A 140,619-nucleotide genomic window follows, 5' to 3' on the forward strand; every position below is an offset into this window, starting at 1 on the left:
CACGTTCCCTCCTGACCTGAGCCGGGCTCACGTCCTGGCCTGTGCCTTCCGGCCCGGCCTCGGCTGCGCCACGTTGCTCGTGAAACGTTAGCACTGACCCGTCCGCGTCTCCCGAAATCCAACAGTAGCCTCAGCGGGACAGGGACCAAGCTCCATTTGACTCAGGATTTCCGTCCAGCCACCGGTGCCGGCTGGGCGACCTGCCACGCGGCGGGCGCTGGGCGCTGGAGAGCAGGCAGGCCCCGGGTGCGGCTGGGGACGAGGCCGTGAGGCTCCCCGCTGTAGCACACTTCTCAAGGGCGGCCCAAGGCCCTGCAGCACAACCGGTGAGGGACACGGGCCTGGGGGTCCCCCTGCAGCCTGGCCTGCTCCCCGGGGCGGGTGGGGGAGGGGGGGCCTCGGTGGCACAGCTGGAGAAGCGCAGGAAACCAGGGCCACCCGCTGCTTGGGTCCCAGCCTCCTTTGCTAACATCCTGCTGCCTTCCCTCCCTCCCAGCTTCCAGAGCTGATAACTTCTAGAAGCTTAGGACTCCTTGCAGGGCAGCGGGTGACCGAGCCCCGCAGTCCTAGGAGCGCCAATGGCTCCCACCCACGGTGACACGGTGACCCGGTGACCCAGCGCGGGGGGTGGGGGGAGTGGGGGGCTGCCGCAGGGAGCGCAGCTGCCCAACCCGCCGGTGACCCGGCGGGGCACCCTGGCCTAAGGAGCCTCCACGAGGTCTGGCTCGCTTTGCTGCGTTTTGGTTCGTGCGTCCAATCCCTGCTCGGCCAGAGACCCGGTCTCTTTTCGGCTCAGAACGTTCTGCGGTGGCGGGACACGGAACCATCTCCTTGAACACCGCCGCCCCAAACGCGCGCAGGCAGCACAAGCGGTCAGAGGCCGGGCACCTGCGACGGCGTGGCGGGCGACCTCCACGGGCCTCACGGAACAAGCAAGCCCCCTGCCCGGACCCAAGAACCGAGACAGAGGAACTCTGGCCCGGGGCACGGCCCCCGGCGGCCCGAGTGGCTGGCTCGCTCCCACGGACACGCGCCTGCTGTGGCGCCTCTTCCCCAAGAACTTCCCGCCCTGTCGCGGTCACTGATAACAAGGGCCCCGCGCCCCCTGTCCGAGGAGGGAGGGGTGATAACCGGGGACTGTTGTGTACAGATTCCCGCCCAAGAAATGTGGCCACAAGCGTGGAGCGTGGGTGCCCCCCTGTGGCGGTAGGGTGGCTCGCCAGTAAATGGGCGACTCCGAGCTGCCCCCCAGTGTTCTTTTGAAAATTTTTTTACGTTTATTCATTTTTGAGAGACACAGAGAGACAGAGCGTGAATAGGGGAAGGGCAGAGAGAGAGGGAGACACAGAATCCCAAGCAGGCTCCAGGCTCCCAGCTGTCAGCACAGAGCCCGACCCAGGGCTCAAACTCAACAGACTGTGAGATCATGACCTGAGCCGAAGTTGGTTGCTCAACCGACTGAGCCACCCAGGTGCCCCCGCCCCACAGCGGTCTAATTCCTGGGGCTTGGAGAGTGGGTCCCACACCCTGGGAGCCTACGTTCTGCGGGGCAGCGGGTGCTTGTGTTAATAACGGGCAAGGTACGCAGACAGCCAATCCCCCAGGACAGGAACCTTCTGCTTGGCTCCCCCGTGATCACCGAGCATGGGGAACGGGGCCCGACACAGGTAGTAAACGGATACGTGAAAACAGATAAGAAAGGGTAGTGAAGCCACCGCAATGGCGGAGTGTGACCAGGGTGAGGACAGAGTCACGGAGGCTGGAAGCTGGCCCCTCTACCCTCCCCCCTCCCGCCGGGTGAGAACAGGGCCTGCTCCTCAGCCCCTGCCAGCCCAGGGACGGTCAGCGAGGCGGCCGGTCAGCGAGTGACGGCCCCACAGATGCCCCTGTCCCGGTCCCCACTACCTCCCGGACCACAGGGGCTTTGCAGGTGTGACTAACTTAAAGCAGCTTGAGGTGGGGTGCGGATGTTGGCCCATCAGGTGAGCCCAGTGCCTCACTGGGACCTGTAAGAGGGAGGAGGCTGCCTGACAGAAGCAGAGGTCAAGGGCTTCGGGGGGCGGCGGGGGGCATGAGCCGAGCCGAGCCAGGGAAGGGGTGCCTCTAGCAGCTGGAAGATGCAGGGAAGGATTATCCCCCGAAGCCCCCAGAAGGCATAGCCTGCAGACACTCTTGCATTTCGGACGCCCAGAACTCTTAAGAGAATAAACTTGTTTGAGGCCACTTGAAAAAAAGAGGGAGAGGAAAACAAACAAACAAATGGGAAAGAGATTGCAGGGAGGAGGCACAGAACAGGAAGAACAAAGACCCTGGGGTCTGCAGGGGGCTGGCCGGCCTGAAGGAGAGCTGGAGAGGGAGGCACAGACCCTGTGACCTCCAGAAGCCCGGATTTTATTCTAGAAGGCTTCAAGTATTGTGGTTATGTAAGTAGCTTAAATTTTTTAAAAGATGGCCCACGAGGTGTTCGTTCCGTTTAACAGAATTCCGTGTGAGCGCAGGGAAACCCAGTGGAGCCGAACTTGCTCACCAGACGGGCAGAGCCACGGCCCTCCGTGCTTTCGTTACCCAGGGCCCCGGCCAGGACACAGCCGCCGGGCCACGAGGCGAATCCTCTGATGAAAGAGGCATTTCATCGTCATGGGTGAAAAAACATTCATCTTGGTGATTTTCCAAACTTGACCAATGGGAAGGTAATTCAGAGGCACTGTTTAAAAAATTGCAGATTCCCAGCCCGATTCCCTGAAGACGCTGGCTTCTAAGTACCGGGTAGAGCCTGGGAATGTTTACATCCAGCAGACACCCTGCATGACTCAAAATTGAAAATCTGAGCGGACTGGTCACAAGAAGGGTTACTAACTGAAGTGTCATCCAAAGCCTCCCAGAAAAGCCCAAACCGGCTGGTTTCACGGGTGAATTCTATCAAACGCAAAAAGAGGAATTAACACTGACCCTTCTCAAACTCTTCCAAAAAAATAGAGAAGGGAACACCTTCCAAGTTCCTTTCACAAAACCAGCGTTCCCTTGATTTCAAAGCCAGACAAGGACATTACAAGAAAATAAAAATCCAAGGCCAATACCCCTGATGGACGTGGATGAAAAAATCCTCCACAAAAGGCCAGCGAAAATTTCAACGGTGCGCATTAAAAGCACAAGAAAGTGGATGGGGGCGCCTGGGTGGCTCAGTCGGTTGAGCGTCCGACTTCGGCTCAGGTCATGATCTCGCGGTCCCTGAGTTCGAGCCCCGCATCGGGCTCTTTGCTGACAGCTCGGAGCCTGGAGCCTGCTTCGGATTCTGTGTCTCTCGCTCTCTCTGACCCTCCCCCGTTCATGCTGTCTCTCTCTGTCTCAAAAATAAATAAACATTAAAAAAAAAAAAAAGCACGATAAAGTGGAATTTATTCCAGGGGGTGGGACACACCATATCCGCAAATGAAGGATAAAAATCATAGGATCGTCTCAGTAGATTCAGGAAAAGCGTTTGACAAAATTCAACCTGCTTTCATGACCCAAGTTCTCAACAGAAGCCAGAGGAAGGATAACAAAGGCTGCGAGAGACAAACCCAAAGACGCTTCTTCCTACGGCTAGTTTGCTGGCAGTTTGCACCAGGCACGGGTGCTGGGTTTTGCCAAATGCTCACTGGAATCCTATTGGAATGATCGCATGGCGTGGTGAGTGAGATGTGGAACTACACTGATTAATCTTTAATTAATTAATTTAATTTAATTAATTTAATTTTTAATGGCTCCTTGGTCGTAAAGAGTCCTCTATGTATTATTGGACTGGATTTGCTGAAACTTTGCATAAATCTTTGCATAAATGTCTCTGAGTGACGGTGATCGCTGTTTTCCTTGCTTCAAGCAGTGTCTGTGCCTGGTTTTGGTACCAACGTAATGCCGGCCTCAGCTGCCTCGGGAAGTCGTCCCTCCTCCTCAGTGTCCGGACATTGGTGTAGAAACTGCACTGGTCCTTATTCAGATCTTCGTTAGAATCCGCCACAGAAGCGTCTGAGCCTACAGTTTTCTTGGTGAGGATTTTTAACACGTTGTCAATATCTTTAGCGTATAACGACGTGTCTTTAACAGATGCGGGGAGGGGCGCCTGGGTGGCTTGGTCCGTTAAGCATCCGACTCTTGATTTCGGCTCAAGTCATGATCTCGAGGTTCGTGGGATCGAGCCCCACGCGGTCAGTGTGGAGTCTGCTTGGAATTCTGTGTCTCCCTCTCTCTGCCCCTCCCCCGCTCATGCTGCCTCTCTCTCTCTCTCTCTCTCTCTCTCTCTCTCTCTCTCTTGGTCCCCACGGGCTGCTGAAGTAATGCTTGTGTTCCGGGGTCTGTCCTCTACGTTTTTGGATTTAATGGCATGACATTTTGATGTCATTATCCCTGCAATATCTTAATTTACCTACCATTCTGAACACCGTGCCTTGTTTTTAACCCTGATTAGAGGTTTATCAATTTTATTGATCCTCTCAAAGAACCGGCTTTTGCTTGGCTTGGCTTTTTCCTACTACCTGTCTTGTTGAATCCAGTCTGACATTTAACCATTTTCTTTCTCCTGCTCACAGTGAACTTCACTGGCTCCCTTGTTAAGAATTTGTAAGGTGAGGGGCGCCTGGGTGACTCAGTCGGTTAAGCGTCCGACTTCGGCTCAGGTCACGATCTCGCGGTTCGTGAGTTCAAGCCCCGCGTCGGGCTCTGTGCCGACAGCTCAGAGCCTGGAGCCTGTTTTGGATTCTGTGTCTCCCTCTCTCTCTGACCCTCCCCCATTCATGCTCTGTCTCTCTCTGTCTCAAAAATAAGTAAACATTAAAAAAAATAAAAATATTAAAAAAAAGAATTCGTAAGGTGAAAGCTGAGGTCATGGAACGGAGCCTTTTGTCTACTCAAATCTCGATGTTTCGTGCTTTAACTGTCCCTCTCGGTAAACAAAATGCCACAGATTCCCTCAAAGACCTGCCTTAAGGGCATCTCACAAGTTCTAATATACTGTTTCTATTCTCAATCAGTTCAAAACACTAATTTCTGTTTTGATTTTTTTTTTTTTTTGACCCATGGGTAGAAGTGTGTTATTTAGTCTCCAAATACTTGGGCATTTGGCTGAGGTTTCTCTCTGATTGGTTTCCAATTTTTCACCCCCTGTGGTTAAAGAACACATTTTGTATGAAGTCCTTGTAAATTTACTAAGACTTGTTGTGTGGCCAGAATGTGGTTTTTCTGGGCAAATGCTTGTGTGCACTTGGAAAGACTGTGCGCTCTCCTCTTGTTGGGTAGAGTGTTCTAGAAGGCTCGGCCGGCTCAGCTTGCGTGATAACGTGCCGTGGATCTTCCCTTGTTGTGCCTGTTACTGAGAAGGTGACTTAATTTGACCGTGATGGTGGGCTTTTCTACTCCTCCTTGTGCATCTGTCAAATTTGCCTCACGTGGTTTGATGGTCTTTTGCTGGGCATGTGAAGATGCTTGTTATGCTTGTTGAGACGTCTTGATAAATTGATTCCCTTTATGACTATAAAATGATCCACTTCTTCCTGGTTTCTTTGCTGAGAAACATTTTTCTTTACTAAGAAGCTTTTCCACTGTCTGAGAGAAACACAGTCGACCCAGCTTCCCTTTGATTAGCGTTAGCATGGTATATCTCTTTCCATCCTTTTAAGTGATTTGTGACTCTATATTTAAAGTGGGTTTCCCACCCCAGGGATGTAATGTGTGGGGTGGTGACTGTCATTAACAACACGGTACTGTACATTCGAAAGCTGCTGAAAGAGGGTGCCTGGGTGGCTTCGGCGGCTGAGTGTCCAACTCTTGGTCTCAGCTCAGGTCACGATCTCACGGTTCGTGGGATGGAGCCCCACATCGGGCTCTGCACTGGCGGCACAGAGCCTGCTTGGGATTCTCTCTCTCTCCCTCTCTCTCTCTGCCCCTCCCCTGCTCACTCTCTGTCTCTCAAAAAATAAACGTTAAAAAAAAAAATCAAACAACCAGTTATGTTCCAAAGAGATTAAACGGTAGGAAACATATGTACCCACGTAGTCACCTTGTCCGGGGTTCTTTGTTCCCCGAATGGGTCCAGATTTCATCTGGTGTCACTGGTCGGCATTTTTCACAGTAGAGTCTCCAGGTAACGAATTCTTCTAGCATTTGCACGTCCAAAAATGTCTTTATTTCACCTCTGTTTTTGAAAGCTATTTTTTCTAACTAGATAGAATTCCAAAGAGTCAGCTGGGGGCTTTGTTTTCTGTCCAGCTGTTGAAAGATGTCGCTCTATCGTCTTTTCGTTCGCACCGTTTCGGATGCAAAATCTGCTGCCCTTCTTACGTGCACTTCTCAGCACAGAAAACATCACCTGCTGCTTTTAAGGCTTTCTGGTTTTTAAGAAATGTGATGATAGTCTCCCTTGCCGCGGTTTTCTTCATGTCTCTTGTGTTTGGAGTTCACGGAGATTTTTGGGTTTGTGGGTGTGTAGCTCTCTTCAAATGTGGGAGCTTTTCAGCCTGTCCTTCCTCAATTATTTTGTCTTTCTGCCTTCTTTGCTTCAGAGACTCCAGGTGTACCCATATCAGGACACTGGAGTTATCCCACACGTCACTGATGCTCTGCTGATTTTATTCAGGTTTTTTTTTTTCACTGTTCCACTTAGGATATTTTCTACTTGTGCATCTTCCAGTTCGCTAATCTTCTGTTGTGTCTCCTTCGCCCTTCATCCCATCCAATGTACTTTTTTAATAAAATTGTTTTCATCTCTAGAGATCAGTGTTCCATACCCCCATTCAATCTTTCCTCTAGCTTCCTGAACGTATGGATATGGCTACAATAAGTGTGTGAATGTCTTTTCCTGATAATCCTATGATCTGTGCCATTTTCTGGGTCGGTTTTGGCTGATACTTCCTTTCATTACGGGTGATATTTTTCAGCTTCTCTGCATGCCTCGTAATTTCTCGTGCGTTGCCGAGCATTGTCAATTATACACTGTTGATTGCTGGACATTTTCACATATTCTTGAACTTTGTTCTAGGATGTATTCAGCTCTTTGGAAACAACTTAATCCCCTCAGGTCTTGATTTTAAGTTTTTAGGTAAGATTTGAGCAACTTTTAGGTCTCAGCCCCATTCTGCACCCTTTCTGAGGCAAAAGCGTTTACATAAAATGCCCGTAAATTATTAAGTTTTGATTCCGGTTGGAGAGAAGAGGAACTATAACCAGCCCCGTGTGTGCACTGAGATGTGTTCTCTCTAATCCCTTGGGTAGTTCCCGCCATGCCCCACACGGGTACTCGGATTAGGACACACAAAGAAGGACGCCCTGCTGATCGGTGAGGTTCTCTCTCTGCAACTCCCTCCCAGCACCCTGCCTGCACATTCTAGTTGCCTCTGCGCCTCCGACCCCCAAGTCCATCCCTCGAATCCAGGGGGACTGCTGGGCTCCACGTGGGTCACGCTCCCAGGCCACAGCATGCACACTCTCTCTCTCCAGGCAGTAAGCTGGAGGCTTTGAGGGGCTCACCTCATTTCTTGGCCATGTCAGAGATCCTGTTTGTTACTGCCTGAAATTCAACGTCCTAAAAACCATTGTTTTATCTATTTTGCCCAGCCTTTTTTTTTTTTCTCCACTTGTTTCAGCTGTGCGTGTGGAGGGTGGAAGGCAGGAATCCGGCAGCCATCACTCCCTCTTGGCTAGAAGTCTTGGCTTCTCACTACACATAAATAAATACACTTTATTTACCCCATCGTGATGTAGGCTTTCTGTCATGTGAAATAAGAAAAAAAACCACCCTGACAAATACAACCATCCACCACGGATCGTTTCGTTTCACTTTGTCAAAGCGTCTTACGCTATGTCAACTGAAGATTGCGTGCGTCACCCGGAATCTTTTTAGAGTGCCAGTACTCAAGTAGGAGCAAAGAGCCACCAACTCATCTCAAGTTGACACAGATGGTTTCTGACGGCTTTCCACCCAGCAGCTGAGATGGGCAGGACTAAAAACGGAAATAGTGGTTGGGGGAAGGAAAGAAAAAATTAGGAACCTGGGGAAGAAGCCGAGGAAGCTGGGTGGGAAGAAGGCAGACATGTGTTCTGCGGAAGAATATTTGTGGGAAATACTTAGATAAAAAGCCAGGAAGATGCCAAATCATAACGATTTGGAGCAATCATATGAAATTGCCACTTTGTGGGTCAAAGTGTAAAATATCAGTAATTTCATACAATTTGACAAAATACTTTTTCCCACGTTTTGCAATGAGCTGACTGGCCCGCTGCACAACAGTTTGCGGCCACAGTGAAGAACCCAGAACACTGGTGGGTACAGGCCAGCCACCTGCACGTTGGTGTTTTCACCGACCCACGGTCCCGACACCATTAGGGAGAGAGAAGACCGCTCGTGGAGCCTGTGGCAAGACCACAGAGGGGGTGGCCAGTAAGGTGCATCTGTGCAGAGACCCGACATTAAGAAGGAGCCAGACACTCAAAGACCTTTCAGTGGGGCGCCTGGGTGGCTCAGTCGGTTCAGCACCCGACTCTTAATCTCAGCTCAGGTCTTGATCTCGGGGCCATGAGGTCAAGTCCCACGTCGGGTTCTGGGCTGACAGCTCAGAGCCTGGAGCCTGCTTCGGATTCTGTGTCTCCCTCTCTCTCTGCCCTTCTCTCTCTCACACTGTCTCTCTCTTAAAAATAAATAAACATTTAAAAGTGTTTTTAATTAAAAAAAAAAAGAAACAAAAACACAGGCAGTTCGGATGATTCCTTCCCACCTCAGATTCCTCATCACCTCAAGACCCTGATACAAACCCTCTACGCCTCCAGTACGAGGCTGAAGCCAGTAGACAGAGCCCTTCTCGAATTTCTGGACTGCAGAAAATCTAGAGAGAACTGTGGTTCATTTTAAGACAACACAACCTTTTCTGACATTTAAAAGTGTACCATAGGTCAGCCGGGCTGCGTGCCTCTCTGGCCTCACCTCCTGCCATCCTCAGAGCAGGCGGGTGAGGGGAGGATCACCCGGAACCTCGTTTCACGGGGGAGGCGGCGGACAGAAAGAGGACGAGTGGTCGGGCACCCAGCAGTCAGTGCAGGGGACACACACAGTTCCAGCCTGGCCCCGCCGCTGAGTGACGGTAACACAGACCTATCAACCTCCCTTAGGAACACAGAGACAAAAATTCGATTTGGGCTCAGGTCATGATCTCACGGTTTGTAAATGTAAATAAAAAGTTTGTAAATAAAATCAAATTATTGAGTACAGGCTGAAATGGCATTGTCAGAATTACTAACCATTTCTAATAAAAATCTCTATAAATAAAAATCTTAATTATGCTCAAGATTACTTGGCAAAGACCAAGAAGAAAAAATCACTTAAAACAGTAAACACTCAGGGTGCCTGGGTGGCTCAGTCGGTTAAGCGTCTGACTCTTGATTTCGGCTCAGGTCACGATCTCATGGTTCGTGAGTTCGAACCCTGCATCGGGCTCTGTGCTGACAATGTGAAGACTGCTTGGGATTCTCTCCCTGCCTCTCCCCTGCTTGCACCTGCACTCTCTCTCTCTCTGTCTCTCAAAATAAATAAACTTTAAAAAAAAAGTAAATACTAATACTTTTTCCATTAAAATCAGGAACAATAAATTAATAATAAATAAACGAAATCAGGAAAAAGACATTGATGCCTATAACTGCCACTGTTATTCAAATTGGTTAGCGGTTCTGCTGATCCCAAAATATGAGAAAATGGGGCACCTGGGTGGCTCAGTCGGTTGAGCGTCACATGAAACCACGAGAAGTGGTCCGCTCTCACCAGTAGTAAGAAAAACGCGAATTAAAACCACACTGAATCACCTCTTTTCACTTATCGTGATGGCAGAATTACAAAAGTTTAATAGCGCATGTTGTTATTGACGCCATGGGAGAACAGGAACCCTCACGCCCCGCCAGCGGGAGCACCAGCTCTACAGCCAGCAGCAGGTCTGTGACCCAACTCTCCAGGCTAGGAACACCCGCGGATATACCCGCACGTCCACAAAATGACAGATGTGCAAGGCTATATCTGAAGCCGTGTCTGTAATAGTAAAAGACTGTAAACAACCCAAAGATCCCCGATAGGGGACTGGTTTACACAACCTCCAACGCACCCTGCAGCCACGATGCTATGCGCTTATTTTAAAGAGAAATCTCAGGGCGCCTGGGTGGCTCAGTCGGTTGGGCGTCTGGCTTCGGCTCAGGTCATGATCTTGCAGTCTGTGAGTCCGAGCCCCGTGTCGGGCTCTGGGCTGACGGCTCAGAGCCTGGAGCCTGTTTCGGGTTCTGTGTCTCCCTCTCTCTGACCCTCCCCCGTTCATGCTCTGTCTCTCTCTGTCTCAGAAATAAATAAACATTAAAAAAAATAAAATTAAAAAAAATAAATAAAAATAAAGAGAAATCTCGACGTACAAAACGAAAAGGTCCCCAAGCTATGCTGCTGTGCGCCCAAAGCAAAAGGCGTCTTGTCTAAACAAGTTACCTTGTGTGTTTCTTAAATGGCAGTAAAATAAAGAGGAGTGTTTGTGATGCAGACACAAATTATGGCAGGATTCGTAAGAAACTAATTAAAGCCATGACCTCGTGGGGAGAGGCCAGAGCCGCACGGAGGAAGTGACTTGTCACCAGCCTGCCTTGTACGTTTCTTGGCTTTGGGACCAGGGGAGTGTTATGCATGTTCTGTTCAAAGAACTAAAGGTATTACAAACTCAAACTTGTATACACGCACACGATAGGATACTGGAGAAAGCTATGGAACAACAACCTGCCAGTTTGTTGCCATTGGTTACCTGGGTGGGAAGAGGAGGAAAGGAAATTAAAACGATAAAATTTAAAAGTGCCCGAGAGGGGCGCCTGGGTGGCTCAGTCGGTTAAGCGTCCGACTTCAGCTCAGGTCACAATCTCGAGGTCCGTGAGTTTGAGCCCCGCGTCGGGCTCTGGGCTGATGGCTGAGCCTGGGGCCTGTTTCCGATTCTGTGTCTCCCTCTCTCTCTGCCCCTCCCCCATTCATGCTCTGTCTCTCTCAGTCTCAAAAATAAATAAACATTAAAAAAAATTTTTAATTAATTAATTAATTAATTAAAAAAAATAAAAGTGCCCAAGAAAAAGGACACAGAAGAGGGCAGGAGCCGCGAGGCCACGCAAGGCGCTTCTCTCACAACATGTGACTGACTGTAATTGGCCTTCATATTTATATACATTGGATGGATTTTTTTTTATTTTTTAAAATTTTTAAAATTTATTTTTGAGAGAGAGACAGAGTACGAGCAGGGGAGAGGCAGAGAAAGCAGCAGACAGAACCCACAAAGCAGGCTCCAGGCTCTGAGCTGTCAGCACAGAGCCCTACATGGGGCTTGAACCCGTGAACCACGAGATCATGACCTGAGCCGAAGTTGGATGCTTAACCGACCGAGCCACCCAGGCGTCCCTGTACGGATTTTTTTTTAAACTAATATCTACTACTGGGGCGCCTGGGTGGCTCGGTCGGTTAAGCGTCCAACTTCAGTTCAGGTCATGATCTCATGGTCTGTGAGTTCGAGCCCCGCGTCGGGCTCTGTGCTGACAGCTCAGAGCCTGGAGCCTGTTTCAGATTCTGTGTCTCCCTCTCTCTCTGCCCCTCCCCTGTTCATGCTCTGTCTCTCTCTGTCTCAAAAATAAATAAACGTTAAAAAAAATTAAAAAAAAACTAATATCTACTACTGTGTAATCAGAACATGGTTATTTTCATTTTTAAGAAAACTCTAAGTCAAAAATACCATTTATTTCTCAAGAAGAGAAACCAAACAGATTTTACATTTAAAAAGAAAACAACCTCTTCATTGGAAAAAATAGATCAGGAAATCAGAAACATGGGTACCCTCTTTTTAAAAGCAAATTTTTTTTCTTATTGAAAACAGTTTAATATGTTTTTAGGTGGAAATAACAAGTTTCAATTCCGTTGTATCTTTTACTTATCCCATACTTTTTTTACTCTCTTAAAAACCTCTTGATACTCAAGGAGAGAGAAATAGAACCCTCCTGTTTTAGAGAGATAAGGAAATTCCAGAGATACAGTTTCAGGGCTTATGAAGCATTATTTGGATAATTATATGATCTCAAACAGTGTGTACTGTGAGCCTTTATAAGCATATTTGTTACCTGAGGACGCTAGATGGCGCTAGACGGGGTTCTTTCTACATCCTCTTAACTATAGTAACCATCAGACTAACTTTACTAGTCCCTTATCATTTTCCTCAATACAAAGTTTGAAAGTTTTAAATGTTTTATTTTTGAGAGAGAGCGAGTGAGCATGGGTGGGGGAGGGGCAGAGAGAGAGAGAGAGAGAGAGAGAGAGAGAGAGAGAGGGAGGGAGGGAGGGAGGGAGGGAGGGAGGGAGACAGGATCTGAAGCAGGCTCCAGACTCCCAGCTGTCAGCACAGAGGCTGATGCAGGACTCGCACCAAACGGTGAGATCATGACCTGAGCTGAAGTCAGATGCTTAACTGACCGCCACCCAGGCGCCCCTCACATTTAAGACTTTTTAAAGCTATGCATTTGTTAACGTAGTTGGTAATCCAACATACTGGTCTTTCCAGAGTACCTGTCCCAAGGTGGGGCCCAGGGGCGGGATGAAGGCCCTCGGTGCCCCACAATGCAAACCTTCGAGGCCTCGGCTGGCTCTCGGGACCGCTCTGGGGACCACAGGCGGCACAGAGCCCGACGTGGGGCTTGAACTCACAAACCGCGGGACCACCACCTGAGCCAAAACCAAGAGTTAGACGCTCAACCAACGAAGCCACCCAGGCGCCCAGCATCCAACACTCCTGAGTTTGCGATTAGAGGCAAAAATCGCCCAAACGCAGGATTATTCCCTGAAGACCACTTGTGAGACTCCTGCTGCCAGCCTGCGTCTGCCACTGCGCCAGTCGGTGAGCCACACTGGCGTCGGGGTCCGTGATGAACAGAAGGGCAGCAAAAATCAGTTAAGAGATTCTAAGTACTACAAAGGACGCAAGCAAGATTTGGTAAACCGTATAAAAGTTCATGCAGGGGCGCCTGGGTGGCGCAGTCGGTGAAGCGTCCGATATTCAGCCAGGTCACGATCTCGCGGTCCGTGAGTTCGAGCCCCGCGTCGGGCTCTGGGCTGACCGCTCGGAGCCTGGAGCCTGTTTCCGATTCTGTGTCTCCCTCTCTCTCTGCCCCTCCCCCGTTCATGCTCTGTCTCTCTCTGTCCCAAAAATAAATAAACGTTGAAAAGTTCATGCAAAGTCACCAAGAAATAAGAGTGGCAGAAGCAGCCTGGCTAAAACTGAAGCAGAGAAATCAGAAGGCTGGTCAGCGCTCCAGAGGGAAGAATGCTAAAACACTAACAAAGGCCTCAGACATTTTTAGATAAAAAATATATATACATATATATATGTGTGTGTGTGTGTGTGTGTGTCTGTGTGTGTATACGTATGTATATATATATGATTATGCTGTGAAAATCAAGTTGCGCTCAAGAATATATCATATTTCTTCTGTAAGAACCGTGTTCTTCTTAAAGTCACACAAATCGTTTCTGTTCTGTTCCAGGAATCGGCGTATAATAACAATGACAAGCTCGATGGCAATAAATACTAAACTTGTCATAATTTTTAGTTTCATTTTTCAAAACAAAGTCCCAATCATTTTTCATTCTTCACTCTGAAATTCTGATGCTTGTTTTAAATGGATTTATTTCAAGTGACTACTTTTAATACCAATTATGCTCGGATACCAAGGAGGCATATTAAAGAGCTCTACTAATCTAGAGTATTGTTAAGGACTGAATACTGCTAAATATTTGGTGATTTCATTTTAAAAGAATGGCTCACCAGCAAAATCTAGATCTTTCTCAGCCTCTCAGTGACACTATTTCTACCAAAAACACCACTCGAAGCCTGCCCTCCAGATGCCTGGGGCGATTCTCAGGTGTTCGACATAAAATCCTTGCTCTTAATTTGGATTTCAAGGTCAGGCCCAGGCCCCACACACACCTGCTTTAATCCACGCAAATACCTTTTCCTCTGTGCTGGCTTCTTACTAAAATTAAGGTAAAAGTCCTAAAACAAAAGTGATAGTTCCACTATTTCAAACCCTATTCAAGGGTACAGAAATACAGTGAAAACCCCAGAGAAAGATGCACAGATGTAACAAAAGGTTGATTCCTACAATACATAAAAACCGTGTCAACCGTGCTAAGCCTTCTCTGCGTGTGTGCACGCACACACATTCCCAAGTGGATTTACATTTTCTGGCTCATTCGTGGGTAACGAAAATGTAAACCATGAAGGTACAACGGGTAACAAGAATTCACACATCCAGGGGCTTCTGGGCGGCTCAGCTGGTTAGGCCTCCAACTCTTGGTTTCGGCTCAGGTCACGATCTCACAGTTCCGTGAGTTGAGCCTGAGTTGGGCTCTGTGCGGACAGCTTGAACCCGCTTGGGATTCTCTTTCTCCCTCTCTCTGCACCTCCTCTGCTCATGCTGTCTCTCTCCCTCTCTCTTTCTCTCTCTCAAAATAAATAAAAGAATTCACAGATCCAAATGCTTACACACCAAGGCGTGGGCCACATATCAGCAACAGTCTCAAGTTTCTCAGAAGCCAAAGTTGTGACAACCTGGAGAACCCGTCCCATCCCTGTAAGGACTGGCGTGTCCCCAGATCTTCCCATTTCTCAGGAGAAAATGGAAATCTAAATTTTATGTGATGTGTTTTAAGATGTGGAACTGTCAGACAAAAATTACTGTGGCCCAAACAGGACACACTGCTGGTGCAAACAAAAACGGCTGTGACCCTTTGGAAAGGAATTTGGCAATATCTAGCAAAACCGACCCTTGGACCTTTACCCTTTCAGAAGGGTTCTTTCAGAAGACTGTCTATCCAGAGTGTTACATAACACAATATACCTGGGGTACCAGGCTCAGTGGGAAGAGCGTGTGACTCTTGATCTCGGGGTCATGAGTTCGAGCCCCACGTCGGGCTCTATGCTGACAGCTCGGAGCCTGGAGCGTGCTTTGGATTCTGTGTCTCCGTCTCTCTGTCCCTCCCTCGCTTGCACTCTGTGTCTGTCTGTCTCTCTCTCTCAAAAATAAATAAACATTAAAAAACTTAAATAAAATAAAAATGTGCATTTTTGTTTTCCAAAAGACACAGTGGAAGGACAAGCAAAAACTAATAAGCCAGTTTCCCATGAGGAAGGGGAAACACTGGAAATAAAATCTTGACCTCTCTAATTCCTTCTCTGGTTTTGGCGTTAGAACCATAAATATTTCTTCCCCTTTAAACAAAAAGTAACTTAGAAAGAAAAAAAACCTTTAGAAAAGCCAAAATAAATGAACCTAACTCTGTATCAAGTTGATGGAATTATTTCAAGTGATTTTTTTTTTTAATGTTTATTTATTTTTGAGAAAGAGAGTGTGAGCGGGAAAGGAACAGAGAGGGAGGGAGGCACAGAATCTGAAACAGGCTCCAGACTCCGAGCTGTCAGCCCAGAGTCTGACAAGGGGCTCAGGGACCGCGAGATCTTGACCTGAGCCAAAGTTAGACCCTCAACCGACTGAGCCACCCAGGCGCCCCTCAAGTGATTTTAACACCCCGCATTTTGACTGCATGTGGTTAGTCAGAAAGAAAACACAGAGAAAGAGAGAAATCTTAAACTACATCATGTTATTCTCTTAAGTGGGAGTATTGGTATCGTTATCCTAGATCTATGATGTGCTGTAGGATAAAGCAATTATGTAATTATATTGACATTATTAAAAACCAAGATTACAGCAGTAATCTTTTTACAGTTTAAAAATATGTAAACATAAAGTCAAAGAAGTAAAAAGCATAATCTTAATTTTAATTGAATATAACATTATGAACTGATTTCATTTTTTCCTGTCAGAAAATATGTATTTCCTGTCTTTACCAACCACAAGGCCAGACACAAGGACCAACTAGTAAGGACAGGTGCCCAGACACCCAGATCCTGGTCTCCAAACGGCATTCCTCCAGGGCTTCCTGGGGAAATCCTTGCTGCTGGGTCTAAAGCAAGAAGGGTCAGGCTGACCCCAGGACGTTGTCATGCCTGCAAGCAAAAATGTTATTAAAAGAGAAAAGGGTCCTATCCAAGTGATATGGAATTCTCCTGAGGAGTCCCCCACTGGCCAGAGAGAGCACAACTGACCACCAAATTGGAAACTAATCACTGCAGTCTTGAAGGACACAAAACACACGGAACCATGCGAGTGCATAATGATCCCACACACAAAACAATCTTGGGGGTCAGCTCTGGAAGTTGCTAGGACATCAAATCGCTATCCAGAAGACCGATAAAGGACAAGAATCAAGTATTTATTCTGCCCGCCCCTATAGACCGCTGCTTAGGGCAACCAAACAGGTGATGAAAAACAGTCACTCTTCTTAAAAGAGTCACAGGAGGGGTGACGGGTTAGGAAACTGCCACCCTGCAGTCCCTCGCGGGACGATGGCGCCGGCACTGGTGTGAGCGCTGAGGCTAGGGATCAAGGACCGACCGGACTGTCTGTCTCCCATCACAGAAATGTCCTACACGGACAAAATCCAGCTTGCAGAACATGTATCACACCGACACAGTGTTATCACTCATGGGAGCCACACGGAGTCTCTCGAACCATCCAGCAGTTGTGTTTAGGCTTCAGCAAAATCGAGATCAGACAAGGCACGCAGATTGCTTCCATTCATGTTCATTTCAGGGCTCTTTTTAAGCCACAACTTCCCCCCTTGAGGGGGAAGTTGATTCTTCTGTTGAGTTTCCCATATTCTGGACTCAGCTGCGCAGCATAATTTACCATATTTCTATAACTTGGTGGTGATGAGCTGCATCCAATTCAGGTTCAATGTTTTGGGCAGTAATATTTCACAGGCGGGATTTTGGAGGGTGGGGTTGGCGGTGGGGGCATATTTTCACTTGGCTGGGGCAGCGAAACCAATCCATCTCATCAAACCAAAGCAAAGCAACCACAGGGATAAATCCTGATACCAGGAGCCCCCCCCCCCAAGGTACTGGCATCTCTGCAGGGGGAAGCGGGGGAGAGGCAACAGGACGGGGGACTGAATGCCGCAGGGCGGCCGAGCTCTGCCCTGGGGAGCGGAGGGCTGGCCGGTCGAGGGCAGCACTGAGGGCGGGTTGCCCTCCGCACATCAGGAAGCAGTTGACAGCAGGGCTAAAGGACCATCTGCACCTTATGAACTCTCAAAACTGACAAGCCATAGGGACGGATGTCTGTACGCCTCCAAATCCCATTCCGAAGCCCTAACCCCCAGGGTGGCTGGTTTGGGAACTGGGGGCCGGGATGCAGGGAAGTCACGGGGGCGGAGCTCTAACGGGGTAGGACCACTGATGGCCTGAGACAGAGCCTCAGCAGAATCCAATCCCTGCGGAACCCTGACCTTGTACTACGCCCCTGGAGATGTTTCTTAAAGATGAGGAATGCTACCCCACAAATGTATGGCCAACGAATCTGACAAAGCAGGAAAGAATATCCAATGGAATAAAGACAGTCTCTTCAGCAAGTGGTGCTGGGAAAACTGGACAGCGACATCTGGAAGAATGAACCTAGACCACTTTCTTACACCAGACACAAAAATAAACTCAAAATGGATGAAAGACCTCAATGTAAGACAGGAAGCCATCAAGATCTTCAAGGAGAAAGCAGGCAAAAACCTCTTTAATCTTGGCCGCAGCAACTTTTTACTCAACACCTCTCTGGAGGCAAGGGAAACAAAAGCAAAAATGAACTACTGGGACCTCATCAAAATAAAAAGCATCTGCACAGCAAAGGAAATAATCAGCAAAACTAAAAGGCAACCGACAGAATGGGAGAAGATATTTGCAAATGACATATCAGATAAAGGGTGAGCATCCAGGGGCACCTGAGTGGCTCAGTCAGTTGGGTGTCCAACTTTGGCTCAGGTCATGATCTTGCAGTCCGTGGGTTCAAGCCCCGCAACCGGCTCTGTGCTGACAGCTCGGAGCCTGGAGCCCGCTTCGGATTCTGTGTCTGCCTCTCTCTCTGCCCTTCCCCCACTCACGCTCTCTCTCTCAAGAATAAACATTAAAAAAGATTAAAAAATGGCCAACAGGCACATGAAAAGATGTTCAGCGTCACTCCTTATCAGGGAAATACAAATCAAAACCACACTCAGGTATCACCTCACGCCAGTCAGAGTGGCCAAAATGAACAAATCAGGAGACTATAGATGCTGGAGAGGATGTGGAGAAACGGGAACCCTCTTGCACTGTTGGTGGGAATGCAAATTGGTGCAGCCGCTCTGGAAAGCAGTGTGGAGGTTCCTCAGAAAATTAAAAATAGACCTACCCTATGACCCAGCAATAGCACTGCTAGGAATTTATCCAAGGGATACAGGAGTACTGATGCATAGGGCCACTTGTACCCCAATGTTCATAGCAGCACTCTCAACAATAGCCAAATTATGGAAAGAGCCTAAATGTCCACCAACTGATGAATGGATAAAGAAATTGTGGTTTATATACACAATGGAATATTACGTGGCAATGAGAAAAAATGAAATATGGCCTTTTGTAGCAACGTGGATGGAACTGGAGAGTGTGATGCTAAGTGAAATAAGCCATACAGAGAAAGACAGATACCATATGGTTTCACTCTTATGTGGATCCTGAGAAACTTAACAGGAACCCATGGGGGAGGGGAAGGAAAAAAAAAAAACAGGTTAGAGTGGGAGAGAGCCAAAGCATAAGAGACTGTTAAAAACTGAGAACAAACTGAGGGTTGATGGGGGGTGGGAGGGAGGAGAGGGTGGGTGATGGGTTTTGAGGAGGGCACCTTTTGGGATGAGCACTGGGTGTTGTATGAAAACCAATTTGTCAATAAATTTCATATAAAAAAATAAATAAATAAATAAATAAATAAATAAATAAATAAAGATTTAAAAAAAGGGGGGGGGGGCTAGTATCCAAAATCTATAAAGAACTTATCAAACTCAACACCCAAAAAACAAATAATCCAGTGAAGAAATGGGCAAAAGACATGAACAGACACTTCTCCAAGGAAGACATCCAGATGGCCGACACATGAAAAAATGCTCAACATCACTCATCATCAGGGAAATACAAACCAAAATCACAATGAGACACCACCTGACACCTGTCAGAATGGCTAACATCAACAACTCAGGCAACAACAGATGTTGGCAAGGATGCGGAGAAAGAGGATCTCTTTTGCATCGTTGGTAGGATGCCAGCTGGTGCAGCCACTCTGGAAAACAGTATGAGGGTTCCTCAAAAAATTAAAAGTAGAACTACCCTACGACCCAGCAATTACACTACTAGGCATTTATCCACAGGATACAGGGGTGCTGTTTTGAAGGGACACATGCCCCCCAATGTTTATAGCAGCACAATCGACAATAGCCAAAGTATGGAAAGAGCCCAAATGTCCATCGAGGGATGAATGGATAAAGAAGATATGGTATATATATACAATGGAGTATTACTCGGCAATCAAAAAGAATGAAATCTTGCCATTTGCAACTACGTGGATGGAACTGGAGGGTATTATGCTAAGTGAAATTAGTCAGAGAAAGACAAAAACCATACGATTTCACTCATATGAGAACTTTAAGAGACAAAACAGATGAACATAAGGGAAGGAAAGCAAAAATAATATGAAAACAGGGAGGGGGACAAAACAGAAGAGACTCTTAAATATGGAGAACAAACTGAGGGTTACGGGAGGGGTGGTGGGAGGGGGGATGGGCTAAATGGATACGGAGCATTAAGGAATCTACTCCTGAAATCATTGTCGCACTATATGCTAACTAATTTGGATGTAAATTTTAAAAAATAAAATATAGGGGCGCCTGGGTGGTGCAGTCGGTTAAGCGTTCGACTTCAGCTCAGGTCACGATCTCGCGGTCCGTGAGTTCGAGCCCCGCGTCGGGCTCTGTGCTGATGGCTCGGAGCCTGGAGCCTGTTTCCGATTCTGTGTCTCCCTCTCTCTCTGCCCCTCCCCCGTTCATGCTCTGTCTCTGTCTCAAAAATAAATAAACGTTAAAAAAAAAAAAATTTACGGGGCGCCTGGGTGGCGCAGTCGGTTAAGCGTCTGACTTCAGCCAGGTCACGATCTCGCGGTCCGTGAGTTCGAGCCCCGCGTCAGGCTCTGGGCTGATGGCTCAGAGCCTGGAGCCTGTTTCCGATTCTGTGTCTCCCTCTCTCTCTGCCCCTCCCCCGTTCATGCTATGTCTCTCTCTGTCCCCAAAAAAATAAACGTTGAAAAAAAAAATCTATTTAAAAAAAAATAATTTAAAAAAAAATAAAAAATAAAATATAAATAAATAAATAAATAAATAAATAAATAAATAAAATAAAAACAAATCTTCTAAAACAAAAAGATGAGGAATGCTACAGAAAAGCGAGGCTGCCCGAATCCACCCCTCCCCCCCTTTCTGGAAGTTCAGGGAGTCGGAGTTCCCCCAAAACAGCACCAAGGTGTTAGGATGCATGGAGGAGACATCTGGGAGGGAGGGTGAGGGGACAGAAGTGAACACAGGCCGGAGAGATGCGTCCTCTTGAAATGATTACAACAGTAGCCTTAATGTTTCAAGATGAGCCAGAAGAAATTACTAACATAATCCAAGGTATTAAAAAAATAAATCAGGTCCCAAAAGAGCAGTGGGACGAGGCCTTTTAAAACTCAGAGACTTTAATAAACTCTGACCAAATAATTCCGTTCCAACTTCTTGGAAAGGAAACACTGTTCAAGCCATACACACAAAAATGTTCATTTCTGCAAAAATAGTGTAAACGGTTCAGCTGGTTATTAACAATTATTTGAAGAATACATAACCATTTTCATTACAATGTGACAGCTCGGTGCTCACCGCCTCCTCCCTGCTGCCCTGTGGGTGGAGGCCCCGATCTGTACAGGCAGCTGTGTGTCCTGAGGTCTGCGGCTCCCGCTTCTGACTGCCACATCAAGGGAGACTGAGATTCTGCATCTGGACTCCCCCTTCTGACTGCCACACGGGGGGCTTGGCCGAGACCACCTCTGGACTCCTCCTTCTGACTGCCACATGGGGGAGGGGGCATTGAGCCTCTGCCTCTGGACTCCGCCTTCTGACTGCCACATGGGGGAGGGGGCAGAGCCTCTGCCTCTGGACTCCCCCTTCTGACTGCCACATGGGGGAGGGGGCATTGAGCCTCTGCCTCTGGACTCTGCCTTCTGACAGCCACATGGGGGGGGGGGGTGCTGAGACTCCGCCTCTGTGCTCCCCACTCGGACTCCCGGACTCCCCCCTCTGCCTGCCAATGGGGAGGTGGTCCGGAGACTGCTTCCCAGCCAGCCACCCCAGGTCTTGAGGCCGGAGTTACCAGAAGGGACAGCATTCCTGACCCCGGCAAGCATGGGGACAGGACGCAGCCTCTGGCATCGAGGCCCCCGTGGAAGAGGGTCTAGGGGAACGTGAGCCCCAAGTGGAGGGAGAGCAATGGCTGGGGACCAGTTTCAGGTAATCACCGCTCACTGTCTGTTATGACAAAGGCTCCTTCCGGGGACGCGGATCACGGCACTTGGGTTAAAAAACCCCCAGGCCCACTGCTGCCCTGCCCTCGGTCTGTGCTGCTGGGACAGCACCGGGCAGCGGATGGCCTCGGCTCCTCACACGGTGACCAACCAGCAGCTGCTAACAGAGCGCAGGGTAAGCACACGCACGTGGTAACCATGCTGACCAAAGGACCCGTCATGCCTCCGACTCAGTGCGGTGTTTCGAGGGATCTGGGCCGTTATGTGGGGGGTGATTTTGCAACTTAAGCTCTCGATTTCTGTGTTTCCCTGCCAGCTCTGTGGGTAGCCCTACTTTCCACCCAGATCTTCTCCCTTCAAATCCAACCCCAACGTCACCAGTACGCGTCTCCAAGGCTCCAAACGGGAGCACAGCACGAGGCGAATACTTGAAGATGGGGCGAGAGTGTGCCCCTCGCTTAGTAGACCTCTCAAAACACAAAATAGGAGCCCACGGTCAGTGGCAGCAAGGGAGGCATTTGATAAAAAGGATTGATTCAGCACACAGTGGCGTCTGCGCGTCTTGCACCGTGTCAGAGGCTGGGGACGTGCATGTGCACAAGCTGGGGAGGGGCAGAGACCAAAGGAGAGACAGAGAACCCCAGGCAGGCTCCTCACTGACTGTGGAAGAGCCCGGCACAGGGCTCAAACTCATGAACCGCGAGATCATGACCTGAGACAAAATCGTTCGGATGCTCAACTGACTGACCGGACACCTCGATAGAACTTTCTAAAAACTAATTTTGGGGGCACCCGGGTGGCTCAGTCGGTTGAGCATCCGACTCTTGATTTTGGCTCAGGTCAGGATCTCGCGGTTCGTTGAGTTCGAGCCCCGCATCGGGCTCTGTGCTGACGGCTCGGAGCCTGGAGCCTGCTTCGGATTCTGCGTCTCCCTGTCTCTCTGCCCCTCCCCTGCTCACGCTCTGTCTCTCCCTCTCTCTCAAAAACAGATATTTAAAAAAAAAATTTTTTTTAAAGAAAAATAAAGACCAATTTTGGTTTTCCAACTGCCGGGACTTGGTAGGGCAGAGCACGTCTTCGAAGGTTACAATTAGACACGGCTGTTTGAGTAGTGCAGGCAGTTCTAAGCAGTGGCAGTAAACTCCGCTTTTAGCGCTCAACCCACTCTGAAAGACGCGAGAGGAGGACACGGAGACATGATCTGCCAAGGTGGCCCGTGCCCACACCCTACAGGTCCCTAGCAAACGTCCAAAGTGGTGTAAAACCACCTGGCACAGAAACGCCCATAATAAAAAGTAAAAAATGGTCACGAAACGGTATTTTAGCACAACCTGCCCTTCGGGAAAACGTCTGAAAAGCCACGCGACCAAGTATCCGCGACAGTCACCTCTGTGTGGTAGGAAAGGGTGGCGGCTGCACGTTTCAACTGTCCGAATCCCCGAACTTCTGGATATGTGCCGCGTGAGCTCTTCTCACCGAGAGTATCACTAGCTGTACGCGCACTACACTCGAGTGTCGGCCTGGGGGGAGCTTGGTTCCTTCCCCCTCCGCCCCAGAGGCAACCTTCGTTACAGTGGACGAGATGCGGCGTCAGCCGCGGCACCCCATCGGAGGAATGGGGCGTATGCGGACAACGGGGCACCATTCAGCCTTAAGAATGGAAACCCTGCCGTCCACGTGCGTGAACCCTGGGGACACCTGCTGGGCAAAATACGCCAGGCAGAGTCGGGAGGGCCACCTAAAGCAGCCGGGCTGAGGGCGGATGGACGCGGCCCGGGGTCGGGGCCGGGGAAGAGGTGGTGGTGGGCACAGAGCCCTTCTGCACAAGGAGGCTCTGGGGACCCCACGCACGGCATGGAGACCGCGGCACAGGTCACAAATGCCGTCGCCACACACAAACAACGGTGGTGGCGGACACGCTGAACAGCTGGGTCGGGGCGACCGTCTCACCTACATCAAATACCACACCGCACGCCAGACACGCCGTAGACGTGTACAAGTCTAGTTGCCAATTACACCTCAGATGGGAGGGAAAGGCGTACTTGACGAAAAGCTGTGTGTCCGTTCATGTGTCTGCTACACGGGTGTCGGACAGGTAAGGGTTTGGTCACGGCCCCTTTCTGGGAACGCTGTGGCATGGAGGGGACCTCGGCGGGGCACCTGCCCCCACACCTGCCACAACGGTCTCCGAAATGCTTCGACCCTTCAGGGGCCTTCCCGTAGTGCTCTGAACATTGCGTCCCAGGTAGGGGGCTAATGCCCCCCCCCCCACAAGGCCCCCAGCCCGGCTCACCTCGGGGCCCCACCCCCTGTACCCCAAAGCCTTCTCTCCTCCAGTTCCTTCCCAAGTGGGCTCAGTCCCCACTTTCTGAGCCGTGGTTTCCAGATCAGCGTCCTGCGGCCCCCATGCCCGCTCAAGCACAGGCAGAGCGCGTAGCTCAGGGCACAGGAAAGCCTCTGTCCACATCGCAGAAGGATCTCCTTTGCTCGTTAAAGGCAGGGACTGAAAACCAATGCAATCTGAGCTTCCGTCCCCTTTCCATGGCTCAGCTGTGGTTCTAACTCCCTAGACCCGCCTGGCAAGGTTCCCATCACACTCTGCCTCCTCTAGAATAAGTGGGTGGGAGAGGCTGCAAACTGCCAACTCCGGGAGGGAGATCCCCACCCCCCGTGGTCCCACCCCATCCCCAGCCCCCAAGTGCTCCTCCTCAGGGGTCCCTCAGAAAGCCAGTCGACAGGGACAGAGGAGGGAGAAGGTGACCCTTGCCCCCCCCCAGCGAGAGCAGCGAGACCAGGGAGGGACACCACTTACCCCTTCACCCAGGGTGGAGGGGACAGCTGGCCATCTGCAGGCGGCTGCGGGAGACCAGGGCAGCTAGAGCGCGGCACCCACGGGCGACTTCGGCGGAGAGGGGCGTCCCGGGGGCCGTGCAGCTGCAGACGGGGCACCCGTTCCTGAGCGGGACTCAGAGCGCGGGGTGCGGCGGGCAGGCCCACCTTCCAGTCCCCAACAGGGCTTCAGGCTTCTATTCAAGGGTCAAGGGTACGGGAAGGGTGGCAGTGAACCTGTCGGGCCGGCGCCTGCCTGATTCCGGAGTTAGTCCGGCAGGAACCTGCAGCCCAACTTGGCGGCGGGGGAGGGTCCTCACAGCAGGTTAAGTGTGTCCCACGTGCACGGCTAGCAAGTCCAACCGATCTGAAGCAGGTGCTCAACCCTGAACTTCCCAAGATAGTAACGCCCTCACAGAAAACGCCAGAAATCCTCAGGTGACTTGCTTCAGTCAGGTACACACACACGTCTCAGCCGAGAGGTCTCCTTTAGAGGTTTAATAGATTTTCGCAACCCTCTGCCTTTCCCGGAGGTGCTGATAGGACACAGCACATCCTCAAACTGCTTTTCACACATCTTGCCTTTCCTACACCCTACCCGTGCTCCGTTACTTATTCTGCTCGTGACAGGTCACCAGAAAGGACAAACGCTACCCAAAGGCACCAATGCTCCACACTGTGCGAACCCAAACTCTGCCTCACGGATTTTCCCGATAGACCATCCCAGGTCTGCATTAACTCAGTAAGGGCACAGGAGGCTTTCAATGCAAGGCTCCCCCGTTGGGCCGCAGATTTCAATGGAGGGAGAAACGTACCCCTCACACGACGGCGATCGTGCTAACTGCTCGGTCCTTCCCACAGAGAATACTATAGATAATTCAGCAAATCCAGACAAAAAGAAGCAATGTATTTTGCAGCAAATTTTTCTTTAAGACTTGTAAATTCTCTCCCACCCCATATTAAACAGGTAAGTGAAGCAGCTTCCAAATTTAACGGTTACAGTTCAGATTCTGAATATTCACATCACGCTGGCATTCCACGTGGGTCACAAACACATGTGCCTTGTGTTAAGGATCTGAATGAAGTTTCATCCCGATGATGGAAGAATCTGATCACATTTCAGACTTAAAATCTGGTTTTGAACTAAGCAGTGTAGCACATACAGCAATCCAATCTATTGATAACATTTACTCAATATTGAATTTTCTTCACTTCTACCCTTTGGATCTCATTTTCCCATGTATTTAAGTGATCCCTATCTTTTTAGGTAGGAAAGTAATTGTCTAAGGGTAAGCGGACACCTAGACAACTTTGGTAAACTGAACTACGGCAGTCCTCACGTGAGCAAAAGAGCTTACTCAAGACTTAATTGCTACAGTATAGGCGAGGATGGGGCCAAACTCAAACAAGATGACACTCATTTCTAAATGTGGAAATCCTACAAAAATAAATGGCTTAAGCCAATGGAACTCTGCAATGCTCTCACGGTCACTGAGAAGCCATTCTAAGATCTACTTTCCTGCTGTATTTGTGCCCCTGAACCGGCCACAGAAATCCTTTTGGAAAAACCGGGAAGGCTGTGGGGTGTCCAACGGGAATCCTTCATCTTGGGCATCGTTAAAGCTTGGGAATACTTGAAAGCAGCGGGTAAACACAGACCACCTTCCTAGAGACCAACTTTACATCAAACATGGAACATCGAGACAAAAAGCAAATAAATGCACAGCTTATACTCATTTTTAACAAACGAGGCCTCTCAAGTTCCTGCCATCACTTGTATGGTTTCAGTGGACTTCGAGAAGCTCTACATTAGAACATGGTTACTTTTGCCACAAAGTAATAGCAACTGTAATTTTTAAAATACCTATTCGAAACGTCCTTTAATAAAACACGGACCACTTTTACGGAGAGATCACGTACGTCTCAAGCTCTTCCCTAAGTGACGCTACTTAGTCACGAGGCGGGGGGATGAACATTGCTGTAGCTTAACCGCACTAACAGTATTCACACCCCATGACAACTTACCAAACAGAATAGTAGGGACATCTGTCCTATCATTTGTGTGAAATGATTCAAACGTACGAAAAAAACAAAAGAACGGAACCTGGAAAACTTCAAACTAAGTGACACTAACAACATAGCAATTTACACAGTAACATGGCACAATTTTCCCCGTTAGTGGTTTTTAAAATGCTTACCAATCAAGGGATGAGCTCACTTGCTTAGATATTTGAAATACAACTTTATTCTGATTCTAAACGAAAAGGAATGGGAAGGACAGTGACAATGAATTTCACCACTGGATACTGTGACCATAGCAGTCTTATATTTGAAACTCAGGAAGGAAACAACTGCGCTCCGAAACAGCTAAATACGCAGGTCCAAAAAATGAAGGTACTTTTTCAACTGCCACATTCACTCCAAAGCCCATCCGTCTCCTTCGTTCAGCATCCCCAAGACGAAGCACACGTTCTGCTCAGCTAGGTAATAAAGTGGCAAACACGCCGCACCGCTGCCATCACAGACAGCTGCCTATAAAACTAGACTTCTGACGCCGGCTCCAGCCGCTCTCACAGGTCGTCGTCCTCGTCCGGGAGAGCAGTCGTCTGAGCAACCTACGGACAGACACACGCAGTGAGGCTCGAGCCACCAGGCGTCCACCGAGGCACGACAAGAACCGCGCCGGGCGCACAGGCGTCTCACCTCTAGATCGTGCTCGTACTGCGCTGCCAACGCCGGGTCCATGACCACCTCTGGCGGGGCGAGAGCGGGCATGGCGACAAACTCCAAGTTAGGGTCTCCGATTAGTTTTCTCGCAAGCCACAGGAAGGGCTTTTCAAAGTTGTAGTTACTTTTGGCAGAAATGTCATAGTACTGTTTAAGAAGGAAGCAAAGTTAGGGGCGCCTGGGTGGCTCAATCGGTTAAGCGTCCGACTTCGGCTCAGGTCATGATCTCGCGGTTTGTGGGTTCGAGCCCCGCATCGGGCTCTGTGCTGACAGCTCGGAGCCTGGAGCCTGCTTCGGATTGTGTCTCCCCTCTCTCTCTCTGCCCCTCCCCCACTAGTGTTCTCTCTCAAAAATAAATAAAAAAATAAGTTTAAAAAAAGCAGAAACTAGTTACAAAATATCTACTCCTCAGGGATCATCCTAGGGTATGCTCCTAACTAAATCAAATTCCTTTGATCCATACAACACATGTTTACGCATCACTTTAACGCACCCTATTACTTTGAATTTTATCTTAGCCATAATGCAGTAAAGGAGAAGTTTCAAGAAACATACCTGAAGGTTCTTCTTTCGGTGAAAGACAATAGATTTTGCCTTAACTTTTCTATCCTTAATGTCCACTTTGTTGCCACACAGCACAATGGGGATGTTTTCACACACTCGTACCAGATCTCGATGCCAGTTAGGCACATTCTTGTAAGTAACCCGTGATGTGACATCAAACATTATAATGGCACACTGGGCTGAAAGAAAGATTGACAGTGACTGTTACCCGCGTAGAACGTCCCACACAGATGACACTGCTAAGGACCACGGGCTTCACTTCAGGCCCAAACCAGGTCATCTACATTGCTCCATTCGTTCTCAAGGCCTCTTCCAAGTCTAAAACTCTTACATCACTGTAACACACAAGATTTAAAATCCCACTTCCTACTCAAGTGTGAATGACCAGCTTGCCATATCCAATCTGTCCCTGTAATACTTCATTAATTCCACCTCGTCCCCAAATCTGAAGTAGATTAACAGTAAGTCAGCATTCCAGACAACTCATCTCCTTTATTCGAAAGGTCTAAGAACCCACTTTTAAAGGTCCTAAAATGACTAAACGTAGCAAAACAGGTTATTCCTTTGGTTAAAAACACTCAAGTCTCAGGGCACCTGGGTGAATCAGTCGGTTCAGTCTGACTTTGCTCAGGTCATGATCTCCCGGTTTGTGGGTTCGAGCCCCGCATCGGGCTCTGTGCTGACAGCTCAGAGCCCGGAGCTGCTTTGGATTCTATGTCTCCCTCTCTCTCTGCCCCTCCCCTGCTTGTACTCTGTCTCTCAAAAATAAACATTTAAAAAATTGGGGGGGGGGGACCCACCAAAACCCTCAAATCTCCATGTTGACCTAGAAGGAAATTCACAGTAAGACAACAGCCACAAGTATGTAGCTTTTTAGCTCAAGATTGGGGGGGGGGGGGCGGCAAAAAAATCCACATATTTGTACATATTCAAAACAGGCTAAAGGTATGGAAGGATTCCCAACAAATTTCTCATCACAGGAGTGAGATTTCAGGAGGCAGTTTCTGTATCCATCTTTGTTTGATACAACAATGTAACTGCGGTCAAACATTTTACGGAAAAAAAGAAAAACCTCGCAAAACTTAGTACAATTGAAACAACAACCAGCTATTCCTGAAACTACGGCAACAGCTCGTCCGAAGCTGTTGTTTTATGAAACTCCGTAGAAAACAGCCTGTCCTGAACGGTGCCCGTCATGACGCAGCACAGGACTCGGGCAGAACTTTCGAGGTCCTCCCCTCCCTGAGTCAAAGCCCCGGGTGGTCGGCCTGAACAGACCCTCCCCCCCCAACGCCCCGAAGTCGCCCGGACAACAGCCCCCGCGCACCGAGGCCCTACCTTGGATGTAATAGCCGTCTCTGAGCCCCCCGAACTTCTCCTGCCCGGCCGTGTCCCACACGTTGAACTTGATGGGCCCTCTGTTTGTGTGGAACACGAGGGGATGGACCTCCACACCCAAGGTGGCTGCAACACAACACGTCACGTTAGCCCACGAATGCCGCCCCACGCGCATCCCGCACCCGCGTCGCCCCCACGTACCTACATACTTCTTCTCAAATTCACCGGTCAGATGACGTTTCACGAACGTAGTCTTCCCGGTACCCCCATCGCCAACCAACACGAGCTGCGGGCAGGCAGATTCTTGAAATAACCCCGACGACGTCTCGGCTCAGGACCCCGGAACCCCGGAACCCCGGGGCCGGCAAGCCCTCTGCGGACACGCTAACTTTGCGGGTCCCGGGGGCGCTCCGAAAACAAAGGCCTCCCCGCCACCACCACGGCGGCCGTGCCGGCCGAGCGATGATGACTCGGACAAATCAAACTTGGGCACCGCAGCGTCCCCGCGCGTTCCGGGGAGCCCGCACCCCCACCCGCCGCCGGGGCCCAGGACGAACGGCCGCAGCGGCACGGAGGCGGCCAGCAGGCGTTCGGGGCCGCCCCGCCCGCGGACCCCGCGTGTCCCCGCGGGCAGCACCCACCCCCGAGGACGACCTACTTTGAACTGGACTTGAGGCTCTCCCTGGGCAGCCATCGCGCTGGTGCTGCGGAGCAAAGAGAAAGAAATGGGGCGGGCGGCGCGGCGGCGCGGCCGGGGAGCCACATGGCCCGGCCCGCCCCACGTGCCCGGGCCCACAAAGGGGCGCCGGCGGCCGGGCCCCACGCGCGCACACCCCGGCCGGGGCGGGGGCCGCGCGCGCTCCAGGCGGCGGCGGCGGCGGGCTGCGCTCCTCCCGCCCGGCCGGCCGTCCGCGGGGCCTGGCGCCGAGCCCGCGGGGGAGGCCGCGCGGGGCGGGAGGCCGGGAGGCCAGGCGGGCGGAGGCCGGGACCGCACAGTGCCCGCCCGATCGCGCGCTCGGCCCGCCGCCCGGCCCTCTGCCGCCGCCTGGGCCACCCGCCGCTCCCGGGCCCGCCGCCCGTCCCCCGACCCGCCGCCCAGGCCCCACCGCGGTCGCGTCCCAGCGCCGGCCTGCGGCCTCCACCGCGGGGGGAAGGGGAGAGCCCCTTCGCCGCCGCCGCCCTGGCCCTGGCCCCACGCGGCCGCCGGCGCCCCGGCCCAGGCCGCCGCCCTCCCAGGCCCCCGCGAGGCCCCTGCTTTCGACCCTGCGGCCCTGCGGCCCCCGGCCCGGCCCCAGCTCACTACCTTCCAGAAGCGTCTCCGGCCCGTCTGACTGAGGGCTGGAAAGATGGCGGAAGCGCAATTCAAATGCCCGGAGACGCAGCCGACGCCGGCGCGCGCCGAGGGAGGGCGGGGCAACGGCGCCGCGCCGCTCCCACGTGGCCCGGCGCGCGCGCGCACGCACGCCGCGGGCTCGGGCGGCCACACCCGTCGGCCTGGCGCGGAGGGAAAGACACGCGGGGCGGCGGGCGCGGGCGGGCGCGGGACGCAGGGCGGGCGCGCGCACGCCCGCCCGCCCGCGGGGGCCACATGCGCCGGCCCGGAGGGCGGGTTCCCGCGCGCGCGCATGCGCCGACGGCGTCGCGGCGCGCCCTGCTGCGGCCGCGCTACGGAACCGGGAGCGGAGGGCAGGCCCCTTGGGCGGGAAACTCGCGGGGAGCGGCCCACACAAAGCCCCCAGGGCTCCCCAGCCGGGGGGCTCGCCCTGCCCACGCGGCACAGCGGTCCGCACATTGGGGTGCGCGCCACGCCTACGCCCCTGCGCTTCGTCCCCTAGACCCACGGCGCCTTCTCTGTGTCCCCCAGCCCTTCCCTCCCACACCTCTCGGCCCCTTACTCCCACACACCCCCTTCCCCATCCCCCGCCCCTTTCATTCACTCCCTTCTTTTTCTCCCCTCGACCCCCTGTCCCTTCCCTGTTTTTCCAGTTCCCCCCACCCCCACCTCCGTGTCCCTGGCCTCAACCAGGACCTCCTGGGGGGTAAAGGACGCAAAGACTTGCATTTTCCCTCCTTGAAAAGCCAGCCACCCTTTCCTTAAAGCTTTTAATCGGCCAGCGGCTTTGGTGACAGTATCCTGCAAACAGGATGATGAAATTGTGTTTTCAACTTTGGCAGCTCTTATCCTAGTTACAAACGTGGATCCAATCGATGAATGTTTAGGTTCCCGACGCTGGAGGGGATTAAACTGTCAAAGAGTGCAGACGGGATCCATCTGTGCAGTCAGCACTCACATGCTGCGGGGGGACACCCACCTCAGAGGGTCAATATAGGTAGAAAATGAGATAAGCCACGGGCCCAACTAGTGTTGATGGTTATTACCATCCGTTGGCGTTTAGCAAGGGTGTGGGCCGGAGGGAGTCCTCCGACCCCTTATCCTAAATCAAAGGCCGGTTTTTGGCGTTTGTGTAGACAGCCACAGATTCTCCTTAACCCACCTCTCCTTGGTGTTCTCTGGAAGCCAAGCATCCACACTCGCAGCAAGAGCAGGCAGCCGATGGCCCCATCAGAATTGTCAAGTTGCTCAGAGAGGATTCCACCGCGGGGACTCTTCCCGGAGCGAATAGAACCCAAGTGACCGAGGAGTTAGCCACCTAGTCCTGAGTGCACTTTGCAAGCGAGCCTGTTGGGAACACAAGTGACCTGAATTGGGCACAGCACTTCTGAGAATCTGCCTGCTGGGCACTCGAGTCCCAGTGCCCCAAAGGACCCTCAGGAAAACCAGCAGACCCTCCACGCTACTGGTGGCACTGGTAAAACATCAATGCTGAAAGCTGGTGACCCTCTACTTTCATTTCTGGAGAGGTTCCTTGGAGTTAAGCTCACCCATATGCACAGAGAGACAGTATCATCGGGCTTACTGTAACACAATAATAACAAAAACAGAACTTCCATACATATCCATTGATAGGGAAACATACAAATATTTAACTGGACTACTGTACAGCATCTAAAAGGAAGCGAGTTCATCTGTATCAAAAGGGTTAGATCTCAAAGGATAATGAGAAGAGAAGCAAGTTCAAGAAAGATGTGATCATACCTTCATACAGTCTATAGTTGTATATAGGGATCGTATAGTAGAACACCATTTACGTAAACTTGTATAGACACAAAACCATATTCTTGGACGTATGTAGGTAAATTTCTAAAAATTGACTGCAAGGATGTGTAGCCTGAAATCTGATGCTGCTGTTTCGAAAGAGAGTAGACAGCTAGGGTGTGATGGAGGTGGGCAGTCAAAGAAGACTACTTACAGGGTTCCATTTCTTTTGTTAAAAGAAGGTAATTGAGGCAAATATGACAACATATTAACCGTTGTGTAACTCTAGGTGGTGAGAGCACCCATGTTTCTACCTTTTGGCATTTTTGAAAAAATGTCTTCCCATAAAGAGCGCCAAGGGGAAATATGTCGAACCCCCCAGCTCTAACAATCGCTGTGGCTTTGCAGTTTACAGAGGTACTTCCTCATGTCTGCCACCTGACAGGGATTGCACACCCCTGCTTAACTTGTAGTTTCCAATATTGCAGGCAAATGCACAAAGAAGTAGCAGAATTACAAAAAAAAAAAAAAAAAAATGCAGAAAGTGTACAAGGAATTTTACCGGAGTATTACCTCTTAGTTCCCCAAATGTTAACATGAGTTCTTTGCCCTGGTCATTCTCTCCTTCCTTCTCTCAGTCCTTGTCTCACCGTATACATGATTTTTAAAATACGTGTAGGATTTTTGTTCTCTGGGATGTTTGAGAGCAAACAGCACACAGGATGCCCCTCAGTGTGCATTTCTTAAAACCAAGGACATTCTGTTACATCACCACTGCCGAATTACCCAAATCAGGAAATTAACTCTGCTGCAATCCTGTTATCTCCTCTGCAGACCTGAATGGCCACTTACTTGTCTCACTTCTATCCTATATCTGGTGGGGGATCCGTTCGGGATTAGGTGTTACCTTTAGCTGTGAGGTCTGTTCTGTTTCTTTGCATCCAAAGCATTAACTCCGTCTTCGTGTTTTGTGACCTTGACACTTCTGCAGACTATTTTGTAGGCCAAGTCTTTTGTAGGATGCCCTCCGATTGGATTTTCTGGCATTTCCTCTGGATTGGACTCAGGTTATGCAGTTTGGGTTGGGACCCCTCAGAAATGACGTTATGTCCTTCTCAGTGCATCTCTTCAGGAGGCACAGAGTGATCCTTGTAGAACATTTCAGACCATCCTTCTCTTTGACACTTTGGTGGTTTTCTGAATCACACTGATACATGACATCTGTGGCTACCCAGGCCCTACTTTGCCACCCCACCTCCAGCTCCGTTCCCTGTAACCCTGCGGCAGCCACACAAGCCTTCCTGAATCTTACCTCAGCCAAGTTTGCTACTGCCTTAGGGCCTTTGCTCTTACTGCTCCCTCTGCCTCAAATGCTCTTCATATCATTGCCTGACTGGCTCCCTCTCACCCTTCAGGTCACAGATCCAATGTCACTTCCTAAGGAAAGCCCACCCTGACCACCGTTTCTAAAATGGCGTCACCACAGCAGACATTTCCCATGTCAACCCCGACTAGATTTTCTCCAGAGCACTTACCACTAGCTGGAAATAGCTTGCTTGATGATTCACGTGCTCACTTTTTTACCTTTCTTTCCCTCCCTAGAATAAACAGAGCACCTTGCCTGGCATGATGTTCAACATATCTAGCACAGGGCCTGGCATGTAATGGGTGCTCGGCAAATATCTGTTGAGTTGGTGGGTGAATCACTCTTGAGCCCGTCGGAATACAGAAAGAGTAAACAGAAGCAGCAGCATGATATGATAATAAACTAAGGGCAGTTTACATATAAGCTTATTAGAATTCTAATATGCTACTTCACATTGAAGACGAATTAAGCAAGTAACAAACATTTACCAAATACGGGGCCACCCTTTTCTATCTGTGCAGTTTCCATCACCTCCCTTGACTTGGCGAACCAGTAAGGAAGGTATTCTGAAAGACTCCATTTTCTAATTCATTCATCGATAGCAGCGATAATTTGTCAAATGAGATCATTTCTTCACTGGACACAAAAATTTTTTTGACGTAGGGAGCACATTGATGCTACTTCTTGGCATTTGCACAGCCGTCACGTTCCCCTGAAGCCAAACTGGAGAGACCGGTCGTATACTCATGCCAAACATCCATCCAGCTTCTTCTATCCAACAACCAGGGCAGGGCAGAGGGTACGTGTTGGTGGCCCAGGAATGAAATCCAGCCTTCAGGTGCGGTTTGTGCTATCTCGGGGCGGCTCACGACATGCCGTGAATCTAAACTAGTTGCCAGCAACATGTGATGGTTTTTAACGTGAGTCCGCAAATACTTTGGTGCTTCTCTCTCCAAGAGGTTGAGCCTAATTCTCCTCTCCCTGAGTGTGGGCGGGACTTAGCGACCCCTAGCAAAGGGAGGATGGCTGAAGGGACCGTGAGTGACGTTTGAGACTTAAGTCATAGAGGCTCTGTGACTTTGGCCTTGCTCTCTGGGGTCACTCACTCCGAGGAGGACACTGTGGGGACAAGCACAGCCCTGTGGACAGGTTGGTGAGGAAGAGTTGAGCCCCTGCAAAGACCCTGCAGGGCCTTGCCCGCACGTGGTGAGGGTGTCTTGAACGTGACCTTCCGCCCCGGTCAGGTCGGGCCTTGCCCGCATCTTGCCTGCAGTTTCACGAGGCAGAGTCACAACCACCCAGTGAAGCCACTCCTGAAATCCTGACTCTGGGAAGCCTTGTGAGATTTATTGTTTATTGTTGTTTCCAACGGTAACTTCTGATGCAATTTGCCCCTCGAGGGATGATGGGGCTAGGACACAAAAAGGAAAGATAGTTTGCATAAAAATCCAGATAGCTGGTTTCTTTTGAAAGTCAAGGTTGGGAGCCCCTGGGCCTGCTTTCCTGCGTGGCCACAAGCATCTGGAGGTCAATACCCCCTGTGCACCCCCTTTCCCCACCAGGGGCAAACACTGCCATTTGCCTCAGGTCTGCCACTCCCTATTTATGTCTCAGACAGGAGGCCTCGTCCTCTGACACCGAGCCTGCTCTACTCACTTACCTGCCTGAGTCCTGAAGGGCAGGGGTTCACAACCTCTAGTTTAGTGAGTCTAAGATAGAGATGAAAAAAGGCACAGATTCGTTCATTCACTCAGCTAATATCTAGTTAGCACCTACTATGTACCAGGCATTCCCCAAGGTCTAGGGCAGGGAACAAAACAGATCCAAAAGGTGTTGGCCTCCAGGAGCTTTCATCCTAGAAGGAAGAAACAGGAAGTAGACTTGGTTAAGGGAGTCAAATATATAGGACAGTGATGATTGCTAAGTGAAAATAAAGTAGGTACAGAAGGTATGGAATGTCAGAGGAAGGGGAGAGAGACCTAGGTAGAGACATTTGAGCAAAGGCCTGTAGAAGGTGAGGGGGAAAAAAAAACACAACACATAGATATCTGAGGAAGGATAATTCCAGAGACGGGGTATGGCACGTGCAAAGGCCCTGAGGTAGAACCCTGCCTGGAGTTGTCAGGGACAGCGAGGAGGCATGTGGCTGGAGCAGATCAGCAGATGTTATGAGGGACCCCCGTTCAGACCATGTTTCTGTGTAAACTCAGTGTCTTAGAATGAGTGCAAGGAGCCTCTTGTATTAAGAACAATGGTTGTTTCTTTATACCAAGAGGAACCTTCAAAGCTGACTACTGGCAGTCCACAGTGGGACAGAATGCTCTCTGTGAAAGAAGTTTTCACTCTGTGTCCTGTGTGACTTTAGGGGAGTCTGGTCCAAGAAAGAGGATAGAAAATGCCATAAGACAACACAGGTATGTAATAGAACAAAACAGGTTTGTTTGTTTTTGTAATTTTTTTTTAACATTTATTTTTTATTTTTGAGACAGAGAGAGACAGAGCATGAGCATGGGAGGGGCAGAGAGAGAGGGAGACACAGAATCTGAAACAGGCTCCAGGCTCTGAGCGGTCAGCACAGAGCCCAACGCGGGGCTTGAACTCACGGACCGCGAGATCATGACCTGAGCTGAAGTCAGAGGCTTAACCGACTGAGCCACCCAGGCGTCCCCAAAACAGGTTTTTTTCCTAAAAAAATAAGGTTATTTACACCTATTGTTTAAAACAATTTTTTAATGTCTATTTATTTTTGAGAGACAGACAGAGAGAGAGAGAGTGCGTGCTCATAAGCAGGGGAGGGGCAGAGAGACAGGGGGAGACACAGAATCCAAAGCAGGCTCCAGGCTCTGAGCTGTCCGCACAGAGCCTGACGTGGGGCTCGAACCCACGAACCATAAAGTCATGACCTGAGCTGAAGTCGGACATTTAACTGACTGAACCACCCAGGCGTCCCTGGAACAAAACAGTTCTAGTCAGGGGTTGTGACAGGCTGGGGGCACTTCAGACAGCTCTAGATACCTATGTATCTGTGTATTTATCTAGATAGTCCAGCCACTACCCAGATGGTTATGTTCACCTTCGGATAGAGAGACATAGACCTAGTGTCTGTACAGCACATAGCATAGTATCCGTACAGCATCTGTATGTATGTACTTACAGTACCCATATATGGAAGGATATATAAATGTTTATATGTGGACACATAGATGCGCAACTTCTATGAAAACTTCCAGTGTATGTATTTTTCTAGTGTATCTTTAAATGTCTATGTATTTAAATTTTCAGTACGCGTTTTTTTCAGGGTTTCACAAAGTGTGGTACATCTTAAATGCCTCCTTTGAACAAACTAGTTCTTATAAGACAGGGTAATCACTGATGCAGCATGACTGTGCTATTTAGAAGATAATTACAGGGTGTCTTCGTTTCCCCGGGTGCCGTAAAAAATACCGCAAACTAGATGCCTTAAAATAACGGAAACTTTTTCCCACACTCTCCTGGAAGTCTGAAATCAAGGTGCTGGGAGGGCCATGCTCTCTCGGAAGGCTCCAGGGAGAGTCTGTCCCAGGCTTTTCTCTTAGCTTCTGATAGTGCCATCCCTGGCCATCCCTGGCTCATCGATGGTGCCCTGCCATCTCCTGGGTTATCTGGGAGCAGCCTTCCTGCCACGTCGTGTGGTCTTCACTCTGTGTGTCTGTGTCCTAATCTCTTCTGATGAGGGCACCGGGTGTAAGGGATCGGGGCCCACCCTAACGACCACACCTCTTAACTCGCTCACCCTATTTCCAAATGAGGTCACACACACAGGTATGGGGGGCGGTTAGGACTTCAGCATATCTTTCTGGGGGACACAATTCAACCATAACACAGGGTTTATCAAAAATTGTATAAAATCAGAGTGACCTTTGGCAGAACGGCTCAGAACCGGGGCACCAGCTTCGGGTGGTGCGATGAGTGTTTCCTTCCGTGGATCCTGACCGCGTGTCTCCGAACTGCCCGCGTGTAACATCCGCTCGCCTGCCTGGAGGCTGGGGAAACGGCAGCGCTGTGTGTCGTTTGATGTTACCGTCTGACTTACGTGATAAGTCAGATGTTAATCAAGCTTTCCACCATCAACAGATATTGGGGTGTGTTTTAGCCTTTTTCCCAGTAAAACAATGTGGCAGTTAATGTCCTTAAACATACAGATGTGTAACCTGGGGCTTTTATAGCTACGACACTTTAGATTTCTCAACAGGAATTGGTAGGTCAAAGGGATGTGGGTCTCTATTTCTGTTTTTCCCTAGAAATTGGGAAAATAGCGCCACACTGTAGTTTTACTGTGTTGTTGCTTTTTAAGATTTTACTTGTAAGCGATCTCTACACCCCATGTGGGGCTCGAACTCACAACCCTGAGATCAAGAGTCGCACACTCCTCCAACCGAGCCCGCGTAGCCTCGTCCCTCTGCAGTTTTACTCAGCATTTCCTGATTATCAGGGATATGTGTATCTTTTCATCCCCTTGGGCTCCCACGTCAGCCCACAGGCCAGGGGGTGGCTCCTCGGGAATGATCGATCATAGCACTTCATGTATCTTTATCGGTCTCAAACAAAAGCCACGAGTCATGGTCTATGATGTTTTTAATCCTGTGTCCTTCCCGTTTACATCCAGGGATACATAAGATAATTCTCTGAAAAATAAGCCACGCGTATATGTAGTGGGCAGAATAATGCCCTCCGGGGATGTCCGTGCTCCGGTCCCAGGAGCCCCTGACTGTGTAGCCTTCCCCAACAGGGACCATCATAAAGTTCTTTCCAGAGTAAATAAATATATTTACAGCCCCATCTTTAAAAAGGTAGTCTGTTCTAAGCTTAGCATTACGGTAAGTTAAACAAGGCAACTGCATTTCCAAATTCCTTATCCTCATTCACATTTAGGATCAGGGCCCGGGGAATTCTTCCAGTTATGATCAGAACAAACACTACGGTCAACTGACAATCCTTCTTCAGGATTCTGACTTTGAATGGATTTTTTTTAATGTTTTTATTTATTATTGAGAGAGAGAGAGACAGAGCACGAGCAAGGGAGGGGCAGAGAGAGGCAGGAGACACAGAATCCGAAGCAGGCTCCAGGCCTGCCTCCAGTCACTCAACCAACCGAGCCACCCAGGCGCCCCTTGAATGGATTTTTAATGGGCGCCTGGGTGGCTCAGTTAGCTAAGCATCCAACTTTGGCTCAGGTCATGATCTTGCAGTTCACGGATTCAAGCCCTGTGTCAGGCTCTGTGCTGACAGCTGAGCCTGGAGACTGCTTTGGATTCTGTGTCTTTCTCTCTCTCTGCCCCTCCCCCACTCACACTCTGTCTCTCTCTTTCCAAGAAATAAACATTAAAAAAGTAAAAAAATAAAATAAAATAAAATTTCCCTGTTTCTTTAAGCCCAATAAAAATAAGTTAATTTAGATTCACTGAATTTTAAAATAGGCAGGGACCTTGCTGGGTTCAAATCCAGACTCTGGCCCCAAGTTCAGTATCCTGTACCTTGCCATAACTCGCCCACCACAGTAATGAAATCTACTTCGGAATGGGTACACGTACAAAAGCAAGTTTTATGGCATAAGTTTTTCATTTACTTAACAAATATTTATTTAACACTTCATATGTGCTAGGCCCCCTTCTCAGTGTTGAGGATAATTAGGGAGTAGTGGACACAAATCCCTGCCTTCAGTGGAGTGAGTATTCCAGAGGAAAAGGACAAATAATAAACAGCAAACAAAATACATGTGTATATGATGTGGGTCATCAGAGGGCTGTAGGCACTATGAGGGGAAAAGGGCAGAATAAGGGGTTTGGAGTATGAAGGAGGGAGTGCATTTTTTTTTTAATTTTAAATATTTATTTATTTATTTATTTATTTATTTATTTATTTAAATTTTTTTTTCAACGTTTTTTATTTATTTTTGGGACAGAGAGAGACAGAGCATGAACGGGGGAGAGGCAGAGAGAGGGAGACACAGAATCGGAAACAGGCTCCAGGCTCCAAGCCATCAGCCCAGAGCCTGACGCGGGGCTCGAACTCACGGACCGCGAGATCGTGACCTGGCTGAAGTCGGATGCCCAACCGACTGTGCCACCCAGGCGCCCCGTAATATTTATTTATTTTTGAGAGAGAGAGAGAGAGAGAGAGAGAGAGAGAGAGAGAGAGAGAGAAATCCGAAGCAGGCTCCAGACTCTGAGCCGTCAGCACAGATCCGGATGCCGGGCTTAAACCCATGAGCCATGAGATCTTGACCAGAGCCAAAGTCAGACGCCTAACCAATAAGCCACCCGGGTGTCCGGGGAGTGCAATTTTTAACAGCGTGGGGCAGGACAGGCCTCACAGAAAAGGCGTCATTGGATCAAAATCTTTTTATCTTATTTTTTTATTAAAAAATTTTTTTTAATGTTTTTATTTATTTTTGAGACAGAGAGACACAGAGCATGAGCAGGGGAGGGGCAGAGAGAGAGGGAGACACAGAATCTGAAGCAGGCTCCAGGCTCTGAGCTGTGAGCACAGACCCTGATGCAGGGCTCAAACTCACAGACCGTGAGATCATGACTTGAGCTGAAGTCGGACGCTCAACGGACTGAGCCACCCAGGTGCCCCTGGATCAAAATCCTGAAGGAAGCAAGAGACCAAGCTACCTAGTTGTCTGGGGATAGAGTGTTGAGACAGGCACAGCCAGTGCAAAGGCCCTGAGGTAGAATGAGGCTGGGAGTGAGTGCAGGAAAGGGTCCTGGAAAATGAGACTCTGGAGGTAGGAGGAATGGTTAGCCGGTGCGGGACCTTCCACCAAGGCGGTGCAGGTGGTGCGGTTTCGGGAGAAAGCCTGTCCAAGGTGTCAGTACCTAAAGCTCCACCCAGTTCCTCTCTGCAGCCGGGCTGAACTACTCACCAAAATGTTCACGATTTTTAAAAATACATAAAAGGAGGAGCGCCTGGGTGGCTCAATTGGGCCTCCGACTTCAGCTCAGGTCATGATCTCAGGGTTCATGGGTTCGAGCCCCGCGTCGGGCTCTGTGCTGACGGCTCCGAGCCTGGAGCCCCCTTCGGATTCTGTGTGTCTCTCTTTCCGTCTCTGCCCCTCCCCCGCTGGAGCTCTGTCAGCCTCTCAAAAATAAACATTAAAAAAAATTAAAAAAACATAAATGGGTATGAAAGCATAAAAGCATAAAAACATTAGCAAGAAGGGACGAATGGCACATCTGCTTGAACAGGCAAGACGAAGCCAGAGCACAACTCGGCCAACCCCGACCCCTGGCCCCCCTCCACCCTAGATCCCTCGGCTTCCTCACTCAGGCCCCGCCCCCACCGTCCCTCCCCCACCCCTTCTATCTCCAGCCACACAGGCCCCGCCCCTCCACAGGGCCCGCCCCCTTCCCTTCCGGCTAGGTCTGTTCCCGCCCCACCAGGCCCCGCCCCTCACAGGCCCCGCCCTCTTCCGGCGCCGTGTGTCCCCTGCCCCGCAGGCCCCGCCCTTCCCCCCAGGCTCCGCCTTCTCTCCGCCCGGCCTCGTCGGTTCCCCGCCCCACCAGGCCCCGCCCGGCCCCGCCCCTCCCCTCCGACAGCGGCATTCCCGCAGGAAGGCTCCCGCAGGCTGCGTGGGCCCGGGCGCGGCGCGGCCGGGCATGCGCAGAGCGCACGGGCGCGGTTGCCGTGGCAGCGCCGGCCCGAGGGGAGGGCGGCGGGAGGGCGCGGTGCGGAGCCGGCGACCGGCAGGCTGAGGCGGCGGCGCGTCCACCGAGAGCCCGCGGCGGCCGGAGGCGGCGCCGGGCAGGCCTGAGCGGCGGGGCGCGGCGCCCGGGCCCGTGGGGATGCGGGACCGGCTGCCGGACCTGGCGGCGGTGAGCGGCGGGCGGGCGGCAGATAGCGGTTCGGGCTGGGCGCGGCGGGGCGGGGCGGGGCGCGGGGGGCTCGGGGCGGCCGGAGGTGGGGGCGGAGGGGAGAGTAGCGGGCGGGGGGCGCCGGGGTGGGCAGGACTCGCGGGGAAGGATGGGGCTGTTCGGGATGGGCGGAGGTGAGGGGGAAGAGCAGGGCAGGGGGGCGCCCGGGGTCGCGGCGCTGGCCCACCCCGCCGCCGCCTCGTGGGTCGCTGTCTCCGCCGTGTCCACGACTCCCCCACGGCCGAGAGACAGGAACGCTTGTTGCCGTCGCTGACAGGCAGGGAAGCGGAGTTTTTGAGAGTACAGTTTGCCCGGGGGTGGGGTGGGGGGGCACGAGGCAGTGGCCGGGCCTTGAACCCCCTTTTCTGAGCCCCTCTCTGCTTCTTCCCCGGGCTGAAGTCGCCCGGTCACATCGCCCTGTCTGATCCTGATCCTTTGCACAGCACTTAGGACAACCAGAAACTACTCGGCTCTGGTCGGTCCGGCCCTAGGGTGTGGATGTCAGCTCCCGGAGAGCAGGGGCCTGTCGCCTTGCCCGCTGTCCGATCGCTGGGGTCTTGCTCGGGACCCTGCACGTGGTGGGGGAGATGCACACGGTGCCCCTTGCCTGTGGGCGCCTCACAGCCCCGGGTGCTTGCGCTGAGCCATGCCTGTGTTTGCCTTCCTTCCCACCCAGCACACCTGGCGGGTGGAGTGTGTGGTGCTCGGGGAGGAACCCAGCAAATGACCCTTCACTTGAGGGAGGGGCGTCCCCTTAGGCATGGGACGGATCTTTGATGCGCGGTGCCGAGTGCGGGAGGGGACAGCACCATGAATGACATGGCTGCGGTGACAGTCGAGTGGATGTTTATAGAATGTGGCGGAGTTGAGACATTTTAGGCCAACAGGTAATTGCTACTTTTTTTTCCTTTAAAAACAGGACTGTTAATTAGTGCCGAGTGTTCATGTTCTCCAGGACACAGATAAAGCCTCTGCCCTCTGCAGCGGGGCAGCCTCAGCACAAGGTGCTGGGTCCTCTGTCCTAGGGCCTTCATTGCATGTAGCGAATTAGCTTCTTTGCTCCTAGAATGCAGCTGGTTCTATGGCATGCTTAGGAAAATGGAAGGAATCGTCACGGAAATGGTTATCTGTGTTCCGTGGATCACATGGGGAAGCCGGGTTCAAAAAGGCAATGAATTACCCTCCCTTGGAACCATCACCTTATGTTTTACTCTCCTTGCAAGAATGGTTCTTCGTAGTGATTTTTTTCTTCTTAAGGGTCAGATGTTTTGACCTCCGCAGTTTGCAGATGAACATCTGTTAAACGTAGCAAGTTCCCGCTCTCTCGCCCTGCAGAATGCCTTTCTGTGCCAGGAGGAGCTCACGTATTTGTAAAGAATTGCTGAGTGTATCCGAACAGGAGAACTGTAACTGTTGGCGGAAGGTCTCCAAGTGTATGTAATACTGGGGGGTAGCTAAGAAAGGTCTGTCCGTAGGATATATATGTAGCTTTTCTGGGCCTGATTAGCAAAAAATAAATCAGGCGGTTATTTACCACTCTAGCCTTATGTATCCTGCAGGGCCTCCTCCTGCAGCACGTGACCTGTTGGGATCTAGAATTTCAGAGCTAGAAGTGGCCTTCTCTAGTCCAACACCGTCCTGCTCTAGATAAAGACACTGAGCAATTGTAGAACACATTACTGGAAGTTTCTACTTCTGGAGTTGTCTGATCTTGGGCAAATTATTTTTGAAACTCTCAAAACCTCAATTTTCTCATTCTTAAGATGGGGATGATAATCTCTCTCTTGCTTACTCATAGACATGGTTGTGAAACATAAAATTATCTCCCGTGTGTGACACTGGCAGAAGGTGGGACAACTGCCATGTAATCGAGTGCTGTTCATATTTATTAGTTTTTTTTTAATGTTTTCAGATAGTTATAAAAAACAAACTACTATGTGGAGTAAAAAATATTAACTTGAAACTGAATTTGACACGCGTGTAACTTTTAATATTTAAAAAACTCCTCTGGAAATTGTCAGAAATAAAAGTTAAACTTTTTCTTTCCTTAAGGAAATGTATTCTTTCCAAGTGGTTCTTGGAGTAGTTGAATGTTCATAACCATGTTTCTAACCAGCTGGTGTTCTTTTCCTAGGTGAGCTTTAATTGGGTAGTTAAAATATCTCATCAACAGTGTCCAACCTGGCAAAATAGTTGTTATACCTCCAAAAAGTTTCCCTTTTTAGCTGTTGGTGCTTCTTCCCAAGAAGAAGATTACCACTGATAACCATTTGGAAAAGACCTAAAAAGGAGTGTGTCCAGTACAATTTGCCAAATACAGATGTAGCTCCTTCTAACTAGTGATTCTCTTTTTGAGCAGCCAGTTCATTTGGGTGCAGGAAGTTTAAGTGACTTACCCAAGATCTCCTAGACTCTAAATCCGGAAAGAGTTGCTGATTTACCAAAAGCAGAACCACCAATCCAACAGACACGCCCCTGCGAGGTCCTGAGGAGGAGGTGTGCTAGATGCATTAGACGCACAAAAATGACTTGGGTGCCTGTGTGGAGCAAATAGCCAGGGGGAGGGGAGGGGAGGGGAGGGGAGGGGAGGGAGCCAGCAGGGTGAAACACATTTTAGGATGTAAGTAAATGAAAATGGAATTTCTGTTCTAGGGGACGGTAACTCCAAGTGCGTTTGGATTGCTTTTTTAAAAAAAGTTTGTGTGTGGGGCGCCTGGGTGGCTCAGTCGGTTTGGCGTCTGACTTCAGCTCAGGTCACGATCTCGCGGTCCGTGAGTTCGAGCCCCGCGTCAGGCTCTGGGCTGATGGCTCAGAGCCTGGAGCCTGCTTCAGATTCTGTGTCTCCCTCTCTCTCTGCCCCTCCCCTGTTCATGCTCTGTCTCTCTCTGTCTCAAAAATAAATAAATGTTAAAAAAAAATTAAATAAAAAAAAAGTTTGTGTGTATGCAAATGGGTGTATTATAGTTAAGAATAGAGAAACTACGATTTCAACTGTGGGCATTGTTTAAAGGAAAATAAACACATGGCAGTTGTGTGCATTCATTAGTAGACCTGAGAGATGAGAAAATTAGTATTTTTAATCCCTGGATTCAGAGAGATGAATTGCAGGTGCAATTTTTACTTTATTTTTACTTTGAGAGCAAGTGCACATGTGAGTGGGAGAGGGGCAGAGAGAGAGAGAGAGAGAGAGAGAGAGAGAGAGAGAGAGAGAGAGTCTTAAGTAGGCTCCAGCGTGGAGCCCACTGTGGGGCTTGATCCTGTGACCCTGGGATCATGACCTGAGCTGAGATCAGGAGTCAGGTGCCCAACCAACAAGCCACCCAGGTGCTCTTTTCTTAAATTTATTTTATATTTTATTTTGTTGTATTTTGTTGTATTTTATTTTATTTTATTTTATTTTATTTTATTTTATTTTATTTTATTTTATTTTTTTATTTTATTTTATTTTATTTTATTTTATTTTATTTTATTTTATTTTATTTTATTTTATTTTATTTTATTTTTTGGAGAGAGAGGGAGAGAGAGGCAAATACAGGTTTTTAAAAGGCAGGAAAAACAACCTAGATATTTTAAAAGTCCTTTACTTATTTATTTATTTATTTTTTAATTTTTTTTTTAACCTTTATTTTTGAGACAGAGAGAGACAGAGCATGAACGGGAGAGGGTCATAGAGAGAGGGAGACACAGAATCTGAAACAGGCTCCAGGCTCTGAGCAGTCAGCACAGAGCCCGACGCGGGGCTCGAACCCACATACCACGAGATCGTGACCTGAGCCGAAGTCGGCCGCTTAACCGACCGAGCCACCCAGGCGCCCCGATTTGTTTATTTATTTTTAATGTTTGTTTATTTTTGAGAGAGAGGGATTGACAAAGCATGAGCAGGAGAGGGCAGAGACAGGAGACACAGAATCCCAAGGAGGCCCCAGGCTCTGAGCTGTCAGCACGGAGCCCGACACGAGGCTCAAACTCACAAACTGCGAGATCGTGACCTGAGCTGAAGTCAGATGCTCAACCGACGGAGCTCCCTGGGCGCCCCTAAAAGTTATTTTGTGACAGCTCAGACTGCACATGTCCAAAGCATTGTATAGTAAAGGTTCAAATTCCCATTTATAATATAAGGCATTTTTTGCCTAAATACTTCACTTAAAATGATAAGAATTTTATGGCATAATTTCCTAGATGTGTATGTTTATAGTTTAAACTTTTATGTTTTTTTCAGTCTTGCTGCCTTTGTTTCAAATGTTTATTTTGAGAGAGAGCGAGAGAGCACGCATGAGAGTGGGGGAGGGACAGAGAGAGGGGGAGAGAGTTCCAAGCAGGCTCCACGCCACTGGCATAGGGTCCCACGGGGGCTCGATTTCACGGTTCACGAGATCGTGACTTGAGCCAAGATCAAGAGTTGGATGCTCAACCGAGCCACCCAGCGTCCCCATTCCTGTCAGTTTTTTTTAAAAAAAATGTTTATTTTTGAGAGAGAGGTCACGTGAACTGGGAGGGGCAGAGAGAGAGAGAGACAGAGAACCCCAAGCAGGCTCTGAGCTGTCAGCACAGAGCCTGACATGGGTTCGAACCCAGGAACCATGAGATCATGACCTGAGCCAAAGTTGAACACTTAACCCACTGAGCCACACAGGTGCCCCCCAGATTAACACTTCTTGTTTGTAACTTCCCGTCTGTTGTGAATTTAGGGAAGAGAAAACCTAAGAGAGCCAGTTCCTGAAAAACCAGTACATAAAAATGGGTTTCCTCTTCAGTGTGCACATCCCACAGGCCGCCTTAGTCCCGTCATCAGGGGCTGCCTGTGGTTCCCATGGTGGCCTTTGCACCTGCTGCCCGCCCGGATCCCCCTTCTTGGCCTGCCTCACACCTTCATTTGGTCTCAGTGCAGGCATCACCCCTGGGAAGTCTTCCTGTCCTCTCCCCTCTTGTGTCCCCAGAGGTGGCCGTCTTCCGTCTCTGAGCACCGGTGGGTCCTGTTTACTCACAGGCGTCACCCTTTCCGGGGCAGGGCTTGTGCACTCTGGTGCCTCAGTAGTTCCCTCCGGGCACCTGCCGGGTGTTGGGAAGATCCCAGGGTGAGGAATATGTAGGTGACCGTGGAACCTGTGGTCCTGAGGCTCTTTCTGTTGCCGGGGACACAAATCCATTAGCCACAGCAGAGAAGAGAAGGACAGCTATCTATTTTTTTTAATGTTTATTTTGAGAGAGAGACTGAGTGAGCAGGGGAGGGGCAGAGAGAGAGGGAGACTCAGACTCTGAAGCAGGCTCCGGGCTCCGAGCTGTCAGCACAGAGCCCGACGCGGGGCTCGAACCCACGACCCGTGAGATCATGACCTGAGCCGAAGTCGGACACGTAACAGACTGAGCCACTCGGGCGCCCGGAGAGAGGGACGGTTATTATAAAGAAGGGCGGTGCCTCAGAACCAGAGGGCAGAATGTGCCTCGGGACCCCCCTGAGGAGCGGAGCCAGGGATCGGCAGGCAGCTCACGCCTGCACCCGGGTCACGCCTGCTTTGTCATGTGCCCCTGTGCTTCTGGTGTCCTTTCTGTCCTTCCGTGTGTGCTCCCTCCGCCCTCCCCCTCGGGCTCCTGCCCCTTCTCTTCAGTTGCTCAGCTGACCCCACTGTCACAGCCCGGCGTGCGAGCCCTGAGTGGACAGACAGTGTCCTCGTGCCCCGGAAACTCAGGTGGAGGGTGGACAGGGGTCAGCCGAGGACACCCCTGCTCTGAAGGAAATCAGGCAGGGTGAGAGGCCCGTGGGTGGGCTCCTGAGGATGGGCGACCAGGGGAGGGTGTGTGAGCTGAGACTGGAATGAGTGGGAGCCACCAGCGGGGTCGCACGGGCGGGCGACCTCCCGGGTGGGGAAGGGCTGGTGCGAAGGGCGGACGGGGGGCTGGTTTGGTTGGCGGTGAGGCAGCGTCCCAGATAAGGGGAGACCCTTGAACATGGCATGCGAGGAAAAGGGTCAGATAGCAGAAGCATCTGCACGGTACAGTTCTGTCTATGTAAAGTCTAAGTACCTGTCAGAGGTATTTGTATGATGTTAACAGTGGAGACAAGTATGTAGCAAAAAGGGAAAACCATGAAGCAGTGTGATGTTCTACCACAGGGCGTTGACGTCTGATAGTATGAGTGTGAGAAAGGCCTGTTACGCTCAGCTCCAGAATTACAAACCGGCCAACAGACGGCTTTTACCCGTAATCACAGGTTCTTTTCTTTGACTCAAGGGATTTAAGTTTGAGAAAGAAGTTAATGTATTCTAGCAGCCAAGGGACAAGTGCTGTAGATATTTCAAGAAAATGTAATTTGTCTGCCCTCACTTTCGATCTGTGTGTGCGGAGAAAGAAGCCAGCGTTTCATCAGAGTTTGGATTCTCCCGATTTGTGATAACCCAGCTTCCGTCGAAGTCTCAACAGTGAGCGTTCCCGTGACAAGTTATTCACGGCTGTTAAACGGTCCCCAGATGTGGAAGCTCCTTGCTCTCTGCTCTTGACGATAGTTGTCACAGAGGGAGAATTTTATTTTTAATGTAACCCTGCATCTAAGGAGACTTCTTTTGAAATGTAACGGGAATGGAAATGTTGGTATTTGAATGTTTGTCTTGCAATTTGACACTCTGGAAGTCGAGCCCGTCATATCAGAGAAGACTCCTACTGCCTCCGGTAAAGGCTTTGCCACAAATTGTAGCGACCGTCACACGGCGGCTCGTACGCGGTCCGTTCACCGCCCAACTGGAGGGATGAACACGGGCGCGTGCAGACGGGGCCGTGATGCCGCTTAAATGAAACAGCAGTGTTTCGGTTGTCACGTTCTTTGTTCTTTTTTACGAATGGAAACGCTAAGACGGCATAAGGGAGCCTGTTTCCTCTTACCGCGCGTTTTGGGAACTCTGGTTAGAAGTTAGAAATAGAAGTAAAGGGTTAAAAACGAGGCTAAAGGAAGAGGACGGAGAACACGCGTTCCTGGTCCTCTGGCTCCCTCGAGGGCTGCAGGTGGAGACAGGGGTCCCCCGCCCCCAGGGGTGGCCGGGAATGAAGAGCACGCAGGTGCGCGGGGTGCCTCGCGGTGGCCCGCGCACTGCCGCGTGGGGTGTGCTCAGCGCGCAGCGTGGACAGGCGGCAGTGAGATGCGCGTTCCTCGGGCGTTAGGCTGGAAGCCTCTCCCTGAGCGCCGAGGTGCATAGCGGTGTCTCTCCCCCATGGGAGGTGAAAGTTCCCTCGAGTTTTCTGCAGAATGGAACACACGGCGGCATCTTCTGCGAGGGATTCGCCTCGGGATGACCAAGTACCTCGGGTGGGGAGGGGGGAGGCGCACAAGTGAAGCAAGACGGGCTGCGGGTGGATGGCCGCCGAACCGTGTGATGGGTACATCGAGGGCTCACGGTAGGTTTCCTTCTGCTTTTGTGTGTGTTTGCGGTTTTCCATACCAAAAAGCAAAGCAGAATCCGGGCATCTGTGAGTCTAGAATTACTCTCGGAGCAGTGAGATGTGAGCGGCCCTGTGAGAGTGACGTGGGGGCAGGTAGAGGTGTTTCGCATCCCCCTGTACTCAGCGCCACGGGTGGAACAGCCAGCTGCAACTCCTAAATCAAGTTCATGACGGTCCTCGCAGGCCAGCTACTTAGGTGATGCTATTTCGCCCTGATGTTCCTGGCCTCGAGCCGGACAAGACAGCCGGTCCCTTTTGAGACCCCACAGCTGAGAAGGCAAGACAATGAGACAAATAGTCACCAGGGAGTAGAGAGACACAGGGCCAAGTCCAGAGGAGTGGAGTACGGAATACACTTTCTCAAAGGCAAGGGGTGAGGCTGTCACAGGGAGTCGGGAAGAGAGCCTGGTGGCTTTGTCTGGCGTGGTGGCTGGGCTTTGTCTGGCGTGGCGGCCGGGAGGGAAGCCCCCCTCCTCTGAGGGGTGGATGGTGAGTTTTGTTTTTAACTTATTCATTTTATTTTGAGAGCGGGGGAGGGGCAGAGGGAGAGAGAGAGAGAACCCCAAGTAGGCTCCACACTCAGTGCAGAGCCCGACATGGGCTGCATCCCACGAACCGTGAGATTGTGACCTGAGCTGAGACCCAGAGTCAGACGCTGAACCGAACGAGCCCCCCAGGCCCCCTGGATGGTGAATTTTTAAGAGCAAGGGTGTCTGGAATCAAATCGACGGGGCAGTCCCTCTGCCCTCAGTGCCTTGACCCCCTTCCTGGTGGGACGGGCCCGTTGCCCGGGTGCTGCAAGCTGGAGGTAAAGGGTCAGCACGGTGGGATTGTCGGTGGCCAGCTCTGTGGAGTCAGACAGACCCGGATCCGCAGAGTGGCCCTGTGGCTTCTGAGGACTCGGGCCCGGGTCCCTGAGCCCCGCGGTCTGTGCTCCGGTGTGTGACGTGACGTGCTGACGCGGGCCGTGGGTGCCTCCCGCAGCCCCCGGTGCACCTGCCCTCCGTCCCGCTGGCAGCCTGCCTCTTCCTCAGGAGGGGAGGGGCCCGGAGGAGTGAGAGCTGTCTGTGGCTCCCCGAACGTTCTTTCGGCGGCTTGCCGGCTGATGGCCGCTGGAAGTGCAGCTTTGCTCACAACCGAGACCGGCTGGGATTCTGAAGCCTTTGTGGGTTTACGCGCCCCTATGACACCAAGGCCCTCGGGTCACACGGGTCACAGGCTCAGGGCCTGCCGGTGAGCAGGCCGGAATAGTCCTGCTGACAGTAACGGGGAGTCGAGGTGCTCGCTGAGCACGGTCGGTTAGAGCTGGCTGCTCCCAGCTCTGGGGGCCACAGGAGGTAGGTGGAGGCGTGGCGGCCGTGCTCCCTGGGCACCCGGGGGCTCCCCCTTGCCCTCGCAGCTGCTGGTGGGGCTGCTCGTCCTCGGGCACACCCTCGTCACACGGCCGTCTCCCCCGGGTGGCTGTCGTTTTTCCTCACACGGACACGAGTCACGTGGGGTGAAGGGCCCACCCTGTTGCAGCATGACCTCGTGGCAACCAATTACCCCACGCGGACCCCTGTTCCCAATATGGTTCACGTGCTGAGGCCCTGGGGCCGGGCCTTCAACGTCTGTGTTTCTGGGGACACGGTTCAATCTGTGGTTCTTGTCCTGTTAACGCAGCACAAACACAACACTCTCAGCGTGGTCACCCTGGGCGTCTTTCTCAACAACTGGTGTCGTGTGAGAGCAGGGTGGTGGCTGTGTCCCACTCGGGACACGGCTGGGGACCCCAGCTGGGAGTCAGGGTTGAGTGAGCCCACGCCTGTCTGCAGGGCACCGCCCGGTGAGCGCCCCCCCCCCCCCCCCCCCGTGCTGCTTCCCACAGCCCTGCTGTGGCTCGGGCTCCCACTGGTACCACGTGTCTTGCCTCCCTCCCTGGAAAATGGTTCTTCACGCACTGGAATGTGTCAGAATGTAACAGCGTTCAGCGTTCTGGAGTGTTCTAGCATGTTCTAGAATGCCCCACTCTGACCTGAGTCAGAGACCCAGGCTTCTGGAGATTCTGATGCAACTGGAGTTTGAGAAGTGCCCTGGAATGTTCTTTGATGGGATTTAAACGTCCAGAACCTGACTGCCGGTACAGCATCTCTGTGGCTCCTCCCGGCGGTCGGGACAGCCGCCTCTCTCCTCCGTGTCACTTCCCGGGTCTTCTGTGCTAAGGGTTTCCTCATTAAAAGCGATTATTATTTGTGGGCACCACTGGGAGTTGCTCAGAGGAACACGGGGGATGCCAGCTAAGACGAGTGCAAGGTGCTTGAAAGGTACGTGCTTTAGAAAAGTTAACCGGCAGTGTCCGTGTTCTTAATCTTCGTAGAAAACATGCAGTGTAAGGGCTTTGCTGCTCGGAGATAAAACTTGCTGTGTCACGTTGGCTTACGTGGGCCAACGAACGGGTCCGCGTTGCTGACTTCTGAGAAGTCCGGCCATTGTTTCCAGGAAGCAGCCGCGCCACCTCCGGGGCCCCCGCCCCTCCCCCTGCCGTGGTCTCTTCCGTGGACAAGCGACGTTGTCGTGGACGGTTGTTGCGGACAGTGCCGGCCTGTTACGGTTCATGCTCCTCTCTCTCAGTTCACCGTTTGTGCCCACGTGGACGTTTCTGAGATCTGAATTCTCCTTTTTATATCTTCCGTTTTAGTGCAGAAAGAATGATGATGGGGACACCAGTGTTGTCGTTGAAAAGGACCATTTCATGGATGATTTCTTCCATCAGGTAAGAGCCACTGAAGGAAGCCCAGCCAGACTGTCTCCAAACACAGTTAATATACCCGAGTGTTTGTCTTATTTGAAATAATACTAAAAGTAATATTACGAAAAGTTGCCGTGTGAATTACATTCAAGTTCTCTAGAATTTTTGGTGCCCTTAAAATACTTGGTGGCGTGGAGCCATTGTTCCGGGAAGTGCACTTGGGGAGGGGACGGGGTAGTGCTGGTTTGACCCCAGCCCCCTCCCAGGAGGAGCTTGGCGTCCCAGGGCTGGGTGGCGCCTGGCCGGGGCTTCCTCTCCTGATGTGATGCTGATGTGATAGGTAGAGAGCGCCCCTCCCGGGACAGGCTCCTCCCAGACCCTGCCACCCTCAGGTTCTCACCCTGGGAGCAGTGGTCTCCAAGCGAAGGGCCACCCGGTCCTTTCCAGAGGGAGTCGTGGTGGCGGTGGTGCCCTCTGCCGATGGCGCCGGGTCAGGAGTGCCCAGCACGCACGTGACGACACTCCTCGTCCTTTTCCTCCACAGGGTCCCCACACGGTGACCTCGGGCATCAAAGAGCTCATACTGTGTCTTTTTTAAAACCACTGAACGAATCTTAAATTCCTCTGCTGGAAAGTCTTAGACACAAGCAGGTGTATCACTGTGGGAAAGACGCTCTGTCACCCATCAGCCTGGCGTTTCCCTGAGGTGCCCACCCTGGAGCCGCGTCCCTTGGATCTGACCTCGTACCGCGTCCCCTGTCCCGGGCTGGCCGCAAGGCCTTCCCCCTCCCTCTTAGCACCCCAGGGCTGCTGTTGGGGTATCCCGTGCGTAAAGGCTTAAACCTAAGTGATACTTGACCAAATTTTGCATGAATTCAAATTTTTGAAACTGAGTCACACAACAAATAATTTGACTTCATTAAACATGAAGAAATGTGTGCGTTATCTTTTTTGAATGATGAAAACTTCATTTGCAGGGTTTATTTTGGTTACACTGAATCTAGTCTAATAGTTTCAGTGGACTCTTAAAATTGTTTCTGTTTATTTTTGAGAGACAGAGACAGGGCGTGAGCAGGGGAGGGGCAGAGAGAGAGGGAGACACAGAATCCGAAGCAGGATCCAGCCTCTGAGGTGTCAGTACAGAGCCCGACGGGGGGCTCGAACTCACGAACTGTGAGATCATGACCTGAGCTGAAGTCGGATGGTCAACCGACTGAGCCACCCGGGCGCCCCAAGTTTCAATGGACTCTTAAATCCAGGGACAGTCTAAACTGGCCTATCAGCGTGCAGATTTGAAAAAAAAGTAATATGTTAATAAAAACATATTAAAAGTTATCAGTTTTCAGAATTCACTGAATATCTAGTATAAGCCTAGTCACTGGGTTTACGTATGTATTATGTTAGTTCCTAATTTTATCTAGTGGAAAAACATGAAATTAAGTTATTTGATACAGGGACTTACTTTAAGGCCCAAAGAAGTTAAGATACTGAATTTCCTTGTTTCACTTTGGAAATGAGACTGTTTTTAATTGTCTGGAGCTTACCTACCCACTTTGTGAAATTATTTTTCTATTTTTACCCCCTTTGGATGCTTAACTCTTCCAGAATTCCATTCTTTGTAAAAATGTATTTATTGTAAAGACCCACCTGGAATTAAATGATGTTGTCACCTCCAGTGGAAGAATTGTGTACAGCGGGTCATTGAATGCCACTCCCCATGTTTCTGGTCACCACACGGGTCCGTGTTGGCTGTAGGTGCCCCAGAGGCGTGGGAACGGGACTCCCGCTGGGAGGCTTGGCAGCATTGGGGTTCAACCGAAGTTCAAGTTTTCACTGGTTAGAGAGTCGTCGTATTTACAGTTAAGTCTCGTGGAAGGATTTCTTAGTTAGACAACAGGTGATGTTGTTAATACAAACTGGTTTTTTGAAAATGGCCTTTGTATCTTAAATATCACGTAGAATGCTGTAGAAGATAGACTTTTGCACGTGGCCAGTGTTTAGTAAAGGACTTTGGAGAGTGCTCTTCGGGTGGCCAGGAAAGGTCCCCCTGGCAAAGATGACTTGTAAGGGACAGAAAGAGACCCCGTGTGGTGTCAGTGGCAGCTGTCAGCACCACCCTGCCCGCCGGCACCTGCACCGTGTGGGAGTGACAGTCCCCGCGTTGCATTGGCCCCGAGGCCACGCGGCACCAGGGGTGTGAACGCAGACCCCGCAGGTCTGCAGGCCGTGCCTTGGCCTTGGGTGACGGTTGTGCCCTGGTGCGTTTGCTTCGGCTGAGACAGGAGCCCGTGCACCGAGGCCAGAGTGTCCGTGCTGGTGTTGAAATAGCAAACGTGTAAAGGAATCGGTTTTTAGTTGGTGTGTCATTTTCACACGGTCAGTAAACTTAAGCTGTGAGCATGAGAAGTATGCACGGTCCTACAGGACTTACGTCGGTGGGGGTAGCCCCCGGCCCAACGGAGTAGCACTTCGCCCTTCGGGGAAGGCGGGATTCTGTGTTCCACGCCCCTCTGGCATGTGCATTTTCAAAGTGTGCTTCGGAGTTCGGACCGGGGTCCCGGGGGCCAAGACCCTTTCAAGGAGTCCAGGCGGTCAAGACCATGTTCATGGTGATCCTAAGATATTTGTCTTTTCCCCTCCTCCCCTCGCGAGTACGTGCGTGGAGTTAGTCTCCGACCGCCGCTCTCACAAATCGCCACCGCCCCAGCGGCTTGACCGACACGCTTGCGCTCTCTCCCGGTCCAGACGTCAGGAGTCTGAAGTGAGTGTGCAGCGCTCACACCCGCGTGCCGGCACGGCTGGCTCCTTGTGGACGCGCCACGGAAGCAGCCATTCCCTGGCCTTTCCAGCGACTGGCGCTGAAGGCACACGGCTCCAGCCTCCGCTTCTGTTTTCTCACCCCCGGCTTCTAAATCTAACCCTCTCGTCCCCTTTTTGTAAGGACACTTGTGATTACTTCAGAGCAACTCAGGTAACCAGGATAGTTTTCCCGTGTCAGGACTCAGCCCCATCTGCGAAGTCCTCTTGCCCTGTATGGGAGCACTCACTGGACTAGGATGTGGACATCTACCACGATGTGGAAGGATTCTGTAATGACTGTTTTAGGAAGGATCAGTCAGCACTTAAGCTGTGTGCCCAGTCTGGTAATTCAGATACAGGGATCTGTACATTACAGTACATTACAGTACATTACATTACTGTACATGACTGTACATGACGAGTACATTACAGTTTGAAACAAGTGTTCAGTAGTGTAGATCATTGGGTAAAAACAATGACTATGAAGGCTTGGCCTCGTCTACGGTAAACACCTCCCCACGTGGGTATGACTGCTGGCATACCCTTTTTTTTTTTTTGAAGATTTTTAATGTTTATTTTTGAGAGAGAGAGCGTGAGCAGGGGAGGGGCAGAGACAGAGAGAGACACAGACTCCGAAGCAGGCTCCAGGCTCTGAGCCGTCAGCACAGAGCCCGACGCGGGGCTGAAAGTCATGAACCGCGAGACCGTGACCTGAGCTGAAGTCGGTCTCTGAACCGCCTGAGCCCCCAGGCGCCCTGCCCTGTTCCCGGCTGACTGCACAGAGAGCTGCAGGCGGCCGCGTGCTTCCCAGTGACGTCATCTGCGGCAACACGTGGGTCTTGACGGTAAAGGTTTGTACAACCTGATGGGTTTTGTTGCTGAGGGTTGATTGACACCGCCTTAGCCACGGCGGTATGGACCTTCACACCGTACGTGTTTCTTTGTCTTCAAAGTAAGTAATTCCCGGTGTGAGAATGGTAAAAGGCTGTTATTTCTTTATGTGGTGATTACTCATTCACTTCCCTCCTTTGTCCTTCCCTTTTCGGGAACGGCAGGTGGCAGCAGATTCGGATGTGCGCAATAATGATGACTTTCTGTCTGTCCTAGGTTGAGGAGATCAGGACCAGCATCGCTAAAATAGCTCAATATGTTGAAGAAGTAAAGAAAAACCACAGCATCATTCTTTCTGCACCAAACCCAGAAGGAAGTAAGTTGCTGGCTTTGAAAAGAAGTGCGTCTGTCTGTGTGTCTGTCTCTGTGCCTCTTTCTTGCTGCCTTCGAAACGGGCCTGGGCCCTGGCGGCACCTGCCGGAGGTCAGGCCGGGAGCTCGTAAACACCCTGGAACCGAGCAGGCCACACCCTGTCCTGACACAGTGGTGGCTTCGTACGACCACCGCCGTGTCCCGTCCAGAAGAATACGCAGGAGGGACTTTGCCGAGCTGTGGGACCATATCAGTGATGGGACCTCAGATGCGGACTTTCTGCATCCCTAGTTAAACGGGAGTGACGGGATTTTGTGTTGAGACGAAAGTTAACAAGAGATTGATTAGGGGGCTCCTGGGTGGCTCAGTTGGTTAAGCGTCAGACTTCAGCTCAGGTCATGATCTCACGGTCCGGCAATTCGAGCCCCACGTCGGACTCTGTGCTAACTGCTCAGAGCCTGGAGCCTGCTTCGGATTCTGTGTCTCCCTCTCTCTCTGTCCCTTCCCCGCTCATGCTCTGTCTCTCTCTGTCTCAAAACTAAGTAAAACATTAAAAAAAAAAGAGATTGATTAGGAAAACAGCATTTGTTAGGGCAGGTTTACAGGTGGTTTGAAGAGGAAAGGCTTCTGCATGCCACGTGCTGTCCTGGGTGTCTGCTGAGGACAGCATGTGAGAAACGGTTTTAGATTAGCCCAAAGTCGGGGCCTTGGTAGTCGTAAGGGAGTGTTGCCTCGACCTGGAGACATAAGTTTTGGAAACGTCGGGTGAGATGGCAGAGACTGCAGATTGGAGTCCACCCGTCACGTGGGGATTTCAGAAATGGTGTCTTTACAGAAGGAACCCTTCAAGCCATGAAAACGGTCGGTCCGTCCACCATTTAGATCTTCCATTTAGACGAGTTTCTCTGGGTCGTGGTCTGCAGGGCTTGCTGCAGACGCCTCGCGCATCCTGCACTGTATTTATTACCAGGTGCTTTGGGTATCGGTGTTCACGTAAGCAGCGTCTGCTGCAAATTTTATTTTCTGTTCGTTTCCACGTGTTGACCTGGTGCCCATTGTCCTGCCTGCTTACTTACTAATGCTGTTAATTTCCGTGTAGATTGCGTTGGACTGTCTCTGCACCCAGTCGTGTCCTCTGTGAATAATGACATGTTTCCCCCCCACCTTGTGCTTCCTATTGTTGACTTCTTTCAGTGACGTCCGGTGTGGGCTTGAGTGTAAGTGGTAAGGGGGCGCTCTCACTCTCAAGTAAAGAGGAGAGTTGAGAGCAACTTTTTGTTAGATTACTTGATGTAGCCTTACGTTGAAAAAATAAAAATCTTAAATTGAAAAAAAAAAAACCCACGTTTTTAATTTTAAGATTTTGCATGTCTTATAAGACGATGCTCTGACCCTCTGTAGATGTTTCCCAAAGTGTGTTGTGGGGCATGAATCTCATCGGCTGGCCTATGTCACTAAGTGCTTTGGGAGCCTCATTGTGCCATAATCCCTCTAGAGAAGTTACAGTGTGCTCCGAGCAATAAAGGCCCGGAGCAGTCCTGCAATAAGGAAACCTGTGTCAACTTTGCTTAGTCTGTTTGCCCACAGCAATTTTTTTTGTAATTACTGTATTTTATTCTTTTGTTGAATGAATATAATTTATTGTCAAATTGACTTACATACAACACCCAGTGCTCATCCCAACAGGTGCTCTCCACAGTGCCCATCACGCGCTTTCCCCTCTCCCCCATCCCCCCATCCACTCTCAGTTTGTTCTCAGCATCCAAGAGTCTCTTATGGTTTGCCTCCTTTCCTCTCTGTGTCTGTTTTTTTTCCCCTTCCCCTCCCCCATGGTCTTCTGTTCAGTTTCTCAAGATCCACATATGCGTGAAAACATATGGCATCTGTCTTTCTCTGGCTGACTTATTTCACTAAGCATAATACCCTCCAGTTCCATCCACGTCGCTACAAAAGGCCATATTTCATTCTCACTGCCGTGTAGTATTCCGTTGTGTATATAAACCACAACTTCTTTATCCATTCCTCAGTTGATGGACATTTAAGCTCTTTCTATAGTTTGGCTATTGCTGAAAGTGCTGCTATAAACATTGGGGTACAAGTGCCCCTATGCATCAGTACTCCCGTATCCCTTGGGTAAATTTCTAGCAGTGCTATCGTGGGTCATAGGGTAGGTCTATTTTTAATTCTTTGAGGAACCTCCACACTGTTTTCCAGAGGGGCTGCACCAGTTTGCATTCCCACCAGCAGTGCAAGAAGTTTCCCGTTTCTCCACATCCTCACCAGCATCTGTTGTTTCCTGAGTTGTTCATTTTAGCCACTCTGACCGGCGTGAGGCCCACAGAAATTTTTATGTGACGCCTGTTAACCTCTTATTTAATTTTTGGGAGAACTGAATTTGGATAAATGTTCGCGTATTTGTTTCCTCTTGAGTGATTTACCTCTGAAAAACTTTTGCTGCCAAGAAGTAGCAGATGAAGCTGCCGTTGCAGTAAACGCGGAACTCTCAGTGCTCACAGTAGTCCCTTTTGGGCCCTAAGTAAAACGATTGCTTCTTTCTTTTGTACGTTTGGTGACAACGTGTGAACCGAGACGTGGGAAACCACGTGCAAGTGCTTTCGTGGTCGAACTTTGAACAGAGAAACGTAGTCACCCTTCTCCTGTATGACGGGGCCCTGCGGTGAGGAGCCCAGGGTGAGGCAGGTGGCAGGGGGCTGCCGGCCTCCCAGCCCTTTGTCCTGGGCGGGGTACCACGCCGTGGACGGGGGTGGGGGTCCTCGAGCCGCTGCGGCCCAGCCCCCCAGCCTCTGGGCCGAGCGGTGCCTGAGCACGGTGGCCACCAGGTGGCGCCAGACTGCAGACGGGCGCCTGGTTCCTAGGCCTGCAGCTGCTGGATGGGGGACGGGTGCCGTTCAACATGCTTTTTGGGTTTTTAGCGAGAAAATCTTCAAGTCCATGGGAAAGTTGCCAGGACAGTACAGAGAACACCCCTGATCCCTTCCCCTAGATTCGCCCGTCGTCCGCATCTCCGGGCGTGTGGCCATGCGTGTGCTTTCCGTGCCTGGATGAGCACATGCGGTGTTTGCCGACACGTGTGACACGTGTGGTGTGTGTGTTGTCGTCAGTTCTGCCGACTTGTGTCAGAGCCGTGCTCCTGTGTGTGTCTCCGCGGGATATGCTCTGTGCGCCGACACCGTAACCATCTAAGTCGACATTGCTAACGCACCGGGATCCGACGTGCAGTCCCTGCTTCCCATCTCAGGGACTGTCCGGGGACACCCTTTATAGCCCCCTGTCCCCTCCTTCCAGGGCCCAGTCCAGACTCACGCACGGAGGACACGGGCACGGATGCCGTCAGAACCGCGAAGCGTCGAGGCGCGTTGGGCCTTTGTCCCCACGGACAGGCTCTGCGCTCCCGTCCGCCCTGTGTGAGCTCACAGCCCCCCCCTCCCCGGTGTCCCTGATCGGTGTGCGTGGTGGACCTATCACACCGCTTTCCCGTCGGTCTCCTACGCCCTAGTAGCTGACAGCTCTCTCTGGGCTCTTATCCGTAAAATAAAACGTGGCCAGGCTTTGCCTTTTTTCCAGTTTGATCGTTTTTTGTCTCTAAGTGCTTTTAGTCTGTTTGCCAGAATTCGTGATGTGACATTGGGGCGGACATTCTTGCTTCTTTGGTAACTTTTCTCTCTTTTCGTGCTTTCTCTTGGATTGGTTTTTAAGAATTTTATCCCCTCCACCGTGAGCCTGTTTATATGAACTACGTCCTGTCACTTTGTGGTCGTCCCCTAGATGACAGTGTGTATTTTTTTTTTTTTTTTTTTTTTACCGTTTATTTATTTTGAGAGTCAGAGAGCATGTCTGAGTGGGGTAGGGGCAGAGAGAGAGACAGAGAGAGTCAGAGAATCCAATCAGGCTCCAAACTGTCAGCACAGAGCCCGATGCAGGGCTCAGTCTCAGGGACCCTGAGATCACGACCTGAGCCGAAATTAAGTCGGGCGCTTAACCGACTGAGCCACCCGGGTGCCCCCATAGTGTATATTCTTGATTTAAGATCTAATGTAAATCTGTACTTTTGTTTCTTCCGGTAACACATGGGCCTTAGGAAACTTTAACCCCATCTTTCCTTAGATGCACATATTGACGTGTGTATATAATAGATACAAGTAATGTAACTATTTGTATCTTACCTTGTTTTGTACAACTAACCTACGGTTTTGACCTCTGCTTCTTCTTTATCCCTGGGCCTCACACCTTCCATCTGACACTGTTTCTTTCTAACAAACACTGTTGGGGCGCCTGGGTGGCTCAGTGTGTTACGCGTCTGACTTTTGATTTTGGCTCAGGTTGTGATCCCAGGGTTTTGGGACCGAGTCCTGCTTCGGGCTCTGCACTGAGTGTGGAGCCTGCTTGAGATTCCCTCTCCCCTCTCCCCACTCCCACCCACCCCCGCTCCTCTTCCCTGCTTGTGCACTCCCTCTCTCCCTCTCTCCTTCTCTCTCTCTCAAATTAAAAAAAAAAAAATCAAAACACTATCACTGCTTTTAGTCGGGAATATGCATTTGTCTGAAATTTTCTGTCTGTAATCTTGTTCTTGGAGGATGTTTTCACTGAGTGTAGGAGTCTGTTGGGAAGTAATTTTCTTTGACCATCTTGAAGATCTTGAAGTTATCTTTCCAGTGCCTTTTTGTTTGTTGTTTTTTGTTTTTGTGTTTTTTAAAGTCACCTGTCGACTTGTAGCTTTTAAGATACTTGGGTTTTGGTCTTTGCTTTAGCAATTTTGTGCTGACGTTTCTGGATGTGGTTTTCTTTCTGTTTGCCTGCTTTCCCCAAGGCCTCTTGGATCTTTCAGCCCACGCCTCTGGCCACTTCAGCCACTTTCTCTCCGTGAACCATCTCTGCCCGATTTCCTGTCCTCTCTCTTTGGGAGACTTGAAATCTGTGTCGTTAAACCTTTTCACCATACTCGCAGCGTCTCCTGCCCTCCGCTATTTCCCAGAGACACCGTCTCCTCGTTTTACTTGGAAGCTGTGTTTCTGAGTCATCTGCGGACCTCTCTTTGCCCGTTGAGTTATTTCTGGGTGAGAGAAGTTTTGGTCCCGCAACATCCCTGGTTCCTTTGTGCACCGTCCGGTTTTCTGACAAAGTTCTTAATTTTGTGTTTTACCCCTTCGAGGATAATGATGTCAAAAGTCTGTGTCTGATGATCCACTAACAGGCGCCCTGTGGGTCTGTGCAGCTGGTCTGCTGTTCTTTGTTGGCCTGGTTATTTTTGGTGGAGTCCTGGGCTTTGTACGTACAAGCTAGTAGCAGTAATTCCGATCCTAGGACAGTATTTTCTTCTTCTTCTTTTTTTTAATTTTTTTTTTCTTCAACGTTTTTATTTATTTTTGGGACAGAGAGAGACAGAGCATGAACGGGGGAGGGGCAGAGAGAGAGAGGGAGACACAGAATCGGAAACAGGCTCCAGGCTCCGAGCCATCAGCCCAGAGCCTGACACGGGGCTCGAACTCACGGACCGCGAGATCGTGACCTGGCTGAAGTCGGACGCTTAACCGACTGCGCCACCCAGGCGCCCCTCTTCTTATTTTTTAAAGTTCATTTACTGGGGCACCTGGGTGGCTCAGTCAGTTAGATGTGTGACTTGGGCTCGGGTCATGATCTCGCGGTTCATCGGTTCAAGTCCCGCGTTGGGCTCTGTGCTGACAGCTCGGAGCCTGGAGACTGCTTTGGATTCTGTGTCTCCTTCTCTCTCTTCCCCTCCCCTGCTGGTGCTCTGTCTCTCTCTCTCTCTTTCAAAATTAAACATTAAAAAAATTACCACCCTTCATCTTTAAAAACAAAACAAAAACAAGTCTATTTACTTATTGCGAGAGAGACAGGGATAAAGCAAGTGGGGGAGGGGCAAAGAGAGAGGGAGAGACAGAATCCCAAGCAGGCTCCATGCTGTCAGCACAGAGCCCAAGGCGGGGCTCGAACCCACAAGGAAGCCGTGAGATCATGACCTGAGCTGAAACCAAGATCGGACACTCAACCGACTGAGCCACCCAGGCGCCTCAGTATTTTCTTTTTTAAAAGATGATTTGTAAACGTTGCTGACAGATGGCAGGGGTTGGGGGAGCAGCTGGCTCCCTCCCTGGGTGTCCTTCTCCTGGGTCTTCTTCCCTGCCCGTGTAGCTTTATGGTGTCTTTAAGCAGATTAAACGCACGTTTCGTCCAGCTTTCCGGACAGTTCCCAGCAGGAGTGTTGAGAGCACCATGTCATTTCTCAGTGGTTTGAAATGGCACCTTTGCCGAGGACAGCCTCGCGGCCCGCTGCTGTGGCTGGCAATGCCCCTTTCTCGTCTCTCACTTACGCCTGGGCCCCCGCCTGCCTGTGAGCAGAGAGCCCGGGGTCTCCCCCTCCTGGAACAGACCAGGGGCTTTCTTATCCAGCGAGGGGAGTGCTCCTGGGGAGTGCCAGCGGGGCTCTGCCTGCACTGATCCACCGCAGCTCCGTCCTCCCCCCCACCCCCCCCACCCCCTGGCTCATAGCTGTGCCCCATCCTCAGCGGGGCCACACCCCTGCGTACATCCGGCCCGTGTGCGTTTGCCTGTAGACTTGGGCCCTCGCTCTGCCAGCCCGGACACAGTGTGGCCACCAGCACTCCCCTGAGGGGCTCGCCTTGCTTGGGTAGAGGAGAGCACAAGAGAAATCAGACGCACGGGAGAATTTTTTTTCCGGGATTTGGTTAATTTCTGCTTTTCTTTCTTAGGTCTAGGTGTTAGCGACGGATCCAGTGACCTATTCCACCAAATTAATGGCTGCAAACCAGCCAAGTATAGGTGCACATCACAGTCACCTGCGGGCTTGTCAGGTCCCATTGCTGGTGGCAGAGTGGCACCCAGAGGTCTGGGGCGGGGCCCAGGAATGCGCATTTCTACCAAGCTCCCCCTGCCACTGAGGTCCCTTGGTCTTGGTGAACCACTGGCAAGATCGATACTTCTTCTTAAGAAATAAAAACACTTGAGTATTTGCCAAGGATGTTGTTCCATTTGTAAGTTTATTGGGCGTTATTGCTGTTGGATATTATAGCTCAGATAACTTTTTTTTTTTTTTTTTTTTTTTAAGAAACAAAGGAAGACCTTGAGGATCTGAACAAAGAAATCAAGAAAACTGCCAGTAAAATCCGAGCCAAGTTGAAGTGTGAGTTTAAGGCTTTGGCTGCGTTTGATCCTTCGTGGCGGCACGTGGCTCGTCTTTATTTCCTTTATCACTTTCTGTTCTTCCACATTTCTAAACGTCTACACGATGGGCACTTTAAATTATTTGTGTGTATTTGGAACAGCAAGTCTGTAAATGATTCATGAGTCGAGAATTCTTTAACTGCCGGCTGGGAGGACCGAGGACCAGGGGCTCAAGCTAATGGTTGTTAATTGGCATATTGGGGACAGAAGCATGAATATTCAACAAGGTCAAGCACTTGCTGATAAAGGGTTGACCTCTTACAGAGGCGTGTCTGTAGGACGCTTGTGGCCAAATTGCAGATACGTGAGAAGGCGAACAGTCCTTCCCACGAATCACGGGTTCTTCTTCAATCCTTTACGTTTAGGTTCTGTTGAATGCTAAGTGCGCGGGGTTTAGCCTCTGTGGAGCTGGAGGTTCAGGTCTAACAGGTGGTTTTTGGGAGGGGCCTGCTGGAAAGACACATTGTATTTAATTGTTACAGAAGAGCGTTCACATCCAGGAAATCTCTGCAGATGGGAAAGAACTGTTTTGGGGACATTTCAGACAGGTGGGAGCCGGGGGGGGGGGGGGGGGGTGACCGCCAGCTGCCACCATTCACACCCTTCATCTGTGCGCCATGCAGGGGCTTAGGGGCTCCCACCTGCCAGGTGGCTCAAAGCCCGTCCAGACGGTGGTTTCATCAGTGTGGATTCCAGGGTACTCGAAAACAGAAGGATTTTGGCCCAAAAGTACAACCACAGTGCCGTGATTATATCTAGGTCAGATCATTGTGGTTATTGGTCACGAAATACCCCATGGGAATGCACACGTCCCCAGTGATCTTTGAATTTCTTTTCACAGTGTGTTTGAATTGGGTTCCCAATAAGGACCCTACCCTGTGATTGGTGACGTGTCACTTCAAGTTTTTAAATTTTTTTTTTTTACATTTATTCATTTTCGAGAGACAGAAAGAGACAGAGACAAGCAAGGGAGGGACAGAGAGAGAGGGAGACACAGAATCCGAAGCAGGCTCCAGGCTCTGAGCTGTCAGCACACAGCCCGACACGGGACCCAAACCCACGAGCCACGAGATCATGACCTGAGCTGAAGTCGGACGCTCAACCGACTGAGCCACCCAGGCGCCCCAAGTTTTTAAAACTCAAATTCTCTTTGCATCTTCCCCTGGAAGTTTTCTTTTGGTTGGAGAAACCAGGGCATTCGTGAATCAGAATTTGCTACGCTTCAGGGCATTAAAGCCGATGTCACCCAGGTTCCTCTCTCTTTCCTGTTGGTTGATAGTTGACTTCTCCAAACCCCGTGAAAGTCGGGCGTTTTGTTTCGTCTTTTGTTTTTCTTTGAAATGTTAAGATATAACACCTGGTTTTGTTTTGTGAAATTATCAACAATGGATGATTGTTGCCAAGATGCATACATTTATGAGGAATCGAAAAGATAAGAAAGAAAAGTAGTTACAGGTTTGGCTTGAGAAACATCCATTGTTTAGTTTAAAAGGTGAGTGACTCTTTTCCTGTTCGTTCCCAGCTATCGAGCAGAGTTTTGATCAGGATGAGAGTGGGGACCGCACCTCAGTGGATCTCCGGATACGACGAACTCAGGTTTGGTCGTCGGCCTAGTGAGCACAGGCCTCTTGTCTCCCTTTCAGATTCAGAATAGTTTGTCTTTACGTCACATGAATCCGTACAGCATCTCTGTGTAAAAGGTCGTGGCGTCTTTGGGTGACCTCCGTATCATGAAGGAAAGATTCCACGCTGCGGGCCCGCGTTGTCCGAATTCCCCGAACCCTGCGGGCTTGGGGGGTGAGGGGTCTGTGGTGCCCACACCGGGGTCCAGGCTGCTCGCTTCTGCCTGAGTGTGTGGGTGCCGGGCCACGTCCGCTCAGCGGGAGGTGTCCCGTCTGTGAGCCGGGGGCCGTTGTGAGAGTCAAGCCGGGTGACGCGCGTGACGTCCCGGGGTGGACTCCGTCTAGAGCTGGCTGCCACCCGTTCGGGTCCGGTTGAAGGGCAGGTGTGACCGTTGTGGCTTCTGTGCCTCACTTGCTACAGAAGAAGTGAACGTTGTGTATTAATTTCGTGTTTCCGTGTTAATAGCATTCAGTACTGTCTCGGAAGTTTGTGGAGGTCATGACGGAGTACAACGAGGCCCAGACTCTGTTTCGGGAGCGGAGCAAAGGACGCATCCAGCGCCAGCTGGAGATCAGTGAGTGAACGAAAATGCTGTTTTGATACAAAAGGTCCTTTTCTTAAGGTCTGACGGGAAAGTTCTGTGGCTCCAAAACGGTAGTTCATGTCTGTTTTTGCCAATACTGCAAAGCCTAAAGCTTTTCCAGAGCTTCCTGTTCATTGAGTCATCGAAACGTTTTCTTTACGTCCCTCAGAAAATCCTTGGTGAGTGGACTTTAAGTTACTTTCTGGTTTTAAAAATGTTTATTTATTTTATTTTTGAGAGAGAGCGTGCGTGCACATGCGAGCAAGGGAGAGGGAGGGGCCGGAGAGGGAGGGAGAGGATCCCAAGCAGACTCCGCGCTGTGAGCACAGAGCCCGACGCAGGGCTCGAACTCACGAACCGTGAGATCATGACTTGAGCCGTAATCGAGAGTCGGACGCTTAAAAACGGAGCCCCCCCGGCGGCCTCGCACTGCGTTCTAACTGCCATTGCTCCTAGGGTATTAATCAGATTTGGGAAACGTCCAGCCATCAGTTGCTCAGGTGTCTCTCCATAGCCCCCCTGCCCCACCTTGGGAGACGGTTCTCTGTGGGCCTCACGCTGACTGCCCTTTGCTCCAGACGGTCTTTCAAGGACGTCTGTGCGGCCGTCCCCCTTGGACGATGGAGCTTGGCTGCCGCCGGGCAGAAGGCAGTATGTTGACCGCAGGAAGGTCAGTCCGGTGTGCTCGCTGTCTGCTCCCTGTTGGAGAAGACCGGGGCTCCTCGGCCGCGACACGGCCTCACGACGGGTGCAGTGTCCCCCGGGGTTGGGGAGCCCAGAACAGCTGTGAACTTGAACCTCATTAAATGGCATCTCCACAGCCTTCTTGGGATCCAGTTAACGTGCCACACGAGCGATTTCCAGAGTGGGCAGGTCCGTGGTTGTCACGTCCACACAGTCCAGTTTGGAACATCTTCGTTCCCTGGAAGAAACTGCCCCTGTCATCAGTCCTCCCCGTGCCTCTTCCCCGGAGCCCTCGAGCGCCACCAGCCTCCACAAATCTGCCCATTCCGTACGCTTCATGTAAACGGAATCATACAATATACGGGCTTTTGGGACTGGCCTCCCTCACCTAACGTAGATTTTTCAGGGTTCGGCCATACTGACGCGGCTGGCGTGTCCCCTCTTTCCCGGATGACTTGTGTTGTGCTGTGTGCGTGGACCCCGTGTGTCTGTGGCTCAGGCGGTGGCCATGTGAATAATGCTGCCGTGAATGCTGTAATCATGACGTTTCCTCATTTAACTTTTTTTATGTGTGACACAAATTGTAAAACGTAACGATTGTCAACTGAGTTTTTCCAAAAACCTGTGACTGTATTTCATAGAGAATACGAATACGTTCAACTCAAGGAAACATACATAACAACCAAAACATAGCAAGTATTAAAGCGTCTGATTCTAACGTTCAGTCTTTATTTACGATCTTCTAATAAATGCTGATAACATACGTTGGTATTCTCTTTCCATAAGCCGGAATTAGACTTTTACGAAAGCCAGCGTGCCAAAAAATTACGTGTCAACGCCCTTTTTAGAGTTCTCATTCCTACTAAAATTAGATTTTTGTATTCATTCCAATTATAAGGTTTTTTATGAGAGTTTTCCAGTTTTTCCTGCTTGTTAGTCTTATGTTAATTTCTCTCATCATTAACACTCACCCAAGAAAGCATATTTGAAAGGTTAGGACAATGTTGCTTGAAAATGTTAACTGGGGCACTTGGGTGGCTCAGTCGGTGAAGCGTCCCCACTCTTAATTTTGGCTCAGGTCATGATCTCACAGTTTGTGGGATCAAGCCCCGCGTCCAACTCTATGCTAGCAGCTTGGAGCCTGCTTGGGATTTTCTCTCTCTCTCTCTCTCTCTCTCTCTGCCCCTCCCCCCTCAAATAAATAAACTTAAAAAAAGGTTAACTCAGGTCTAGTTGCTAACTTCTGGTTGAAAAAGTCATTTTGAATTTTTTTTTAATGTTTATCTTTGAGAGAGAGAGACAGAGCATGAGCAGGGGAGGGGCAGAGAGAGAGGGAGACACAGAATCGGAAGCAGGCTCCAGGCTCCCAGCTGTCAGCACAGAGCCCGACGCGGGGCTCGAACCCACGAACTGTGAGATCGTGACCTGAGCTGAAGTCGGACGCTCAACCGACTGAGCCACCCAGGCGCCCCCGAACGGTCACTGTAAGTGTCGGCTCGTTCTGAGTGGGGCCTGTGTTCATCTCACAGCTGGAAGAACCACGACCGACGAGGAGCTGGAAGAAATGCTGGAAAGCGGAAGCCCTTCGGTCTTCACCGCAGACGTGAGTGCCTGGGGGGCTGCGGCCGCATTCCCGTGCCTGTGCTTTCTCTTCTGAGCCGCCCTGAGTTCATCGGTGTTTCTCTCTTGCCTTTGTTTCCCCAAGATTATATCAGATTCACAGATCACTAGACAAGCTCTCAATGAAATTGAGTCTCGTCACAAAGACATCATGAAGCTGGAGACCAGCATCCGGGAGCTACACGAGATGTTCACGGACATGGCCATGTTCGTTGAGACCCAGGTAACGCACACGTTTTCCCTTGTCTGGGACGGACGCCTGGTGTTGGTGAAGTGTCGGGTCCAGGTACCTGAGAAAGCCATCGTTCCGGATCCGCTCTCCACATCTGGAAACTGAGTGCAGTATTCTCGTGAGACAGATGCTGGAAACATCTGTCTGAGGCCGTGGCTCACTCGCTCGCATTATGTGTGTCCACACGACAGCCTACCTACCAGGTGGCCACGGGCGGCAGACTTTCATCAGGGAGATTTTTAGTGAGACGTGCAGGTATCGTGCTGGAGTTTTGAGTGAAGAGGGAGCTATACAATCTTACGTGTGTTTATACACATCTGTATAGATACGGTCGTGTGTAACACGCATGCGTGTGTACGTGCATGAACTTGGCTCCATAGGACAGTGTGCACAGAAGGAAAGAAATGTACCAACTCGGACAATAACAGTGCACCTGTGGGGATTTTAGGTTTCTTCTCTAAAACACGTGTACTTTCACGTTTTTACAAGGAACGTGTATTAGAACAATAATTGGCAGAGAGGTTTTAGAAGTCTTTAGAGGAGTAGGCCCCGAGGGGCCTAGTCCATGCCACAGATAGAAGCCTTGCTCTCTGCGTGGTGTTCTTTGTCCCGTTCGCAGCCCGGGAGGGCGGTTCCCCCGCGAGACAATGGAAGCAGTGTAGGCAGTTCTTAACAAACCTGAAATCTGGTGTAAACCACGAGCCGACGTGTTCCCGTTAGGTGTGTGGATACGTTTGTTCTGGCTCCCGTGAGTCTCCATCAGGCCTTCCGTGGCAGTCGCACTAGCGAGTGAGGCCTGCACGCGGCCGCTTGCGGATTCAGGGGTCAGGTTCAGCTGACGCCTGTGCCCTGGGAGCGTCCACGTCGGACCTCTCAGCTAGATCTGTCCTCACTCGCCGGCAGGCTGGTTTCGGGTGCGCTCTGGCAGGAGCGGCCCGGGAGAAGCTTAAGCCCCGGCCGGCTTGTTTTCTGGGTTGCACGAGGACGACAGGAAACCCGTCCGCGTGCGGGACTCACTCTCCACGTGGGTCACCGACCTTTCGAAGACCCCTGTTTTGGAAGACGTTTATCATCAAGTACGTGAAAACCTCAGATACCGTGCGATTGCTGGGGGAAACGAGCAACCACGGGCAGGCCCCCCCTTTCTGGTCGGGGGGGAGCCCTCGCCGAGGCCACACCAGCAGTGTGTCGTTTCTGCCAGCTGCTTCTCCGGAAGTGTTCCGAGGGGAGCGGCTAGGCCGTAAGGGCACCGCGTTGCTTTTGTAATCGTGGAAGATTTTAGCGTGCTTCAGGCGTTAATTATTACGGCTCCACACCAAGTATGTCGCGTGAAGCTCCGGTAGAAAAATGGCCATATTCTCAGCTCTGTTTCGTTGTTTGCTTTTAGAAGTCGGTTAGGGATGCGTTATATTGACTCGCCTGATTCAAACTCTGTATAGTCAAAACCGCTAGTAAGCTTGAGCTGGTGAGCACGTGACTTAATTATGCGTCGTTCTCCTAACGCTGCGCCGTCACTGCTGCAGAGTGTGTCTGCTGTGGACAGAGAGCCAGGTACGGTCTCCCCTCCCCGCCACCTCCCTGCGCCCGCCTCGCGCCACGGTTCCCTTCACTTGGCGAACTTAGTGTCAACCAGACCGATGTTTTAAAGAAATCACCACAAGTTCCTATGCACTAGAAAGGACGTCATTGTCCCTTGTGTGTGTGTGGTGACAGTAAGAGATTGGTCTCGCCTCGAGTTAGCTGCCTCTCCTTGGCTGCGCCCGCCGTCACAAGGAGCGCACGTGGAAAAGCATGTCTCAGAATGTGCTCCGTTGTGGCCCGTCCCTCTCATCCCTGTTCACGCTTTTTAGAGTGTAAGTTCCATTTTGATCATCACGTCGGCACATTTGTAACGTTCTCATGTTCTCGTAAACGTGAAAAACATTCGGTGTCCGTCATGTGCACGTTGCGTTCACGTGAAGATGTCGTTGGTGCTGTGGCGGCCTTGGGGGTACGCGCTCAAGTCGTGGGAGAATGTCCTCTAAGCTTGAAACTTTTTGTTTCTAGGGCGAAATGATCAACAACATAGAAAAAAACGTTATGAACGCCACAGACTATGTAGAACACGCTAAAGAAGAAACGAAAAAGGCGATTAAATATCACAGCAAAGCTAGAAGGGTGAGTTTGGTTTTTAAGACTTAAAGCGCATTTTTCTCTTCATTTCTCTTTATTGATGTAGCCCGACTTAATAGCTATTCCAAGAAATAAATGCTTGCTTAAATTCTCATTTCATTTTACAACCGAAGCGCTTCTTTTGCTAAGAGGTTTTAGAGTTTGTCTCGGTGAACGTGCCGTGACGGTGTTCTGAGCAATGAAACCCACAGCCTGGCCGCCTCCCATTCTCGAGTCCTCTGTGTCGTGGGCCATCAGCTGGTGGGTAACGCAGAGCTAACGGGACTGGAGGTTCTCAAAGCCGTCGGGTGCGCATTTTGTGCAGCGAACACTCGATTCTTTCCTTGGGTTGCTGGCTACGCGTCTGGTCCGGAGGCAGAGAGTTCCCGAGACCGGGCCTAAGGCATCTGTAGAGGCCCCGCTCGGCTCTGGGAGTCGGAGTGTGTGAATCCTGAGTGTGCTGTGCGTGGGCAGAGCTCTTGTGAGGACACAACAGAGAGACGAAGTTAAGTCCTGACTCCAGGACAAGACAACTCTCCCCGCAGTTCCTGGGTTTCCTCCACCCCCCACCTCCCCAAGTGCAGAAGGTGGACACAAAGCCCCCCGCCGTGCTGCCCCGTCCTGCGGGCCGGCCGTGCGGGCTCACCTGCCTTCCTGGGAGCCTGCTTGCCCGCTGCCCGTCGCCCACAAAGGCCCTACCAAGAGGCGGTTCCGGGGTGCCGGGGAGAGAGGAAGGGCGACAGTTTGTGCGAGGAGTCAGCGTGCGGGCTGAACGCGGACGCGGGACGGGAGGCACGCGTGGGCTCGGCTCAGCCGGCCAAGCCCGGGCCCTGCTTCTCCTGGGGCGCCTCTGCACGTGGTCATTCCCTCTGAGACGGGAGGCAGGGCTGCCGATGTCACCGTGTTCCCGCTTTTCCAAACGCTCCCAGAGGACGTGAGGTGATGAGGCGCACGCCGGAAGCTCTCAGCCTCCTTCCGGGCACGGGGGACTCGGTGACAGAGTCGTTGGCAGAGGGCGGTTCTCTTCGCTTCTCCGTGACCCAACCAGCGGGCCGGCCAGCGAGAACTTGAGTGAAGAGATGACTGCTGTGAACAGCCGGTGCCGTGACCCGTCTCCACCCTGACTGCTGGCAAGGCCTCACCGTCCTTGGAGAGTGTCAGCCGCTCAGAAACGAACTTACCCCTCTGTCCGTGAACACCTGACCTGTGAACCCACACTGCCTGTTTGAACTTGTCACCCTGCTCCCAGACGCCCCGCGGCCGCGGCCGCTCACACGGTGACCGTCCCCTTCCCTGGGCGGGCGATCTATCTTCTGGGGCCTGGCGGGAGCCTTGGAGGAGTCCACCGCCACCTCGAGCAAACGGGACCGAGGAGGGCGGGGACTGATCACGTGGGCCGCTGCCTTCTGAGCTTCCTTCCTGAGCTGGGCCCGTGGCTGTGCGTGTGGGAGGTGAGAGAACAGCACGCGTGCGTCTCAGCCCCTCGGAACTTACCCGCACGCCATGACCCTGCGGCTCGCTCACTGCTGGTCCTAAGGCTTCTAGAACCGTCTCCAAACAGTCTGACCTTATTCAAGGAAAAACCACCCTTTTTAAGAACTAAAAGCTGCTGAATAATTAATTAGCTGTCCTGTAACTTGCATGTTAAGAGATTCCCGTGGATCATTTTATTTTCACTGAATGAGGTCTTCTAATGTGGCGATATGAAATTACCATGATGTAATCAGCTTGCTTTTCTTTGACAGAAAAAGTGGATAATTGTGGCTGTGTCAGTGGCTGTGGTTGCCGTAATTGCTCTAATTATTGGCTTATCGGTTGGCAAATGATGGTGTGGACGACGTCAGTGTGCGTGCCCCCCTGCCAGCGAGGCAGTAAGTAACTAATCAACTAATGTACTTATTAACTTTGCCAATTAGCTAACAGTGATGCTTGCCCAGTCCTCATTGACCTAAAAGTAATACCAGCCGCCAGCGGAGCGGAGCCCGGTCCCGCCGCTGCACGCACGGAGGGTGAACGGGCGGGTGGGGGGCATCTTTACACGGGGCCTGCTCCTCCTGCGGCCTGACGCAGCTTCCGGGGCGCTCGCACCGCCTGGCGTGGCAGGCGCGCCCCCGGCCCGCCGGTCACCCTGCATGTAGCGGCCACAGTCTGGTGGTGCCTTCTCCGTTGGCCGGCACTTCGCGGGTTAACGCACCTTTGACGTTTTCGCTTTTGCAACAGTTGCTTTGTGAGACCTCCCCACTTGTGGTGTGACTGGCTTGGAGGGAAGGGAACCGGAGTTTTCTGGAAAAGCCCGGGGGTGAAAATCCTCCCATCTCCCTGGGTTCCACGAGCCGGCGTCCCGTCCGTTTTCCGGTACCTCCCGACTGTCGTGCGAGCCTGTGCTGTCAGCCTGCCGGTCAGTTTACAACGTTCTGGGGAGAGAAGGTCTCCGTCGTTGACGAAAGCGACTTGATTTTGTTCACTGTGTGACTGCCCCCTTTCTCCAGACTCCGGTACATTTGTGTTTCCCTCTGGTTTTCTCCCCATGGGGGAGCGCCCTCCTCGCGTGACCGAGGAACGCTGTCCCACACGTGTCCCTTGAGAAGGGTGTCTTGCCGTGGTCATTCCACTGTTGTTTTGCAGTGCCAGGTGCCAGGACGGTGACCGGCAGTCCTTGAGGAATTCCTTGTCTCCTGCCGAAAGCGACTGCGGCACCAGGCCGGCCCTTAATTTCTGCAAAGGGAGAGAGCACGGGAGACAGGGACCCCGTGCGCGGCCAGGTCCCGCCACTGCTTTTTGGCCTGGGACAGCCCGTTTGTGTGGCTTTCCTGGTGCTGGGAAAAATGATGTGTATGATTTTCTTTGTCACGGTAATAGCACTTAAGAGCTATTTTTATATAACTTTAAAAATACGTGGTCTCTTAATTTTTCCTAGTGGTCATAACATGTTGGTTACACTAAAGATTAAAATTCGTTCTTAGGTTGGACCCAGCGATGTTGTTAGGTAATGCCGTTAAATGAACACAGGTTTTAAAGTTTATTTATTTATCTCGAGAGAGATAGAGCGCTAGCCGGGGAGGTGCAGAGACAGAGGCGGGGAGAGAGAGAATCTCAAGCAGGCTTCATGCTGTCAGCACAGAGCCTGACGCAGGGCTTACGTCTGCGAAACTGTGGGATCATGACCTGAGCCGAAATCAAGAGTCAGTCGTTCAGCCGACAGAGCCTCCCCGGGCGCCCCTTTTCAGGGTGACCCCTCAGGGGGCAGTGGGCTTCTGGGCTTCTGGGCCGTGGGCCCGGATGGCTGGTTTTTACCCTAGTGTCTTTAAATACGAACGCAAAACGATCCTCGGTAAAACGTGCCAAAGCTTACACCAGCAGTTATTTCTTTTATTTATTTATTTATTTATTTATTTATTTAACATTTATTTTATTTTTGGGACAGAGAGAGACAGAGCATGAACGGGGGAGGGGCAGAGAGAGAGGGAGACACAGAATCAGAAACAGGCTCCAGGCTCCGAGCCATCAGCCCAGAGCCTGACGCGGGCGGGGCTCGAACTCACGGACCGCGAGATCATGACCGGCTGAAGTCGGACGCTTAATCGACTGTGCCACCCAGGCGCCCCTCAGTTATTTCTTTTATACACGAGTGGTTGCTGTTCGTGATTACACATTAGAAAACGTAATTTATTCTTTCAGCAGGTGGTGCAGGGGGCCTCCCGGTGGGCCAGGCCCTTAGCCGGAGGCACTTGGTGGGTAACCAAATGCCCACCGCCCAGCGGCGTGGGCGGGGCGCTCCGTTCCTGCCCGAGGAGGCAGGCAGAGCCCACACCCTGCCGTGTTTGTGTCTACGAGGTGGAGGTGGTGGCGCTGCGACCTGCACTCGGACAGGACTGCGCCCCAGGGCGCCCCGGCCGCCGAGGAGAGGGGCACGCGTGTGGGTGCAGCTGGCAGCAGGGTGCTGGACAGAATGGTTGTTAAAGCTGGAGATCTGGGTGCAGGAGCTCGGCCGGCGTGGGCTTCAGGGGAGCGGCACCGGGGGCCGGTGGGGAGGACGTGCACCCGCGAGGGGGCCCAGACGCCCTCAGGGCCAGCACCCCGGGCCCCGGAAGTCAGAGCTCGCGTCCAGGGTGGCATTTCCCCGGGGGACCCGGGTGCGGTGAGCAGGCTCCGGAGCTGAGGGGTGGCCGCTGCTGGGAAGCCCGAGGAAGAGGCCGTCTCAGATCAAGGTGCCGAGCGCGGTCCGTGGGAGCGCGTGGCGGGCCGCGGTCCTCACGCCGGGCGCGTGTGCGGGTCTGACGGAGAGGGGGTGTCCCGACGGCAGCTCCCCGGTCCCTGGGTAACCGAGCGGAAGTTTCCCGAGGGGCCTGCCACGCAGACCGTCAGAGCGCGGGGTGGCTGATGGAGGTGCCGGTGCGCCAGCTTGGAGCCGTGCGCTCAGGCAGCGTCGCCCAGACGGCCCGCCTGTCATCTCTGTGCCTTCCTTCCCTTCTCCCGCGGACGGTCCCCCGGAGGAGACCGGCTCTCAAGCCGAAGGTAGCGTAGCTTCTAGGTGTGCGGGACACCTGTTCGTGACAGAGGAACCACAGAAGTGCCGTGCCGCCCGCTTTGGGCCACAGGCGCAGCGGAGGGCTGAGTGAGCTTGCTGCCTTCGTGCGTCCGCGCACCGGGCCTCAGCGCAAAGACGCGTGTAAGCGACACCGTCTTTGGCAAACGGGAAGTAGACTCGTTTAAAGTTCTAAAAAGACGTGCGGCGCGTCCGAGGAATGGCGGCTCGCAATGTTCGTGTGATCGGTAGAAAGTGTCCGCTGAGCACCCCACGTGGTGCCAGGTAGACGCTGCCTTCCCCCCAGGGGCCCACGGTTGTTGTCCAACAACACCTGCTGTGATTTATTAAGTTCCGTTAACTCGGTATGTGCACCCGGTGCTTTGCCTCTGGAACTTGGCTTCCCCGCCCCTCCCTGTCCTGTGACCTGGGGCCTGGGCATTTTAAACTCAAATTCCAGGAGAATTCTGTGAAGAAATGACATTAGCGATTTCTTTCCTTTGATACCTGGCAAATTATGCGAATTTATTAATGTCTTTCTCTTTATCTTGCAGAAAATGATGTGCATTATCATTTGTGTAATCGTTTTGCTTGTGATCCTTGGAATTGTCCTAGCAACAACCTTGTCGTAGCGACCGTATCCCGAGAGCCACCGTCCTTGGAGTCAGACCACAGGCGCAGCGAGTGGCGAGCCCGCGCCCTCCCGTCCCGTGACTGAGCCCCAGACACCGTGACATGTGGTGCTGGGCGCCGGTCTCGCTGCTGGGGGCCAGGGGGAGGCGCCACAGGATGCACCGTCTAGTGAAAGTCCGTGAGCGGGATGGGTGTGACGAGCTAACCCAGACGTCCTTGGACTCTGAAGAGCACATCACCGAAAACTAACAATGTGAAACTTGTTTCAGTGGTCTTAAAATAAGGAATGATTGAAAATTTCTTTTTTTTTTTTTTTTTTTTTGTATTTCAGTGTTAAAAGTACACGTGAAGTTTAATGAGGAATATTTTATGTCATGAAGCTATGAGATTTCAGGTCTGAGCCTTCCTCCCTCCCCGCCCCCCAGCTAACACGCTAACTAAGAGTCGTTTTTGTACTCCGTTTCATTCGTGTTTTGTTCGTAACAAAAATTTGTATCGTCACAGAACTGTTTTGTAAGATATCGATAATTTTAAATGTTTATAAATTGTTTAATATATTAACATCTTAATTTACTCCGTTTTTACATATCGAATATTGCCTTTTGAAGTAAATAGGAAGCGTCATGTATGACTAGAGCCTTCTTTGCACAGTTGTTTACCAAGTTTGCCGTTGGCATAGCACACATCGGCGGCAAAGCCCCCGAAAAGCCTTTCAAGTGCCTTCTGTTAATGCTGATTCACAAGGTTAAAAAATGCACCTGACGGCCTCCGGGAAAGTGTCCATTATTGCACTGGGCCCACTCCTACCTGTTCTGCTGCCCGAGATAATAAACTAGTTACTGCCCGTGAGAGACCACCGCCTCTTCTTTGTTCGTTAGAAATAAGGTTTGTGTGTCCCCGTCTACGTCAATAAGGTCTGAACTTAAGACGGTGAGAAGACCGAGATTGAGTACTTTCTAAACTCAAGGAACTTACTCCCAGACATTAATTCCTCTAAATGTAAACCGCTGTACAGGTTACTTGTAAATGCTCCTGGTAAGTGCTTACTGTTCTGCTGAGCTGCAAAAGTAGATTCCCAAAGTTCATAGGAATCCATGGTAATTAAACATCTGTATCGCGCGGTGATGTTTCTTAGTGTAATATGGTTCATTTTTTGGCGTGTATCACGCGTGGGCTCTTACTAGGGAGCGGACCTCTGGGAGACGGCAGCTGGTCAGGACTGTGGGTGAACGTGTGAAGGATGTTCCAAATGTCGCCAAGCTCTCATTACTTGTGTATGCGATCGACCGTGTAAGCGCGTGCCTGCATCCTGACATTGGCTTAAAAACTGATAGAGCCACGCTTGCTTCCACACGGTAGGCGTGAATGAGTCGAGCAGTCCAGAAACTGTGCTCTTTATGTAATACGATTATGACTTCCACTCGTTCCTGATTTATGCGCGCAATGGCTTAGCTTAGACTCGGATCTGAATGGACGCACTTCATTTGCGTGCTGATCACCGCTGAGTGCTCAGAGTTAGGAGAGGAGCGCTCTGGCTGCAACGCGTGTTTTTAAAAAGTCTTTACATGGCCCGTCAACGGGGTCCGCTCGCTATGTGTGCACAAGTTGGAGACGCGCCTTGAAGGACATTTAAATATTTCGCGATCATGCCTGCATTAGCACAACTCTTGTGCACTCGTTTGTGTCATCGCGTCCGCGTGCAGAGCAGCGCTCTCTGTGGCGGCGGCCTGTGTGCGGCTGGGCGCGTTCTCCAGCTCTGGCTCGTTAACCTCGCCTCCGGCAACGGCTCCGACTGCCCTCGTTCAGGTCATTCTTCCGAGATTTACCAAACTTGTGCTTCTGTAGTTGGAGTCCAGGAAAAGCCTTTTCAAAGTCAGTCATTGGGTAGCGCTGCTGTACGCATGGACCCCAAGCACCCGTTTGAGATCAGATTACAAAAGCTATACTTACGGGTTCCCTTGTTACTTTTATCATTCCTTCAAATATTTTATGTTTACATAAAGAAAAAACTGCCAGAGAACCAAAACCAAACTGACTTTCTGTCTCGTCATTTCTGGAAAGATTTTGGGGGGAGATATTTTATTGCATATCCATTAATAAATTGTTCTACTAAGAAAATCACTCTTCCCTGTGGCCGTTATTGTGTATAATAATGTGACTTAACGATGTTGGGCGTCTCCGTTGCGATTACAAGGCTCGGTGCCTGGTGCCTTATGCAGGAGCCCATCCGGGTCCCTGCTGTTGATGGCAAACGCTGATTCAGGGAACTTGGGTTACATTTCAGAGTCAGTGGCTTCGGTGGTTATGTCCACCAGACAGAATCTCCTTGAGTAACGGGGGAGGGGGGGGGTCCTCCTGCCCCCGTGCTCTGAGCTGTTTATCCTTTGTATCTCTTCATCCCCTTTCAGAATTTTTCTTCAGTGGGATTTCCTTAATCCGTAACTCTGAAATTCTAACCATGTTGGAAAGTGATGTCAAAAACCACAGTTCCAAAAAGGGAAGAAAACTCAGTCCTGGAGAGAGGTCACAAAACTAGGTTCCCCTACGTTACCTCCCTCTTCTGAGGCCCCTTCCACAGTGAGTGTCCTTCCAAACTGCAATCTCCATGTACACATTCAGTAACGTAGCCCCTTCGTTTATACTTTTTATATATAGTTGAGGTGACAAAGCAAAATGAATTGTGTTAGTTTGAGCCCTCGGGAGCTCCCCAGACAGGCAGGGGGAGCAGGGAGAGGCGGCGAAGCAGGCAGAGCGCCCCAGAGGTGCAGGTGGTAGGTTCGACACGCGGGGGCGCTCCTATCCAGGCTTGTCTTGGACAGACGGAGCAGATTTTGGCCGGGCCGCCAGCATCCTGGGGTTCCCGGAGACGCCTCAGCCCAGGGTGGGGGGTGGGGCACTGCAGTGTCCACACGGTCTCAGTGCCACATGCCCCTCTCAGGGCCTCGGCCTGGAAATGAGCTCCCACCAAGGGAACGGAGAGCAGAGGGGGCCTGAGGTCAGCTGGGGTCACGTCCTCTCCCCTGACCTCTCCCAACAGATTCTATTAACTCCGGCACATCTACAGTCACACCCTCTCACGACCTTAAAACAGGATACACCTGGGGTGCAATTCACACCAGCAGGGGGGCACAGCCGGTGATCCTGGCGGTCAGGTGCCAGCCATGCTGCAGGCTGGTGCATAGGGGACCGAAGGCCGGTGCAGGGGGGCCGGGGCGCCCCAGGTCGGTGCGGGGGGGGGGGGGAGGGGGAGAAAGGGGCGCAGGCCGGTGCTGGTGTGGGGGAGGGGGGTGCCGCAGGCCGGTGCAAGGGGAGGCCCCAGCTGGTGCGGGGGGGCCCCCCCGCAGTCCTCTGATGCCTCCCGCAGCGGTTCGCAGGGCACGTGGAGCAGGTGAGTTGAGTGCAGGCACAGCGCCCGGCACCTGGCCAGCCCCGCTGCTCCCGTGTGTTCGCGCCGGCCGGTGGGCACGGGGCGGGGCGCGGAGGGCACGGCAGGCTCCGGCCTGGACTCCCCCACGGGGGAAGTTCCAGGAAAGGCCGCCTGGAGCGCTCTGCAGGCCTGACCCGGGCGTGACCTCGCCCCGGAACACGGGAGGGGGCGGGGCGCCGGGAACCTCTCAGGCCTCCCACCGCGGGGCCGGCTCGGGCGGGGGCGGGGACGCAGCCGGCGGCCGGAGTCACAGACACGCAGACACACGCGCGCCCGCAGGCCCGCCTCTGCCTGCCGCTCGCTCCCCCCTGGGCGCCTGGGGCTCCCGACCCCGGTGGCAGGAAGGTGGCCTCGGGGGCGGGGCTGGGGGCCGGACCCCGAGTTCGCGGTGCGGTTGGAGGGTGGCGGTCCGCACCGCCCGCCATGCAGGCGCTGGGGGGTTTGCCGTCTCGGGGCTCGGAGCCCCCAGCAGGGCCTGCCCGCAGGCGTGGGGGTGGCTTTGGTGGGGCGGCGACCCAGCCGGCAGCTCCAGCCCGCACCGCACCCCAGTCCCGTGCCTGCGCGGGGCAGCTGGGGCCCAGACCCGGAGCCGACGCCCGCGGCTCCCCCGCAGGCCTGGGGCTCCGCGGGCTGCAGCCGGAGCGGACCGCCTGCCTCGGAGCTTTTACAGGTGTCCTTCCCCCCTACCCCCCACCCCGCACCCCCGCGAGCTCCCGGGTTACAGCTGTGTAGCTGTGATTTGCAGTGAACGTACAGGCTCGGGTAACCCCGCACCCTGCGGGGGCAGGACGTTTCACACGCACGCGCCCTACGAAGCGTGCAGAAACGCTCTCCCTGCCTTTTCTGGACGCTTCGTGCCCACGCGGTCAGTCCAGCCTCCCGCTGCCCAGGTGCCCCCATTCTGTACCATGAATCCCTAGTTTGTTCCTTTTTGTTGTTTTTTAGTGTAAACCAGGCTTCATTCATCCGCTGGCCACTTCACGGACATTCGAGCGGATCCCAGGTCCAAGCCAAGATGGGCAGTGCGGCCACGGCGTCGCCCGGACACGACTGTGGACACTCGGCGTCATTCCTCTTGGGGACATTCCTGCGTCACTCGTAAGTGTCCCTTTAAGAAACCGCGAAGCTGTTGTCCACACGCGGTACTGTAGCAGGTTTCTCGAAGAGTCGCGGCACTGAGGCTTTTCTTTCCAGGAAGCGACTTTACTCCTGTCGGCACTGCCCAGTTGGGTTCGTACCCAAGGAACTGAGCCCAGATGCCACGCTGTGTAGCTTCTTATATATTGTGTATTTCTTTGCCTCCCGTATATGGTAACGCACCAACACGCAGTCTGATTAAGCGGTCTCATGTTTCAAGGTCGTGAAGGATGTTGTCACCTTTGTGCATAACCAGGTTGCCTTGAGGTTTCTTTTTTCCTTTCCTCAGGGACGGGACCCTACCACATTCCCCCCTTTGATTCTCAGACCCCTCTATTTGGGGTCAAAGAGCATCGTCTTGGTTTAGAGGTTTATATAGGCTGTCCCCCCACATGCCTAGTATAGTCCCCCTGGAGCCTACCCTTTGACGGCTGCACTGACACTGTCCCAGGCCTCTCGTAGATGAGAGAAGTTACGCAAAGGGTGGGGATCTGGCTCAAGGTGATCTGGGGTCCCCCACCAGTTGAGTTATAAAATCTTTGGCCTAGGCATGTTAAGTTTTTAACAGACGACGATGAACTTTTTCCCCATTAGGCAGGACAGTTTTTCGCAATACTTGAGCTTTTGAGAGGCCAAACTCTGGGTGTGGGACTGGGGTATTTTGTTTTACTATGAGGTTTGTGGGGATCAATGGCCGTCGTTTCCCCACGTTGGTACCCACGAAGTATCCTAGCTGAGTGCTAACGAAAACCTCCCCCTCCCCCATTTCTAGCCGGCCAGGGCAGCCTCGGCCAATCCTGTGGCAAAGAGTAGGGCAGCAATCACAATAATACCGAGAAGGCGTGACAGTGCCTCACAGCAAGGAAACATGTAGAATATAAGGACAGTCTTTTGTTTCATGGGACCGTGGGTTCCTCAAGCTTCTGCCGTGCGTAGACCAGTCAGCTTCCCGAGTGACTGGGGCAGGGCTGCAGTCTCCCAGAGCCTCTGGAGTGGCAGAACCTTCCGTGTGGTCGGCTTGCACGGCGTGGATGGATCAGGAAGGCACTCCCAGTTTCGAGAGGCCGGCTTCACTCTGCCGTAGCGAACCCAGGGACCCGTTTCGGCTACTTTCCTGCGTAGGGGTGGACAAAATGACAGTGAACGGGCCCCTCCAGAGGGGTTGTAGGGGTTGGACATTTTCCTCCTTCACCCACACGGCATCTCCTGGTTAAAAAGGGGTGAGCGTCTGTGGTCAGACTCACAGGTAATCGCTCCCTGACCCAGTGGTGTAAGGTGGTTAGGGTAGAGGCAAGGGCCCGCATCTGTTGTCTTAGGGTGAGATGGTCTGTCTCACTTAGAACCCGCCCCCCATGCCCTTGATAATGGGGGGAGGGTGCCTAAAGGATTTCATAAGGGGAGAACCCCGCCTGCTCCTTCAGCCTCCCACCTGCGGCTGCAGTCTGCCTCCCTGAAGGTCCCTGATCTCTCCCTCCCTGCCTAATGTTCACCCTTTCCTTGTTTATTCCTCCCCTGGAGCAGGGCCTGTGTCTGCTGTTAGGGAACAGGGACGACGATCGCTCTGGCTTCTTCAAGCTGATAAGGGACAGTGTTGGGGGACAGCAGTTAGAGTCAACCCACGGGTCGGTCGAGTGCCCCACAGCATGCATGGTTCCACAGGAAGGCTGGCGGGCAGGAGGCAGCATAAACATCAGCAGACGCACACAGAAAAGCACAAAGATTCTACTGAGCAACGACATGGCATCTTAAAATCATGTCTACAGTGTTCAAACCTGTCAGACAATCTAGGAGGGACCCTGACTTTGTCAACAACACATGTCAGGGGATCTCTCATAACCCACGTGACGGTGGCTCTGTTTCCAAGAGTTTGGCCCTAACGTAATTTAAAAACAAAAATTTTTTTGAAGCATTTAATGCTTGTGAGGTGTTATTTAGAGTTTTGCTGAGTGCAGGCAGACAGTCTGCTTCATTTTGAGGTGTGAAACTTTTCCAAGGGCCAGGAGTTCTACTGGAGAAAGAGTCAAAGTAGCCACGCGCCATTATTAATCTGTAAATGTTTAGGTAAGCCAAGCCTGGGTATTATTCTAGACAGCAGAACTTTTATTGCTTTCTGTGCCTTTTCTGTCTTGTAGAGGAAGTAAAAGAGTCCATACCAACTGGTGTTGGGATTCCTTTGACCTTGGCATAGGAATGAAACCTAATTGTTAGTTTTTCCTGGATAGCCTCCAGGTCCTTGATTGCCCGGGAGAGCAAGTTTGTGGTTGACGTTTCTAAGACCTACTTCACGGGCTGATACTTCTTGCACAACTGTCCCTGACGAATTTTTTTCCAGTAAACATCCTTTGGGCCATTTGCTAAGTTTTGTCTGTCCCTAAATGAAAGGCCTGAGGCTGTGTTTTCATCATCTTTTAGCTCTGTGAACTTGGTGACAGCAGTTGCCCTGCTCTGTTTGTAACCATTCCAAGGGCTGGAGACCCTGTCTAGGAGCGAGGCCCCAGTTTATGTTTTGTGGGGCAGAGTAGGTGGGATTGAGTCTCCTTTAACAATCGACATAGCACACTGTTTTCCTGAACCCCGCTATCTACAGCCTACAGCATCTAGTAATTTCCAAAAACTCGCATAATTGTGATTTAGCCCTGGATTTAGTCGCACCCTAGTCTCTAATTAAGTTATACTGTCCCTTTCTAGCAAGGGAGTAAGGTTCTCTGGCATCATCAGGAAAGAATGAGAAAAAAGGGTTCCCATAGACATTCCAGGGGCTGAGAGAAAACTTTAGTTACAGGTTTTCCGGAGACTGATCGTCATGCCACGTTCGGGTAGTGGCCCGGAGTGGAAAGGAGGACAGAAAAGGTGGCTCCGGTCTCAAGGAGGAAATCAACTAATTTTCCTTCTATATTTGAAGTTATCCGAGGCTCTGGGTTTCTGATGGACCGTTGGTCTAGGGGAGCCACCGTGAAAAGCCCCGGGCCTGGCTCAGTCCCTCCCAGGGGCACGAGATAAGTTCTCTCATTTAGAGGTCCCCGAGGGCATTCAGGTCTCCAGTGATCGTCTCCATTGAAGGGGCACGGCTTGGGCTTGTGTTTTTTCATTTTGGTTCTCATTTCACTGCTCCGAACCCACATAACTGGCACCTGGTGCCAGGACCTCGCGAAGTCCAGTCTGGCATAGCACGTGAGGTCACGACTAAGGCCTCAGTTTTTTTTAAGCCTCCTTTTTTTTTTTCTTTTCTTTTTAATTTTTTTTTTCAACGTTTATTTATTTTTTGGGACAGAGAGAGACAGAGCATGAACGGGGGAGGGGCAGAGAGAGAGGGAGACACAGAATCGGAAACAGGCTCCAGGCTCCGAGCCATCAGCCCAGAGCCCGACGCGGGGCTCGAACTCACGGACCGCGAGATCGTGACCTGGCTGAAGTCGGACGCTTAACCGACACCCAGGCGCCCCTTTTCTTTTCTTTTTAAAAAAATTCTTCTCTTGATTTGGTTGTAATACACCCAGCTGGCAGCTCACAAGAGCACCTCCAGGGACCCTTCAAGGCCAACAGCCGATGTTTGCATTTTCTTTGAATATCTAGGGCTGAGTGAATGACAGATTTGTCCTTTAAAATCGTCTCAGCCTCCGGGGTGTCAGGGGAGATGGCCGAATGTTTAGTGAGAGCCCCCCTCGCCTCTCCAGGAGGGCCATTGGGCTCTCGTATTCTGTTTGTAAAATAGTGGCTAATTTAGCATAATTTGAGGGCTAAATCTTAGATTTCCTTGATTTTTTTTTTTTTTTTTTTTTGCAAAACATCTGTCTCATTAAGAGTCTGATTTAACAAAAGCATTATATCTTTCCAGGTCAGCTCAAAAACATATGTAATATTCTGAAAAGCCTTCATATACTTGTCTGATCAGAAAATTTACCTACATCTCCTTTTATCTGTACTAAACCCTGTAACGTCAAGGTTTCCTTCTGGCCTTCTAGCTTCTTGTAAGGGAAACATGCCTGTTGCATTACGGGGAGGGCCTGGATAAGGTGGGTAGCAGGGAGCAGAATTGTATTTATATATATATATATACATATATATATATATACACATATATACATATATACATATATATGTATATATGTATATATATAGAGGGGGGGGGAGGGAGGGAGAGAAAGAGAGAGAAAGAGAGAGACAAAGAGAGAGAGATTGAGAGAGAGATTGAGGACCCAAGGAGGAGGTTGAGGTGGGAGGCTTCCCTTCTTCCTTCTCTAGGTCTGTTTTGGATACAGGTAAAGGGCCCTTAATTGCGTCCCCTCCAGATTGCCGGACTTCAGAAAGGGTTGCCATTAAATTAGGCTCCACCTCACATTGCTTACTTATATCTCGATTTTTTCTTAAGGCCCCGAAACAATGAACATGGGGGAATTCTCCCCATTTCCCTTCACATTTGCAAAACCCGGTCCAGTTGTAGGATAGTATTGTCATTGATATTTCCCTCTGAAGGCCAAGTTCCCTCTTCCAGTTTGTATTGGGGCCAAGCCTTGGGGCAAAAGCAAATGAATCATAATGCATTCCAAAGGATCAGTGGCCTTGGCTGGGCAATTACCCATCTATAGGAAAAAGGAAGAAAGTTGTCCCTTGTCTCCATTTCCCATAGCCGGCCAGGAGAAACCTCATCTCCTGGCCCCCGTTTGGGCCGGCTGAGGGACTGGCTCCCAGAGGCCCTGTCAGTCTCTCGAGGGGCTGGGAGTAGTCACTCTTACCCAGGCTTGAATCTACCTCCGAGAGCTGGCCCGGCCTTTCCTGGTTTTTCTTCTTACCCTTCCGTTTCCCACCTGTAGCACCTTGGGGGTATGGGGTGTGACCAAGCAAGATCTTCCCGGTTGTCGTCGGAGGTACTCATTTGATTTTGGCCCAACGGTAACTTACAAACTGCTCATTGGCCGTCGAGGGAAGGGGTTAAAGGGCCAGAGTCAAGGTCCATTCCCCTGCCTTTCTCAACAATGCCCACATAAATATGTGTCAGCCGTGTGGATATCCATTTTCGGCATACAGTGGGCCAAGTTTAGTAAAATGGCTCCCATGTATCTTAGTGAAAGCCCTTCATGTATCAGTCCCTCCCTCCTACGGCAGAGGCATCCAGTGCTCTGCTGCACGGGAACAACACGAATGTGGAGGATTTGGAGGCCGGCACCGAGGGTACTGCCGCCATTTTCCCAGCCTTTGGATCAGAGGACGAGGAGTTTTCACCTTAACCCCGTGTACTTTTAAAATCCATTTATGTTGGGGCGCCTGGGTGGCGCAGTCGGTTAAGCATCCGACTTCAGCCAGGTCACAATCTCGCGGTCCGTGGGTTCGAGCCCCGCGTCGGGCTCTGGGCTGATGGCTCAGAGCCTGGAGCCTGTTTCCGATTCTGTGTCTCCCTCTCTCTCTGCCCCTCCCCCGTTCATGCTCTGTCTCTCTCTGTCCCAAAAATAAATAAAAAAACATTGAAAAAAAAATTTTAAATCCATTTATGTTAACCTTAGCCCGTCCTGAGCACACATAAAATTTCTTTTTAAAGATTTTCCTTCACGAAACTTCCACACATTTTCTTTGCATTTAGATTTTGTCCCAAGCCATTTCTCTCCAAGTAACCAGTCTCATTTAGGACTAAATTACTTTTTTATTTATTTATTTTTTTTTACCTTTAACAAAAATGTATTTCCTTTTCTTGTATCTTTCTTTCCTATCTCCTACTTTCCTACATGCAGCGTTGCTTTTCTTGTTTTTATCAGTTTTAACTACATTTAGCAGAATTTTAACTCTTCAAAACCTTAGTCTCCGGTGAAAACTAACTGGTAACCAGTTGTGAACTCTGTGTTACATCAGAATTTTTTTTTAGAGGGGAAACTTATGAATCCATTCAGCACAAAGCACGTATTTCCAACAGATCCAAAGATCCTTAGTTTTTTGCAACAAATCAGAAGCACAAACCTACATCTAGTAATTAGTACTTTAGCGTCTTCTCTCATTAGATATCCAGTGAATTCAATCTCAATTTATCATGCAAGCAAGACGTTTTAGGTTACCAAGGGCTTTGAAAGCTATCTTAACAATTACCCGTGAAAACTTTGAGGCAGACGAAATCAGCCATCACTTTAAGCCATCCTTTTGCTGACAAATTGGGGCGGGGATAACATGAGCTTATTTGACCCTCAGCAAATCTAGGTAGAATAAAAAATTTTTTTTTTTAATATCGGTAAACTTGGCCTGTCTCAAACCAACAAACTCAAGTTAGCTTAAACACTGAATACGTTTTACTTGGGTCCACTGAGACAATTTGTTCCCCGTTGTCTACTTTTCACCTGGGGCACCGGTGGGGAAATCTGAACTGTGTGTGGTCTCACGCGCGACCTCTGGGGGGAGGAGGGGCTGCCGGTGGCCTGGGCATCGAGGAACCAGTTCTGCAGGCCGCCCCCAAGTGGTGCAGAAACAGGAGGAAGGGAAGGAAAGGCAGAAGAGGGGAGGTGCCAGCAGAAGGCAGAGAAAGAGAGCTCCCAGTGGACCTAGTAGGACAACTCCAGGAGGTGATCAGGCTCGCCTTCTGCCTCTTGTGGGGCGGGTCTGCCCAAACGAACCCGGGTTCTTACCAGTCGTACGGGCAGTGCTCCCCGAGCTGGTTCCTGAGCCTCACAGGTTCCATTGGTGCACACGGGGTCCTCACCCCGGTGCCGGGAGGGCCAGTCTCCTGCGGATCAAGGGGTCCGCCGGCGCCAGGTGAGGCCACCTCACCCGGCGCCCAGAGGTTCGCATCCCTGGCGGCGAAGGAGGTGGAAACGCACCGTCCCTGAACCCCGGACGCGGGCCCCTAAGTAATGTAGCAGGATTCTCGCACAGACAGTCGTGACACCGAGGCTTTTCTTTCGGGAAGGAACTTTATTCCTGTCAGCACCGCCCAGTTGGGTTCGTACCCAAAGAACTGAGCCCCGAACGCCACGTGGCGTAGTTTTTTTACATATTTTCCACTTCTGTGTCTCCCGTATACGGTAACCCACAAACACGCGGTCCGATCGAGTGGTCTCGTGTTACAAGGTCGTGAGGGATGTTGTCACGTATGTGCATAACCGGGTTGGCTGGAGGTTTTCTTTCTTTCCGTTGGGAGGAGACCCGACCGCTGTACCATTTCCCACCCCTGCACGCGTCCAGACTCCGCGTCCTCACTGCGCTGGGTCAGGTCTCTGGAGAGGGTGTGTGTGCTGCCTCAGTGTGGTTTTCGTTGGCATTTCCCCACTGTTTCTCGCAGCCAGGCACCATTCCTAGGTCTGTTTGGGTGAAATACCCATTCAAACCTCTTGCACGTTTTTAAAACTGGGCTGTCTCATTTTTGAATCGTGAGAGTTCTTTGTGTAATCTGGTGAAATTGGTTTTTTGTTTTTTTTTTTTTTTTTTTTTTAATACAACTTGTGTCTTTCAAGGGCATTAAGAGAACAAAAGAGAAAAATGTGCTTAGAGCACCTTTGATATTAGCACTTGGGTTTACCATTTCTGGTGCTCTGTATTTCTTCCTACAGGTGATAATCACTCCAAAGTCACTCTCAGCTCAAAGGACTTCCTTTAGTATTTCTTTTTATGTTTTATTTATTTTTGAGAGAGAGAGAGAGACCGAGCATGAGCGGGGGAGGGATCCGAAGCAGGCTCTAGGCTTCGAGCCGTCAGCACAGAGCCCGACGCAGGGCTCGAACCCACAAACTGTGAGATCATGACCTGAGCTGAAGTCGGACGCTTAACCGACTGACCCACCCAGGCACTCCAGGACACAGAGTTTCTGTCTACTGTTTTTTTTTTTTTTCCCCCTGAGCAAGGACCTATCAACGTGAAGTGAATAAACCTTTACAAAACATTTAAAGAAGAAGGAAGAGAGTTTTATTCAAGCCCCAGTTAGGACAGCTGTCCAGGATACACAATCTTCATGAAGAAGAACATGCTCTGGGGAACATTTGCTGCCAGGTTATGTGTGTATATAGGACATAAGGTTACAAATCATCGTGATGAAAGGCATTCCAGAGAGTTGCAGACTATCTTATGTGTTTAGAATGTGCTAGGCTGCATCTTATGGGAACTTACCGAGCTTTTGTCTTTATGCTTGAGTTTTTTTTTTTTTTTCTTTTTTCTTTTTAAGGTTATTTGCTCATGAAGCAGATGTTCAATGTGTGCCCGGGGCAGAAACAGAGCCCCTGCTTTGAAGTTAATGAGTCCGTCTGACCTTGGTAGATGTTAAAGGATAGCTTCACTGGGAGCCCTGGGGCAGGGCCCATGAACACAAAGTTGAAAGTTTCCTTGAAAATTTCCTTTGGGTGGGAATGCAAACTGGTGCAGCCGCTCTGGAAAACTCTGGAGATTCCTCAAAAAATAGATGTACCCTATGACCCAGCAATAGCACTGCTAGGAATGTACCCAAGGGATACAGGAGTGCTGATGCATGGGGGGCACTTGTACCCCAATGTTTATGACAGCACTTTCAACAGTAGCCAAATTCTGGAAAGAGCCTAAATGTCCATCAACTAATGAATGCATTAAAAAATTGTGGTTTATATACACAATGGAATACTACGTGGCAATGGGAAAGAATGAAATATGGCCTTTTGTAGCAACGTGGATGGAACTGGAGAGTGTGATGCTGAGTGAAATAAGTCACAGAGAGAAAGATGGATACCATATGTTTTCACTCTTATGTGGATCCTGAGAAACTTAACAGAAGACCATGGGGGAGGGGAAGGAAAAAAAAAGGTTAGAGAGGGAGGGAAGCAAACCATAAGACGCTCTTAAAAAACTGAGAACTGAGGGTTGATGGGGAGTGGGAGGGAGGTGAGGGTGGATGATGGGCATTGAGGAGGGCACCCGCTGGGATGAGCACTGGGTGTTGTATGGAAACCAATTTGAAAATAAATTTCATATTAAAAAAAAAATTTCCGTTGGGGCCGCCTGGCTGGCTCAGTCATTGGAGGTGCAAGTCTTGGTCTCAGGGTTGTGAGTTCCAGCCCCACGATGGGCATAGAGATTACTTAAACTCTCAGAAAAGAAAAGAAAAGAAAAGAAAAGAAAAGGTCTTTATTTTATCAGCACCCACCTTAATGTTGCTTCACACATCTTACAGTGTGTTGTTTAAAACCAGACCGGGCACCTGGGTGGCTCAGTCGATGAGGCGTCCTCCTCTGGATTTCAGCTCAGGTCATGATCTCATGGTTTTGTGGGATCGACCCTGTGTGGGGCTCCACACTGGCAGCACAGAGCCTGCTTGGGACTCTCTCTCTGTCTCTCCCTCCCTCCCTCCCTCTCTCTCTCTCTCTCTCTCTCTCTCTCTCTCTCTCTCTCTCTCCCCCTCCTTCCCCTCCCCGGCTTGTGCTCTCTCTCTTTCAAAATAAATAAGTAAACTTAAAAAAAAAGCTCAGAGATTTTAGATACTGTGTTTGTTCTCTCTGCATTTTGTATCCCTTCCAGGGCATCCGGTAACCGCGTTTTGACCCCACCCCGAGGTCCATGGGGGCTCGGCCTCTTTGCTGCTGACTTGTGTCGCTAAATCTGTGACATGTGCCCCGGGGTGTGCCGCTGCTGATCCCCCCCGGGTCAGTCAGTGATGGCACAGAGGTGGCTCAGCAGCCCGGAGCCAGGACCACCGTGGGCAGTGACTGCCAAGCTCAGGCTGTTCTCAGGTCGCCTCAGCCCTTCCTTTCTCCGCCCCGCCCACCCCCCAGGTAGTCCTGTGGCGGGCCAGGTGTACATGCCTGCAGGGCTCTGCCCACCCTCTCCTCTGCCCTCCTCTGGCCCCAGAGGTGACCCCCTCGGGCCACCTCACACGGCCTCCCGCCCTGTGATTTCTGGCCTGGTTCGGCCACTGGGAAACGCAGGGAGGAGGAGACGGTGGGGTGTGGCTTCCCCGTCCCCACCTTTGTTCAGGACCCTGTCTCTGTTAGCAGCCAGTGCAGACCAACACAGTAGACGTTTACCGTTCCCTGCTCTGGAGGTCGGAGGTCGGGAACAGGGTGACAGCGGACAGGGAGGGCCCCCTCCTGGTGGCCCACTTGGTCCCGTGGCCTCACATGGCACGGAGGCCCCTCCGTGACCCTCGGGACGCGGTCACCTCCCGAAGGCTCCCCTGTGAACACCTAGGCGCCCCTTGCCTTTCATCACACACACACACACACACACACTTACACACTCACAGACACACTTACATGCTTACACACACTTACATGAACACACACACACACACACACACGCACGACCTTGTTGATACCCTGACACCTTGCACATCCCAAACTGTGATACCCAGGAGAAGGCCCCAGACCAGGCCTTTGCCACTCACTCACTGGGTGATTATGGGTGTGGCCAAACCTCAGGGTCCAGTTTCCTTATCTGAAAATGTGGGGATTGGGAAGGTTGACCTCCTACCCTCCCCCCCCCCCCCCCCCCCCCCCCCCCCGCTCGGTTAGTTCCTGGGGTCTCCTGCATGTAATGAATGCTCTGGAAGGCCCCTCCGGAGCCTCCTCGTGGAGGGGGTCTATCACTGACACAGCTAGAACTACTAAAAAACCAGTCGAAATGACTTAAAGAAGGAAAGTTTAGGATTCCACAGAGTAAGAGATTTAGAGACAGGACAGTTCCGGATGGACTTAATTTCCTGAGTCCGTATCTCAGGCTGGCTCTCCTCATGGTCACAAGATGGCTGCCAGGGATCCAGGCACCGACTGATACGAAGTGTCCACGGGAACAGATAAGATTTTCCCCCATGTCCCTCCTCCGCAGCCTTGCCCCGCAGACTTCCCCTAACGTCTCCGTGGCAGAATTCGACACATACCCACCAGCCACATCGGTTAGCAGGGGAAACGGAGTGGCCGTGGTTGGCTTTGATCAAGCACAACGGAGCGGGGGCCACTGCCAGCCCCCGCACAAGGTCACGTTCTGAGGAGCGAGGCGGCCTCTGCGTTGGCGACCACACGCGTGCAGGGAATAGGCCCTAACCGCATGGCTTCCTCGATGACTTTTCCTAGTTAAAATTCGATTTCTTTAATTTGTTGAGATATTCTTGGTGAGTTTGGTTTTGTCAGAGTCACTGTTTAGATTTCTTAAAAAGTTATCTCGAACATTTGCGAACTGGTCGACTTTCACGTAGCCAGATTCCTGTTTCTCTCACGTCTGAGGGTCTGGCCGTGTGGGGTCGGCCACTGCAGCCGGGAAGTGTCTGCCCCCCGGACGAGGCTCGGGCCTTGTGGCTTGCTGCGGTCCCCCCACTCCGCGTCATCTGTCGCGGTGCCCGCCTCACCCGGGGGCGTGTCCTGCCCGGCCCCCTCGGGTGGTGCACTTTGCCGATGCTGGAACGGGCCGTGGTTTCGGGGGGCAGCGTGGTCAGTGGGCCGTGTGACCACCACTCTTTGCTTCCCACTGTGCTGCCATGGGTAGGGGCTGCTTTACCAGTTCCCAGCGGAAGTGCCCTTGACCGTGGCCTGGTAATCCAGGCCCCCAGTCCCGGGCCCGTGACGACCCCAGTGATGTCTCGCCTCCCACAGGAAAGAGCGTCTTTTTTACCCTCTTGAGCTGAAGGGTGATTCAGTGTCATCATCAGCGTCTCAGGCTTTAGAGCCAGACTTTGTGGGTTTGAATCCAGACTCTGCCACTCACTTGCTGTGGGGTGTTGAGCAAGTTACCTAACTACTCTGTGCCTCAGCTTTCTTATCTCTTAAATGGCTTCGCTAGGAGGACGAAATGAGCCATAAGGGTGCCGTGCTTAGGGGTGTGCCCGACACGTAACGAGTGTGTGTGCTATTATTATGATGTGCCTTTACTCTGTTTTTTTTCTTTTAACTTTCTCATCGGGGAACAGGAGTTTGGTTTTACCTTTGTATTTCTACAAAAGGTCTATTAAAGTCATTTCCCCCAGACTGGGAAAAAGACATCCCTCCCGGGATGAATTCCTATAAGGGTTTCTCCCAAACTAGAAAAGATCACCGAGTGGTGAACATAAGAGTTGATCCCTGGTTCTGGGGACCCTATGGCCAGGGGCGGGTGTCCTGTCACCACAGCAGCACTGGGACACGACCCGCCTGCAGCGGTCCGGAGCTGACAGGTGGGGGCTGCGGTAGGGGTGCCGCCTTCCTGGGGCAGGGGGCCCCGCAGACGGCAGGGGCAGCGGCCCTCCCTCCGTCTGCAGGGGACTGTCCGGGAGCCACACCCAGGACCTGGGAGATGAGTCCTGAAGGCAGAGGGGAGGTCCCAGGCACGAGCCTCTTCCCGGGCTCCTCCCGCAGCCTGTCTGGGTTGGTGGACACTCCGTGGCCACTTCTGCTGGCGTCTCTGCTGGAGGAGATTTTGGTGGTTTCCATCTGTAGGTGAGATCGAGGGCTTGCTTGCTTCCATGGTCTGTGGCGGCCTGGCCGTTCAGTGGGAGGATATGGCCACGGATCTTCCTGTGTCTGCACCAAGAGGAGTTGTCACGGTCCCTGGGCCGGGGCCTCCAGGAGCCTGCCATCTGATTGCCGTGATGTCCCGGGGGGGGGGGCGTGGAACTGGGGGCTCAGGGTGGGCAGCAGGATCCAGACTCCACGTGGACAGATTTGGGTGCCCTCCTTCCCCTTCCCTGGCTTCTGTGGATTCTTAGGAGCCGCTTTCCAGAGAGAAAATTCTGGGACACCTGTGATTCTGAGCGGCTGCAGCGGGCATCCGAACCGTCATCTTCGGGAAGAAGGGAGGGTGGGCTGCGAGCAGGCTGCAGGGGGAGGGGTGGGCAGACAAGGGAGGTGGGAACCCCCTGCCCCCCGGCTCATGCCTGCTCCCTGTGCAGAGGGAGTTTTCTGACTTTCCGTCTGAGCGGGAACCACAGACTCAGATCCTTCATCCGAAAACTTATGTGGTTTGTTTCACGTGCTTTTGAGCTTGTGGGCTTCTGACGTGGGAGACGGCAGTGGTATTCTTCCCCCACAAAGAAACGGACATGCTCTCCACTCAAACATGAGGCTCTTTGGCCCGACAGGTGTGTGCAGACGCCGGCCTGTTGGGCGGTATGGCGTGTGATGGGGACAGAGTGCTGAGCCGTCCGGGTAAAGTCCCTGTGCTCACAGGGCCTGTCATCTAGCGGAGGCAGACGGACAAGAACCAGTGATGAAGTAGAAAATGTAGCACACTGGGTGTGGCGGAAGCCGCAGAAGGGGGTGAGGGGGGCTGGGTGGGGACACCGTGCATTTGAATGTAGGACACTCTGGAAGGTCAGACTGAAAGGTGATACCCCAGCGACGCCATGAAACAGGAGCATCTGATCTGTTTGGATTCTGTGGGCAGGGGTTCCAGGCTGAGCAAGCAGCACGTGCAAAGGTCCTGAGGCCGGTGGCTGTCTTTGGTGTTGCAGGCCTGGCAGGTGGTGGATCGGAGACAATAGTGTGTGTGCATATTGGGGGTGAGTGGATGGGGAGCCCGTCACTCAGCGCCCCGCGGGCCTTCGCAGGAACCTTAGCCTTCTGACAAAAATGGGAGCCTTGACGGTCACGTGCAGATGGTTGGTCTGGCTTTCTGGTGCTGGAGGCATTGCCGGACTCTGGTGTTGAGACCTGTCCAAAGGGCCAGTCAGGAGGTGATGGCAGTGCCTTTTACAGACTTCAGCAGAAGGACTGCTAGATCCGTATGCCGTGCAAGGAGATCCTTGGACACGCAGACATGCTGGCCATGGGCCCGGGGGCGGCTCCGAGGGCTCTGGCTCAGGGCACTTGCCGAGACCCTCCCTGCCGTGGGAGGCCGGTGCCCACGCTGGGCGGCTTGCGTGTAGGACACGTGTCTTTGCCCACCTGCCGTCTCCTGCTGGGGAAGGTGTCCTGCGGGAGCCCACTGTGCCACGGACCTCTGCAGTCTGGCCCTGGGGAACATACGTGGCCGCATAGAACAGGACGGTCCCCGGTCCTGGGGTTAGCAGCTGGGCCGCTCTGTGAACAGGCCGACTCTCCCCACGTATAGGGGAGCGAGAGCCTGGTTCCCACGCTGCACCTGCAGGAAGGTCCGGGGAGAGGTGGACAGAAAGAAGGAAACGGAGGGAGGGGCCCGCCCACCGAGGAACTGAGGTAGATGAGGCACAGGGAAGGGACAGGAGGGGCGTTGTTGGGGCCATGGGCTGTGTGGGCCTTAGTGAGAGCAAGGTTTCCAGATGCTCAGGATCTGGGATGTTAGGAAGGACCCATGAAGCAATCGCCACCACTTCTCTGTAAATCTGGTTGCTCCAAAATAAAAAGTAAACCAAAAGAGGGGCACCTGGGAGGCTCAGGTCATGATCTTGCCATCTGTGAGTTCGAGGCCCACGTCAGGCTCTGTGCTGACAGCTCGGAGTCTGGAGCTGCTTCAGATTCTGTGTCTCCCTCTCTCTCTCCCCTTCTCTCTCTCTCTCTCTTTCTCAAAAATAAATAAACATTAAAAAAATTTTTTTTAAAGTAGACTGAAAGCATTGCCACGGATTATGAGTCAGATACCCCGAAGGTGTTCTAAGAGGCCAACCTGGAGGTGGTGACAAAGCGTGTCCCCATGCGGCCAGCTCTGAGGGGCCGGTTAATGGCGTTTCTTCCTTCTATGACTTCCCACATTCTACCCTGTATTTGCCTTCAGAGGAAAGTTTGAGTGGCTCCTACCGAATTAGGACCAAACCACCGGTGACACAGCCAGGGTCACTGGCCTCAGTCACCTTTCTGGGGACATCTCTCCACCTCTTGTGATGCATGGGAGGCCCCGAGAAGCGGTCTGAACCTCTCGGCAGTCACATAATTTTCCCATTGCCTGCAGGGTGGGCTCACGGGTGGGTGGTGGCCGAGTCGGGGAGGGGAGGGGTGGGGGTCGGCGAGGGGCGGGCCAGATGTGCAGGTAGGGCCTGGTGAAGGGTATCGGGGGGGGGGGGGACGTGCGGGGCCCTGGTTAGGTCTGGGGGAAGGCAGCCTAGGCCAGGGAGGCAGGAAGGGCCGAGAAGGATGGACGCGTCGTCTGGCAATTCGGGAGCGGGGGGAGCAGCCTCGGTTGCGAGTCCACTTTTACCTCCAGAAAAGCAGAGAAAGGAGGGGCCTCATCTCCAGCGGGGAGAGGGTTTGGCAGCCAAACATTTTCTTAGCATTGTGGTAAAACGCACGTGACATAAAACTTAGCATTTTGGTTATTTCTCAGCGCACACGTCAGGGGCGTTAGGCGCTCGTGTTGTTCTGTCGCTGTTCCCCAGCATCTCCAGGATGTCCCAGGCTCCCACAGGGACGCTCTGTCCCCCTGCATGTTAGCCTCAGACCCCCACCCGCTGCACCTGCACGGGGGCGGGGCACCTGGGACACGGGCCCCCACCCCCGCCCCTGCACAGTTGGGACACGCCCCCCTCCCCCCACCCCCTGCACCTGCACGGGACATCCCCAGCATCGAGTGCAGTACCCGCCACGGGACCCGTTCAGGGCTGTGCTCGTGGACAGCTCGGATGGATGGACGCAGGGCAGATGGAAGGAAACACCACTAAGCCTTCTCGCCAGATTGTCTAGTTTTCGGCCCGTTTCCGCCCTCTGGGCCTCTGCCGGCTGGTGGGGAGGCCTCGAGGCAGAGCCCAGCGTTCCTCGGCCCGCGCAGGTGCCCGGGACCCCGGCGGCTGTGGCTGCGCATCGGACGCGGGACGCGTCCACCACCACGCGGGGGCCGCCGGCAGCGCGGGGACCCCCGGGAAAGGGCAGGCACGGCCTCTGTTCACCTTTCTGTCCCTGGTCTCCTCCCGCCCCCACCCCGAGGGAGCAGGTTCTCGTGGGTGGCGGGACAGGGAGTGAAACCACCTGCCGGTCCCCCCGCGCTCCTGGGGCACAGCGCCACCTGGTGGTCCCCGCTTGTGTCTGCGGTCGCTGGGACCGGCTGTTCCTGGGGCAGCGCAGCAGGTGTGGGGTTCAGCTGCCCCCTGGAGACGCCCTGCCAGGCAGGAGGGCCCCCTGGACGGATGGGGCGGGACGCTGATGCCCACAGCCTGCGCGCTGGAGGTGCAGACGGACGTTGAGCCGTCATAGGCTGAGCGTCGTGCAGGAGGCGGCCTCAGGACGCTTGTCCAGCGACGTCCTTGTTTTGCTGGGGGTGGGGGTGAGCAGGGAGGTGCGGGGACCTCTCAGAGCCGGACAGACCATCCGCCCACTCGTGATTCCCAGGGGTGAGGTTGGTTTCAGCGCCACTGAGACCACGTGGATGAGAGGGGTTGGGGTGGCAGCAGGTGGAAAGTTTGGGGGCGAGTTCTAGAAGGGAGACTGTATCCTGAGTGGTCAGAAACAACACAGGGGAAGCATCGTACAGAAAGCAAACCGGTGCCCCACGTGGAGGTGCCCCCCTGACAGGCTGTTCTCTGCACAGGTCTGCAGGGGTCAGGGGTCTGGGCAGGTGGGGGCGGGGGCGGGGGTGGAGCATGACAAGCAGGAGGGAGCCCTCTGTCCAGTCCCTTTCCTGGGGTGGGACCAGCCGTTTAAGTCACCGTGGTGCTCTGAGGGTGGCAGGACCAGGGAGGACAGTGAGCCCAGAGGAGCCCCTCATGCAGACGTCACCTTCCCCACGTCCAGGCTTGTCTGAGATGGCTGGCGGGGTCAGGCAGGTGACGCACCCGGCCGGCGAGAGGCCCGCAGGAGGTGCCGCGTGGGCTCAGCTCCCGTGTCTGTCCTGCCGGAAGCGAGGCAGCCCTGCTGGAGCCCTGGAAATGGGGTCACGTGCTGGGGATGGCGGGGGCCTCCGCGAGTCCCCACGCCCGGTGCCGAGCTCAGGCCCCATTTCATAAGGGAGAGACTGCTGGTCCCAACTCCAGTCCACACGACCAGGCACGGTCCACACCCAGCCTTCCTCCCTGGGGCCCAGCTCTGTCACAGGGTTCGGACGTCCGGCGCCCCCCCCCTGGGCCCCCCATGTTCTCCTCGGTCTCCTCTTAGCATCCTCCCTGGGGCGTCCCCATCCACACAGACACTCTGCAGAGAGCACTCCTTTCCCGATGGCACCAGCAAGTTCTGGGGTGACTCCCATCAGAAGACAGGGACAGGGAGGCGGGGCCGGCTTGGCCAGCCTGGGTCGTGTGCGCGGCCTGGAGCCGGGCAGTGGGGTCAGCACCCCCTGCGTTCACGGATGGAGCACGGCCGAAGCTGGCTCTCAAAGGGAGGAGAAGGAGGTGGGTACTGGGTGCAAGTTTGTGCACCCCAAATTCGTGTGTTGAGACCCGGCCCCAAGTGTGATGGTCGTCAGGTGGGGCCTGGGGCAAGGGATGAGGTCGTGAGGGTGGGGCGGGATTAGCGCCCTTGTCAAAGAGACCCCAGAGAGCACAGCGAGCAGAGGGCCGCCCCTGAGTCAGGAGGGACCCGCCTCTGGTCCTCGCAGCCTCCGGAGCCGTGAGAGGTCATTGTCTGCTGTCCACGAGCCGCGCAGTCTGTGGGACGCGGTCCCAGCAGCCCGAGCGGATTAGGACGAAATACACACCCCGCGTGTCCACTTTGCTGTCTGTGGCGATCCCTCCCTCGAGGATTCGCTGCCATGTGACAAGTAACCCATGATCCAGGGCTGACCGGTTCCCACCGCGCTCTCTCAGGAACGGCTGAGTGGGGTCCGCGAGGAGGCCCCTTCCCTGCCGTCTGGCGGTTCCTGGTGGCCGTGGCTGGGACCCAGTCGGGACAGCTGCGCGTGGCCTCTCTGTGTGGCCTGGGCTTCTGTGCGGGTCCCATAGTGAGTGTCCTGGGTGGGGGGGGGGGCGGGCAGCCGCTGCTTCCCCTCTGTGACCTAGGCTTGGAGGTCACACGTTGTCACTTCTGCGTGGTCGTCGGCCAGCCCGGGTTCAAGTGGCCAGAGCAGAGACCCCACCCCTGGATGGGAGCAGGGGCCACGTCCTTGTCAGGAGACCCTGTGGGGCAGGGGGGCAGGGCCGGGCTTCCCGGGAAACAAGATCTGCCTTGTGTGCTCTCTGGTGGCCTGGTGGCCGGGAGCCCCCACAGCAACCTGCTGCCCCCAACAGCGTCTTCACGGCCCACGTTGGAGAACACTTGCTGGGGGGGTAAATGGTGCCCCCTACCCGTGGAAATATATGTCCACGTACTGAGCTGCGGGACCCGTGAGTGTGACCTTATTCGGGAATACGGTCTTTGCACATGTGATCATGTCACAGTGAGGTCCTGACCCAGGGGCTGGAGGCCTTCTAGGAAGAGGGGGTTTGCAGAGAAAGTCACAGGTGGAGAGGGGCCCTGCGAGGGCAGGGGCAGAGGGGACTCACCGTGAGCCAAGGAGCCCAGGGGCCCCCAGGGGCGGGGGGGGGGGTGGTGGTGCAGGGGAGGGTCCCCTACAGCCAGTGGGAGGTGCCTCCCACATCAGGACTTTGCACTTTCAGCCTCCTGAACTATGGGAGACCATATCCTCCCTTCCCTCCTCCCTCCCTTCCCTCCTCCCTCCCTTCCCTCCTCCCTCCCTTCCCTCCTCCCTCCCTTCCCTCCCTCCTCCCTCCCTTCCCTCCTCCCTCCCTCCCTCCCTCCTCTCTTCTCTCCCCTTCTCCCTTCCCTCCCTTCCTTCCCTCCCTTCCTTCCCTCCCTTCCTTCCCTCCCTCCCCTCCTCTCCCTCCTCTCTTCCCTCCTCCCTCCCTCCCCTCCTCCTCCTCCCTTCCCTCCTCCCTCCCTTCCCTCCTCCCTCCCTTCCCTCCTCCCTCTCTCCTTCCCTTCCCTCCTCCCTTCTCTCCCCTTCTCTCTTCCCTCCTCCCTTCTCTCCCTTCCTTCCCTCCCTCCCCTCCTCTCCCTCCTCTCCCTCTTCCCTCCCCTCCCTCCTCCCTCCCCTCCCCCCCTTCCCTCCTCCCTTCTCTCCCCTTCTCTCTTCCCTCCTCCCTTCTCTCCCTTCCTTCCCTCCCTTCCTTCCCTCCCTCCCCTCCTCTCCCTCCTCTCCCTCCTCTCCCTCCTCCCTCCCCTCCTCCCTCCTCCCTCCCCTCCTCCCTCCCTCCCTTCCCTCCTCCCTTCTCTCCCTTCCTTCCCTCCCTCCCTCCCTTCCCTCCTCCCTTCTCTCCTTTCCTTCCCTCCCTTCCTCTTTTCCCTCCTCTCTCCCCTCCCCTCCCCTCCTCCCTCTCCCCTCCCCTCCTCCCTCCCCTCCTCCCTCCCCTCCTCCCTTCCCTCCTGCCTCCCTTCCTCCCTTCCCTCCTGCCTCCCTCCCTTCCTCCCTTCCCTCCTCCCTCCCTTCCCTCCTCCCTTCCCTCCTCCCTCCCTTCCCTCCTCCCTCCCTTCCCTCCTCCCTTCCCTCCTCCCTCCCTTCCCTCCTCCCTTCCTTCCTCCTTTCCCTCCTCCCTCCCTTCCTCCTTTCCCTCCTCCCTCCCTCCCTTCCCTCCTCCCTCCCTCCCTTCCCTCCTCCCTTCCTTCTCTCCCTTCCCTCCCTCCCTTCCTCTTTTCCCTCCTCCCTCCCTTCCCTCCTTCCTCCCCCCTTCCCTCCTCCCTCCCTTCCCTCCTCCCTCCTCCCCCCTCCTCCCTCCCTCCCTTCCTATAAGCAGCTCTGCAAAATACATTTTCACACGTGTCTTTGTTTTTTTTCTCCTCTTTTCTTCGAGACCCGGTGAAGGTGTTTGACGTGCTGTGAAAATGCTGCCAAGAAAGTTGTAAACTCAGTATCGTCTCCTGAGCAGCTCTGGTCCCGTTGGTGGCTGTTTGTACTTCAGTCTTTCTTCTTCTTTCTTGTTTATTCGTGTCCTTTGCCTTTGTCTCGGGCGGTTTCGCCGTCGGTTTCTTCTCGAACGCCAGGGATCGCTCGTCGGTGCCGCCATTTGGTGCTGTTGTCTTTGGCTCCCGGCGCCTGAGATAACGGCCTGACGCAGCTCTCTGTGACCGTGCCGAGTGCCTTTCGAGTGGCTTCACTCCTGACGTCCGCGAGAGATACGTGCCGCCATCGTCCCCTGTGGTGCAGGCGGGCAGGCTTGGGGACGCCGGGCCCCGGCCCCTTGCCGTGTGCTCCTGGGTCTGGGGGTGGCCGAGCCGGGACCCCGGCCCCATGCCCTCGGCCTCCACACCTGCGTTCTCCACCACACACCCCTGCCCTGCCGAGCGGCTGCTCAGTCGCGTCCCCGTGCACGTACATGTGACGTGTGTGTTCACGTCCCACGGCCTGAAGCAGCCTCCCCGGGCGGCCGGGAAGCTGGACACCTTTGCCGGAGCGGGAAAAGCCGGGGTACGGTTTGCGGCCTGATCGGTGGTTCTGAGATCCCACTGGTTGATCTGTACTTTTAAACACTCCGGGAATCGCACAGAGAGGGAAGGACGTTCCCGGGGAGGAGAACGTGGTGCCCGAGGGATGAGAAGTGAGCACGGACGAGCACCGTACCTGGGGCCACCCGACTGGACCTTCCGCGTTCTGCCCAGGACTCGGAACGAGTCAGGAAGAGCGGGACCAGCCTGTGCGGACTGTGGCCCGGGAATCTCTGACACCCACTCGGGGTGGGGGTTCGAGAGAAGGGAGGGATTTATCGCTCCGCGGTCCAGGCGGGGCGGTCTGTCCCATGTTCCTCTCGGCCCTGCTTTCCTTTATGTCGACGGTCGTCAGCGTGGGGTTCCTGGGGCACGGCCTTTACTTCCACGTGGCAACTGTGTTTCCTCCCAGTTTTGCTTCAAATACGTGGTCCTCTGGGGCTGTCTCGCCTCCCAATTTTGATAGATGTGAGTGTGGGAAACGTTTCATCTCATTCTAACCTGATGATGAGTAAAACCATCAGCTGGCAGATGGTCAGTGCCCAACCTCAGCGATGGGGAGGCAGCAGGGACTGGGGTGGGTTCCGTGGGGGGGGGATGGCAAATGCCAGCCCCCTCAGAAGCTCCAGCTCCCTCTGCCAGCTAGCAATGTGGGATCGGTTCCAGCACCTCCGAGTTTCCAGAAGCTGGACATCGGGGTCTTAATGTCAGCCCTCCTTGTGTGTAAATGTTGCAACTGTGTTAATTTTTTTTTTTAATTTTTTTTTCAATGTTTATTTATTTTTGGGACAGAGAGAGACAGAGCATGAATGGGGGAGGGGCAGAGAGAGAGGGAGACACAGAATCGGAAACAGGCTCCAGGCTCTGAGCCATCAGCCCAGAGCCTGACGCGGGGCTCGAACTCACGGACCGCGAGATCGTGACCTGGCTGAAATCGGACGCTTAACCGACTGCGCCACCCAGGCGCCCCACAACTGTGTTAATTTTTTAAAGAAAAACTGTCTTATATGGGTCAAATGTGGGGCAGACTAGGGTTAATCTCTTTAAAAAAATTTTTTTTAAATAACATTTAAAAAATGTTAAATTTTTTAACATTTAAAAACATTTAAAACATAAAAACAAAAAACGAAAACATAAAAAACATAAAAAACATAAAAAACATTTAAAAACATTAAATAACATTTAAAAAAATGTTTATTTTTGAGAGAGAGAGACAGAGTGGGGAGGGGCAGAGAAGGAAGGAGACACAGGATCTGAAGCAGGCTCCAGGCTCCGAGCTGTCAGCACAGAGCCCGACACGGGGCTAGAACTCGTGAACTGTGGGATCATGACCTGAGCCGAAGTCGGACGCTTAACTGACTGAGCCACTCAGGCGCCCCTACTAGGGGTAACCTCTCAGATAGTGCCCTTAGCCCCCAGGGTGGGGAGAGTCCAGCAAAAGGATGAGTCCGTGGTAGGCAGGAGCGCGGGCCGTGTTGGCGGGGACACTGGACGTGGGAACTTGAAATGGAGTGGCCACTTCGGAGAGTGCTTTAGCTGTTTATCTGACCCAGAATTTACTCCTAGATATTTACCCAACACAGACTTGTATACAAACCTTTGTAGTAGCATTCATAAGAGCCCCAGACTGGAAACAACCCAAATGTCCACGGACAGGAGGAGGCATATGAAGACGTGGCCCCTGCACACAATGAAACACTTCCAGCAGCGAGGGGAACAGAGCGCCGGGACCCCAGCAGCACGGGAGCCTCGGAAGCTCAGCCCAGTGAAAGGCAGCTGGGCACCAGAGGCCACTTGTCACAGATTTCCTGCACGTGAGGTTTCTTGTTTCAGTTTCTCCATATTTACTTATTTAATTTAAATTTTAGTTAATATACGCTGCAGCGTTGGCTTCCGGAGTAGAACTCAGCGATTCGTCACTTACACACGCCTCTTCGTCAGGGAAATACGAACCCAAACCCCGATGGGACACGACCTCGCACCTGTCAGAGGCCAACAGCAACAACACAGGAAACAGGTGCTGGCGAGGATGCGGAGAGAGGGGACCCTCGTGCACTGCCGGTGGGAATGCAAACTGGTGCAGCTGCTCTGGAGAACAGTGTGGAGGTTCCTCCAAAAGTTACAAATAGAACGACCCTACGTCCCGGCAATCGCACCAGGAGGTGTTTATCCAAAGGATACAAAGCTGCTGATTCGAAGGGGCGCGTGCCCCACGTGTTTACAGCAGTGCTATGGACAAGAGCCAAAGTCTGGAAAGAGCCCAAATGTCCTAAAACAGGCAAGGTGTTTGCCCGAGGCTCGGGGTGGGGACTGGCCGCAGGTGGGACGGGGCCTTACAGCGGGTGAATTGTACGGTGTGCACGTTACACCTCGACAGAAGTGCAGTTCAAGAAGCCACGTCGCCCCCCCACGCAGGACCTGGGAGTATGCATTGTCCTGGGGACACCTTCCCGAGTGTTTCCGGAGTTTGCTCGCAGCCTGCAGAGCACCGGATGGGCAGCAGAGGGCGCCCCACCACAGCCCCTGGGTCCAGGCTTTCTGCCCAGCTGTGGAATGTGGCTTCTTTTTGTCCTTGGCAACTGTTTTCTTAAAAACCTGGGGTTAATAGAATCTGTGTCAATCAAATCCCGTGTTCTCGCTGACCCATGCGACCCTTTAAGAGCTGTTTATCACCGCTTCTGAAGGCGGCTGAGCCAGCAGTACATGAATAATTCGCAAACAATGGTTACCTGGAGGACGGCCCCGCGTGCAGGATCCCTGCCGCCAACGCTTTTGTCGAACGGAGGCCATTCAGGCCCCGCGAGGGTCCCCGGACAGCGGGGACTCTGGTCGATATGTGGAATGAAAGGCTGAGTCTGTGCTTCAATAAGCCGGGCCTCCTGAGAAGGTGGCTTCGGGGAGTTTCCCACAATGCTCGGTGGCGCCCTGTGATCCCGCTGGAGATGGGGAGAGCAGGGCCGGGAGGAAAGGAACGCACAGGTGACCGTAGCGGGCACAGACACGTCAGTGGCCGGCTTGTCCAGACCACTCCCTGTGGGAGCCTGAGCCACTCTAGAATTCCCAATGTTACAAATACAAAAACAAACCACCTGTGCCACGTACATTTACTCAACGCCCCACAGCCGTCTTGTTAACAATCCTCCCTCCGTAAGCCCGGGGCCACCGGGTGGCAAAGAGCGTGAGCTCCCTTCTTCGGTGGCGCCGGTGGGATGGGGCCGGGTGCCGGTGGTCATCTCCCCGTGGGGACCGAGGAGAAGCCGATCCAGGGCCGCTGCGGCACAGACGGCACGAGTTCCAAGCTGGCGGGAGAGGCCCAGGGGAGCCTGGACAGAGGGAGAACCAGTTCTAGAAGACCACGTGATCCAGCTGCACTGAAGACGGTGGCTGGCGGTCAGATTCAAGGTGGCCTTGCCAAGGAGACAGAACGCGGTTGTGAGGGGAGCGGTGTGGCTGGAGCCCCCACCCCCTCCCTCGCCCCCCGGGTCGTCTTGCTGGAGGAAGCAGATTCATAAAGGGCAAGGCGGCCTGATGCCCGCGTTCAGAATCAGAGCAAAGAAATGAAACAGTGTATCAAAGCGGCTCCGGGTCTACCCTCTTCATGGCAACTTTCAAACATGTAAAACACGTGAAAGGATTGTACGCGAACAGAGATGTGCCCGCCGTCCAGATTCTACAATGAACAGAGATGTGCCCGCCGTCCAGAGTCTACACTGAGCACGTCGCTATGTTTGCTTTGGCATAAATTTACCTACCTAGCCATCCCACCGTCCATCTGTGAATTCATCTTATTATTATTTAAAAAAGAGCTGGGTCGCCTGGATGGCTCAGTCGGTTAAGTGTCCGACTTCGGCTCAGGTCATGATCTCACAGTCCATGAGTTCGAGCCCTGCATCGGGCTCGAGGCCTGGAGCCTGCCTCGGGTTCTGTGTCTCCCTCTCTCTGCCCCTCCCCTGCTCATGCTCTGTCTCTGTCTCAAAAATAAGTAAAAACATTAAAAAGAATTAAAAAATAAGCTTTATTTATTTTGAGAGAGAGAGAGAGAGCACGGGGGGGGGGGGCAAGGAGAGAGAGGGAGAAAGAATCCCAGGCAGGCTCCGTGCTATCAGCAAAGAGCCAGACATGGGGCTTGAACTCATGAACAATGAGATCAGGCCCTGAGCCAAAACCAAGAGTCAGATGCTTAACTGACCGAGTCACCCACGCGCCCCTATTATTATTTTTGATCAAAAACATCTTTTCGGATTCTAAAATGCCACACAATTGAAAGGTACTGGCTCGTGTCAGCATCCTAAAATCTTTTCCGGTCCACTGGGTCCAGTTTCGATCCAGTGTCCCTAACGGTAAATGTCCTGGGACCCAGTGTTGCTCGCAAGTACATGACGCTGTTTCAGGATTGCTGCTGTGGGCCAGGCTAACGGAAGGAGCCCAGCTGAGCCGCGTGCTGAGAGAGCGCACGCCTCACTCCTGGCCGAGGGCCGCTGGGCAGGGCGGACACCCACCCGGTGCCACATACGAGGCCCTGCTCTCGGGCTTTCCGCGCACGGGCCCGTCTCAGGCTCACACAAACCTGTGAGGCTGTCCTCCCATTTTACAGATGAGGGGACTGAGGCACAGATCGTTTCGGCAGCTTGCCCAAGTCTGCACGCCTGCCCGTGGCTGGTGTGTACAAGGCCCCCGACAGATGAACTCAAAGCAGTGCCGTTTCTGACCAGACTGGCTGCAGTTTTTGAAAGACGATGGTGCCAAACGTTGGCAAGGATGTTGGGGAAGAGGCGTCGCTCGCGGATGCAAACAGATGCGCCCTGGGAAGAGTTTGGCAAAGTAAGTCAAGAGCCGTAGAAACGCCCGTGTCAGTTGACCCAGGGGTTTGTTCCTAGGGACGCGTTGCAGTGAAATCAGGAAGGATGTACAGCCGAGTTTACGTCCGGGAATGTCCACCGCAGGCTTGGCGATGTTCCGGGACGGCTCTATGAGGACCGTGTTTAAACGCCAGGACTGGAAAGGGAAGCTTACGTAACGAGTGAGTGAGTGTTAAGTAGAACGAATCTGGTTACAGAACAGAATCCGGGAGAAAGAAAGTAACAAGCATCTTCCTCTAATGTTACGGGTTGAAGAAAAGAAGAGGATACATTTAAGAGAACACACATAGTAAAATAATAACACACGGGACACATTGGAACGGTAGGTGCCAAAACCAGGAACAGTAATTATTTCAAAATGGGGCTGTCTGGGGGCAGGAGGTCACAGTACCGTTCATCTTTGGGCTTGTTCGTGTTTTCTGCAGCAGGTGCACATTTACGCACCACGTTAGGAATCGGATGCCGTCCCTCCCTCCCAGAATTGAGGTGAGAGAGAGGCAAGCAGCCCAGGCTTCGTTTGTTTTTTTTTTTCTCTTATTTTTTGAGAGTTAAGGAAGCTTCAGTAAGACGGGAGGGGAACCGGCAGGTGGCACCAGAGGGTCGTGAGGGTCTCCAGCTATGACAGTGGCCGGTGGGATGGTGTGCGGAGCCCGGTGGTGAGGACCAGTCCCAGGTCCCGGTGATGCGGGCAGAGCCAGGGGTGGGGCCGACACGGGGAAATGCGGCTGGCAAGGGCCAACTCCTACCCTCACGTGCACTTGCGCATGCCTCAGGTTTTATAAACCCTCACCTTTAAAAATCAGACAATTTTGGGGCGCCGGGCGGGGGAGGGCTCAGTCAGTTAAGCGTCTGACTCTTGATTTCAGCTCAGGTCATGATCTCGAGGTTGGTGGGTTCGAGCCCCGTGTCGGGCTCTGTGCTGACCGCGGAGCCTGCTTGGGATTCTCTCTCTCCCCCCCGTCTTGCTCTCTCTCTCTGCCTCCCCCCCCCCCAAGTAAATAAATAAACCTAAAAAAATCAGATAATCTGAGGCAGGTGTGAAACAGCGGAAAAGGGAACTCAGGGTGGGGCAGAGCAGTGGTTCGTGGACATAAACAGTGGTGAGTGTTGCTCACGATTTCTTATTTCCAAGGGGAAGGGAGACGGACCCTGGAGAACCACAAGCGGACCTTGTTGGTCTAAGCCCTCACCTGGAGAGGACACCCAAGGAGCGGTAATAGTTAACAGTCATAGCGGTCGGCAGGTGCGGTCAGAGCTGGAAGCAGGACCCCGAGACCTATGGGTCAGCCTCTGGGAAGAAATGGGACAGATTTCTTATCCATTAATGAGCGTAGATACATCTGGTTCAGCTAGATTCTAGAAGCGTTCACTGAATACCTTTGCAATGACGGCGATGATGCACCATCCTTTGCAGAAGGCCGTGCCATGAGCTTCCCACATGAGTGCATCCCGTTCCCGGCGGGCAGGCACGGTGTCGTCACCCCTGCACACAGACGAGGAACGGAATCCTGTCGAGGCGGAAGGGGGTTCCCCAGAGCTAGAATTTATTGCCTGTGGAATCAGTGAGGATAGGTCAGCTCTTGCCACTGTAATAAGCACGTTGAAAACCTCGCCGGTTAACTCCGTGATTATTCCTCCCTCGTGCTGTGGGCCTGTCAGCCTGGAGGAGGGGCCCGGCTGGAGGAGCGCCAGCTCAGTCACGTTCCGTGGGGAACCACGTGTGGACCCGGAACTGACATGCACACACACACACGGGACAAATCTGCACAGAGCGCTGGCCCGAGCACAGCACGTGTTCTGCCGAGTCATGGAGGGTGTTTAGCTGGTGCTTCTCCTCTTGTGAGAAAGGCAGGTGTATGCTGTGCGGAGCTTGCACAACAGTGCTGTGTTAGGTCCTGTGAGTATTTCCGTTTTGTGCGAGAAGATGCCCCCCTTTTAAAACTATTTATGTATTTTGAGAGAGAGAGACAGAGTGCGAGCGGGGGAGGGGCAGAGACAGAGAGAGAGAGACACAGAATCCGAAGCAGGTTCCAGGCTCCGAGCTGTCAGCACAGAGCCCGACACGGGGCTCGAACTCACGGACCGCGAGATCGTCACCTGAGCCGAAGTCCGCTGCTTAACCGACTGAGCCACCCAGGCGCCCTGCCCAACTTTATTTTCTAAGTATATGACACAAGTATATCATTTCTTAGATATGCATTTAACAAGAAAATGTAAATTTTGTAAATTTTTTTTTTCAACATTTGTTTATTTTTGGGACAGAGAGAGACAGAGCATGAACGGGGGAGGGGCAGAGAGAGAGAGGGAGACACAGAATCGGAAACAGGCTCCAGGCTCTGAACCATCAGCCCAGAGCCTGATGCGGGGCTCGAACTCACGGACCGCGAGATCGTGACCTGGCTGAAGTCGGACGCTCAACTGACTGCGCCACCCAGGCGCCCCAAGAAAATGTAAATTTTGGATCCCCCAAATTCAGGACAACATTTTGAGAAAAATAAGTGAACACAGTCTCAAATTGCACTGAGAGGTCAGTGGGCAGAACCTCGAAGTGGGTGTTTTGGAAAGGCTGCCCCGTGTCAGCAAAAGGGCCGAGCATCTCCGACGTCCCGGAGGCACGTCCTTCAAAGCAGCCGTTACAAGAATTACACGACTTGTCCGACGGGAGTGATGTTTGATGAGGTTTTGCTAACGTGACAGCTTGGTACGTCCTGGCAGGATTTCTGTTGTTTCTGAGTGACGTGGTGGGAACCCAGTTGGGGCGTCCGGGTTGACGTGTAACCTGTAATACCTTTTCCCGTGTAAAATGATAAGAAATAGGTCTGGGGGGGCACTTTGGCGCAGAGTTTCTGACTTTTCTGGGAAGGGATTGTTGAGACGGTGAGTAAACGGCATCTATGCGGTGGTGTGGGCATTTGATGGGGCTGAAAAACCCGACAGTCCGAGAGTCCCCGACTCCAGATAAAGGAGCTGAGACCACGCGTCTGGATGTGCTCTGGAGGCGTCCGTCCCAGCTCAGGAAAGAGGACGACCCGACCACTTGGAGGCCGAGGTCCCCGGGGCCGCAGTGGGCGCCCCGCGTGTGTGGCCGGCCCGGAAACAGCTCGCTGCCGCGTCAGCTCCCCTTGGGTGGCACGCGGGTGTTCAGTTTATGGAAGTGTGACGGCACGCCCTGGGAAGTCACCGCGCGAAGCGTGAAGTCCCCAGCGTCCCCACAGAGCGACTTTCTGCCGGTCCACAGGCCCCGGGACTCGGAGGCACCGAGGAGGGCTGCTGTTCCCGAGGACAGAGTACGGACGTCTTTGCCCCCCTGCACGGCGCGGGCGGTCCGGTTCTGGCGAGGGACAGCAGCCGGTCAGCGGCCACCAACGGCGACCATCACAGACTGGGGGCGGAGGGGGCTCCACGTCGACTCTCAGATGGGGGGGTGGGCGTGTGGAGGCCAAGTGCAGGTCAGCGGCGTGGCCTGGCCGCCCAGGGAGAGCTCTGCTGCATGCACCCTTGGGGTCCAGAGAGGGTCTCTCCACCTGTGTCGCTTGGGGGCGTGGGCCGAAGGCAGAGCTGCTGTCAAGGGCACGGTCCTCTTGTGACCGCACTGAGGATGCAAAGGACGGAGCTCGGGTGTGTGAACACCTTTCACGCATCTGACCCGGTCATGCCCCTGATGCTGCAAAGGTCACCGTCAGGGAGGCCTCCGCTCCCCTGGCGTCCCCCCGGCATCCCCCTGGCGCCCCCCTGGTGTCTCCCTGGCGCCCCCCTGGCGTCCCCCCTGGCACCCCCCTAGTGTCCTCCTTGGAGCTCCCCTTGGCATCCCCCAGACACCCCCCTGGCGTCCCCCCTGGAGCCCCTCTGGTGTCCCTCTGGCCCCCCCGGCACTCCTGGTGTCCCCCCGGCGTCCCCCGGCGTCCCCCGGCGTCCCCCTGGCATCCCCCCTGGTGTCCCCCCTGGTGTCCCCCCCTGGCGTCCCCCTGGTGTCCCCCCTGGCGCCCCCCTGGCGCCCCCCTGGTGCCCCCCTGGTGTCCCCCTGGTGCCCCCCTGGCGTCCCCCCTGGTGTCCCCCCTGGCCCCCCCTGGCGTCCCCCCTGGCGCCCCCCTAGTGTCCTCCCTGGAGCTCCCCCTGGCATCCCCCAGGCACCCCCCTGGCATCCCCTCTGGCGTCCCCCCTGGTGTCACCCTGGTGTCCCCCCTGGCTCCCCCCGGCACTCCTGGTGTCCCCCTGGCGTCCCCCCAGCGTCCCCATGGCACACCCCTGGTGTCCCCCCTGGCGCCCTCCTGGTGCTCCCCTGGTGTCCCTCTGGTGTCCCCCTGGCGTCCACCATGGCATCCCCCTGGCACCCCCCCCGGTGTCCCCCCCTGGCGCTCCCCAGGGTCTCTTAGGTGCGGTCTGTTCCCATAACCCCCACCCAGGCCCCAGACCTCTGCCAGTGACGCCTGTCCCGCTGACGCCACGGGAGTCTGTGCGATGAAACCTCCTCCACCCGGTACGGCAGTTGTTTTCCCACTTTTACCGGAACGTACCATTCTGTGCCCTGTTCCTCCGTGGTCAGCTCTGTGCCTTCTGTGATGAGAGCACTGGAGAGTTCCTGAGATCCCTCTCCTGTAATCTGTCTAGACAAATTCCCAATGATTTGGGCTTTCGGGGGTCGTCACGTCTTAACCCAGATGAACACCCTCCGGGGGGAGAATTTTTGACCCATGCGAAACCAGCTGTTGCAGGAGACACATTTGCGCCGACGTTTCCTCGTGGGGCCCCCTCTGGCGTCCCCGTTGCCCTTCACGGTTTCTGCTCCAGGAGTCCTCGGGCTCCGTCCCAGCCTCGTGTGTTTTGGGTACTCTTGTTCCTGGGTCACGCGGTATCGTCCGCGCCCCGTGTTGACTCAGGCCACGGAGAATCCGCTTCTGGAAACAGCAGTCTTCCTTCTTCGCGTCTGTGTTGACAGCTTCTCCGTTGACGTGAACTCTTGTTATCCCCCACAGAGCCTTGGGCTCCTAATGTTTCTGAGTGTGATCCTTCCTCCAGTCCTATCAGCCGGCTGGACAGACGGACCGGACGGGAGGACTGCCGGCAAAGTGAGACGCGTGTGCGAGAGCAGCTGGGCGGTCAGGGGAGACGGGCTCGAATAGCTCATTTTTTATTTATCAGTGTCATGGAAACCCTCGCTAGGGTTTTAAATATACTTTATGCCAGGGTCGCATCTTAAATATATCTGCAGCATATCAATAATTAAGCAGAAGTGGGAAATGTTCAGTTTGGAGAAGGAAAGTAGGAACGAAGGCTTAAGAATTAGTCCACAGTTTAGCTGAAAGTTATCTTCTTGCGGCAGGGAGAGCAGGAAGGAGCCCTAGGAGAATATAATGCAGTGATTGCGATCACATAATAAAAAAGGAAAAAAAATACTGTTAAATGAATTCAAAATGGGTTTGTCAAAAACAGTGCTCCGCTAACAGTCTCTTAAACAAATCAGGCTTTATTTTTCTCACGTGAGGAGACGTTTGACTGTAGCAGCTTCTGGCCATGATTTAACGGGTCAAGGATATCGGGGCTATCGTCGTGGTTCTCTTGGCCTTTCTGTCATAATTGCAATATGGCTGCCACAGCTCCAGCCATTGCATCCGTACTGAGGACAGGAAAGAGGAGAATGAGGGATAACACTGACTTCATCTGTCTCCCTTCGTCAGGAAAGCAAAGAACTTCCTGGAACGCCTCCTTCTTGACACCTGTCAGACTTGTGCTTACAGCTCATTGGCCAGAATCACATAACTCAGCCTCCTCTAGCTCCAACAGAGTCTGGGTATATCGCCACCCTAAATTAATCAATGTCCTACTTACACAGAGAAAAGGGTGAATGGATATCAGAAAGGATTCGCGGTATGTGCCACACTAGCCGAACTTTGCACACCCCTGAGCGTCTCCCCTTGCTTGTTTTGGGAGAGCTACCTGGGGAAGAAGGCAGCTGCTCCAGGCGACTTCCCACCAAACCCGAGGTCCTGAGCTCCGCGGAGAAGCCCAGCCGTGTCGCGCAAGGATGCCGGGCCGGGGCGCCCGGGAATCGGCGCTCGGCGTGGGGAACGAGAGCCTCCGGGCCGAGCCCCTTTGCATTACTGGCCTGTCCTTAAACCCGACAGCTGGGACCACCAGCAGTGATTCCAAGACAGGAGCTCTGTCCTTGCGGTGATGTGGGGATTTTTGTATTTTGTATTTTTGTGGGTTTTTTTTTTTTTTGTATTTTTTCTTCTATTTTAGCATTTAAAAACCTGTTATGGCGACATGATTTAACATGCACAGCAAGAACTTCTTTGTTTAATGGTCTTTACCCTGATTCATCAATTGTTTGTAATTTGCCCCAGTTTCCTTACCATTTAGCCTCCCTACCCGACTATTGTCTATCCACGCGTAGGGAGACATTTGCCCCCAGAACCATCTACTTGAACGTAGACTGCAGCTACCTCGACCCTTTATTCCTGAACATTTATTTTTCTAGGAATGAGGACGTTTACTTACACAATCACGGTACAGTGATCGAAATCTGAAAATTTAACATGAGTGAAACATGTTACCCGGTCTGCAGTCCGTGTTCTAATTTGATCGATTGCCCGAGAATGTCCTGCGATGCTACTGTGTTCCCGGTCCAGCCCCGACGCGGGACCCACGCTTCAGGCTCTCATGTCTCTTCAGTCTCCTTCAATCCGGAACGGACCCCAGCCCCTCCTCGTCTCCCGTGACCTTGACGTTTGTGAGGAGTACGGCTCGGTCTTGTGGACCGTCCCTTGGTTGGGGTTTTGCCCGATGTCTCCTCAGAGCGGATTTGGTGATGCCTTTTTGGCGTGGCTCCTGCGGCAGTGATGCGAGCTCTTCGGAGGCCATCGTGCCACGAGGCACGTGGTTTCGGTCTGTCCTCCTTCTGGGGATGCTACTTTGGCTGCCTGGTCAAGGTAGTTTCTGCCAGAGGCTCTCCACCTTTACTGTCCTACCCTTTGCAAGTAGGGAGTAATTTGTGTCTCATCCATACGTTAGGGTGATACCCATAATTTCTTTTGTGGGGAGGGATATTCTATCAAAACATTTGGAAACCTTCGCCCAGGGAATAGCAAACTTTTTCTTCTTTCTTTTCTTTTCTTCTTTTAAGTAGCCTCTACGCCCCAGTGGGGCTTGACCTCACGACCCTGAGATTAACCTGGTGAGCCAACCAGCTGCCCCAGAACTTTTTCTGTCAAGGGTCAAACAGGAAACGTTTGAGGCTGTGTCGGCCACACAGTCTCTGTCACAAGTCTTCAGCCTTGCCGTGACGGCGTGGAAGCCGCCGCGGACATATGTAAACAAATGGTTGTGGTAGCGTTCCAATAAAACTTTATTTACAAAAACAAGTGGTGGGCCAGATTTAGCCCGTGGGGGTATGGTTGGTTGACCTGCACCTTATACCATCAACTGGTCCACTCCTGAAAGCCAGGAGTTTTCTCTTATGGGTGATTTTCCTACTCTTAGAGGGTCTGACCTAGAAACTTTCGGGTCCCAGTTCTCAGTGCGTAGATTTTTCAAAGGACAAGTTGGATGGTGCAGTAGGCCGGTATATAATTTCCAAGGTGTTGAGGTCACAACGGCCCAGTCCCCTCTGGCTCTGTGAAGAGGTTTTCTCCTCAAGACTGTCAAGAGGAAGGACCCCAACAAGAGCTCAAACATGGGCTTTATTTGCTTTGCACAGTTTGAAATTAATCTGGATTATTTTTGGTGGGGCTTGAACGCTCCTTCCCACATCGACGAGTTCTGCTTGACCCTGAAAACGTATTTATTTCCCACCCTTCAGTGAAATCTTGACAGAGGACCCCTTTCTAGAATTCCTCCTATCTCTTAGGCCGAGAATGCTAAATCCCAGATGGAAAATTCACCAAACCAGGATGTTCATATTTGGTGCTCCAATTAGCCACGTTCCAGGAACGGAAGCTTTGTCACACTCTGGGGAGCCTGTGGCCTCGGAAGGATGTAGTCGTTAACTTAATCTGTTTAGTGTTTGGTTCTGCAGCACAGACCGGCTCTGGACCGCGGTGCTGTGCCGGCGGCCGCTTCTGGGTCGTTCCAGAGCCCAGGCTTCTAACTGCAAGCTGTTTGGGGACCGGCACCGGAAAGAAGGCAGCTGAGGGGAAGGCGTGTGAGCTGTGTCTTGGGAACAGGAGGCTTGAGTGCTGGCTGGGGACAGTCTGTTGGTTTATTTCGCAGGGAGGGAGGTTTGGGGAACATTTGCACCATGGGATTAGCGTGAGGTTATCATCCGTCCGGTACGTCCAACATGCTCTGCTAAGAGCGGGGTTCTCCTCCTTTTTAAAAAAAAATTAAATTCAAGTTAGTTAACATACAGTGTACTTTTGGCTTCAGGATCAGAGCCCAGTGATTCTCTTCTTACACCCAGTGCTCATCCCAACAGGTGCTCTCCTAATGCCCATCCCCCATCTAGCCCATTCCCCGCCCCCCCAGCAGCCCTCAGTTTGTTCTCTGTATTTAAGAGTCTCTTAGGGTTTGCCTCCCGCTCTGTTTTTCTCTTATTTTTCCTTTCCTTCCCCTATGTTCATGCGTTGTGTTTCTTAAATTCCACATACCAGGGAAATCATATGATATTTGTCTTTCTCTGCCTGACTAATTTCGCTTAGCGTAATACCCTCTAGTTTCATCTGTGTTGTTGCAAACGGCGAGGTTACATTCTTTTTCATTGCCGAGTAATACTCTGTTGTATTTATAAACCACATCTTCCTTATCCATTCGTCAGCCGATGGACATTTGGGCTCTTTCCATACCTGGGCTGTTGTCGATAGCGCTGCTGAAAACGTTGGGGTGCGTGTGCCCCTTCGAACCAGCATTTCTGTATCCGTTGCATAAATGCCTAGTAGTGCCATTGCTGGGTCGCAGGGTAGTTCTGGTTTTGATTTTTTGAGGACCGTCCACACTGTTGTCCAGAGTGCCAAGTGGTGCAGCCTCTCGGAAGCTCATTTTTAAATGCTGCTTCGTTTTCACGTTCTGTGGCTTTGATTTTCGAGTTATTGGAATAATCCAGAAAAGGCTGAGTTGATTCCATTAAAAACCCAACCACAGGCTCTTCTCGCAAGGAAACGTGCTTTCTCAGGAGAGCCGGGGGCGTCCGGAAGGGAAGACTCCTCTCCACCAGAACTCGGGGAGCAGCCGTGTCCTCGCCGGGGGGCCCTGTCCACCTGCTCCCCACATCTGGGGTGTGGCTGTGCCCCTCCCCGCTCCGGCCGACTGCCGGTGCCCCACCGTGGTGGGCTTCTAGAATTGTGTCCCCCCCACATTCACATGTCGACGTCCTAACCCTCAGTCCCTCAGAACCCTGATCCAGGGTGACAGATGTGCTGCTCAGATCTGACAGACACACACGGGGGGGAAAGACCACCAAGTGAGGATGTGGGGAGGGGGGCTCAGGACCTCAGGACCGCAGCCCTGCTGAGACCCTGCTCTCCACCTGCCTCCAGAACCGAGAGCAGAGCTCTGTTGTCCAAGCCCTCAGCCCGGGGTACTTAGTCCTGGCGGCCCCCGCACACCCATACCCTCGGCACCCCCTGCACACACCCCTGCCTGGGATCTAAGTCTCAACACCATACCTGGTGTCCTCCCACCATTTTTATCACGGCAGAATTACGTGGCAAGTGACGTGGCCTTAAAAGTCATAAGGGAAGAGCCCCCTGGAGGGACCTAGGTTCTCACCCTCAGGCTGTTGCCCTCATTCGTTCCCTTGGTCGGTCCCCGGGGGCATCTGACTGGCAAACCCTGATACAAGTCTTACGCTGTTCTCCAAAGCCGCGTCTAGGAACAGTTAGCCCGTTTGATCTTAGCTTGCTGGGTTTCCCCGTTTGCTGGGCGAGCTGACGTTGCTTTCACGTCCGGGACCGTCTCTGCACTTGGCAAGACGCATGCGGATTTGAAATTCCTGGTGGAAGTTTCCCAACCAGCTAAAAACACCTGTCACGAAGTCTCTCCTCCAGCCCGTGGGCTGTTGGGTGAAATAGTCTCAACGCTTGTTTGTTTGTTTTTGCTTTTTGGTTTTTGTTTTCACGTGAGCAGACAAGGCAGAGCTGAAATGATTCGGTGCTGCCCAAGAAGGCCTGAAATGTCCCCGGTCCGTCCCGTGGAGGGCTCGCCAGTGCTGTGCTTGGTGGGCTTCAAGTCGCTCTTTCTATAAACTTTTGGAGATGTTCCAGATGCCATCAACGACTCTCAGCGGCTGTGGACCGGGCGCTGCTCCTGATGGCGCCAGGCGGCTGGGCTCCGGCAGGTTGGACCAGATGCCGGAACTGGCCCGTTTGCCACCCACGGCCAGGGCAGCGAGCACCGGAAAAGGCCTCCTGACTGTGTAATACCTGCGGTGAACACACTGAGGTGGTGAGACCAGCGTGGTCCTCAGGTGGACGCCGAGGGTGCGGAGATCCTATCCTCTCTGGCTGCCTGTTCAGTCCGTGGCTCGGAGCAGGTGCTGGGCCCAGGGCCCAGGACAGAGTTTCAGGCCCTGGGGTCTGCCCCGCAGCCAGGGTGGCTCTCCCAGCCCTGAGTCGCTGACCCGCCACCGTGCCCTGGGGGACCGTGCCTTCCCTAGCGCAGGAGGGGCCGCTGGGCCAGAGGCCTGCCCCCAAGAGCGGCTGGTGAGGTGGGCCCAGGGCTGTGGCTGCAGGGATCACGGGCCTCCCACCTGCCACGCTGGTGCCCACCTTCCAGACGCCGGCTGCAGGGGGAGAGGGGCCGTCTGAGGTTCCAGACCCCCAGGGCCGGTTTCAACTCAAACCTAGGTACCAACCTAGTGTGAAAAATTCACACTGTGCCAAAGGAAATGGGACCTCGCACACTCAAGCTCTTAGGTCCTTTGCCCCTCTCTCAAGAGGCCACCACTGTTACCATTGTGCGTGAACTTCCTGAAACATTAAGCATTCCTGTTTTATATGCAAACAAGGGAACACATACACAGTCTTTTTTTAAAAAATTTTTTAATGTTTATTTTTTTTAAAGAAAGACAGAGCCTGAGTGGGGCAGGGGCAGAGAGAGAGGGCGACACAGAATCCAAAGCAGGCTCCAGGCTCCGAACTGTCAGCACAGACCCCGACGCGGAGCTCGAACTCACGAACTGTGAGATCATGACCTGAGCTGAAGTCGGATGCTTAACCGACTGAGCCACCCAGGTGCCCCTGACAGTATTTGGGGGTTTTTTTCTTCTTTGTTTCACTTAACATGTATTGGACATTGTGTTGTAACAGCACCTCATTTTTTTATTGGGGTTGCTGTGCATTGATGTCCTTTTCCAATCTTTGTGTTGGATTGTTGGTCTCATTGACTTGTAAGAGCTCTTTATATATTAAGCAGTTTAGTCTTTAGTTTGTCAAGAGGCAGCTTTATCATGAAACCGATGAAGTTCAGTTTTCAGAGACTCTCACTTGTATAAACCCTCACAGGACCCCGGAAAGGATTCAGCCCAGTAAGTTATTGTCACTGCACTCTTCCAAAAGGATTGTACCTTGCTCCTGTTCCGGCGGGCGGTGGGCAGTCTTGAGACCCGGCCAAGAGGCGGTTCCGCTCGGGTTACGTTGAACTCGGATGACGTGGGATGTGTTTAGGGGCTTTCTGTCACTTGTGGGTACAAAGATCACCGCTAGCCATTTTGAAAAGGGATGGCTTCCTGTAAGACTTCACTCTTCTCTGTGCTGAATTCCCCTTCTCCGTCCTGCGTGGCCAGAGGCCGTACCATGATCTGGACACATACCCACGCATCTCGTGGAATTTGGCACTAGGATCACGTGCTAGTGGGTGAGGAGAGAGGTCTGAAGTGGGTGGAGGCAGAAGCCGGTCCGTGGAAAAACCCCGGCAGCCCTCCAAAGTAAAACTTTTCCACGATGCCGTTCTCATCCACGTGTGGCCGACCGGAAATTCCTCCTGCAGGAACATTATCCCTGATGATCTAGCAAACAGAGACATGATCCATCAGAAACCTAATTGACTTGTTTGCTGGTAGTCAAATCAAATAGAATCTCTCAGAATTCTAGTACCTGGAACTTGTGTTCATACACCCAAGTATGTTTATTGTAATTTTATGTGAAAGAAATTTGTTAAAGAAAACTACCAATATTTATTATTTTTTTTTTAATTTTTTTTCCAACGTTTTTATTTATTTTTGGGACAGAGAGAGACAGAGCATGAACGGGGGAGGGGCAGAGAGAGAGGGAGACACAGAATCAGAAACAGGCTCCAAGCCATCAGCCCAGAGCCTGACGCAGGGCTCGAACTCACGGACCGCGAGATCGTGACCTGGCTGAAGTCGGACGCTTAACCGACTGCGCCACCCAGGCGCCCCTAAAACTACCAATATTTAAAAGGACAAAATTTTATCGATTATTCTAAAATTTTTTTAATGTTTATTTCGTTTTGAGAGAGACAGAGACAGAATGCAAGTGGGTCAGGGGCAGAGAGAGAGGGGGACACAGAGTCTGAAGCAGGCTCCAGGCTCCGAGCTGTCAGCACAGAGCCCGACGCGGGGCTCGAAACCATGAACTGTGAGATCACGACCTGAACCAAGATCAAGAGTTGGATGTTTAACCAACGGTGCCATCCAGGTGCCCTGCAGCTAAAATAAAAAATACATATATATTACAGAGGTGTGTCAGACAGTTAATTAAAAAAACACAATGCCAGGAGCGCATGTGTGGCTCAGTTAAGCATCCCACTTCGACTCGGGTCATGATCGGGAGTTCGAGCCCCGCGTTGGGCTCTGTGTTGACAGCTTGGAGCCTGGAACCCGCTTCAGATTCTGTGTCTCCCTCTCTCTCTCTGCCCCTCCCCTGCTCACGCTCTCTCTGTCTCTCTGTCTCTCAAAAAATGAATAAAGGTTGGGGCACCTGGGTGGCTCAGTCGGTTGAGCATCTGACTTCGGCTCAGGTCATGATCTCATGGTTTGTGAGTTCAAGCCCCGCGTCGGGCTTTGTGCTGACAGCTCGGAGCCTGGAGCCTCCTTTGGATTCTATGTCTCTGTCTCTCTCTGCCCCTCCCCCACTGGTGCTCTGTCTCTCTATCAAAAATAAATAAAATGTAAAAAAAATGAGTAAAGGTTAAAAAAAGTTAAAAAAAAAAAACCACAATGCCATTTTTGTGGATCTTGTGATGTTTGCAGGATCTGTTAGCTTTTTAAAGTGTAGGATTTGTTGCAGTTCATTTTCTCATTCTTTGTAAGTAATCGTGTTTGTGCCGTTTTGCGTCAGATTTTTTTCTTTTTCTTTTTTTTTTAAATTTTTTTTAACGTTTATTTATTTTTGGGACAGAGAGAGACAGAGCATGAATGGGGGAGGGTCAGAGAGAGAGGGAGACACAGAATCGGAAGCAGGCTCCAGGCTCTGAGCCATCAGCCCAGAGCCCAACGCGGGGCTCGAACTCATGGACCGCGAGATCGTGACCTGAGCTGAAGTCGGACGCTTAACCGACTGAGCCACCCAGATGCCCTAAACACTTTTTTTTAACTTTTATTTATTTTTGAGAGAGAGAAAGAGACAGCAGAAGTAGGGGAGGGGCAGAGAGAGAGGGAGACACAGAATCCCAAGCAGGCTCCAGGCTCTGAACTGTCAGCACAGAGCCTGACTCGGGGCTCGAACTCACGGACCGTGAGATCATGACCTGAGCCGAAGTCGGACGTTTAACCAACTGAGCCACCCAGGCGCCCCCGGATTTTTTCTTTTTCATTTTGTTTTTGTTTTTCTTAGACAGGGCTCCCCATGTGGAGTGAACTGCAGGCCCCACAAAACCCGGACCCACACCCGAGTCTGCAACTTGTGTCGCAAGTATTTTATCCCACTGTGTAAGTTACCTTTTGGTTTTGTTCGTGGCCTTTTCTTTACCGTACAGAAGTTTTGAATTTCCACGTATCGGACGTAAAGGGGCTTCCCTTCCTTTATCTCTGGTGTGTCTGCTTTGCTTAAAATTCCCTTTTCGTGATTTCTCCTGGAAGTCTCATTTTTTCCCCCTTTTTATGTTTCAATACTTGATTTAGCTGAAATTGACTTTGAAATTGCGTAAGAATATTTTCAAAAATTATCCAGGTTTATGAATATCATTTATTGAAGGACCAGTCTTTTCTTACTGATTACAAGTGCCACGCAGCACCCGGGAGGCTCAGGCAGCTGGGTGTTCGATTCCTGATTTCAGTTCAGGTCACGATCTCAAGGTTTGTGGAATTCCTGCTTGGGATTCTCTCTCTCCCTCTCTCTACCCCTCCCCTGCTTGCAAGTGTGCACGCTCTCTCTTTCTCTCTCAAAAATAAATAAACTCAAAAAAAAAAGTGCCACTTTATCATACATTAAATTCTCATCGGTAATTGGATCCATGTATCCAAGCCTGTCCTATTGATTGATCTGTTCATGCAGCAGGACCAAGCACATTATTTATATACTGATAATATATGTTAATGTCTGGTAAGGCTAGCACTCCTTTGTTGCTCTTTTTTTTTAATGTTTGTTTATTTCTGAGAGAGACACAGAGTGTGAATGGGGGAGGAGCAGAGAGAGAGGGAGACACAGAATCCGAAGCAGGCTCCAGGCTCCGAACTGTCAGCACAGAGCCTGATGCAGGGCTCGAACTCACAAACCGTGAGATCATGACCTGAGCCGAAGTTGTGTGCTCAACTGACTGAGCCACCTGGGAGCCCCTTTGTTTGCCATCTTTAAAGGGATTTTTTTCTTTCTTCGTCTTTTTTTTTTAATTTTTAATATTTATTTATTATTGAGAGACAGAGCATGAGCATGGGAGGGGCAGAAAGAGAGAGGGAGACGGCATCCGAAGTAGGCTCCAGGCTCCGAGCTGTCAGCACAGAGCCCGACGCGGGGCTCGAACCCACAAACCGCGAGATCGTGACCTGAGCCGAAGTTGGATGCTCAACCGACTGAGCCCACCGGGTGCCCCGATTTCTTTCCTGATTGGCTGTTCTTCTGTAAGAAAGCTATTGATTTTTACATGTTAATATATATAATAATACATAAGTCATTTTTGCTGGTAAGGAAAATAACGTACGATTTGATTATAGAACATACATAGAGTTCTGTTCTAGTCTGTTCCATCCTCTGCTGTGCTGTGCTGTTCATTTGCAACAGGTTCCTGGGGCGCCTGGGTGTCCCCCCCGGATCATCGCACTGTCTCCAAGTCCCGCCTGCCTCCTGCCGTTCTGACTTCCCTGCACGCGGACAGGGCGCCGTGGGGTCTGTCCCAGACAGGGTCTGTCCCCGCCCAGTGCTGAGGTCCTGGTGACCGCCAGCCCTCCAGAGGCTGCTTGAAGCGGATGCACACGCTGGTGGCCTTAGACGTGGCCTCAGAAAACTCGCTGTGCTTGGTGGAGGCTCAAGGCCCTGAGGCGCCCCAGCGCTGGTGGTCGTGGTGGGCGCGGACCTGCTGTTAGCGGTGGCCGGTTCTTCTGCTTCGACCCGGAGCCCTCAGAACCACGCAGCGAGCAAACGGCTGACATTTGCTCAGACGGCCGTCCCAAGTGGAAACTGCCCGGTCGTGCTTTCTCCGTGGGCACAACCGGAAAGCCCTCCGTGGCTGCTGTGGCTCCACACCTGGTGCGTCTCTGACATCTGGCAACATTGGTTGCGTTCGTGGTTGGATAGCCGCACGGCGCATTATTTATGGCAGCCTCGAGTAGCCGAGGAGGCCCGATTAACAGCCACGGCTTTGTGCGGTCTGTCTTCTGGTCAAGGGCTGGCGGGTGGCCCGTGACGGTCACAGAAAGGATGAGCTTCTCTGATTTCGCCAAGGAAGCTGGTCTCAGAGCCAGGGGCCCATTTCTCAGAACTGGGTTGCTCCTTGTCGCTGCATTGGACACGTCCTTGTCCTTTACAGAGTGGGGACGGCTTCTTTCTCATTGTTAGTAACCCAAGAGCATCCCGGTGAAACCCCTGGTCTGTTACATTTCCCAGCCTCTTATGCGCAACGTCTGCCTGATATTCATCAAACTAGAACATGACGTCCAGAGGTGGAATCCCTGCCTTCCCTTTCTGATTTGACAGCGTGACTCCCGGCAGACATGGTTTCCTCTCCTGACCTCGGCTTGCCCGGCCCGCGAAATGGGCTCACACAGAGACCCTTGCATGAGCAGAACCCATGAGCGTGAAATCCTATGGGAACAATTCTGTAGTCTTTTTTTTTTTTTAATCTTTATTTATTATTGAGAGAAAGAGACACAGAGCATGAGTAGGGGAGGGTCAGAGAGAGAGGGAGACACAGAATCCGAAGCGGGCTCCAGGCTCTGAGCTGTCGGCACAGAGCCCGATGCGGGGCTCGAATCCACGGACCGTGAGATCATGACCTGAGCCGAAGTTGGACGCTCAACCGACTGAGCCACCCAGGTGCCCCTATGTATGTGTGTGTATATATATATATATATACATATATATGTATATAAATTTTTTAAATGTTTTATTTATTTTTGAGACAGAGAGTGAACAGGGGAGGGTCAGAGAGACAGGGAGACACAGAATCCGAAGCAGGCACCAGGCTCTGAGATGTCAGCACAGAGCCTGACGCGGGGCTCGGACTCACGGACCGTGAGATCATGACCTGAGCCGAAGTCGGACGCTCAACTGACGGAGCCAGCCAGGCGCCCCAGGTTAACCGTTTTGAAGTCAACAATTCTGTGGCGTTTGGTATGTGTGTGTGAACACTGCCTCTGTGTGACTCCTGCCCAATGTCGTCCCCCAAGAAACCCTGTCGCCCTCCCTCCTGCCTCCTCCTCTCAGCCCCTGGCAACCACACCACCCGTCCGCTTTCTGTCGCTGCAGGTCCGCTGTTCAGGACGTCTACTCGGAGAACCACATGCGCCACGTTTACAAGACCCATCCATGTGGTAGCAGGTGTCAGGCTTCGTTCCTTTTGATGGCGGAAGGGTATTGCCCTGCATGGAGCACGTTTTGTGGATCCGTCTGGCCATCAGCGGCCATCGGGCTGTGTCCACCTTCCAGTCGTCGTGACTAGCGCTGTGGACATAGGTGCCAGTCCCCCTCCACGTCGCCATTACGGGTGACAGCTTGCCCGCGGGAGGGAGACAGAAGTGCTGGGTGGTCCAGTACCTACTCCTGGTGTCAGCCCTACTCCTTGCTCAGCGGAGATGGGCTGGGGTTCCAGAACGCGGTTCTGAGAGAAGCCTCCACCTCGCAGGCAAATCCAGACGCTCTCCATATTTGGGAAGCAGAGGTGAGTCCCGCCGAGGGAAGCTTCTGGTAAGCCCGTGGACTGTCGTGCCGGGGAAGTCGTCTGGGAAGGAGTCCCCCCGTGGCCATTTAGTTTTGGAGCATCATGGCTCATTTGAAGCCCATTTTGGGACGAGCCTGTTTTGTGAAAGCCGTAACGTGAGTGTGTTAATCGGAGAAGCAACAGGGAGGTCCTCTGGGGAAGTCTCTGTGCGCAGTGGGCGTGCTGTCGCCCTCCTGGTCCCCGGACACGCAGGGACCAGGGCACGTGGGGCCCGATGCCAGGGCTCTCCTGTTGCTGGGATAAATTCCTCAGCGCCTCTAAATAACACATGGTGGACTTTCTATCCTGGGAAGGGAGTGTGTGTGTGTGCGTGCGTGCACACGCGTGTGAAGTCCAGCACGTTCCTCGCCTTTTACTCTCTTGCACGCCCGCGTTGGTAGGGAGCTGGTACATCCATGCAGCAGCCCCAAGTTCTGGGAGGAGGAAGGGACACAGCATTTTATTCTTTTTATCCTGGAGGCTCAGGGGCGGGGAGCCGGACCAGAGGGTAAACACCCAGCAGCTTGGGTGGTTCCACATAATCGCTTAATTCCCGGCCGCATTTGGGTCTCAGCTTCACGGGGGCGAACAGAGCGCGGCTGGCCAGCCCTGGGCCCTTGCGCAGGGGCCCCCGGGGCGCCCGCAGGGGAGACGCGCTGTGGCTCCCATCCAGGGAACACCACCGGCCCCCAGCCCTGCCCGGCTCTCCCGTCCCAGCTTTTGACCGCAGCAGCTCCCTGAAAAGGAAACTGACAACTGACTGACGGGGAGGGAGAGCCATCTTGGGGGTGTGTGTGCGCGTGTGCATGCGTGTGTGCGCGTGAGTGCGCGCCGAAACACGGACATTTCGTAGGCTCTGGGCATATATGCTTCATGGCGGCCGATCTCGGCTTCCTCCCGACCTGCCTGCCTGCGGAAAACTCATGAATCATTTCTGGCCGGATCCAAGCGGCACTGAGACACCGGTGCCCTCTCCGTTCCTCCCTCCCTCCCTCCGTCCCTCCCTCCCCCTCGCCTCCCCCCTCCGCTCCTCCCTCCCTCTGGCCCCCTGTTTGTAATCTGATACAGTAGACTGCAGTTGTCTGAGCCTGAACCTCCCCAGTCTTGGCACAGCTCGCTTCTAAGGTAGGCTGAGATTTATTTTTTTCTCCTAAAAATAGCTTCCCGCACCCGAGCCGCAGCGCGGTGATGGCAGGGTGGTAGCCGGAAACTCTCCGCCCTGACAAAGTTTATTTTCCAGCGGTTAGAGGATGCCCTTCAGCGTGGGGTCCAGGTAGCTGGGCTCCCGGCACCGGGAGCTGCGGGGAAAGGAGAGATGTTTCCAGACCATTCCGCCTGCCCATGGTGGATGTCGCTGCTTGGTCTCCGAAGGGCAAGACCGACTGCTTTCTCTCTCAGTGTGCGGTCGCCTCACCCTTCCCACCCCTCCAGCGTCTTCGACAAGCCCCTCTGGGCGAAGGTTGACATCACACCGGGCAGTGCCTTTCCAGCCCAGGTGGAGGGGTGTGATGTGGCTCAGACCTAAGCCTCTGGGGCTTTGGAAGGGGTCTTGGCGGGGGCCGGGGCCGTGGAGGGGAAGGGGGTGTGGGCCCAGAAAAGGAGAGTTGCTTGTATCATTCACAGCTGGGCTCCGATTCGAGATGCTTTGAGCGAGGAGCCTCCATGTGGAGGGTTTGTCAATCCACATCCCGTAGACTGACTTGAATAATTTGTTTGTCAAAACAGATGTTCCCGGCGGAATGTGCATGTGCGTGTGTGTGTGCCCGTGTGCGTGAGCGTGTGCCCGTGTGCACGCAGCAGGCTGTTGGCTGGGGCGGGCACGCTCCCCACTGGAAATGCAGTGTTTACGAGGCAGGAAGAGCTGCCAGCAGGGAAGTTGGGTCTGGGAGAGCCGGGGCTGGGGGCAGGGGTGAGGCTTGCTCTCCTGCAGCCCAGGCCTCTGTAGAAGCAGGTCTGCTCCTGTCCCCAGGGGGCCGTGCTGACCATCCCCACCGCGTGGGGCCCAGGGCTGGGTTCACGGGGCTCGCCACCACTTGTGGGCCCCGGGGGAGGCGGGCCGCTGGGGGGTCCGGTAGGGATGGGGGGTGGGGGCTCCGCACGTCTTGCGCTGGGTCTTATCCATGCGGGTGCTTAGGGGTGAGTGAGGAGGGAGGCTCTTGGGGAGCGGGGCACGCAGGCTGGGACCTCCCTTCTTCCAGCATCTGCCCCTTCGCTGGAGAGACCCCGCCTCACGGATGGACAGACGGACGGATGGGAGGTGTGAGTGGGAGGGGCCAAGCGCCGGGGGGCTCGGAGGCTGGGAGGCTGGGAGACCAGGTGGCCTGTGTCCGCGGGGCACGGGGCACTCTCCTACATCCAGGTCCTGCCCCGGAGTGGACGAGGCGCCCAGGGGAGGGACGCACGTCAAACCCACCACGCAGGCAAGTGAGCAGTGTGGGGGTCCTCGCAAAATAGCCAGCCCCCCGCCCCCAGACACCTGGCCCCTCTGCTTTCTCCCGGCCCTGCTGGACTCGCTGGGACCTGGCTTGTGTCTGGCCGGGGTGCCGGTCCCTGGCGTTTGGGGTTTGTGTCTCAGAGTGTTGTGTGGGCAGCTGCGAGTTCAGGGCCTCCAGGCGGGATGGTTGTGCGGGGCCCAGCACGGGCTGTGGTGTGGGGGGCGGGCTGGCAGCCAGCCCCACTTGTGGGGGGAGGTGACGGGGCTGTGCCCCACAGTCTGGGTCCCCCGGCAATTTGAGGTGACTTCAGGGGAGTGGAGACAGGTGACAGACCTGGTCGGGGAAGGGTCGGGCGTGCGGACCCCAGGGGCCCCTGCCCACCACGCCCGTGTCTGCTTCCTCCTGGAGCGCGTCTGCAGGGACCAGGAGCCAGCCACATCTGAATGATGCATGTGCGCTGGATGGTTTGCAAAGCCTCCCCGGTGAGGCCAAGCACAGGCCGGGCTGTGAGGTCCTCGCAGTGGGGGAAAAGGGCAGGGAGCCACGGTGCCTTCCAGGTCCCTTCACTTTGCTCCCAGCGTGGCTGGCATGTGGGAGAGGACAGTGTGCGGTCAAAGGGGAGGGACGCGCGGGGCGGGGGAGGGGCAAGCAGGGGGCTCTTCCCAGGCTCCGGAGCCCCCCTCCTTCGGGATTTCGGAATGAAGGCTGAGATTTAACGAGAGCCGTGGTTCTCAGACGCTGTGAGCATCAGGGTCCCCGGTGACAACAGAGGCTCTTGCTGAGCAGGCCTGGGCAGGGCCCGTGGTGCATTTCTCGCCTGCCCGGGGGCCAGGGCGGTGGTCCAGGGACCTGCTTTGAGAACCAGGGGGCTCGAGTGTGGCCACAGGGGCCTTACCTGTTCCGGGAGGCGTCCTCTGTTCTCTGGGGCTTGGGTTGAGGGTTAGGAGTGAGGCGTGACCCTCACAGAGCACCTGCCTCCCACGTGGGTCCAGACGCATCAGTGGTCAGACTTCCGTGGGCCACGGAGGCTTTTACTGCCGAGTTGCCTCGGCCTTTCCCACGTCTGTCTGCTGGAAGGCGGAAACCGTGTGGCTCTGGGAGCCCCGTGAAGGACCGGCCGCGCTGGCTGCACTGGTTGGTCTGTCTTGGCTGAGGCCGGTGGCTCACACCAGTTTCTAGAAAATTCTGTTCCTCGTTTCTCTGCTTTCTTGTGAGTTAGATGGTCCTGGCCCACGACCTGTGTTTCCCTGTCCCCCCTCTGTGCTCCCACCTGTTTGGGAAGCTGTCTGGTCCTGTTCTGGCACCTGCCCCAGAACTCACCGGGGCTGCGTGCTGGGGAGCACGGATCTCGTTGGTGTCGCTGCTGCCTGGGGTGCAGAGGCCGCTCCTCGGTGCCCAGCATGCTGTCACCGCTGGCTCCTTACCCTTCCCTCCCTTGGTCCTTCTGTCCCTTCCTGTGGACCGCCCACCCGCCCTCCCCTCTCTCCCCCCACTTGGCTCTTTCTTTCTCTCTCCTCCCGTTTACCACCCCCCGCCCCATCCTGTCCCTTTCCTTCTCTGTCACAGACCTTTCATACTTCACACAGACCGTGGGTTTGCATTCAGTGGACCACTCAACGCTGTTGTACTTGGAGGTGTTCTGAGGCTCACAAATCCAAGTGCCCTAGGCCTTGATCTGAGTCCCGTGTTTCTCCATCTGCATCACCGCATTCCCGGTGGGTGACGTCCAGGTGCCCCACGAGTCCCGTGGTGCTCACGGCCCCCGTTTGCCCGCCGAGCCCCATTGAGGGCACCTGCGGTGGCCACAGAGCCGCGCTCCACGACCGAGGCTGTGGCCGAACCCGGGTGCGTGTGTCCCCTGCGGTCCCGTGTGGGAATCGTCCCCGATGCATCTCAGAAGCGGACGGCAGGGCGAGGGGACGTGTCTGCTCCGTTTGGGCACATTCCTCCTGTCGTGCCAGACTCTCTCCCCACGTTCTCGCCAACGCTCGGCATCGTCCAGCGCTCTGCCGTCACCGTCAATGTTCTCCAGCCCCCGGAGACCCACCCTCCTCCGCTGTCCCCTCCAGTGTCCCCAGGGTTTAGGAGACGTGGCAATTCCAAGTGCCCGGCTGTGTGGGAGGCAGCATGGGGATGGGGGAGCCTCCAGGTGAAGGGCAGGCAACTCTTTAGACATACTTGTCAGGTGTTGTGGGGTCCCCCTCATGGTCTGGGGGACCCCTTCATGGACTGGAGGCCCCCTCATGGTCTGGGGCATCCCCCTTACAGACTGGGGGCCCCCTTCATGGTCTGGGGGCCTCCCTGATGGTCTGGGCACCCCCCTCATGGTCTGGGGGCCCTCCTCACAGTCTGGGGGCCCCCCTCACGGACAGGGGGCCCCCCTCATAGTCTGGGCACCTCCCCTATCATGGTCTGGGGCCCCATCACGGTCTGGGGTCCGTCTGGCCATCCTCACAGTGACAAACACTCACACTAACCTTCACCTGTGGAACCTACGTTTTCATTCACCAAGAACGTCCGAGAATCTCGTGCGACTTTACGCTTGGGCCCCCTGCCTGCGTGGGGCCTTCTCTCCTTTAAAACAGTCCGTGTTTGTCTTTGAACAGACCAGTGGCCTTGTAGGAGGGTTTGCTGGGTTACGAGTAATAACCCGTGACCTGGATGCCTGAAAAGGAGTGTGTCATTCCAACACCGCATTTCAACATTTCTTAAGTTTCCACTGGACCAGGAACCTCGTAAAATGGAAGAAGCCGGGGCTCCCCCGGACTTCTGAGGGCCCAGGTCCTCTCTTCATCTTGCTCACCCGCACCGGCCAGGGGTGTGTCGTGACCCCCAGGGTCTATGCGGGGTCTGGGCCGTTGGGGATGGTGTGGCCTGCGGAGAAGTGGGAGATCAGGGAGGTGCAGACTTTGATCTGAAATTTTGTTTGCTGACCCTGTTGTTGTCGGTCTTTCCACACAGACACATTGCACATAGTAGGTGGTCGGTAGAGATTTTTTCCGAAGGAACAAACCCAGGAAATGCGATGGTTTGCACAGTGTCTAGGCCGGGGTGGGTTCCCCGCCCATGAGTCCTGGCTACTAGCCTGCACTTTGTCTCCTCGTCCCCTTCAGGAAGCAGACGTGCACTTATCTGTTCCTGTGACAGCCCTTCCAGTAGAATTAAGCTTCCGGAAGGCAGTCTCTATCTCTGTGTGCCCAGTGACTAAGGCAGTGCATTTGTTTATTCATTCAACAAACATTTGAGTAACTATTAAATACTAAGTAGCCTTTTAGGTGCTAAGCATAGAGCAGGGAACAAGGTGCATGAGGTCCTTGCTGTCATGGAGATGACTGTGTGTGTGTGTGTGTGTGTGTGTGTGTGTGTGGCCACAAGCAGGTGAATAAATAACGCGATGAAGAGATGGCCACACTGAAGTAGAGGCAGAGGATTACAACAGCCTGATGGGAGCCTGGGACTGGGTGATCCTGGAAGGCCTCATGGAGGAGGTGATGTTTAGGCTGAGCCACGAATGGTGAGCTTCCAGCTGTGCGGACACCAGGGCAAAAGTCCTGAATATCCAAAGGCAGGAGGTTGCCCCCGAGGCTTCGGTTCCCGTAGAATGTGGTTCTGGAGGCGTTCGCGGGATGCTACGGGGACAGGCGGGTCGGCCGGGACCCGTGGACCCTCAGCGTCAGCGTCTGCAAACCAGCCAGCGGTGCCCTGTGTCAACTCTGTCTACGGGGAGCCGGCCGTGGGGGTCCCTTCGTGGAGGGGCCAAGGTTCCCTCCCGCCACCCCCCCGCGACCCACCCCTGCCCTGCGCCACCCTGCACCCAGCCCAACGCCTGTTGCCGCCGCTGCTCTGGGAACAGAGGCCTTCCGCGCGGATCTTGGAGATGTTGGCTAACCTAGCAGATCTGGCGGTGGGACTTCGGTGAGATTCCCTCCGATTAGCCGCTCCTGTTGCCAAAACCCAGCATGTACTCTGTGATGACAATATTTAGAATTGGCGGCTGCAGTTGGTTCAACAGAGCGGGTGTGCACGGCGCTGTTATTCATGGTTCCTACTGACTTCCCGCCTCGGAGCGGGAGAAACACCCCTGCACGCCTGCATTGTTTGCCTCGGGAGAGCTGCAGAGAGCAAGCTCCGCAACAGGTTTGCTTCCTGGTTTCTGACACCTCCCTCCAAGAAGGCCCCCCCCCCCCCCCCGCCGCCCCGGGCACCAGGAAGCCGTGTTTGGGCTGCTTTCTGGGGTCCAGGGTCTGCTCCGGATGCCTGCCTTGGGGAGGCCGCCCGCTCCGGTGAGAAGCAAGCATCCAGGCCCCCCCCCCCACCCCCGCTCACAGCCCGGGCCCCCGCGTCTCCAGCCTTTCTGTGCTCTGATCCTGAATCAGCCTTGCCGCGGGCCAGGAGGTGCGAGAAAAGCACGAATAACAAAACAGTGTGCTCCTAAGCTTGTCACCCGGAGACCCCGTTGTCGATGCTGGTATTTTATTCCAGATTCTTCTCCGTGAGGATCTGAATGGTGTTAAAATTTCTCCTTGTGAAACTGCGGACACGCACTTTGTGGGGGCAAAACACCCTGACCGAGGCCGTCCCGCGGCCGTGACCCTTCTCGTTGTTCCCCATGGTTACAAACAATGTCTGGCCGCCATACCAGTCTGCGGTTTTCCTGCCTGAAACACGGGCGAGACGCTGGGCAGGGGCTCGGGCTGCATTTCACAGCAGGGTCCCCTGGGCACAGAGCGGCCGCAGGGGAGAGGCTGGAGCTGGCCGCAGGTGAAGATTATGACTCAGCGACAGCCGGCCTTGTCTCCCCTCCGACCTCTCCCCTTCCTCCTGAATTCTCTGGGCATTGATTGCCTAGTCCCACCCCCCACCCCACACATCCCAGCTTGAGAACTGGGGGTCACTCTGGATTTCTCCTTGCCCACCCCCATCCAGATGAACTGTTGGAACCTGTGTGGATTTGTTCAGTGGCTGGCAAGTGGCTGGCATGTAGTAGGTGTTGAACAACGATGAGCGAAGTGGGCAGGCATAGCCAGCTCGGTCCAGCAATGGCTGAGTGCACTGGTCACCTCGGGACAGTCCCCAAGCCCCCCCCAGCCCTGCGTATGGTCCCTCTTCCCTTTCTGGGCCACTTCTCAGGCAAGAAATAAACAAGAGAATTTTGTAAACGGATCTTCAAGCCACGGATGTAGCAATACCGTCTGCTGTTGGCTCGGCGTCACTGAGGGCCCTCTTTACGCGCACGACACGGAGGCTTTGAGATGCGGGCATTGTCGCTAGTTCAGACCCATTTTTCAGATGAGACAATCGTGTAAGAGATGAAGGGGCTCGTCCCAGGTCATGCAGCTGGGGTGAGATGGGCCAGGTTTCCAACCACATACACCCCCCGGGAGGAAGGGCCAGTAGGCCCCCGTGTGCAGAGGCTGGTGAGGGGACGGGGTAGCAGTGAAGTGGGGGGGGGGGCAGGACCAGGTCTCAGTAAGAACAAGGGCAATCAGGAGGCTCCCGGGGGAGCGGCATGGCCTGTCTGGGTTCAGCAGGGTACCTCTGGCTGCTGGGTGGGGGCTGGGCTGTAGAGTGGGGGGACCCTGGGGGCTGGGGGGGCTGGGACAGCGGGGTCTCAGCCCAGACCGAGGGGGCGGCAGTGGCCATCATGAGGAGAGGTCAGATTCGGGACGTGGCAGGAAGGAGGGGCACACTGGTGGACACGAGGCTGGGGTGCAGCCGGGAAGGGGTGCTCAGTGGGGTGGGAGGGGAGGTGAGGCGTGTGCACTTAACGTGCGTCTCTGTCCGCAGCAGTGTTTCTCGGGGCTTTTGCACACCACTGATGCCTGCAGGTGGGCAAGCCGTGGTCTGTCCACGCGTGGGAAGGAGGAAGCGCTGTCACGGCTGCCACGTGTTGAGCACGGCGCTTGGTGGGAGGAGCCCGACACGAAAGGCCGCATACTGCGTGATTCCGTTCATGTGAAATGTCCAGGGGCAGAAAGTGGATTCGCGGCCGTCCAGGGCTGGGGGGGAGGGAGCTGGGGGGACGCAGGCACGTAGCGAAAGGTGCAGGTTTCTCTCTGAGGCGGCGAAAATGTTCTGACCTTGGCTGTGGTGGTGTGTACCTGGGAATATGCTCAAAACCATTGCATTGTAGACTTCACTTTGTGCTTTTTAAGTTCGCTTATTAATTTATTTGGAGAGAGAGGCGGGGAGGGGCAGAGAAAGGGAGAGAGAGAGAGAATCCCAAGCAGGCTGTGCACTGTCATCACAGAGCCCGACTTGGGGCTCGAACTCATGAACCGGGAGATCATGACCTGAGCTGAAATCAAGAGTCAGACGCTAAACCGACCGAGCCTGATGTGTGAATTCTATCTCAATAAGTTCATTTAAGGCGTGTGGATACCCACACGCCATCCCAGGGCACCTCCTCCAAGAGGCTTGAGTGAGCCCTGAGCTCAGGGAGTTTTCGAAAGCCCCCAGGGCCCGCCTCATGCTATCTGCACCTGCAGGGCAGGGGTGGGCCCCCCATGTGCTCTGTGGCTTCCTCAAGGGGGCCCCTGGTGGGGGTGCAGGAACCCCCAGGCAGACGCAGCTCCTGCCCAGGCCGGCGTCCCCCGGAGGGCGAGGCCCTGACGGGTGTGCGCACGGCGGGCGCAGGGTCTGGGAAGCCAGCAAGGTCAGCGCACTGACATGGGCGGTGCGTGATCCCTGCCGTGTCTACACCACCCGTGGCTGCCTTACCGTCTGCGGCTCAGCGGTTCCCGCTCTCTGCTTTTTCTCAAGAGCAGAAAAGTCAATCTTGTCACTTGAGGGCAAATTCAGTTACTTGGTGTTTTCCTGGTCATTTCGGGATTTAGCACCGTTAATTTCTGTTCCCGGGCGCGGGCGGGGGGCAGAGGGTGGGGTGTGCGGCGGGCACAGGTGGCTGGGGTCAGCTTTGCCGGCAGAGGCGAGGTCGGGCATGTATGAGCTGATCCCGTACATTCTGTCCGCCTCCCCGGGACCCCGGGGGTGCGGGGAGGAGGCCTCGTTAACATCTCAGAATGCCACACTGGGGACCAGTGGTGTTTTCTGAGTAATGGCGTTGTGGATCAGTAATAATTCACTATTGATTAATAATTCCACTAATGATCAGTCTGCTTGGAGTCCAGTAAGAGTAGCCGCAAGTCAGCCCCTGTTCTAAATGCGTCATGGCGGTCCCCTCATTTAGTCGCCACAACGGCCCTACAAGGCAGGCGCTGTCCTCGTCTTGCAGATGGCGGACTGAGGCCCAGGGGGCGGAGGCTGGGGCCCTAATCACACAGCCGGTGAGCGTCACAGCCAGGATTCGCCATGGAGCTTTGGGCAGAACCCACGCCAGAGCCACGGGGCCACCCGCCAGTGAGGAGGTGCGTGTACCCACTTCTCTCCCCGCAGCATCTGCAGGAGGGACCAGATCCAGGAGCGGGCCTCTCTAAACGGCCTTCAGTAGGCGGCCTTTGGCCAGGTCGGAGGGCAGAGTCGAGAGCCACACTGGCTATTCTGATCTCGGCTTGGCGATTTCTGTCTGTGTGACCACGGATGTGTTTCTTAACCTCTCTGTGCCTCCATATGCTTATCTATAGAATGGGAAAACAGGGGCGCCTGGGTGGCGCAGTCAGTTGGGCGTCTAGCTTTGTCTCAGGTCACCATCTCACGGTTCATGAGTTCGAGCCCCGTGTCGGGCTCTGTGCTGACAGCTCAGGGCCTGGAGCCTGCTTCGGATTCTGTGTCTCCCTCTCTCTCTCTCTCTGCCCCTTCCCTGCTCACGCTCTGTCTCTCTCTCAAAAAAACCCCAAAAAAACAAACAAAAAAAACCCAACAGTGGTATCTTGTTTCCTCCTCAAGGGGCCGCTGTTTTCACCAACCCGGTACTTAGCGGCTCTGACGCTGTTCTCCGTCAGACGCAGAGGCCGCAGATGGGCGTTTCGATGGTTAAAGGAATTAAATGATATGAACCATTTAGAACAGGGCCTGGCATATAGTGAGTGTTCAATACACGTGAGCTGTTATTACCGCCATTATTATTGGACTGCACGCGGACTAGCCATTGAGATGATGACGGAGTTCGGGCGGTGATAGCAATAGTCCCAAATGTGACGGGATCCCATTCCCTTGGGAACCTTCTCTGTTCGCCCGGCGCCCAGAGGGGGTATTTTCTGTATCCTCCGAGTCTGCGCTTTCAGCCGGCCCCGCGGTGCGCTCCCCACCCCGTCACCAGGGCCCTCATCTAGACCACGTTAGAATGTCTCACTGCCCCCTGATGCGCATGGCGTGACCTGTGTGTCCAAGCCCCCACGCTGTGTCCTTGTGACCGGCGGCCTGAGGGAGGAGCCTGGGGGCGCTGTGGTTGGCTCCCGCGTGGCGGCTTTATGAAATGCCAGCCGTTGCCTTAGCCTGAGCGGCGGCTCCTTTAAAGGCTGGGACTCCGCGAGGCTCAGCTCGGGTCAGAATCAGGCTTTGTATTCTGGACTCACCAATTCCCGTGGGTCTCAATGGCCCGGAGCACGGCCCTTTGAAGCTGGTTTTCCCTTCGTCTCCTGGGCCGGGCAGCCCAGATTTTTTGTAGAAGCTTCTGCAATTTATTTGTTTTTCCTTTCTTAGCACAGGACTGCCTAAAACGTGCAGGGGGAGAGCGGCCGTGGTGGGAGGAGACCTCAGCGGGGAATGAGCCGGTGCTGGATGAGAGGCCCGGGCAGCCGGGCTCAGGCCTCCCTTTGTGTCGGCCTCGAGCCACGGGGAAGGCAGGACGTTTCTGCGAGCCCCAGGCTCCGCAGCCCTCTCTGCCCAGCCGCCTGGAAGCTTGTGGCATTCCAGAAGGACAGGGCGGGGACAGGCAGACAGCAGGCAGGCATGGAGGCCACCAGCCCCGTGGAGCGTGCAGAAAATGCCTGCGTTGATTTTCATCAGCGAGGAGCAGTCAGAACGGTGATTAACAGGGGCGCCGACTGCTTCGCGGGTGGGCCTGGCCCGTGGGGCGGCTGCTCTCGGCCAGCAGTGTCCCTGCCCGGCTGCCCCTCCCCCAAGGATGGCTCTGTGGCTCCCGATCTTGGACACCCCAGTAGGAGACTGTGACCGCTTCCTCCCCAGGAGTACCGGCGCCCTGGGAAGTGCTGTTCAGCTGCCCCAGACTCCCAGGTTCCCTTCTTCATTTGAAATTAACAGTGTGGGGCTCTGGCAGGTCACTTCCTGTCACATCGGCGCTTCCGGACTCCGTGCAGGCAGCCCCCCCCACCTTGTGTGCTGAGCAGACGGGCCCTGGTGGTTTGTGGGGCCGGCTGGACCCACACTCCCCCTTTTCCCCGGTAACCTTCAGGGGGCCTTTCTGCCCCCCGTTGTCGGGCCGAGAGGATTGCTGACTTAATATCTTTTCTCAATGGGCTCATTTTTCTTTCAAAAGACATTGAGACAAATGTCTGAAAAGAAAATAAAAGTTTAAAATAAAAGCTAAAAATAAAAGCTTATGAGATGACCGTAAGCGGACCCCTTTATCATCTTAGGTGACGTCAGCCTGAAAAGGGATACGGTGGATCTAACCATCTCTAGCCTCCCTCCTGTTTGCACCTGCCGGTGTGTCCTGGGGCCCGGCCTCTTCTCACAACCGGGGGGGCGGGGGGGTGGTGAGCGAGCACCCGGGAGGTGTGGGGACACCCTGGCACCTGCCTGAGCTTCCTCCCGGAGGAGCTCTCGGAGGAGAATGGAAATGACAGTCATTTCTCACTGTCTGAGTTAATGCTCTTTAATTCACCCTGAATATTAATAACAGACGACGATCACAGTGACGGTAACAGCCCACGCTCTGCCGGAGGACAGGGGCCTGCAGCTCTCACCCAGCGCCGAGGGCGTTGTGCCGGCTTCTGGCTCCTGGCTGCATCTCCCCCGTTAAAGCGGCCGGAAGCGGCTGGATGAGGCCCCCAAGGCCCCAATCCCTGGCTCAGGGACTGTTACCTTCTGCGAGAAAAGAGCGGGTATCGCCTGTGCAGCGGTGGATGTGGTTAAGTCAAATATCTTTGAGAAAGAGGTTGTTATCCTGGATCGTCTCGGGGCGGGCGGCCCTGGCTGCTGCCACACGTTTATAAGAGAGGGCGGATGGAGCTTTGAGATATGCAGCCGCCCAGGGGAGGAGACCACATGACCTTGAGGACAGGTGCAGTGATGTGGCCACAAGCCAAGGAGTGCCTGGAGGGCCAGGACTTGCAAGAAGCAGGAAGCATCCTCCCGTAAGCCCCCAAGACCTTGATTTCAGACTTCTGGCCTCCAGATCTATGAGAGAATGAATTTCTGTGGTTTGAAGCCACTGAGTCTTCTATAGTCCGTGGCTGCAGCCCCAGGAACTCACACAGGAGGCTTTTCTGTTATCTCTACTGCGTAGACGAAGGGCTGGGACACAGAGCGGCCAAGTAACTATCCTGGAGTCACGCAGCCAGACGGTGGCCAAGCTGGGATTTGAACCAGGTGGTTGAACCCCCACTTTGGGAATCCTAGCCCCCCCCCCCCCGGGCTGCACCCCCAGGCCTGTCGGGAGCTGAGGGCGGAGGCAGGTGGGTGGATTCCTCAGACTTAACCCAGGGAATTCTTCCAGGAAGCACTTCAGAAAATGGAAAGCACCACATGGCAGGTTTCTTCTGGGTTTAAAAACTGCTATTTGCGGGTACCTTTGTTTGTATTTTCAAGCAGGAGGCTGGGGCTCAGCCTTTCTGAAAGCCTGGGGGGAAGGGGGGCCGGCCTGATCAGGAGCCTGCAGGGGCCCTTCCACCCCACCTCCGCCTCCCGGCCCCTCTGGTCCCCTCCTGTGGTCCCACTGCAGGAAGCATCCGTGTGGCTGTGTGGCCGTGAGCTGTGTCCCCCTCCCCTGCTTGAAGCCAGGGCACAGAGCAGGAGCACTTTGGGCATAGAGGGGAGATGTTGCGGGGGGCTGGGAGCTGGGGACCTGCGCAGTGTGTAGCAGAGGGACCCCGTCCTCCTCCTCCCGAGGGTGGGAGGTCGAGAGGGGCCCAGGCCCCTGCACCACGTGAGGAGTCACCGTGGGATTTGGGTCGCTTCCCCTCCTGCATCCGGACCTCTTTCCCTGCCGCCCACTCTGCAGTCCTAGGCTGCCAGTCGTGGGTGCCGTTTTCTTTCCTTCTTCCCCCACCCCGGGGAAGCCGCTTAAAAGCACCCATTGATCGGCCGAGCCTTATCGGGATGCAGGCAAACACTGAGCCCCGAGCAGGCAGCAGGCAGCAGCTTGTGTGTGGGCACCGGGCGGGAGGGGAGCAGGTCACGTGGGGGCTAATGCTCCTCAGATCCCGATTACACGGGGATCTGACTCAGCCCTGCACGGAGCCCGGCTGCAGACCCCAGGCCAGCTCAGCGGGCGGGGGTTCGCCCTCCCCAGACCACAGGGACCGAGGGGGGGCCGGCTGGAGGAGAGGGTGCCACACGGCAAAGGGAGTGTCCGCTCTGTGTATAAAACCACGATCGCTTAGAAAGGCCTTTCCTGCCTCGATCCTCAGGGCACTTTTCAAGCCCCAGTGTTAAGCGTGATTTTCTCATTAGTGACTTAAGGATTCCCGAGCGGCCTGTGTTATAAGTGGAGGGTGACCCGAACACGTACGGGGCAGCGAGGGGCGCCCGCGGGTGATAATGGCCGTTGCAGAAGGCAGACGGAGGGGGGTGAGCGCAGTATTCCCGGTGGGTGGCACCGAGTTGGACGCCTTGGTACCCGTGACAGTGATTTCAGGCTTCTGGGCAGACGGTGCAGCCGGGACCCACCGTGGTGACCCAGTGACCCGCAAGCATTACAGAAGATCCTATTAGAGTGGATTCCAGAAGCACAGCAGCGTTTTACTGCGGGAAACCCAATGCCAGCCTCCCGGCCCCGGGGAAGAGGGGAAGCATGTGGTCACGATGCTCTTGACCCGGAAGGAGCCTGGCCCTTCCTAAGCTCTTTGAGTTCTTGATTTTACTGAAGTCCCACAAAGTCCCGTTATTAATTCTGACGGTGTGGATGGAGCGGACGGAGGAAGCCGAGGTGCCGAGAATTTATGTAACTGGCCCACAGTCGCACGGTGTGTAACCGGGGGTCCGAGCTCGAGTCTAGGCCATCCGGTTGCACAGTCTTCCCCGTTGACCGACACGCGATGCTTCTTCCTGGAGGAGACGAAGAGTCGAAGACGGGTTCCGTGGAAGGAAGGGGGTCCTCGCGCTCTGTGTCTGTCTCTCTCTCTCTCTCTCTCACGCCCCATTCCTACCGTTTCCTGCTCCCGCTCCCGCACCCTGTGCGTGCTTATTTCGTTGTGGGTTGTGCTCGTGGCGGCTTTGGATTTTACCCCGAAGCACACTGCAGAGAGCTCTCTGTAGGTCGGGTCCTGCCGGCGCCTTCCTCTCTTGGGAAGAGTCGTTCTGGGCACTGGGATCATAGACCTTCCTTGCACCGGCTTATCGGCTGGAGCCCCAGCAGAGCAGCGTCGTCTCCAGACCTCTCGAAGCCCGTGTGACGTTTTGGGGGGGCCCTTTGCCTGCGATGCTGTATCCTAGAGCTTCCGACCCCCTTCAAGGACACGGGTGAGGGTCAAATGTGCATCTCACGGGGCCAGGGATGTGCACGGCACGTCTCCTTTCCGTGGCTGGGAAAGGCGAGCTGACAGGACAGGGCACATGTGGGGACAGCTCTGTCTCCCTTCTATTTTAAGGTCACGCCGTTGGCTGTAGCCTGTCTTGCCCACTGGGCTCGAGGATCCGTTGTTGAAAGATGTGCTGTTATGCGGCCCAAGGACCTTGAAAAAACAAATGAGTTACTGATTTGGGTCCTGCTGCTTTAAGGGGCTGGACTTGGCCGCCAAATGCTGTAACCAGAGCCTCAGACCAGTCCTCCCCTTGCCTTTTATGGCACCGAGGTGGAGAGGGTCCCCGTGTGTCTAAAGGGAGCCACCTGTGATAAGTAGGTTTTCTGGTTGACTCCCCCTGTCACAGCTTGTCATTCTCCCAGAACTAGTGTGTGTATGTGCACGTGTGCAAGTGTGTCCACACACATATATGCACACACGTGCACGCGCACACACGTGCAAAGCGCATCCGCATTATGTATGTGTGTGTCCACGTGCACATGGTTGTGTACGTACACACACGTGTGCACGCTCAGACTTTTCCCAATTGTCTGCCTTTAAATTTTTTTTAATGTTTTATTTTATTTTTGAGAGAGAGACAGAGCGCAAGCAGGGGTGGGGCAGAGAGAGAGGGAGACACGGAATCAGAAGCAGGCTCCAGGCTCCGAGCTGTCAGCACAGAGCCCGACGTGGGGCTCAAACTCATGAGCTGTAAGATCGTGCCCTGAGCCGAAGTCGGACGCTTAACCGACTGAATCACCCAGGTGCCCCCAAATTATTTATCTTTACAAAGAAAGTTCCAGGACCTGCATTTAAAAAAAACTGTGATTCAGGGGCACCTGGGTGGCTCAGTCGGTTGAGCATCCGACTTCGGCTCAGGTCATGATCTCCCGGTTCGTGGGTTCGAGCCCCGCGTCGGGCTCTCTGCTGACAGCTCAGAGCCTGGAGCCTGCTTCACATTCTGTGTCTCCCTCTCTCTCTCTCTCTGCCCCTCCCCTGCTTGCACTCTCTCTGTGGCAAAAATAAATAAACATTAAAGTGAATAAACTGATCTCACGTGACTTCATCTGCAAACTGCTGCCTTGGGTGGGGATGTAAAGGCATCATTATGTGCGTCCCCTCAGGACCCGAGCTCTGTGATTGCTGGCTGTTTCAGGATTGAAGCTGCCAGAGAAAAGCGGAGATTGAACTGAGATCACTTTGCACTTTTCTTCACATTCTTTCATTCATTCCTTAGACCAGTCCTTTAATCACATTGTGGTGTGACTGCTGCCCGCCAGAGTGCGCGTCCTGTCGCTCGGAGCTGACGGGCAGGAGGGGCGGGCAGGGGGCGGGTTTTGAGAAGCGCTGTGGTGTACGTGTGGCGGTGAGCCTGGGGGCCCCGGGACACGGTTCCGGGTTCAAATCAGGTCTTAGGTGCCTGCCCACGGAGTGACCTTCGCTCTCAGGGACCCTGCGTGTGAAGCGGAGGATGGTTCCTCGCTTACTGTAAGTGTGTGGTCTTTGTCATTCTAGGACAGCATTGCCTTCCATTCCCTTCCATTCCGTTCCATTCGGTTCCATTCGGTTCTGTTTTATTTACAAACGGGTGTGGAGCCCTGAACTAATCCCACGCACTGGGCTTTGAAGTTCGGTCGACTCTTTTCCGGAATCCCACGCGTAGCAGTGCTGGGGCGACGTGGACGGTGGCCGGGTCGGGCGTCGGGCGCCTCCCTCACCCCGAGGAGACTGCCAGGGTCTTGGTGCGGCAGGGCAGGTGCCTTTAAAGCAGTTTTTCGTCACAATTTCACACATAAAAGGAGAACAAAGGAGTCATCAAATCCTTCTTCCTGTCTGGCTGCAGCTGAGAGGTCCTGGTTACAGACAGGCGGCCGGAGGAGAGGGAGGCAGGCAGGACGGGCTCAGAGACGGGGCGCGTGAGGAGGGGGCTAGGCGGCAGGTGCGAGCTGGGCCTGGGGGACCCCCGGGGGCCCGACCGACCCGGCCAGACTGTACACCTTCCCACCCGCCCCTCGAGGCCATCCATCTAGTGCTGGTCTCCTCTACCCGCGCCCACAGGGCGTCACTCCAGGGGCAGGAGGGAGCCCGGGGCCGCGGCCTCCCCGTCTGCCTGCTCACGGGTGGGCGTGTGGGGGGAGGCGTGGCGGCCTCTGTCCGTTCTGACCGCTGCCGACAGGACGCTCCCCGTTTCGTGCCCGGAGCCCTCCGGGCCCCCACTGACCGCATCTCCCAGGTAGCTGCGAGCCTCCACGTCTGTCGGCAGGAAAGCTTTCTGGGCTCCCTGCGACGTTCCGGATGCAGCGAGGGGGCGGCGGGGGGGGGGGCACGGAGAAGGAGCCACCCTTCAGTTTCCAGCCGGTGTTTACCAAAGAGTGATTCTCTACCGCGTCCGAGCTGGGTGTGCGGGCCCTCCACGTGCTTGCCAAGCTGCTTCTGTGTCTCGAGGGCTGCATGGGCCTGAACGAGGACCAGCTTCTCAGGCCAACCAGGCCTGCTGGCAAGTCCCCTCCCCCGGCCTCTTAGGAAGGGTGGGAGGGGGGACAGACGGAAGGGTGCTGACGCCCCACTTGTCCGCACATGGCCTGTGCCACAAGGGAGACCTGCCCACGGCCGCTTGCACGGCTTCGTGCACCGTTGATGGCTCTGGGAGTCCCCGCTGGGGCGTCCAGCCTCTGCCCCCGATGCGTGAGCCGCATCCTGGCCAAAGGAACACTCAGCCCTCGAGGCTTCTGGATGGCGGAGCCCCCGGTGCCAGCCTGGAACGCGGTAACGGTCCAGTCATCTCGCTCAGGGTGGGTGACCGCAAGGGGACGGAGAGCCCTTCCTTGCCAGACCAGAGTGAGCGGAAAGGGGAGGGGTGGGCTGGAGCCACGGAGAAATCTGGGAGGGGAGGGTGTCCAGCACCCCCGGGGGCACCAGAAGGAAGAGTCTCCTTCCCGCCCCTGGTGGCAGAACGGCCACCAGCCCCGGAGCCCCGGTCTGTCAGGCTTCCAGTCGGCAGGGTTCCAAACGTGCCCCAGTGAGACCCCACGTCTGCTAGTGAGACCCCACGTCTACTCTCCGGAACCCGGGTGTTGATGGCGATGAGGCGCTGACGGGAGGTGTCGCGCACCTGCACCGAGGACTTGGGGCCGGGAACCCGGTGAGCCGCCCGGACCGGATGTCTGGCCTCCAGGACTGCTCGCTGGCTGTGGTGCGTCCACGGTCCTTCGTTACAAGGCATGGGAAGTTACGCTGCCTCTCTGCTGAGCCCCCCTGGGGCACAGAGACGGGCTGATTGATGGGCTCTGTTGGGTCCTGTGGTCCCTGAATCTGTCAGCACCTGGGTTTCAACCTCGAATTACTGGACGGTGGACCCCACCCCCTGCCCTGAGCCAGCCTCGGTGGTACCACACGTCCACCTGCTTTGCTCACGCCCTTGTGGGCCCCTCTGGGTCCTGCTGCTTCTTCCTCTTCTCCCGCGGCCCCTGCTTCTTCTGCATCGGGTGCCGTGAGAGGTCGGGGTGACTTTGTTACACCCCCTACACACCCCACACTGCTCTGGCCCCGGTGTGTCTGTCGCCTCATGTGCTCCTCTCGGAAGCCCCTGGGCCTGCTGGGGCCGTGTCAGGTTGCAGGGACGTGGCTGGAGGGATTTGGTTCCCGAGTGAGGAGCAGGGGCCCCAGGGCTTTTCAAACTAGGTCACAGCCCATCACTGAGTCGGGAACCAGCACGCTTCCAAACGTGGGAGAGCCGGGAAAATGGCCACGTGCCCTGCACACGCTCTGGCTCACGGAGCCCTTGTCTGTCTGGGTCTCACGGGCCTGCGTACCGCGTGTGTTGACGTTTTGAGTCGACTCAAGACGCGGAGACTGACCAAGGAAGCAGCTGGAATCGGGGTTTGGGGAAAGGCTGGTGTCTGTGGGCAGCAGGTGGTTCTGTGCTTGTCTGAGCCCCGTTTTGGGGTCTTTCTCTAGAATGTGGGGTGCTCTTTGCCCCTGCCTTTGTGGGCCACCTGCCTCCGGTCAC

General features: G+C 53.6%; 2 protein-coding genes across 10 annotated transcripts; one reads left to right on the plus strand and one right to left on the minus strand.

Moving 5' to 3' along the window:
- Positions 1-26,579: 26,579 nt before the first annotated feature.
- On the minus strand, positions 26,580-30,404 carry RAN (RAN, member RAS oncogene family). Its single transcript, XM_023241263.2, has 7 exons — positions 30,290-30,404; positions 29,645-29,690; positions 29,188-29,272; positions 28,987-29,112; positions 27,640-27,827; positions 27,061-27,231; positions 26,580-26,972 (listed from the first exon to the last, which is right to left on the minus strand). Exons 2-7 carry the CDS (start codon positions 29,678-29,680, stop codon positions 26,928-26,930), a joined length of 651 nt encoding a protein of 216 aa, XP_023097031.1. The 5' UTR covers positions 29,681-29,690; positions 30,290-30,404; the 3' UTR covers positions 26,580-26,927.
- A 10,613-nt stretch (positions 30,405-41,017) lies between these two features.
- On the plus strand, positions 41,018-121,435 carry STX2 (syntaxin 2). Of its 9 annotated transcripts, XM_023241267.2 has the most exons (12): positions 41,018-41,305; positions 51,450-51,524; positions 55,407-55,506; positions 62,608-62,682; positions 64,246-64,319; positions 64,812-64,920; positions 67,143-67,216; positions 67,319-67,456; positions 69,512-69,622; positions 79,147-79,299; positions 118,075-118,169; positions 119,458-120,546. In XM_023241267.2, the coding sequence occupies exons 1-12, from the start codon at positions 41,276-41,278 to the stop codon at positions 119,609-119,611; spliced, it is 1,188 nt and encodes a 395-aa protein (XP_023097035.2). In that variant the 5' UTR covers positions 41,018-41,275; the 3' UTR covers positions 119,612-120,546. The 9 variants fall into 9 exon arrangements, with proteins under 9 accessions (XP_023097035.2, XP_044897639.1, XP_044897640.1 ...); XM_045041704.1 differs by lacking the exons at positions 118,075-118,169; positions 119,458-120,546 and adding an exon at positions 101,357-103,293; XM_045041705.1 differs by lacking the exons at positions 118,075-118,169; positions 119,458-120,546 and adding an exon at positions 80,860-81,249.
- The last annotated feature ends 19,184 nt before the right edge of the window (positions 121,436-140,619 follow it).

This window comes from Felis catus, chromosome D3 (genome assembly GCF_018350175.1).
Source record: "Felis catus isolate Fca126 chromosome D3, F.catus_Fca126_mat1.0, whole genome shotgun sequence".
NCBI lineage: Eukaryota > Metazoa > Chordata > Mammalia > Carnivora > Felidae > Felis > Felis catus.

Bases quoted from the DNA above. Each gene is read 5' to 3' on its own strand.
- RAN (XM_023241263.2), bottom strand. From the start codon at position 29,680: ATGGCTGCCCAGGGAGAGCCTCAAGTCCAGTTCAAA. The intron at 29,113-29,187 runs GTACGTGGGGGC...GTTGTGTTGCAG, and splicing joins ATTTGAGAAGAAGTATGTAG to CCACCTTGGGTGTGGAGGTC. The intron at 27,232-27,639 runs GTATGTTTCTTG...CTTCTTAAACAG, and splicing joins ACCGAAAGAAGAACCTTCAG to TACTATGACATTTCTGCCAA.
- STX2 (XM_045041704.1), top strand. From the start codon at position 41,276: ATGCGGGACCGGCTGCCGGACCTGGCGGCG. The intron at 62,683-64,245 runs GTGAGTTTAAGG...GTTCGTTCCCAG, and splicing joins AATCCGAGCCAAGTTGAAGT to CTATCGAGCAGAGTTTTGAT. The intron at 69,623-79,146 runs GTGAGTTTGGTT...GTTGTTTTTTAG, and splicing joins ATCACAGCAAAGCTAGAAGG to TGTAAACCAGGCTTCATTCA.